The sequence below is a fragment of the Tyto alba genome, unplaced genomic scaffold (assembly GCF_018691265.1).
Source record: "Tyto alba isolate M040663 unplaced genomic scaffold, T.alba_DEE_v4.0 Super-Scaffold_1000006, whole genome shotgun sequence".
Lineage (NCBI taxonomy): Eukaryota > Metazoa > Chordata > Aves > Strigiformes > Tytonidae > Tyto > Tyto alba.
Window position 1 is genome coordinate 30443493 of NW_024881272.1, and position 121896 is coordinate 30565388.

Below are 121896 nucleotides of genomic sequence, written 5' to 3' on the forward strand. Positions count from 1 at the left end.
GGAGGGGAAAAAGGTAACATCCTGACATGGAGGGAAAAAAAGGGAACTCTATTTTCAAGGCTGTTTTGACATGTTTTTCTTCTACACAGAACCAGACTTCAAATACAGCTTCTTAACCACGACAGCTAAATGACCCACCCAGAGAGCTCTTTTTCCACAAACAATATAGCGTCGGGAGAAGGAGCCTGAGAGGAAAAGCAAACAGTCCTTAAAGCAACTGCTTTATTTGGATAGTTCTGAACCACTGGCATTGGGGGCAGATTTTAAGTCGGTGGGCGTGAGGAGAGGAAAGCTCATGGTTTTGATTTGAGGTAGCCACATCAAAACCTGTTTTAGAGAAGGGAATGGCAGTATTTTGAAAAATACATCCTTCTTAAGGGGATGTTAGGGAAAACAATTCCATGGCCTGTTGAATGATAAAAGCCAACACTTTGCCTGAGGAGAAAAAAAATTTGCCTGTGAGGTTCTTGGATAAATCCAAGGCATAGCTTCCCCAGTCACAGCAATACCTTTGGGTGAAGGAACTTGCCATGCACATGTGTTGCCAGTGGGCAGAGAAGGTTCAGAGAGCAGGACTGGCATCAAAATGTTGTTCTTTCTTTCTCACCAAATGGACTGCAAACCTGCAATCGTGCACACAGTGTCAGCAAGAAACTAAAACCCAACTGATCTACCCTGAAGAGACCTGGAGCCCCTGTTATGAATCCATGAACCCATCCTGTGCAGGTATCTCCTATCAGCCAGGAGTCCCCAAGTCATTGCTGTTGCAGCAGTGATGGATGAGACACAATTCTGCATGCTGGCAGCTGTGGGATGGTGTTGAACAGTAACACTGAAAAGAGCTGCTGGGAAATTAGGACATCTCTTGCAAAGTCTTCTAGCCTTTGGCTTCAGCTTTCTCATGCACTCCTGATAATTATATTATAACTCACTCTGTGGTTTTATTTGGCAGTAGTATTTCATTTCCCATCCTATCACAACGTTGCGTCTCCCCCAGATGGCTGCTCCCAGGTCCAAAGGAGCTTTACTTATTTTTTGTGAACCACTTTGCACATTTCAACAGGTGAAGAAGAGCAAGGCAAACCATCAGGCAGTGCTTCTGCATTGCCAGAGGATTCTGGGCAGGCAAGGAGGAGAGCAGAGAGCAGCAGAAGGTGGGTGATGTCCCCACCAAAGTCCAAGCATGGGTTGGTTGGCCGAGGTGTGACTGGACAAGCAGAGGAGCTACGTGCCAGCCCCTTCTTCAATGGGCCATGAAGTTTCTGGTTGAGGCAGCCAGAGATCAGAAGTGCACTTCCACAAAGGCTTCTGAGGTCTGCAAATGTGTTTTCATTCCGGTGTGGAACAAGAACCAAACTTTTGGTTTTCAAACACTTCCCTGAAACTGATTTGTTTTTTTTTGTTGTTGTTGCCATTGAAACATCTGTTTTCAGATTGAGAAGATCAGGGTTCTTGTTTAGATCCTTCTCTGCTTATAAATTGACCCCAGAAACTCCAAAAACTTTCCCATGGAAATGTTATTAATGGGACTATTTCACTGCGAGACGTTTTGGTTTGGATGAAGCAGCGTTTTCCAACAAAAATGACAAATCTCATTAAAATGTTTGAGTCGCTCCAATCTCCAAAAGCACCAAACAGTTTTTTGAGCATCTTTGGATCCTGCAGCATAAAACATGTGACAACAAAGTAACTTTATTGTCACCCACCAGATAGGCTGTATTACTATACAGTATTCACTTTGCATATCTGTAATGGACCTACATCAATGGATCTTTGTTTGCAACAAATGTCTTACAAGAATGGGAAAAGGAAAATACCATGAAATACCTCCAGACTCTCAATGCCATTCAGCAAGGATGCATTTTGGTCATTAATCACCCACATTTTGGCAAGCAGTTAGAAAAGCCCAGCTGTTCGAGGCCACAATGCTTTCCATTATTGCATTAAAATCTCCCTACTAACAAGACAACTTCGACACATCATCTCCAAGAGAGGCCATAATGCCTTATTCCCGACATGGTCATTGTGGCATTGTTTTAGATTAGGAAGTTCACAGACTTAATGCCTTTTAAAAATCCCAGTTCAGCCTAATTATCTTCAGAAGAGAGTTTTGTGCAGGCTATATCTGATTTCAAACCAGCGCTGTGTTTACCCGACAGCTCCCAGGACAGCGTGGGGTCTCAGGGGAGTATGAAAGTAAGCTCTTGTTTTCCCCTAAAAACCTTTACAGAAAGCACATGCTGGGAGTGGTTATGGATACCTTTTGGAATGGGGTAGGATATGGCGCAATCTCTGAGCTTCAAACAGGTGGGAGCTGTCTGATGCCTTTAATCAGTGCTTAGTGCCATGTCCTGCTAAAGCACTGACTGAATGACACCTTATTCCTTCTCCTTCCAGTAATGTGTAGTGCAGAGCTGCCACGTTTCCTCTGCTTGCCTCTAATTCAAGCTCTTTTTTTTTTTTTTTTTCTTCCCATGAACCAAACATCCTGCTACCAGCCTTTTTTCCCCTGATACTCACACCCACTTCTCCGACAATGTGGTTCTTTCTGCTTCCCACCACTTGGCCTCCTACTCACCCGTGTCCAACTGCACCCGTAGCTCCCAAATCTGGGTTTTCTCGGTGCCAGGAAGGATTCAGACACTGCTGAACTTCATCGGGCTGCTGAGCACTTCCAGGTAAAGCTCATTGCCTATTTTGCTGGGTCTGTCCCATGAACATCCTCCCGCGCAGGACCACGCTCCCTCGTCCTCGCCCCGGGGCTGGGGCTGCACGTCTGGAGCTGCTCGCAGCCACCCCCTCTTTTGGCAGTACCTCTCCCCATCGATGCCTTCCAGGGACTAAATCCTCCGCTGTTCAAACCCACAGCTTTGGCGTGGGTTTAAAATTTCCCAGGGCACATTCCTATGGCCTCTAGTTTCCAAACTCTCAGGAATTTGCCACACAAACATGTTCCTTCCCTTTATTTGTTTCTTCCAAGTAATTAGATGGGGGATTGTTTGCTACCTGTCATACCTTGATTTAAGCCATTTGAGAACAAAGTGAGGAAAAAAAAAAAAAAAGATACTTGCAGTGGGTTAAGACTGCTGATTGTAGTAACAAGAGGAGATATTTTAATGACAGGTTTAAGACTTGCTAAGTAACTGGCATTAGGATTATGAATACATTTTGTAACAGGGTAAGATTAACAGATAATCTTAAAAAAAAAAAAAATAGATGGCAAATGGCTTTTTTAAAAGAAAAATAAACTACAAAAATGCCGAAAACCTTTGGAAATTCCACTTAAGATAAATTTTCCCTACAAATGTTGACATTGTTAAATATTTTCAGGTCAGTGTCCTCGGCAGGATTAAAATGGTGTATCTTAATGTGAGTGAAATGGTGTTGATTTATACCTCGTTTAACTTGAGCATTTTTAAAATGAGCTAACAAGCTTCTTGCCAAGGAGCAGCCTGGCATCCTCAGCTACAGGGAGTGCAGTCCACAAGGAGCAAGCCGCCTTTCTTAGAAAATGAGCTCTTGCTCCCAAACAATGCTGTTATTGATACCTAAATGTCATATGGAAATTTCGAGGACACTTGGGGCCTTTCTCTTTCCTGACTCCATGAGACTTGATCTTAACCCTCGCCAAACTGAATCTCTGACCAGCCATTAGCTTTTGGATTTGACCCTTTCATTCTGTATTCATCATCAGTAACACAGAAAAGGCTGTATTTTCATTCATTATCAGCAGTGGGAATGTACTGGCTGTAATACCTTCTTCTTGGCTGTACACGCATGGTTTTATATCCACAAGTTCCATGTAGGCAGATGTCTGCTGAAATGAATGAGTTTCTGAGCAGCTTTTGGAGCTCTGCAAAACCAGCTGAGGGCTTGGATGCTTGTGCTTGGTGAGGGACGTGGCCTCTCAGACATCTGTCAGCTGTAACACAAGCCCAGCATCTATGGGAAGGACCATGTCTATTCTCTGGCCAGCAGAAATTGGGACTGCTTTCCTTACTATCTTTTAAAAATGCCATTTATTCCAGTATAAATAAGAGTATAAATTTAGAAATGAGTTAGAAGTGTTTTCGGGAGATGTTATAGGTTCTTTCAGTTAACTTGAAGCTGAGCTGCAACTGCAAAATCAGGGAGCCACTGGATGCAGCAGGACACAGAGTCCATAGTGGGAACCTCAAATCTAAAGCATTTCTGAACTGTGCCTTTGCAAATAACACAGTCTTTGTTCTAAGAGGGAAGTACTGATATTACCATACCTTGTAAGGTGCCCAAGAATGGCACACCTCAGTAGCCCTTCATTTAAAGCATCAGAAAAAAAGTACTCCCTGGAAATAAAAATAAGAATTCATAAATCTTTTTTATTGGTAGGAAGAATCTTATTAGCCTTTTACTCTTATTCAGCAGAGAGAGATGAAGATCACTGCCTGTCACGCTACAAGTCAAATCCCAACAGCCAAAGCCTTCACCCATGGATGGGTCTTTTCCTCATCTTGGACACAGAGGCAAGACTCAAGTTAAGTCGCTGCCATGACATTAAATTGCATTTGGAGGCTGCAGAAGGGCTTTCTAAAATTACAGAGAGACAAATAAAAGAAAACTCTGATTGAAATGAGGGTGGGAAATGTAGCTCAAAAGGACAAAACTGTCTGGATATCAACATTTCTCAAGACGCACTGAAATCAGTGCAAGCCATTTCACTTATCGGGACAGGTTTTGCAGCAAGCTTGTGGTGAAGTGTCCAGTTATGGTCTTTGTTTGGTCCATGGCCAGAGAGAAGCAAAAACTGCTTTTTCTCCCAGAGAAGCAGTTTCTTGCCAAGTATCCCCACACAAAGAAAACAAACACACGAGAAGGCACCATCACAGATACCTAGGGAGATAAGCTGCAAAAACATGTGCTCTGGGCAAAAGTGCAAGGTGCAGAATGTGAGTTCATGATCTACATGTGTTCTTCACTCTGCTTTGTTTATTTTCGCTCGGTTTTGATGTGTTAAATTAAGGGATAGTTCATGGCCGTAAGTCATCTTCTTGCTGTTGGAAGCCAAATAGTGAGAAGCAGGTATCGTGCACATCAGAGGCCAGCTGTTTCACAGGGAGACTTCAAATGACTGGAGCGAGAACATGAGCAGTTGTTCTGTGGCTTAAAGTGTTGAAGTAACTCCAAAGTTTTAGGAACTAAAATTGCCCTAGGTCTCAACTGCAAATTAGAAAGGGATTGACATATCTGCTCCTCAAAGTGCTTCAATTATTGAGATCATTAAACTACCAGGCGAGGGTCTGAGTTTCCATGATTCCTCGTGGTACAGTTCCTGCTCTGAAGGCTTTCCTTGGAGCACGACCAGCCTGTCCAGCACACGTGGTGGGAAGTCTCGAAGGGCAATTCTGGTCCCGTGGTTCAGGAGGAAAAGTGGAAAAATGACACTCCTTTACCTGCCTCTTGCACATGGGGAGCAGAGACACGTGCTAGCCCAGCTATGGTGGTCCCCTCTCCCACTGCCACTGAAAGGGGTAGGTGTCCTTCCCCAACTGCTCCTCTCTCCAAATCATTTTTCCTCCTTCCTTCTCCCATGCTCCCATCTGCAATAGCCCATGTTTGACCATACTCTGCTTTTATGCCAATTTGCCCGTCATCAGCCATTTTCATCCAAGGTGGGGTCAAAAAATGATCTATCCTTTTCCAGCCAGATATTGCCTGCTAAATTAGTGAGTCAGATTGGCTCCTGAAGCACTGAAGCTCTGTGTACAACACACAGAGGTGGAAAGTCTTGTGAAGGCACAAAGGAATCCCATAATTTGGAGAAGATGTAGGTGCTCTCAGAATGTACAAATGGACAGTTGAACATTTTTCTTTCCCTTTTCCAAGACATCTTTTCCCATGTAGCAGTTGGCTGAATTATAAATTTAGTGCAGTACTGACCTGTAAGTAGTTGCAAAGACACCTTAAGGAATTTTAGATGAAGTCATGGGGGACTGCCCTGCATCTCCAGAAGTCTGGCTGTTGGTGTTTGAGAACTAACATGCGTTTTTCTGATTAATGTTTTCACAGTGCTAGTGATCATAGATTCACAGAATCATAGAATGGTTTGGGTTGGAAGGGACATTTAAAGGTCATCCAGTTCCAACCCTCCTGCGATAAGCAGGAACACCTTCCACCAGACCAGGTTGCTCAAAGCCCCGTCCAACCTGGCCTTGAGCCCTTCCAGGGAGGGGGCATCTACAACCTCTCGGGGAAACCTGTTCCACTGTTTCACCACCCTCATTGTAAAGAATTTCTTCTTTATATCTAATCTAAATCTACCTTCTTGCATTTTAAAACTGTTACCCCTCATCCTATCCCCACCACCTGACCCAGAGTCCCTCCCCACCTTCCCTGTCCCCCCTTTAAGCCCTGGGACGCCACTCGAAGGTCTCCCCGGAGCCTTCTCTTCTCCAGGCTGAACAACCCCAAATCTCTCAGCCTGTCTTCATAGGAGAAGTGTTCTGTCCCTCTGATCTTAATTGACAAGAGGAGCTTAGCAACAGCAAAAGTAAAATCAAACTTTCTACAGAATTTTCCCTTGCCACAGGAAAACACCTGACTACATGTGACTCACAACTTGTGACATTTAGAGCCCATCGTCCTTGAAGTGATCCCTACTGAAGCAGTAAACTTTGTGGGTTCCATAACCTGGCTACTGATGCATATGGCAAGTGTGCTGTCAAGCACCGGACTAAAACCAGCAGCAATCAAGGCTACAGGATGATCAAGTAATTTCTGTTGTCTGTTTCATTGTGATCACCATTTTTATCTTTGGTTTTGTAACAGAACATTTAAGGAGACAGTGGGGAAACTGCTGGAAGCCAAAATAATGTCACAGTGCTGAACAGACAGTGGCTGGGAACCCAAATATTGTCCAATTTGTGTGCAACACGAAGGGCTGGATGAAGTAATGCAAAAAAAAAAAAAAAAAAAACCCAAACTTTTTTTTTTTTCCCCTACAAATAAACAGTGAAGTTCTCAATTTGTTATTTATTGGTTTCATAGCTTCAGCTATTCTCTGGCAATGTTTCCAAGTGATGAGGCCCACCGAAGTTTACCATGAAGATGAGTTTCCTCATAAAATTCCAGAAGTAAGATATTCATTGCTGGTTACTCAATATCCAGTTCCCCAAGCAAGAAACAGAGGGTGTAAATCATCAGTGGCACACTGGGACTTCAGAGGAATTAAGCTAAACCGTTTTTTAACATGCCTCAGTTGCCAAAAGAGTTTGCATAAAATGCATACCAATAATGAATGCTTTCATAGACTCATCCATCATTGTAAACAGGGATTGAATTCATCTGTTAATTTATTTCCAATGAATAACTGGATCTGTTCATAACAAAAAGGTCTCACTACCCTGTTTTTCTCAGCCATTGAGTATTTCCCCTTTACATCCACCACAACTCATTGGTACCTGTGATGCTAACAAAACTACCAACAGCCACATTGCTAATGCACAGCTCAGCATCAAGGTTGTAGCTCTCCTGTACGTTTTCCCAAATCCAATTTAAAGTCATACAGTACTTTATTAGCTGCAGACAGAATATTTAAATTCAAAATATTTTTTTTTTAAGTTTCATCTTTTGAAATGGCAATTGGTAATATTCAAGCCACATGTTAGCCACTTGTTTTTAGGATAGAGGGTGTACCTTAGTACAAACCTTTCTCTGTTTCTTGAAAAAACAACAATAAAACACCCTTTGCCTTTTATCCACATCTGGCTGCAGCAAAAACAGTGACCCATGGAATTCAGAATTTCATACTTCACTGCTGCAGGCTACATCCAGAGGTTATTCTTGCTGTGTTTGTGAAAGATGTAGTGCTGTCAGAAGGAGAAGTGCTTATTGAAAAAACACATGGGGTTTCTGTTTTCAAAAATTATGGAATTAGTCAGTGATAAGAGACTTTTTAATGCCTTCTTAATTCATGGGACTTAATACGGAATGGCTCAGTTAATTGCAAGACAACAGTAAACAGTCCATGTCAGATCTTATGCACGGAGAGTGCCACCACCACAGCTCAGCTGATCTGTGCTGCAGAAACAGTATCTCTCCAAGGGTCTGCAATTCCAAGGAGAATGTTAAGGATAAATAATGAAATAATAGTAAACTTGAATTTAACCTTATGCTAAAGATGTTATAATACCATGATAACTCCAGCTTCCTGCAAATTCAAGGAGGGAAGGAGGTGTCAGGAGGAGGAGGATGAATTTAAGCCATTTTCCCAGTGCCACCCTCTATAGATCACCCTTCTACATTCCTGAGGACCATTGAGTAAAAGTTAAATTTGGTCTGAATTGAGAAACTGGGAGTCATACTCAAAATATATTCATCAAAGCTCTTACTTTGTAAGACAAAGCAACCTGCTATAGCTACTACAAACCCTACTTGTGAGAGGTATGGATCCAAAGACCATTATTATTTTACCATCCCTTTAACTTATTGCTGAAAGTGCCCAAACTCATCACTCATGTTGCTGTCCACTGGTGAAAGGGGTTCCCCACATGTAAAGTTAGGCATTTTTGTGGATGAGAAAATACAGTTGGGTGAACACAACTATGTGAGAATAGAGCTGTGAAAAGCCTCTGTCAGCCTCACCATTCCCAAATGAATTTTCCCCCACGTAGGCTATAGATAGGTGATGGAGCGATAAAGTAGGCAGCTGTCCTTTGCTGCAGTGGGATTCAGGATCACGTCCTGTGGGAGAAGCAGTGCTCTGGGAGCAGCGGGGAGCAATGCTAGCACAGGATAATCCTCCCACCTTTAGCAGGCGGGACTCTCCTCTGTTCAGGTACTCTGGAGCATCTAGCAGAAAGGCTGTTGCAACGTGACTGGTACCAGCAATTCTGTACTGCAGTGAGCCCTCTGTGCAGGAGGGAGAGGTCAGGGAATGTATTTCTACACAGTAAATGCAGATCTTTGGAGACAGATGTAACTAAACCTCTCTTCTATTTATTTTCTACTACTTGTGTGGGAAGAGGCAGCAAAGCAGCAGCAGTGGCCGTGAGCAATGCCCTGGCTCCCAGGGCAGCCCTGGCTCTGGGGTGGGGTCGGCTGGTGTCGGGGCACAGCAGCACGATGGCAAAGGACAAGGAGCTGCCCCAGGAGCGGGTCCATGCTGCGTTCTCCAGCGTACCCGCCGCAAGATCGGCGTGCTGCTCCTTCGAAGGGAAATGTCTGATCCCCAAATCTGGTTTTGGCTGGCATGCAAATCCCATCATCTTTCATGTGTGTGGGGGGGGCAGAGGGGAATGACTTTACAACTTTAATGATTGCAGAAAGATACTCATGTGCCGGTAGGACCTTTAGGAAGCACATTTCCTTCTGCCTTGCATGTGATTCCGAAAAACATTTGGTTGACATCTTTCTTTGAAGCTTCCCAATCATCCTACATATCTACAAAACCTGAACAGCAAACCATTGGCAGAACCACAGTTTCACAACATTTTGATTAAGGAACAACTCATCCTCTCTGCTTTGATGCTTCCCTGTCTGTGTTTCCTGGAGGCAGGGTCTCAGCACTGAGAAGGCCATTGGACTTCATCCATTTAAAGGGATGATGGTTCCTCTTTGTGGCCTGAGTTCAGGAAAACACCTTGATATTTAAATGCTTTCTTTTCTTGGTACAGACTTAAGGATGTTTAAGTCCTTTCCTGAAGTTTCACCGTAAAGTCTCAGCACATGCCATGATAACTGCATTGAACATGCTTCAGCTAGATGCAGAATAAGGATAGCTAGCATGCTTATGCTAGCATGTATGTACATTGTGCACTACAATAAACTTTGTAATTCAAACACTGACAAAAGAAACAAAATAGCATACCAAGTAAAAGAATGCTTTATATATATAGTGTCATTGGCCACTCTTATTAGAAGGAAGGTCTGAGTAAAAAACTCCCTATTATTTCTTTTAAACACCAAGCCAAATAATACACTGTATCATATTAGTCATATGGGAGCTATAGTAGAAGTATTTCTTTCCATTTGGATTGCCTAAGAGTTAACCTAGGAGAAAGACGGAGCATACTGATGACACCAAGCCCATGTAGATAAATATCATATGCTTTCCAACTCCATCACATTTGGTTTATATCAGCAGTGCTAAATTCCTCCATAATTCCCAAAATTGCATTCCAACTGGTTGACATCCACATTAGCTGGATGTTAATCCAGTTAAAAATAAATGCAAATTTTGAAAAGTAAATGAACTCATACGTGCTTGGAGAACAAACTATTCCCAGTTTGTAGTCTTTTGGGAGACATCGTCTTTCTTCCCTGTTCTTTTCAAGATCATTTGAGGGGGTTGCTTGAGTAAGGTATTTTAAAACACAAGGCCAAAGGAAAATGCAAGAGGAGAAATGACTCACCAGCTTCTCTGAAGGTCACCTTCATCCTCACCTCCAAACAAGGTCCTGTGGTTTGCACAGCAAGCCAAGGGGAATGGCCTTGCCACCCATCTGTGTTTCTATCACACACATTTCTTGGATTCCCAGCTGCACCGTGGCAGCTACAGCATTGTTCTACTTGCAGCGAAACGTGATTAACTAGAAACGCTTTCCTGGTGCATAGCCACTGTTTCTAACAAGAAATGTAATCAAATTGGTATTCTTCCTTTCCTTTTTCCCCCAAGATCTGCTTGCCCATCCATTCAGCCATGCTCTGTTCTAGGATTACCTATGCTAGCACCATCTGGTGAGTCCCAGAGATATTACAGGCTTGTCTTAAACTGAGAGAGGAAGCACCAAGGAGAAGCTCCTGGTGATGACAGATGAGCCTGGTCCATGCAGCACTTGCCCCCAGCCTTATTTACTTGCCCAGTTTGCTCCCCAACACTCCCAGGCTTCCCATGCAATAACGCACAGCAGCATTTCCATAAGCCTGCAAGGGGGCTGGCCCATGCTGGGTTGGAGTCTGTGTCCCTGATTACAAGTGCTTTAATGTCCATTTCCCCATTCCTTTGATCCTGTCCATGGCATGTAGAAGAAAGGAAAATCTGGCTTTTGTCTGAAGCACATTTAACCCCGCTGCCCAGAAATGGGACCTTGTCAGTCAGTGGATTTCATGGGTGGATGAATGAGATCACAGCAGTCTCCAGTTCATTAAAAATAAAAGGCCTTCCTAGCTCTTGCTTTAGATATATTAGGAAATTAGTGCACTTAATGTCAGACTCTCATGGCAAGAGAACACAGTATTATTACTTTTATAAGACAAATACAAGCAGTAGCTAAATAGCTCATCAGCTCCCGAGCTGGGGTGGATTTCAGATGAGCTTCTGTTGCCCAGCTGGTATGAAATCCCCAGTAACAGACCACAGATGATGCCACTGCAACCAGGTTCTGAGAGGGCATGCTGCTAAATTGGTCTGCAAACAGCAACCTGGACATTGGGATCACAAGTCCTTGTCTCCAGCCAGGATTTTCAGAGGAGTTTGATGTCAGGAGCAAAGCCTGGCCATTTTTTTTTTTTTTTTTCCTCACTTTAGGGACTTCCAGAATTCAGCCTGATTTCAAAACTTCTGTAGGCGTTTCTTCTTTAAAGAAATGAAGCATTGGCCAGGGAAATTAATGTGTCTCCACAGCTCTGTTCATAGCAGATGTTGATCAAATTTGAGCTATGCTGAGATAGTTTCCCAGTAAATCGGTGCTGTTGTTGATCTGGGGCTGGTGCATTCATATATATCCCACCAGAAACCTGCTCTGACACTTGTCATGGCGAGGGCCTGCAGCATGGTATCCCCTCCTGAGAGGGAATTGTGCCAGAAGTGGGAGGGAAAGGATGAAATTGAGCCCTCTAAACTTTTAATGCTGAGATTCAGGGGGAGAAAGCTGTATCACCCAGCATAGTGCTATCTGCCGCTGCTCCAGGACCTGTGTGTGCATAGGCTGGGGCGCTGGATAGAGCAAGCTGCTTTTAAAATACATCTATGACATGGTGTTGGTCTTCCCCTTTCCTGAGTCTATATTGTTGCATGATGTCACATATCGACTACCACAGACGTGAAGGGCAATGCTGATTTCAAAACAGGGGCAAAACAACAACAGGCGCATTTCTGGGGCTTAACCAATTTTCCAGTCAGGTCCCACCAGAACCACCACACCACATTTTGAAGAGCACCAGCAGCTCTCCCCACACTTGGCAGTGCGCTGCCAGTTCACATTACATTCAAATGGTCACAAAAATAAAATAAAACCCCACAGCAGCGGTCAGAACCAAAGGTTATTTCCTTGCTCGTGCCAGGACCACTGCATGGGAAGGAGTTTCCCTGTACTAAACTCTTTGCCAGTGTCAAGGTGTATGAGCAAAGATCTTGCTACCAGGAGGAAAACTGGGGAAAACCAGAAAAGCCTCCATGATTTGTCTGTAATAAACAGGCTGGAATACTCTTTGTGACACATCTGCCCATCTAAAATTTCCTGGCTTGATCTCTGTGTGCACCCACAGGGAGTAAGCAGCTTCCTCCCGGCCTGCTAGCTGATGTAGTCATCTAACAGATAAAGAAAAACCCAGGTATATCCAGAAGCCAGAGTTAAAACACTTCCAGCCAGAAGATAGACATATTTTGAGCCATGAGTGTAATTATCCACCGGGGCTCTCCCAAGGGATGTGGTTGACTGTTCATTACTTGAAGATTTCCGATCAAGATTGAGTGTCAGTCCCAGAGCATCATTATGCTCCTGCACGTGGGCTCGACACAGCTCTGCAGGAGATGAAGACAGCGAAGAGCAATCCCTTGTGATCTTAAAATAGACAGCTCTAGGAGGGATCAGATCTCAGAGCTCATGTGTTGATATGTCAGCATTGAATTAAGCTGGTATTCAAATCTTCCTAGTAAATCCAGCAAGTGTTAACATTTATTGATGTTAATTAAGACACTGAATGTATGACTGCAGAGATGCTATGGTTATACAAACAAAACTCAGCCTGGCACTATTGGACAGGCTTAAAAGGTGTGATGCCTAATCCTTTGTGTAGTCCTACCTGCCGTGTCTGAATTGGGGTGAAAAGAAGGTGTCTGTCAGCACTTGCTTTCTGCGCTCACGTAGGTTTTTCACTGACACAGAGACAGCACTGCACCTCTCCTGTGTGCTATAACATCTGATTCATACTTAGTTTAATTATATTAATCCTAAAACAAATAATCCCAGCTCTTATGTTGTCAGGGTGTAATTTTACCATTATTTCGAAATCACAGAAAACGGAGCTGGAAGGGAGCTCGCAAGGTCATGCAGCATGACTAGGTGCCAAAAGCTCTCTGAACCATCCCCACGAGGCAGAGGTGTCCCATGTGCCTGCCTTCGCACCAAGCAGCAGTGGCAAATCCACAGCCTGCCCCCAAAATCTGCACCAGAGCATCCCTACCTTTAACCTAAATCTCTTTTGCTACAGATTAAGCCTGCAATTTTTTTCTTTGTTCCTTAGTGGACACAAAACTAGTTTATTCATTTCCTCTCTATTTAAATATTTGAGTTATAATATCATGTCTTCCCCCTCCTTCCTCCCTGCTCAGGACAGCACGAACTTGGATCTTGCAATCTTCCTGCAGAAATCACATTTTCTAGACCTCTCATCATTTTTTGCTGAACTGTCTCCAGATCTTCCTTGAAGTCTGGATCACAATAGCTGGAATGTTCTCTTCACCGGAGGCTTTGCCAGCCCTGAGCAGAGCAGAAGGGATACGCATCTGCGGGTGAGGGACGACCGCATATATGGCATATGGCACTCAGGCTGGCATGCTCCAGAGCTCTTCCTGCATTTTCTACAAGTCCTTTGGCATACTGGACTGTCTGTGTGGCATTTCTGGGACAGGCATCCCAGTCTGTGGCCCAGTTCGGCCCTTTTCTGCAGCAGGCTCCCAGTTCCTTGCCTGCTCTCCCCACCTGTCCCAGGGAAGTGCGAGGGTTTGTCTTTTTCCACACTAAGTTGCATCCTTTTTATTTCAGATGGAGCCTCACTTTGTCCAGATCATTTGGGGCTCTAATTCTGTCCACGTAAGGGCTTACAAAACCTCTTGCCTTGTCATCATCTAAGTGTTATTGTTTGAAGTTATTCTAGGTACAAGGGAAATTTATTTTGTTTTGTTGTTGTTGTTGTTTTTTAATAAACCAACAAAGAGAAAACCCAAACAAACACCTTCTGTCTTTCCAAACCACTCCAAGTGATGAATGTCGACATACCAGTGACAAGGGTAGATTTTCTCAAAACTTATCCAGCACCTCCAGGCTTTGGCTTCCTCTGATGGAAACACTGGAAAAAAATGGTTTTATTTATAGTAGTTCATTATTTCCACTTTCTTTCCCAACTTTTACACACTCTGAAAAGTTTTGGACACATTATTTGGGAGACAACTCCAGCCTAGTTTTTTATTTTACCCAAATCTGTTTGCTGTTATTTAAGTGCAGTGTTGAGCTAAGCTTAATACTGGTGTAGTGGATAACCAAGATAAACCTTAAAATGAACTGCAATGCCCACATAAACATTTTTAGTTTTAATTTAAATAACTCAGCAGAATGAGGTTGGCGAGACCTAAAGGTTTTCTCTGCTGCTTTTGGAGCTACCTGGAGTACAGGGGCAGTTTAGGTACAAGAAATGGTATTTTAGCTCAGATGAACTGCTAAACTTCATGACCTGGGATGAACACTTCATGGGTACCTCTACCCAACCCTGCCCTTTAACGCTGTTTTGTGGGGCTTGGGATGCATTTGGAGCACAGACTGAGAGCAGGAGAGTTTGCAAGTGAAAGAAAATAGAGCCAGCTATGACATTAGTAACACAACCAGGGAGTAAGTGTTTGGAGAATTAAATCTTTAAAAATAATTGCGGTGCTGTGCTCTCTGAATGATTAGTCCTAACGATAGGAAAATGTGCCTTTTTTCAAGGCTGGGCCAACCCTGAGGGCTTAGGGCTGTTGCAACAGGGCCCCATTCTCCCTCCATGAGCATCAGGATAAAGGAGGACATCCCCACTGCTGGGACAAACAGGCCCCATGTGTACACAGAAAGACAATAGTGCTTGGCTAACACAACGAAAACCACTCAAAACCCCGAGAGTTTCCAAACCCTGATCAAATGCCTCATGCACTGCCAGAGAAGATCTCAAACCGCTTGGGGCTCTGAATCAATTTTCTTTAGCTTTCCTGCAACCATGAGGGCACTAAGGTCGAGAAGAACCTCACAGCAAGGGCAATCATTTCTGAACCTGCTTTTAAAATAAATTAGACATGTTTATGAAAGGAGTCATGTGAAGTGCCAGCATGCAATGGGCATTTCAGCCTTGTGATCCATCCACCAGGCAGAGGCAACACTAAAGCAGCATGCGGTAAGAGAAAAAAAAAGTAAGGAAAAAAGTAAATCATATACTACTCTTGTGAATCGCTGCTACACTGTGGGAGTAAATACACAGAGGAGTAAATTACACAATATTGCATTCAAAAGAAAGAAACTCTTCTAAAACAAAAGCTTCTGTCGGAGCACAGCTGAGCTTCTCAGAACTGTGTCCTCTCTATCCACAGCATCGAGTCGCAGCGTATATGTCTCAGCATCTGTCATGGGTATTATTAATCCAAACCAGAGTAGATCTGAGCCAAACTGTCCTGCTTTCCTGGCTACGTGTGAGAACCAGCCAAAGCTGAACAAGCGCTTACCAGGGTTTTGATGTACAGCCATAACCCAGGTTTGCAAATCTGAGTGAACTCCTAGCTGGACGGGGATGTCTCATGTTTCCCACCACCCAGCAATAATACTAATCCGCTTTGAAAGCTTCAGTCTTTACCACCCGAAAAAATTCAGAGCTTTGTGATTTTGTTTTTTTCTCCCTTTGTGCAATAATAGTATATCCCAGAGCTAAAAGCAATGTTTGTTTCCAGGAAACAACAAAAAAAGTCTTCATGAATTAATTAATTCCATGTGCATATCTGAAAGGACATTCATCTCAGCATCTAACTGATGTGCAGCTCAGTGCCATCACAGCTGGCGCAGCCTTCTGGGCTGGGGTTTCTCTTGGATGCCCCCTCATGCCTTAAGCCCCATAAATGCTCCTGAGGCATGTCTCAACTAAAAGAAAGAAGGCGCTGAGACCTGGGAACATGTACGCGGGAGGGAAATTCCTGCCAAGCCACTTGAGTGCCCAAGCGCTGGGTCCTCAGCTGCCTCAGCCCACCCGGGGCTTCTCTACGTGGCAGAGCAGACAGTCAAGGTAAATGCAAATGTTAAGAGTGAAGCTGTGCTTTGGGCTTCATCAAGGTGACGTGCTTCAAGGATGATGTGGAAAACTGATCTACTCATGGAAGTATGCATAAGAATAGAGATTATATCTGCAATTATATCAGGTAGGACAAAAATACAAGGCAAAGAGCCAAAATCAAGAAAAAAAATACCTCCCTGTGGTATATTATTGTGCAATTAAGTATGTGTGATAGGTAGCAGATGAAGATCTATCTTGCTATGAAACACTGTAGCAAAGAAAACCTAAAAGCCCAGTAAACTCTTCACGTATGACTGTCCCTAAATTCCAAGACATGACCCATATTCTGTCTTCAAAGATACATTTGTGCAGAGCACAAGTCTTTTTCCCCTGTCACCATGTTTGAAAAATCCTCACTTATGCCGCTGTATTAAGCCAGTCACGATGCATTCATCAGGAATGTGTTTGCGTGCTGTCTTCTTACATGAGAGAAAAGCATTTTGGGGAGGCCAGGAGCACAGCCCTGGACTAAACATGGGATAAGAGCAGTCCAGCAACAGAAATCACAAACCCACATTGCTCCACCACTAAATAATCTCCTGTACCACTGGGGATTTGCTTTTCTGCTAACCAAAACCTAATTAATGCAGTTAGGCACTGCTCTAATTCCATGCATGCATCACAGTCTGAGACTAAGCCTACACCCACAAACATCAATGGCAAACCTACCAGTTAATTCAGTAACAGCAGGATTGGACCACAAATATCCACCTTCACCTGACCTTCAACATGCAAGGGAGTTAAAGCTTCTCTGTCTCTGGTTTTACTCTTCTCCTTACCCTGACAAAAGCTGTAGGAGGCCAAAAATCTTGCACGTGAAATGCCACCAAGAGCTGCTACATGTGCCATGCATAGCCCTCAGAATAAAAAATGCATAAAGGGCATTTTAAGAGAGGTATCATATAATGAAAGTATAATAAGGAGTTTACAAAATTAATAACATGGGAAAGGTTTTGCATGTACCCAGAAGCCTGCCACATTTTCCAGTGATGTGCCTCCCGTACTCTACAGAAAACCAGCCCAAGTCCAAACTTTGCCGCCTCTGCTTTGATGTGGGTGATTGGTGTGCCCACAATTTCTCCCTCCTGCCCAACCACTGCTGCACATTTACCACGGCAATCCAGCACTACCGAGTGGTAGCATTCACCCATCTCTCCTTTACTTCTTGCAATTACGTATTTTGAGGAATCTTGCTGACCTCAGGTGTGCTTGTGGTGGCAAAAGAAGATGGTCAAAGCCCTGATTGTGGTCTTCAGGCACCCACATCTCAATCCCAAATCCAAACTACTTTGCTGTGACCTGATGCCCTGGTATACCAGTTTACTGTCTTCGCAGCTTTTTTTTTTTTTTTTTTTTTTTTTCATTATATAAAAATACTTGCAGGATTGAGTTTAATGAGCAAAACTACTCATTTTCATAATTCTGGTCCACCACTGAAGGCAGTGGGCAGGGTTGCACAGCTGCAGCAAGATCTGAATTTTTCTTTCATTTGAAACACCATCATGAAATAATAAAATGTGTTTGTTGAAAGAATAGAGTCCAACAATCTCTGTGAAGGCAACTTGTTAGGGCTGACTTGCCTTCCTCAGTTGCATTGATACACAGGAGCTTGAATGAAGTAAAACTGTGGTAAATTGGTATGAATTCTGTGTGACTGTCAAACAAATTGACTTTTAAAATGGGTGCTTTTCTTCTTCCCACAAGTGGCATTTTTCCTTCTCTAGAATCATTGTTGTTAAATTCTCCCACTGAAACGTGCTTGGTGTTTAATAATAGGTGTATTGCACGTTTAAAAGCAGCTGATTTACTTACTTAAATTGTTTCTGCTGAGCTTCAGCAAATTTATAACAAATATCTCAGTACTTTCTAGTTGAATGTAAGCGAAACCAAGAGTTTCAGATTCTCTGCCCTGTTGTGGTGGCAGAAAAAGGGAATAAATACAGTCAGAATCAGGCCCAGAGGTTTCTGATACATTTAAAACATTTTATGGATAGATTTTCCTCTCACTTCTTCTGTTTTTTGCACCCCAGAAGTCAGGAGAGAAACATCTTTATAAGAGAGAGGAGATCAAGTCTGGGTTAAAGAACCAGATGCCATTTATTCCCAGTCTGGCAAATAACCCCAGAGTCTATGGTAAAAAGTGTGAATAAAACGACACAGACCCCCTCACCAGAGACTAGTGAGTCTGTTTATTTACTCAGCTTACACAGGCCTTGTTTTATACTTGGATGCATATGAATAACAACAAAATTTTAAGCCTGTGCCAGCTGGTTTGTTTAAGATTCCAACTACTGTACACCCAGGGCATGTTGAAAGGAGTAGAAATGCCTTCCCATGATGAAGCCAACCCACTCACCAGTCCCCATCGGAGAGTCTTGGCCCCTCTTATTATAACCTCATTTCTTAATGAACTCTTTCCTCTCTTTTAAGCACTCTACAGATGACTTTAGGATACTGAAAGGGCTTTACACAAATGACCAGATATGTTTTCACAATTTTCTTGTGTTTTTTCAACGATACTTTCAATAGATCTATCATGATATGAACTGAACTGGGTTTTTCCCAGGGTTTTTCTCCTTGCTTGAACACTTTTTTCCGCTGCATCAAGAATTCAGGTGGACCCATCTCATTCTCTTCTTCCTGTGCTCTATATCTCTCCCAGTACAGCATTATCCCATCATCTGTCCTCCCCAGATCCTTCTTTTCCAGTGACAAGCCCTAGATCCTGGCAATGATGCTATACTCGAAAGATAATGGCTTTTAATATTTAGCCTTTAAGAAGTCTTATGAGATTTACAGGTTTTAAGTGAACAAGGGAAAGTTGCAATTACCAAGAGCTAATACTTTTGTCAGACCCTTTACACGTCTACACTTGGCTGCTTTGAGTTCTCTCTACCTGTGGAAGGACGTATCCTCTTTCCTTCTCAGTCTTTCATGCCTCTAAACAAGGGAAGAGTCTTGATGCCGCACTCTGTTTTTTAATCTGCTGTAGAAACTATTTTGCCTTTACAATTTACAGCAGTTGTGAGATCTGGGGGTTTGACCTGAACCAACTATGTCACTGTATGGGATATGTTTTTCTGATGATTTTTCCTGGCAATCCCAGAAGCAGCCTGAAGCCCCAGGTCTGCTGTGGACACTCCCTGTCTGCTTGGTCCTTGCTGTGCCAGGCGTCATCTGCCCTCACAGCACATCCCATTGTGGCCTTTCGGGATGATATGATGGGACCAACAAGGCGAGGGGGGAGATGAAAGTAACCAGGCATGACCCACCTTGGTGTCTCCCATCCACACCACGGGGGGAGTGTCCCTGGGCAAACTCATTTTGATGAACTTGCAAATAAAATAATTCGATTGTGATTTTTCAGTGGAGTAACATGAACGAAAATGTCCGTAAGTTCCTTTTTAAGAATTTACACACAGCATGGTCAGGGTCATGGTGAAGATGGGAAAAACACCTCAGTCAAGCATTAGAGGAGTTTGTGTTCACCAGCCCTCATGGACAGAAAAGATACTGGATCTGAACATCTTTGTTTCCACTTATTCCTCATTTACTAATCCACCTATAATATTCTGCTTTATTATTACGTATTAGCCTAAACTTATAATGAACATGGTACGAGATATACATGGCACAGCATATTATGAACAGCTCTGATTGACAGTGCCGTGCAGTGATGACAGCACTGTGTTTTGCTTTCATTTTTGGAGACTAAGTGGCTTACATGTGGTCCCATTTAAAGGATGTCTGGGTGGCAGCTGCATTCTCCTATGTGCTTATGAGAGGGAAATGAACTTTTCAGTCCTGAAATACTGTAAAAGGGGGTTATGTAAAAAGGCTGCATGCAGCTATTGAAGGGGGGAAATATCCTTTCCAGACAATGTGACTTCCTGTTTACAAAATACAAATGTTTTGGAGATTGCTCTGAAATGTCACGCAAGATTTTTGATGCTTTCCAGAGCAGTGTCCGGCTTGGGATCAGAATGATTTCTTTTAGACCACTGTCCTCAGAGAATGAGACTTCTTTGAGGCTGTACATCTGAAATCGCCAGTCTGTTTCCCAAATTTCAATCTCCCTCTTTAAACACAGAAACATTTAGGGATGCTGAGCTTGTGTCCATAGCAGCACCCTTCCAGTGGTAGGGAGCTCGTTGGCCTTGTCTAGGAGGCAGATATATACCTGTGACTTCTTTTTTTTTTTTTTTCACTTGCAGACACTTTGCACTTTAAAAACAGTGCAGCACTGAAAAAGATCAAACCCATATACCTGGTGTAGCATTAGGATGGGAAAAAGCAATTCTACTTCTGAATGCAGGAAAAGGGATCAGCCCACTCAATTTCTGGACACAAAGAGAAACGTCACTAGTCTGGGAAATGTTATGAGCAACCATGGCTGTCCCATGTAATGTCTCTCTTCATCAGGACCAACAGATATTTATCTCTGTTCTGTACAAGGGTATCTTAAAGCCCACGAGGAAGTCAATGGTAGGAGCTATAAACACCCCCTGCAGCTCTTCCTATGGGCCATGGTTGAATAGGACCTGACAGCATACATCTCCTCTCTTTTCTTGGATGCTGACAAGCAGTATTTTTTTTCCCTTTTCCTTTTCTATGGCACGGACTGTCCCCACAGCTCAGCACTCGTTTGCAGAGGGGAAGCCAAAGGCAATTGAGGAGCTCTTGTGCTTTGGCACCAAACAGCAGAGCTGAGGAGCGAGTGAATAAGCAAATGAGTTCTGCCAAGACAAAATGGTCACTTTAAGCGGAGTTGTGGCCTTCAGTGGCAAAGTACAAGGAGGTTGCCAACAGAGGGCTGACCCAGCAAAATGTTAGTTTATTTATACATTTCAGTGTATGCTGAACGCATGCACTATGCTGTATTCCCTGAGGGGAGAAGTGGGGGTGGAAGGAGTGAGGGCGAACCATGTGATGAAGAATATACTCTGTAAAACACACATGCTAGGGCTGCACATCTGAGACCTGAACACATGGAGAAAAATCTCCCAAGGGACACCCAAAAGTCCCTACTTCCCGCTTAGGAATCACAGGTTGACAGTACCAAGGGTTGGTGCATATAGTGTTTATTACATCTGGTGCCCAGGAGGAAAACAGACTGTAGGCACCCCTTGTGTGATCTTCCCATCTCTGATGCTGGATGCGGACATGAATCACCAAGCTCCCTCCTGCACCCACCACCATCACTCGGGGCACCCAGAGATGGACTGCACAAGGCTCTCCTCTGTGACCCCAAAGCTGATCAGCTCTGCTCATCAAAGACTCCTCATATTTGGGATAAATTTCCCTCTCAGCCACCTCTGTCATACAAAGAGGAGGAGATACAGAAGGAGGTTTGGTGCCTATGGTTCAAAACCTACACCAGTTTGGATCCTGCTTCTCATACTGTTTATTAAGGATAAACCAGACATATCTCATTTTCTTTGGTTTCTTTGGGCTTTTTGTTTGCATTGTTGTTTTGCTTGTTGTTGGACTGGTTGCTCCAATAAACTCTGTCCGTGAAGCAGTTAAACATGAGTGTTTGTCTTCAGCATGCACAAGTCACTGTTTGGGTCATTCCCATTGTGCACGCGATGTACCTCAAATGCTCCTTAGATAGTCAGTAAATAGTGTCTATGCAAGCTAAATTTGCTTTTTTTTTTTTTTTTTTTCAGGACTAGAAGGCAGGCACAGAGAGGAGGAGACCTCTCTCAGGCTCCTTGCTTCTGTCTGCTCCCTAAATAACCATTAATAAACATTAATCACCCGGACGATGTAACTGAACTCCAGGCTGCTGCCTTCTGCTTTGAAAAATACACTATCATTTCTGAAATATTAGTATCTGGGAAGCAAGGTTGTTGTTGTTGTGTTTTTCTGAAATCTGACATAGCCCAGAGAGTGTCTCCCCTTGGGAGCACCAACTGGGTCCACAGGCTTGTCCAAGGAATGCATAAAATCTTCCCTGCTGATAAGCTGAGGAAGAGTGTGATGCTCCATCCTCCACCACACCTAACGTGGATGAACCTTGTGTTATTGTATAGACAAGTTCTCTGTTGGTTCAAAGCAGCTGGTTTTATTGTTTAAATTGACTTTTGACATTTTTCACCCTGACCCCATTCCATTTCTGCCCATACCACCATTAAAGGGCTATCTAATTCCACTCGAGGCCATGTGGGTTTCTCAGAGTACATACAGTGTCAGGCTGAGATGTATCACAAATGGTATTAAGCTGTGTATGAAGAAAACATCCTTCTCCTGACAAATCCCAGAACCAGCCTGGAAAGGTTATTGACAGAAAAGTCAAACCAAGTCACGGACAGTGTTGCATGGGGTCAGGGGTCTCAGTCACGATAAAATACCATGGGGTTCAGTAAGAAGAGGAGAGGCATGGCCTTGAGGTGTCCTGAAGGACCTTGGCGGCCATGGGCTAGCTGCAGACTGGCCCAGTGAAGGATAATCAGGGAACATCTCCTCCTCACAGAAAGAACAAGAAGAACAAAACTGAAAATGACTTTTACAAGATGGAGTTTGCATCCAGGTCTCAGAAACAAGAAATGGGGAAAAAAAAAACTGTCTGCAAAAGCATTGCCTTATTAAAGGTCTGCTGGGGCAAGGAAAGCACATATCTGTGTGGTGTTAGGGTGTAATATCTGCTGAGAAAGGGAGATAAGGGTGAAAAGAAAGAAAGAGGAGGCACAGGGGAAAGCTGGAGGCAGACATTGGCCTCTCGGTGGTCCTGTTTGTTCCCCTGGGCTCTGTGTTCTGGGTGATGGAGAAAGCGATGCAGCTTTCACTTTCTACTGGGGCTGCAAGTCTTAATTTAAAACAGCAGCTAAAATTGCTTCCTCTGTGACAAACCCACTCAGCTCCAAGGCATGAGACTGAGACATTTTGCAGTGAATGTCACTTACTTTGAGTAAAAGGCTGCTGGAGTAATAGACAGTTGATTTAGCCTGTTGCCCTTTTGTGAAGCAAAGAGGTAGCCAAGAAAGAAAAATTATCAATAATAACACAGTATCTGTAATAAAGGGAGGCAAAGGGAGGCAAATGGAGATGTTAAGTGAAAGTTACTGAGTGGGCTTTGTCATCTTTGGAGTATTGCTTCCGCCATGGATGCTCATGTGACAAAGCATCTTGCCATGGTGCCAGGCCAGACTTGTGTGAGCAGAGTCCTTGTGTCCTTTAGAAGAGGCTTGGGATGCAACACAGGGATTCCTTGCACTACATCACACCCTGAGGGACAATGACATGTTCCTCGGGGTACTGGGGAGACAGCAAGGCAGCGTGCGAAGGGGAGCGTACCGTTCAGATACGTAAACATACACTCCTCTGTCGTGACGAGCCTACACCATGACCCAATCATGCCTGCCTCAATCGATCTTCATTTGGCTTTGAACATTGATAGATGGCTCAGCAGGTTTTCATTATGGCAGTGCCACCAGAGCTAGTGACGAGCTGTGGAAAATTTCCCCTCCACTCTTATTTCTTTATACGTGAATGGCTGGCTGGGCATTGCTGGTTTTCACACTGCTGGTGGAAGGCTTAGGCTGGGAAGGCTGACCAGAAACTGGCACACTCCAAGGGAGCAGGGAACAGATTTTCCTCACCATTTCTTGCTTTTAACACTAAAAACCTGGTAATGCCTCCCAGTTCACTGCTTCCTGCAGCCAGGCCTGGGTTTGTGGTTAGTGCTGAAGTTTGCCCTGCTGAGCAATTCCATTTTGTTATTTTAAAATTATAATACAAAAAAAAAAAAATTAGGCATGATTTTTTAGAGCAAGGAAGAAGCCAGTCTTTTCCACGTATGATGAAAATGAGATGTTTGCTCTACCAGCAGTTACGGGCGTGATGCCCACGCTGCTGAGTGAAGCTGGATGGTCTGTGTAAGGCAGGTGGCTGCACTGGAGGGTCCTTCTGGCCCTAAAATGGATTAATAACCCTTTAAAAAAATAAATTCTTTTTTTTTTTTTTTTTTTTTTTTTCCTGTGTATTACAGAAAGCTGCAATGAGCTGAAATGAGCTCAGGGAGTACCCAGGCAGTATTCACACCCCTATGGCTTTGTGTGGCCAGTTCGTCTCACTGCCAGTATTAAACTGGCAGCATTTATTGGCTTACGGCAATGTCTGTGGACCTCCTGGTGCTGACCTGCTATAGACCACTTGCTGCCTTGCTGGCCAGGGCTTCCCTGCTGTTTTCCCATCTGCTGCACACAGTGGTCAGACAAACAGAAATTGCTCACTCTCAGCTTACTTGCCAGCATGGACTGATGGCTGTATGCTATTCCTGTCGTGCGGAGGGGGGCTGCGGAGTCACTCAAAACTACCCCTGCTGTATTTTATCAAGAGGCCCCTCCATTTGTGCAGCACCAACAGTGCAGGAAGGGCCTGAGTGCTTCCCTGGCAGGACAGCTCTTGCTTAGGGAACAGTCAGGCTGTGAAGAAACCCCACTAAAATGCTGTGTCACCTAACATCAGGCTGTGATGTACTCATTCAGAGCAGTGCTGACAAGAGACTGCTCCAACTTCTAGGGAAGCATAATGCCAGCATATTGCCTCAGCTGTGCTGCTGAGTGGCAGCATGTGTTAGGCTCTCCAGCAGTGGAAGAGAGGAAGGACAGCATTTATTGCTGCTCCCAAGCACCAGCAACTGCTTCATCAGCCTGTGTGCAGCATCTTTTGGTCCTCGGTCCAAGTTTCAGCAAAGAGAAATGCCTCACATACTGGTTATTATCATCATTATAATTTTCTTTTACAGAGTAAAAAGAAACACTGAAGCTTCCCTCAGCTGAGTCACAAACTGCCAGAAGTACAGCTTTTTTAATAGGCAAATATGCAAAAATTGGCAGTCTTGTCTTTTCATAGATGTTCTAATTTTTTCCAAGACTGATGTGGCTCGAGTCAAATTTACTGGGTGAAAAAGTGTACAGCTCCCACAGCTTGGAATGGCAATGTTTTCCTGAGCTCTGATTCAGACCCCTTGATAACAGGGAACCGATGATATGTTTGGAGATGCACAATCCAGAGGCTAAACAGCAGCTGCAGACCAAAGGCCAGTTCAGTGCTTCTAGGCAGACCACAAGCTCATTGCAGAACAAGTCTCATCGTGTTGTTCAAGGGCCGACTCAAATGGAAGCAAAATCTTCCAGGGACCCACTCTGGAGAGGATGGAAGGATGCTCAGAAGAAGATGCCTTCTCCATGGCTACATCATCTTCCAGACATCTCATTTACTGCATCCATGCTAGTAAATGAAACAGGACCAGAGCTGAGCATCCCACAGATGCCTGCATTAATTTGTACTTCTCAATTGCTGGCATGCTGCTGTTCTACCCTCAGATGGGCTGCCCGGTATTCCTTCAGGGAGTTCAGCATTAGCAGAAGAAAACACAAATCATGGAGGCTGTGGATGTTGTCTATCTAGACTTCAGTAAAGCCTCTGACACCATTTCCCACAGAGTTTTCCTGGAGAAACTGGCTGCTCGTGGTTTGGATGGGTGTGTGCTTCGCTGGGTAAAAAACTGGCTGGATGGCTGGACCCAAAGAGTGGTGGTGAATGGAGTTAAATCCAGTTGGCAACCAGTCACTAGTGGTGTTTTCCAGGGCTCAGTACTGGGCCAGTTCTATTTAATATCTTTATCAATGATCTGGATGATAAGTGAAGGGTCTGTAGCACAAGTCCTGTGAGGAACGGCTGAGGGAACTGGGGTTGTTTAGTCTGGAGAAAAGGAGACTCGGGGGAAACCTTACCTCTCCCTACAATTACCTGAAAGGCGGCTGTAGCGAGGTGAGGGTTGGTCTCTTCTCCCAGGTAGCAAGCAATAGGATAAGTGGAAATGTCCTGAAGTTGCACTGAGGAGGTTTAGATTGGATATTAGGGAATATTTCTTCATGGAAAGGGTTGTCAAGCACTGGAACAGGCTGCCCTGGGAAGCGGTTGAGTCACCATCCCTGGGGTTATTTAAAAGGCGTGCAGATGTGGTGCTTAGGGACATGGTTTAGTGGTGGATTTGGCAATGGCAGGTTAATGGTTGAACTTGATGATCTTAAAGTTCTTTTCCAACCTAAATGATTCTGTAATTCTGTGGACAGGGCAGGTCCCCGTCTGCCCACAGGCTGGTCCCCGATTTGAGTCCTGGCCGCTGCAGGTCTTCGGAGACTAAAGACTGCCAGCAGCTGAGCTGGGCCAAGGCTGCCTGTGAGAGTTGATGTTCCCCTCTGTCCTGTGGTCCATATTGTCCTCCCACCCAAATGACTTCCAGGAGGTGAGGGATGCAGGAAGAGCATATCACATGGTTCCTCTGGCTCTGCCAAAGCTCCCGTGGGAACTCTTGTACTTTGTAAGACTTACAAAAGAATAGTTACATTTTGGGACAGGGGGAATTCCTTTACTATGTGCATGCTGGTCTCCTTTCTTGTCTTTTTTCTCATGCATCAATGTTCTGGAGAGTTTCGGCCAGGTCAGTGAACACTATGAAGTCCTCACTTCCCCCACCAGCAGTAAGGGTGTTTGAGATATGAGGCAATGCTGTCATCAGGTAGATCATGGTCCCCAAATTATTTATACAGTTCCTAGTGAATTAGTATATTGTCCTCCAGTTACTCAGCTATTATGACTCAATTTGAGCATGAAGTGCTGCTTCACCCTGAATTGTGCCACCTGGGCTCCCCAGCCTGTGCCCTTCCTGATCAACATTGGGATGATGATCACGATTGCAAGAGGTATTTTTGCAGTTTCCACTTATTTACGCTATTTAATGACACTTCATTACACCCACTTTGCACTGATATGAAGGGGAATGTATTAAATCAAGCCAAAACCCCAATAAGATACCCCCTAATACTAAAGCTGTTTAGACAGCCTCCTGGAGATGTTGGTCGTATCTGCTCTTTCTACCTTCTCTGGAGTGAATTTAATGCTTCTCCAAATATACACAGCCTAGATGGGGCAGAGAAGAGCAAAGTTCATTCCTTTGAGGCCACTTGGCTCGAGGCTCCGACCAATGCCTGTGTTGATAAGGAAACCTAAAACCGTCCCAGGTGGTACTACAGCTTTGTCAAGCCTCCTCTATTCCCCTCCACAAATTTTGCCACGTTGGTGCTCAGAGCCAGCCAGGAGCAGATCACAGGGGCACCCTCACAGGCTGGCTCTCCTGGCTGCCGGCCGTCGTAACTAAGCACCTTCCCTGTCAAACCACAAATGGCAAGGGTGTGACAGACTTTCCCTGTCCTTCATTTATTTCCCTTTTTCTTCTGGTTCAAAGTGGATGACAAATAATGTTTTAAGCTCATCGAGGAAATTACCTCAGATTTTAAGTTCTTTCCTGGGGCAGCTTTGAATATTTATATATATGTGTGTGCTTTTCTGCTTCTTTCTTCTCTCCTATACTTCCGATAAACAGCTTCCCCTCTAGAAACGAATAGAGGATGATATCATAGCTCAGTGAAATGCACTTGTTGCTTTAGCCCTCCTTGTGTTTCTAAGGGCTCACTCAAATTTCACTGAAGTTGGCTCTATTTCAAAGCCTCGCATGATGGATCACTGGGGCAGAGTTCTCCTCTTGCTTTTACCATTACAGAGGCATATAAGGCAGCAAAATTAATAATGCTGTGATTTTACTAGGGAATGTTATACGTTACCAACCATGCACTCTTGAATGTAGGTATTTACCATGACCGCCTTGCTGGCTCATTTAAGCACTTCCCTCTCTGCAAGGTCTGAGTCCTTACAGCAGCTCTGTCAGGACGAGATAGATTAATTTCTGTTTTATGGAAGGAAGGAAAAAAGGAGAATTTGTCATAGGGATAGGAGTTACCTCACCGAAACATAGATACCCGTATTAGCTAGCTCCCATTTTAATCGATGAAGAGACACTGGCACCTCCATGGTGCAGATCATAGATGTCCACAATGCACTCTGGAGGCTTCTTCTCTTCACTGAGTACAGGTGTAGCTGGGACATGGCGAGATGGAATCTGCCCTAGCTGCCTTAGCTGAGGGTCCACATCATATGCTTATGTGATAAAAAGTAATTAAATCTTCCTCTCCCACAACCTGTGAGCTTCATGTCCACTTCTTCAGAGTCCTAGCACCTGCCTGTGAGCTCAGCTCTACCCAAAACTCAGTAAAGACCAGATCTCTGGGCCATCTACAGAGAAGGATTTGTAGAACAGAGATTGAGGTGTTATCAATCATGGGAATAATGATGCTCAAGATTTCACTGGGGAGAAAAACAGCTATCCAGGAAAAGATAATTTCAAGCCGAACATATTTTAGGGATGATGATTATTAGGGCTACTGCTATACTAAGTCTCTTCTGTTGCATAAAGTAGGGAATATTCTGCAGCTTTGCAGTCTTTCATTAGCAATAGCCCTCCCAGGCCAGCAAACCAGTGTTTTATGAAAAGACACGTGGCACTTTTTAAAGACTAGTCATCACAAACCACTTGATTTCTTCTGATCTTATCCAAAGTCCTTCTATAAAACTGAAGATTAATAAAAACCTCATTTAAGAAAGCCTGAAACTTATTGTTTTTCTTTTGGGGGGAACAGGGAGGAAAATTTACAGTCCATAATAACTTCCCTAATGTGATCTTCAACTCCATCATGCAGTCACCAATGTAAAAAGAGGGACACCCATGGTGCTTGGTGTGCTTTGTCTCAGGGATGTTGATTCAATCTGCATTGTGGTAAATGAACTTCATTTCTATAAAGTCTCTGAGCATCTCACAGAAAAAAAAGTCAGAATAACCCTGTTTAAGAGTGAAGAAGACAGATCCACAGGAGCTCTGAGGCGGGTTAGATATCAGGTTTGCATCCAAACCTCAGTCAGTGGAAAAAAGATGACATCTCCATGATTACGCTTCTCCAACCGTTTTATTAATCCCTTTGCCACATGTATGTAAAGCACTACTTCCTCGTTCCTCCAGAGAATTCATTCATCTGGTTTGTGCACCAAGGGTGATAAAAAATGTACCATTCAAGTTAGGTTTAGGATGAAGATACTTAAAGACAGGCAGACAAGGTGAAGGCAGTTGGTTATGGGAGGCTGCTAAAGGCCCACAAATGAGACATTGCCTTGAGACATGGTGTGAATAATGTTTCAGGTTTGGTTTATCGGAGCTGATTTTTTGAATGACTCAAATGTATTTTTTATATGTACAGGCACCGCTGTGCTCCATCCCACTGGTGCACACACTGCACCCGTGAGGCAGCATTTTGAGGCTACTGGGACCTAGGAACCCATTTCTCATCCAAACCATAATTGAAGAAACTTCACCACCAGATCACTGCAGCTGACGCCATTTGACAGTTTACCCCAGGATGAATATCAGCCCAGGGTGGTGGGAATGGAAAATGGGGAGAGTGATAAACTAAGAAGAATCATGCTTAAAATGACACCATGCTATGCCAAGTCTCATTGAGCACAACTATTCATGAATAGAAGAAAGTAAATAATATACTTGAAAACTCAAATAATGTAAAGTGTTTCCAGCTTGCAGCTGAAGACGCTGGTTATTTCTGCACCATTTGGACGTGTTGGGTACAGGAGATGTTCTACATCTGAAGGCACACACCTGAGAATTTCTTTCAGCACAATTTTAATGAACTGCCCATATCATCAAGGAAGCAGCCCACGACAAAGCAGCAAAGTCATAACTGAAAAAGAGCAGTAGACATCAAAGTAAGGATGATGTGATTTTTGACACACCTGGATGTCACTTCTCCCCTTTATTCACAATCAGTGTTCCATGTCAGCAGAAACATGTTAGACTCCTCAAGAGCAAAGACTTGGGAACAGATCCAGCGTGCAGTGAGATCTTTCAATAACCGCAGTGATCATGAGCTCAGGCCCAGTGTGATAGAGTATTGGTTTGCTCATTTGGGTTTTGTTTCTCAGGTAAAACTTTTCACCTCCTCATTCGGTGAGAACAAGTCATTAGACATTTTTAGGATCTTGACTTGCTTGCGTGAGTTGACAGCCCAAGAGTATTTGCCAAAAGTTGGGAAAATGCCAGGTTTTCATTAAACCTCTTGTAAACCCCAAACTGCCGTCCTGTGAGGCTACATCTGGCAAGGAAGCCATCTGCGATTCGTATAGTCTTGCTCCAACAAAACGACAACAGTGTGAAAAACTCTTTTCTCTGGTCGGCAGTGAACTGTAAAAGTAACATTAGTAATAGCTTCTGCAGGCTCAGTAATGACATAATTGACATTGGCTGAAAGCACAAGCCCCAGCCGCGAGGTCTTGCCAAGGCTCTGGATTGATTCATATCATCCTTCAAAAATACAGGTCATAGTCAATAGCCCTCTTGGACACTGCTTCTCATGTCAGTGTTGAGACTGCTCTCCTTCTGAGCAGTGTCTGCAGTGAAATCTCACATAGTATAGTACGAGCCTCCTGACCCTGGCCCTCGCAAAAAAAAAAAAAAAAAAAAAAAAAAAGAAGGCTGTTCTGCTTGACTGAAGCCATTTGCTTGATCCATAAACAAGGTCTGTATTTCCAATTGTTTAAAAACCTGCAGTTTCACAGAGAAGTGCACATTGCACCTAGTAATCTCTTATATCTGTAGCAACATGACCCGGTGCATTTTATTTAATGCAGAGCCCTAGTAAGGAGACTGGGCTCTAAGCCATCTGCACATATGTTTCTTGGATGCCTGATATTTTCATTTTGCTTCAGATGAGCTGCACTGTTAGGGGGCTCCCATTTATAGCATCCGGGATTTTTTCCAGTATATGTTGTGCTCACCCCGTCTGCAAACCTCTCTTTCCCCCTCAACCCCCTTCACCCCCATGACTCAAAAAATACAAACCCCAGCAGATGTCCATAAAAAAAAAAAAAAAAAAAAAAAAAAAGAAAAGAAAAAAGAGTGAGACAAAAAGCACTGATTTGCTCAAATCTCTTGCTAAAGAAACCATTCCCCAGCTCCCTTTGTGTTTAAAAGCTTGAGGCCCCTGTTTCAGAGAAATCCTAGAAATACGATTTAAAGACCTCGGTGGGACCGTGCAGCGCTGAGAGACTGCGTGCTTACTGATGGGGAATGTTTAGAAAAACAATACCTAATGCCACCAAGGTTTCCATTCGCACCTCTCCTGTTCTACACATTTCATGGAGATCCTGGCTTTCAATGCAGGAGCTTTTCCTGCATTATTTAGACAAGTAAGTGACAAAAAAACACTGGACCGTAGCCTGAACACTTTACTAAACCTTTAGACCTTCCTGATTCAGGCAGCAAGAAAGTAGGGGCTTATGAAGGAAGACCAAAAGAAGATGAAAATGAAAAAAAGACAGCAGAGGACTATCGGGTAACACAGACCTGAGTCCCTGATTTTGACCCTCCCCCGCGGCATGAGTGAATCCACATTTGTGAAGATCAGAGGTGGCTCTTTGCTGAGTGATGGGCTCCAGGATGCAGGAGGGGGGACAAAAGACCACCGATAACGTGATTTCTCTTTTAAAACATGTCAGGCCCAAGTGGCCAAATCCAGAGCTGGCATCAAGGCGCACATCCTCTCTCAAATTCCCTCCTGCTCAGAGTGCCTGGGAGTTTGATGCGGGAAAAGACGAAAAAATCAAAGCCCACACCTGAGCTGAGATGTGATGGGCCCGTTGGTGATGATAATGAGGGCTGGGATGGCCAGTGAGACACCTCCCTGTGCTGATCAATGTCCTCATGAAGTCACCTCTGCTTCCTCTCTGCAGGCACTTCATTGCAGCCCAAGTCTTTGTCCCTGGGCTTGTGAGACTCCCAGGGCCAGATTAGCAAAGGGACTTCTCTTAGCTCCACTTCTCCTGCAGTTCCCTCATCCTGCCAGTCCCAAAGCCAGAGGCAGAGCCCACACAGACTGACAGACTAACTGCATTCCCAAAGCCAAGGTCAGGATGCTGGGAACTGACTCTGAATATGCCCTTCTATGGCTATAGTGTCCATTGGCTCTTGCCTTTGGCGTGGTTTGAAGCTCCCACGGGCCGTAATCTGTGGTCTCTTTTTTGTTTCACACTGGCTCTTCAACATGAGCCTTTGGGGGATGTTCATGGCCAGCTTGTTGGGTGGGAGACAGGGAGTTCATAAGCTTGCCAGGGCTTGTTTGCCAGAGCTCCTGGCTGGCAATGCAATGCTGCTCCACAAAAGGAAGGTCATGGTCCCTTTTCAACACCAATGCTGCTGGAGGGTTACACAAGCCCGTCATGAGGCAGGAATGGGTCCCCAACATGGTTTTGTAACATGGATATGCTGGGACAATAGAGTTCAACTGACGTTTTCCAAAAATAAAGCTGTCTTCTCCCCAGCATGGCCTCAGGGATGCAAGACTTGAAAGGCTCCAGTGCCTCCTGTGCATCTGCTGGCTCTGTTGAACAACATGTCTCTGCTGCTGAGGAAGGACTAAAGCCACCAGGAATGCCAGACACTCCCCATGTCATAGGGACAGCCCAAGGACAGCATTTCTTCATGTGTTCAGGAAAGCCTGGTGCTTTGGGGCACCAGTGGCCTGGTTTCCTCAGGCAATGGGGACTAGGAGCTGGCCACCCCAGAGCTGCCTTCCTGGTACATTGGAGACCTTTCTGCACTGAGGATTTCAGCCCGTTGATACCCTGAAAACCACCCTCCAGGGACGACCCTGGCCCCTCTAGCCTGCTTTTCTCACAGGCTAGCTGAGTATTAATTTGTTAGCCCTGCTAAAGTAGGGTCGGAGCTGATTGCAAAAGGGAAAAATGTGTAATGCAGACAGGGAAACATGCAACATGAGCAGAAATCTGGTCAAGGGTGGTCACTTCCTCTGTTTGTATGAAGATTCAGGAAGTCCATTACAAAGTACTCCATCACTGTCACTTAATTCCAGCTAGATTATGAAAGATTAATAGTTCAGCTCCTCCTACCCCCTGCCAGTGTGTTGCAGAGGGTGGTGTTATCAGCCCCTCGGTGTGTGCCAGGTAGAGTTTCCCAGGACTTTGAGGAGTTTTCTTTTACACTCTAATACCCTAATAATCTGAGCCAAATCAACACGGGAGCTATTACTGTCCTTCTAGGCATGTCAATGGAGGAAACATACAGTGGAAACAGCAGAAGACCAGCAACCATGTCTTAGGAAGGCAGGAATGAAGCTGTGATGCCTACAAGTGACCTGGCTACATGGCCTGGAGCTGGGACCCTCTTTTTATTAGCTTGTTCCTCAAGCTGGCGTTACTGTCACTGCATACCAGAGGCCATTAACAACTCTGGCATACAGCATCAGGGTGATAAGTAAGACCATTAGATGCTGCATTTCCATCTTTGGCCCCAACCTTGTGGTCCTGAGGAATTCAACCTGATCTCCAGGTAATTTACAGCCTCTTCTTTTGATTTTTTTTTTCAATCTTTTCCCAGGTAACCTGACTTTGATGTGAATTAGCTTTGAGTAGGGAAGCCATATGAGCAACTACAAGCAAAAGTGGGTACTTGCCAGAGTCTTCAAACTTCTACTACATATTTACAGACCTTGGACCCAAGCATCAGGTAGCCTGATGTTATTAGCTAGGCATCTTGTTACTATTCATATGACCTCTTTAATTTCAGCAACTCTTCCACTTTCCCCCAGGACCACGATGCCCTGCACATGCCTACCCATCACATAAAATTCGGGACAGTTTGGGTGGGGTGTTGGTTCATGGAGGGGAATTAGAGCAGACCCAAGTGGCTCAGCCACATCTGTTCCCTGTCTGGGGCAGTTATAACTACAGAAGGACAGGGGGAGTTGCTACCATAAATTCATCCCTCAAAATGGGGCTTTGGGAAGAGAAAGACTGTGAATGGATTCAAATCTGGTGAATAGTTTCTGTGAGAAGAGGGACTGCTGGTTCTGTAAAATATCCCTACATTTCTATCAGTGTTTCTTAAATGCAAAGATTGGCCATGAAAGTACTGCAGTGATTTGGGGTTTTGGTTTTTTGTTTTGTTTTGTTTTTCTTTGTTTGTTTTTGTTTATTTGTTTGTTTTTTGTTTTGTTTTCTTTTGTTTGTTTGGGGTTTTTTGTTTTTTTTTTGTTTTGTTTTGTTTTGGTTTGGTTTTTTTGTTTGTTTTGGTTTTTGTTTGATTTTTTGTTTGTTTGTTTGTGGTTTTTTGGTTGTGTTGTTTTGTTTTGCTTTGTTTTTGTTTTGTTTGTTTGTTTTTGTTTTTGTTTTTTTGTTGTTTTTTTTCTGAATGTTCACATGTTTCAGATCTACTTTTCATAGTGCTTCAGATTCAAAAATTAACTTAAACCAAAGGAAAAGGTTATCCAAAAAGATTATATAGCCTCCAAATTAAATACAAGATTTTATCTCACGTTTAGCCAAAAGTTTCAGATTGATCCACTAATGAAAGCTTCTAGCATTGTTTCTTCCATTTCAGTGCTAAAACATGTAAGAATGATCACTGGGCTAGACACAAACTAGTAGTCCCTCCCCAGTGATCAGTGGACTGTAAGAACTAAAGGAGAAGAAACATAAACTGAGAAGGCATACTATTAGTATAATTATTGATTTTGCTGCTGTAGTAACTGCTGGTCCTTGAACGTATGGGCAAATCTTGGTAGTAATGGTGATGGTTATGTCCTGGTTCGGGCTGGAATAGAGTTCCTGTTGGTTTTAGTAGCTGGAGGAGTGCTGCAGCACAGAGACCCCAGGGGCTCCCCAGGTCCCAGTGCCCTCACCTGTGTGCGGGGGCGGGGGGAGCACAGCTGGAGGGCTGGGCCCCGATTGGCCGATAGTCCATGTCATGTGACATTATGCTCACCATATAAAGGCAGGAGAGGGCTGGGGGAGGCTGCCATTTCTGGGAGTGTGGCTGTGGGGTCTTTGTGTTTGGGATTGCTGGCCGGGAGCAGGTTGGTGTCGGTCGGCGGGTGGTGAGCAGCTGTATTGTACATTACCTACTGATATTGCTGTCAGTGTATTATTCTGTTACTATTGTTAAACTGTTTTTATCTCAACCCGTGAGTCTCCCTTTGCCCCTCTGATTCCCTCCCCATTCCCAAGTGGGGGGAGGGTGGGTGAGCGGCTGTGTGGCATTTAGCTGCTGAGTAGGCTCAAACCACAACATGGTACCACCCTGACCTCGGGTCCAGTGTCGTGGACCTATTTCTATCTTTTCCTTCAGAGCTGGTCTGACTGGAGATGCCAAAATATTTGGTGATCCTTCTGCTCTGTCTGTTTGGCTCCCGCATAGGGCGGTGAGCAGACAGATAATGAAAAAAAAAAAAAAAAGAGATAGCTGGGAGAACAAAATGTCAGACCAAAGATCTTGGACAGAAATGTACAGGTTGTTGTGATCAACCACTTCTGAGAAATTGTCTGCTGAAAGACTTGGGTGCTTCTGTACCTTACAGTTCACACATAATAATTTATGTATGTTGTCCAGCATTTTTCATTGTCATGATGGTATAAAGGGTCTTAGTTCACCAGTGAATATGGATTTTGTGGTCATAGCAAATGAAAGGATAAGCCCTGCACTTTAACAGAAGAAAAGCATGGTCCTAGAGCCATTTTTCCCATATGCTTCTTCAGGGCTGGCCAAAAACACCCCTCAAAGACTTTTTTCTTTCTTCTTCCAGAGTTTCTTATTCCACTAAGGACGTATTATTATTTTAAACTTAATGGGAATTTAATCAGAAAGGAGTGACGCAGTGACTAGTCACCAGCTGAGCTTTGCAGAGCTCTGACGGATGGGGGCCAAGCCCCAGTCCAGCCTGCCAGAGCTCACTTTTTGGTTTGGAAATCATTACTGCTGCCTCCCGCGGATGGCTCCATGGCCGTGGCAGCTGATTACAGTAACGGGGGAATTAAAACCCTTCACCTGCTGTGGCTCTTGCTCAGCTTCCCTCCCCACCAAGTGCTATCTTTGCTGGTAACAGCCTGCAAAAGCCCAAAGCATCTTAAAACTGTGGCAGATGTTTTGCTTTAATAGGGGGAGAGGAGATTGGGGAGGGGGGGGGCGGGGAAGGGAATCAGTGACAGGCCATGAAGAAGAAAGGTGGGAGGAAAAACAGCAAAATGGAACCATCCCATCTGCTTTTATCCCTCCATTAGCTGACACAGTAAATAAGGGTGGTGCAGACTAGTTTATCTGGGAGGGATGCTATGTTGCTGAGTGGAGAGTGAGCTGAAGGTGTCTGCTGAGTACTACTCACTCAGTTCGAGCACTTCCAAAAAGAAAATAATCCAAAAAAGCCAGGAAGGTCTGAAAATTTGACCCTGAACTAAACTCAGACCTATTTGGTGCCTCATTAATATCAGCCTGATTTTCTATACTGTTCTCATGCCTCTGAGTTCAGCCTGTGATTTTGTTTTAAATATCTCTGAAATTTGCAGTTGTTCAGGTCAAGGGTTTCGCTTTGGCACTCGCTTAACTATTCCTGGCTGTTCTTGTGCCATGGGAGGTCCAAGAGTATTTCCAGTTTAATCAGCTACATTTCTTCTGAAAGTTGCTCCTCTAACCCTGCATTTTTGTGTGCATTGCTGATAACCCATGTCTGAAATAATGGTGTGACTATGTGTTTGGCTGGAATCCACCTGGATGTAAAAAAAGTGCTTCCTAGAGTGGTCTAATTTTGCCAGCTACAATCCCACCAAGGAGGCTTCTGAGCTAATGAAGACCTTTAGAAGTAACAAAACAAATCCTCAGTAAAATACCGGGGAGCTTCAGATGCCAAGTCCTGTAGCGGGGATTATTTTGTTGAGCATTTTTCCCCTCTTCTTACATTCTGCATTTCTCAGGTGTCTTTTAAGCAAACAACAAACTCTGCTTCTTCTCCCTCGTCCCCATCAACATCTCTGAAAATGTCCTCTGTTTTCTTCTTCAGCTTTGACACTCGCAAGTCAGAAGCAACATCAAAGAAATCTGCAGAACTTCCTAAGTCAGCAGCAATGGAAAGGAAAGGTGGGATGCCAAGGTTGCTGTGGTATGGTAAGAAAGTAGGAAAGTTTTGTCAATCCAGTCAGAAGAAACTGTAGACACATGAAGCCAATACAGGCGTCAAAAAACACTTCTAACAGATCTCCAGCTTACAGGACTCTCTTAGAAGACAGATTGATTATGGCTTTTTTAAAACAGAAAACAGTGATGTAGCCTATTTGTTCTTGTGCAGAAGAAGCAACTTGATGTGGAGAAAACCCACCTGCTTTCCATTTTTAGGGCAATTTTCCATTCTTGGGAAAGACTGTGGACAGTTGTGTAACTATATAAAAGCTGGTTTATTTCCCTTCTATTAGAAAAAAGAAATATATGCAGGATTTGCAACTGTTCTGAGAACAAAATGTTTGACAAGAATGAATGACTCCTTTTCACTAATATGTATGTCTTTTAGCTAAGCTTTTAGTGGAAAAACTGCTCTAAAGAAGCCCAAATGTGACTTGAAGTCTGATGGTCTGCTAACTTGGCAAATACCTGAGGATGAAGTATGGAGAAGAACTAACCTATAAAGTATACTGTATTTTAACAGCCTGTTTCTCCATTAAGCATTTTTAGACATCAATAGAACAATTTGTCCTGTATTGTATGTTACATGTCTGTGTGCTGTAAAAACATTAAGGCTTTTGTCAGCTTGCTACTTTAACCCTTAAAGACATTACTGATGGCTGGTGCTCCAGCAAAGTCATTGTCCTCTGTCAGAAAGATGATGTTGATTTTGTGACTGTGAAGCCACATCATCATTTTTTTTTCTCTCTCAGGAAGATCCAGATGCTGGTGGTGATTTTATTACAGTTGCTGTTGTTACATGCTTGTGAGCTCCTCCATGGACCAGGATGCCCTCAGATGAAGAAATGCATAAACATCAAACAAGAAGACACCGAAGGCTTGTGTAATTTCAGCCTCAGCAGGGCAGGTTCTACAAGGCAGGGACACCCTTGCAAAATGTTGGCCAAAAAAACCATCTGTAGACTATTAGTTATATGCCTGTCCTTGGGCTCTTTCACATGAAAAAGTAAAGTTAATTCTAACCTTGGCAGCTGAAGGCATAGGAGGAGTGTAGGTGCAGGTGGGGTGAGCCCGTGTGTACTGTTAGGAGGAAGCAGTGGGGTTTTAAGATTTCTGCACAGACAAACTCCAGATGGGCACTGCTGCAGCCTGGGTCTCCCTCTGTGGACAAGGATTGGTTACTCTGGCCAGACTTTGAACCTTCTCATCAGGCTTTTTGGCGCCATCTTCACTTCTTCCTGCTTTGTTCTGGGGCTGGGTGACTCCCTGCATGTCCTGCCTGACCTGGGAAGCACTGATAGCCCTGCCAGAAGCTCCCACTCACACAATATTCATGTTGTCCTGGTTGCTTCCTGCACGTGTGACCTTGAGATAACCACTGTCCACTCTCTCCGTGGGTACGACCTCTCGAGCAGGTTCCCACGAGGCAGGGGTGGCACTAACTGCTTGAGTGGTGGCTCCTCTGCAGTAATTGTCCTTGACTTAACCCACAAGAAATACAACTCGCTCCAGATTCATTGAGTCATGAGGACCCCTAGGTCCCATCGCCATTATCCTGGGACCATCGCTGGGGCAGGGCTGCCACACTGGAGAGCCCCTCAAGCTCAAACCTGTAACTACATTAGCCTCATAACATGCCACTGAAATACCTATTTTTGAATATGGTTTCATGGTGGTTCTGCTTGCCAAAAGAAACAAAATAAGGAACACCTTCCTACCCTTTCCCAGTGCTTAGGTCTTACCTGTTCTTCACAACTACATACTGGGTTGAGGAGATATTATCCTCATTGAAAGTAACTCCCTCTTTCTTCTCCTAAAAATATTGTTTGTAGCCCAGATCATCTCCAAGGTCTGCCTCACAACTTGGCTGTATAATTTGGGCAAGTAGGATGGTGAAGGTAACACTGTTGTGAAGATGCAGAAGGTGTTTAGGCCAATCTTGTATTACAACAAATCATTCACTTTAACAATTCAAACATTCATGGCAACCCACTGGGGAGAGGGCAGAAGGCAAGAGCCCTTAGCTGGTCTCCCTAACCACCAACCCAGTGGCCCTTAAACTTCACCTGTGGATCACCAGGGCCATAAGACATGAAGAGAGGGGCTGCAAAATGATTGTCAACTTACCTCCCCTCACTGGACAACCAAACATGAAATCCTCTCCACACATAGGTTCTCAAGAGTGCAAGCAAAAAGACAAACCAAATAACATTTTGGGAAAACAGTGCAACCAGTGCACCTTAGCTGCATGTTTCACTAGTCTTATAAAAAAAAGGGAAACATGATGGCACGTGTATAAGGTGGACACTGAGTCCTCCTCAAAAAAGGTTCTGTGAACTTTTAGTGAAAAAAAAGCTGAGGCAATCTGAATTACTCCAATATTTATGCCAAGCTTTTAATAAATGAGGGCTAGGAGCTGCAAGACTATCCAGGAAATAACTGAGTAGCCGGTGCTTGACCAGCTTGTGGAAGGTGTTTGTGAGAAGCTGGTGATTGAGGCCTGTGACGTAGGTGGTCCCTTCCAGCCCTGCGTGTCTGGGAATGGCCGTGGCTCTCTCCCAGGCACCATCGGCACTCGTGTATTTACGTTCCTTGCCATGGTATGCAAAGCAGCTTCGCTGGAGCCAACAGGTTTTATACCTGAAAGTCCCATAAGCGACTCCCACGCAAATCTGAGGAATTCACCCAAGCACCAAGATGGTGATGATGGCAGCAGGGTCTGCAAACACTGCCACTGTGTTGCTCGGTGGGGAGAAACCCAGCACCGCTACGCCCCAACAGCTTACATCCCCTCCCCCTGCCTCCCCTAGCCCTTTTTTTAAGTATTTTACTCCTGCACACATGGAAATCTCTGTGTCTGCTGGGGAGCATTTAGCAGAAGAGTAAACAGGTCCTCCTCTCTCTTTCTTTGTGTTCAAACATGGGAGTTCACATCCTCTGCCTCTTCCTCTCCACTGCTGGCCCCCTGGAAGAGCAGAAGCACACCCCAGGGACGGCACAACAAATAACGCCGAAGGGCGGCAGGGAGAGAACAAAGAGCCCTCCAGCCCTGTGAAAAGCTTGTCCTGGAAAAGGGAGTCGATCCCAAGGCAGTACCGGTACTAGGATTAAAAAAGCACCAGGAAAGCAGAACAAAAGAGAAGATAATGCAGCTTCAGTGGTCTTCTCGTGCATGTTTTAGGCTTCATGCGTACGTGGGTTTCCATATATATATTTCCAGAAGGGAAATATGAGCCTTGTTTATAAAAATTACAGGCTTGCTTCTGAGTTTAACCTCTACGCTTTAAAAAGCAGCCCAAGCCTAGGAAATACTTTGTGCAGGGCAAACCGTTTCTCTGGCTCAATTTGGGTTTGAAAGGAAGAAGCAATTCCAGATTTTCTCACTTATTTGCTATCTGCTTTTGTCTCCCAGGATCCCAGTGAAAGGCAAGAGCTTTGCAAAGAGCTTCAGGGCTTGCTGTGATCGCATCATTCCCATCCTGGCATCCACACACCCACTCCTCTTCCTGCGCCCTTCCACACTCCCAGTACCAAGAGCTTTGTACCTACCTCTGGTACTTACCCTTGTAGCTACCTGTTGTAGTTTCCTTTGTAAGTACATCTTGTAGCTGTTACTTGTAACTACCTCTTGTATTTACCATTGTAACTGCAATTATTTCCTGTAATTACGTTTGTTTGCCCTTGTACCTGCAGCTCTTGCTGGCTGTAGACACAGCTCTCAAGAACCATGTGATGCCTACGGTAAGTAGATATATGTCTATATGTCTAAACCATGCAGTGTAAATCAGTGGAAGGGTTAGATATTTATCTAATATATATATTAGATACATATGTGTTTATATATGGATTTTAATGGTGCTGTCCCTCCTTGAGCCTGGGATAGGCTCTAATAGATAGATGATAGATAGATAGATGATAGATAGATAGATAGATAGATAGATAGATAGATAGATAGATAGATAGATAGATAGATAGATAGATAGATAGATAGATAGACAGATAGATAGGCAGATAGAAGGTATACCCTTACTTATATACATATATATATATATAAGAGAAACACCTAACCCTTCCACTCATTTACACTGTGTGGTTTAGTCATTTAGACATACATAGAGGTAGGCAGGAGTTCAACCCAAAAAGAACTGCCTTTGCAATACCATTGAATTTCACAGGAAGGGCATAAATAGGAAGAGGTAGGCAGGGAGCTGACACAAGGTGCTGCCCATAGGGATGTCTTTGCGATGTCGTTGGCAAACACAACTGTCTCTGTCAAAAGAGAAGGTGAAGGACCATAATTAGGTGTGGCCTGTTGGCCTCTGAGGAAAAGCAATGCCAAATTGGGTTATTTTTTAATAGCTGAGGTGGTAAGCACATCAAGGTTTGAGGATTCAAATTTCCCATTTGTATTTAACCTTTCGATATCACAGGGCAATGTAAATTAACACCATATTATGCCTGGGACAGGAGCCCTCACCCAGGAGCTCTGTTTTGGTGTCCACCCATGAGAGTCTACACTGGGCTTAGGGAAGGACAATGTCATTAAAAATCCATTAAAACTCTTAACTGAAAGAGATTGGGTGTTGTAATGTCGATCATTGTCCTTCTCTCAGGCAAAACTCCTGCTGGGAGGACCCAAAGGTTTACCCAATCTTGTATTGCTGCATCAGAGTGCCCAGAAACAGAAGAATCAAACCAGACAGTTGCATAAATGTGAAGTTTCTTGCCCTGAAACTGTTGTTTCAGCTCACATTATTCACTGAATGATTCCATTGGAGCCTGTAAATAACTCCCCCCCCAATCCACACACCATGCCCCCCCCCCCATTATTACTCTAATAATTCTCCTGAGTTTGAAAATGTGTTTATTTTGACTCAGAGATTGTAAAACCACAGGAATAAAACAAGTTTAGGCTGCCAACGCTTTATTTAATTTCTCGTTCTTTTGCCGAAGCTCTGAGAATAACTTCTGTTTCCTGCCTAAGAAGGAAACAGTGTTTTCCTTAACTTATGTAAATAAGACTTCCCCACATATATTTTCCCACTGCTGGAAATAGGCAGGAGTCTTCTCAGTGCCTGAAGTTTGCAGCCCATGTATAAGATTTTGCCCTCCACCTAGTTCACCTTGGGCTGGCTTGGAGGGGTTGGAGTTTCCCTAGATGGGGTTTAAGGTACTTATGGGCTTGCAGAGGTTCAGTAGAGCAAGAAGAGGTGCCCACCAGCTCTCGGCAAGGACCTGCCTCCCAACCAGAAGGATCTGACTTCATTTTGACCTCAAGGCAACGTTCTTCTGTGTTTTTTTTTCTTTTTCCTTCTTTTTTTTTTTTTTTTTTTTTTTTTTTTTTTTTTTTATGATTTAAGTCATTTGGCCATAACATATAATCAAGACTTCCCTTACCGAGAGAAGCTGCAACAAGAACAGAGGGAGTAAAATATAGGCTAGCCATGTAATGGGAGCGTGTGAATGTGGGATGGGAAATGCAAAGGGAAGGATGGGGAGGCAGAGATGCAGTATAAAAGCAGCACTGACATCAGGAGCTATTTCTCTGGCGTGTATATAATCATATGATAATATCCATTTGGGAGAACGTGGTAGAGTGTTTTAAACAAAGGGAACAGCCAGTGCCCGGAGCTCCTCTGCATATTTATTACATCAACATAATGATATAAAGAAATAAAAGAGAGGCAGAGGCTGGTGTAACAAGCAGGCGAGTGTCGCTGCTACTGTGTGTAGCACTACTGGGAACGTGCCTGGCTCGGGCTTGGTATGGAGGCTGGACTTTGGAGAGGATGTCAGTGAATTATTGAGGGTTTAGGAAAGCATGCCTGAAAAACTACATTTGAAAACCCCTCTGGGGTGAGCATCTCAGAAGTTCAACTCATTGAAGTCCCCAAGGAGGAGGGTGAGAGGTGGATCCATCACAGCTGGATGGTCCCCACAGCAGGGAAAGGGTTGCTGATGGCAAATCAGCCTTTCACTGAGCCAGCAAGAATGATGCCAGGGCTGGAAGCTCAACCCAGATAAGATCAATCTGAATGGGAGGTGGAAATGTTAAACCATTTCTAGTCGTCACCCTTTCTAATGGGCGACTGCAAAGACTGCTCAGGGAGGCAAGATGCTTCTTGGGACATTTAATTTGAAGCTTTTTCTCAAAGACATACTCTAATGCCATCAGGGAATTACAGGCTTGATGCACAGATCATAAAATTTAGTTATCTAGCCTCTGTTATGCAAGAAGCCAGGAAAGATAACATTCCTGCCAGGCCTTTAATCAATGATGTGCCTGTTTGCAAACGCACTGAGTGATTTGGGGCTCCCTCAGTTTTAGGGGTCCTGCTGCAAGAAGCCTGACTTTCCCAGGGGAGGTACCAGCTGCTTCTGGGAAATCTGGAATTTTCCAAGGTTTCTCCATCTATCTACCCAGAAATTAGGCCACTGAAAATTGTTGTTCGCTTCTGAAAATGGTGTTCCCTTCATTACACCAACATATGAACTCCAGATCCAGAAAATTTAAACCCCTAGGAACGGCTAAACCCCCATCTTTTCCATAAAGACAACTATTTTCCTATAGCTTGGCTGTTTCATACAAAGATTTCCCAGAGTGCTGTCTCCATAAATGAATCTTTTCACCTGAGGAAGACATCTATCTGCTTCCCTACCAGGGCCATTTCTCTTCTCACTACACTCCCAGCTATCTTGCAGTTATTTGTCTATTTTTCTTTTTTTTTTTCTTTTATTTCTATTACTGCTGAGGTGATGGCAATTCCCTGTAACAATATAATCCTAGGTAATTTATCATGGTAAGTCTGTTCTGCTAGTGCAATGGAGTCCCTGTTAGCTAGAAAAAAAAAAATTTACAGGCAGGAAAAATCAGTGTAAGCCATACAGATATTGCACACTACTGCGGCTAAAGAGCTGATGGGGAAAGCCTGCCTGCTGCTGATAATCAGTGCAATGTATCGCTGCTGCGGTCTACTCATAACCCTTGAAATGAGGTTTTAATTCCTGAAGTCTTGCACAAACAAAAGAGTTGCAGAGAGACACTGGGGTGGGGAGAGAGGAGCAGTGACCTTTGCATGTGAACTCGCAAGGAAACAACAACGTGCCTCAGTCTTAGACTGATTTCTTTAATTTTTTTTTTTTTTTCCTCATAATAAAGTTGGCTGTTGGAAACCCAGAAGCACTGGCTGTCAGATACCGGCCAGATCCTGCATGCTTTGTTATTCCATGGTTTAATTGCCAATGAGGCTAAATCACACTCAGATTTTAGACACTGCAATTGGGTCTGGGTCCTCATTGCTCTGGACTGTGTTTCTGGCTGGCCAGGAGCTTGATAAGCTCTGGCCACCCGATACCCCAGAAAATGTAAGGAGGTGGCCAAGGTAATGAGCAGATTTTATTGCTGGAGTAAACCTTACCCATACTCTCGGCCTGGCATCCTTGTTGAGTGCACCAGTGTCTTTACAGGATCCCCTTTGTCCAGAAGACTACAGATTAAAATATCCATAAGGAATAACAATGAAGGATGGGGCTCATTATCCCATATATGTTATGTATATTATATATCATATATCACTCATGCAGTTTATGATGACCACTTTTCTTTTTGATGGTGATGATCCACGAAAAAAATTTTAAAACCCCAATGATTCCCCAACTTCTCTGCATCTCCTCCAGCTTCTTCTTCTTTTTTCTCTTGGTCAGGAAAATGTGCAATATTGTGGTGGGCCAAGGTTCCAATTTGGGGGTTGTTTTCCCATCATTTTGCTTTTGCCATCTTCTAAAAAGCCATTTATTTCCCCCTTGCTCCCTTTTGTCTAGGCTGCTTGTCACGAGCGTTATTGCCCAACGTCCCCCCACCTCCGCAGCAGAAACTGCCATTTGCTGCTATCGTTATTGTGTGAGATCCTGCACTTCTGAAGCAAACAAAAAACACCCAAGTTGCCGTCTCTGGCTCTGAGCTTTTCCCCATCAGCTCCCTGTCTCCGCTGAGAGCACTCCCATTTCAGCCCTCGCTGGAGCTCCTCAGGGTAAGATTGCAAGCGCCAGGGAAAGACACATGTTTCCCATTACATGCCTAAGTCTTCGCAGAGCCCTGGTGACAAGAGATCTTACAAAATAGCACTCGGTGGGAAGGGGCCGCAGGTGGGGGAGGGACTCGCTCGTTAGAGGGGCATAGTCACAGGAGGGAACCCCCTGATTAATAAAATAGGGGAGCTGGAGTGAGGATCATAGAAGAACTTGGCAGTGGTTAATGTCAGCAGAAAAAAAAAAAACAAAAAACACAAAAATAATCAACTTTATAAACCTCTCTCCTGAGCTGGCCAGGTCTGGGGATATGTTGTTCACAGCATTTATTCAAATGCACGGTATATCATGGGAAGCTGCTGCAAGAAAAAAAGGAAACAAAAAAACCCAACCAACACCTCTGTTTATATAAATTACTTGATGTAACCCAAGAGCCATTCTCAGCCGCTCTCCTGTTCCCTCGCCCCACTTGGAAGCACTCCCTTGTTTCCAGAGTTGTGTTACAATCCCATTTGTTTCTCACTATAAAACCAGCTCATTACGTGGCTCTTCCCATCCCTGCTGTTACAATACAGTATGCAATTTTGCATTCGCTTATGACACACCATGATCCAAGCAATATAAATATCATGGCTGATCTGGTGTTAATCATCTCGGTCCTGTCTGATGGGAGGGCAATTGAAACGACACTATAGCTCTGCAGGTTATTCATAGCATCAGCTCACTAATTTTTACTGGAATACATTTGTATTTGAATGACATGTTTATTGGAACTTCTTTTGCAGTCAAAGAGAGTTATTGTGGGCATGGGCTAAATGCATTTAGCCATTATATTCTGCAAGCCGCAGTTAAATGCCAGACTAGGGTTGAGCAGGGTTTGAACAGCCTATCTATAAAATCTCCTTCATGTGTCACCAAAACAGACTGGCTAAAGAGTCTACAGGCTACCAGCTTAATATATTAGCCTAATATTAAAATAACAATAATTGTCAGAGGTACAAATATTGCGGCCAAGCAGAGAGTGCTTGGAAAACGCAGCTCTCGAAGGAAGCGGGTCATCAGCCAAGAGAAATAAATTACCTTCAGCTCCCAGCACACCAGCTGTATCTAAATCAGCTTAAACGTGCAATGTCTGCAGACTGGTTTTATCTCCTTGGAAGCAGAGGAGGGTTTGCAGTGCCACTCGACGGCAGGCAGCTTATTGGGGGCTTCGCTTTGCGGCATCCTCCAGGGATGGCAATCACCTGCCAGGTCAGAAAGCCTTTGCCTCCCAGATCTGCCAGCCCTATCTCTTGAGGAAATCTGGCTCCTCTTCCATTTTCTGTCTCCGTATCAGATTCTAAAGTATTTGATGGCTGCTTTGCATGACAGCGCGCTCTTCTCCGGCTCCGGCATTGGCTCCCTGGGCAGCTGCTGATGCTCCCACCCCGGCTCCTGAGCCACCATGAGGTCGGCCATGGAGGATATTCATTTGGGAAGTTAACGCAAAGATCCTTTTCTTTGTTAGTTCTTACAGCCTAAACATGTGCTGTCATGGAGGACTGGTATTTAGATGGGCTCCATTGGAAAAGAGACTTCCAAAACTTTCCCGCCGTGATGGTTTTATTAGGCACATTAGCACCTCCATGCCGGATCCTTCTTCACTGAGTGCATGCGGCCCCACTCGGGATGGGATTTAATTCCTCTCTCTGCCCTTGGGAGCTGTGTAAAACAGAAAACAACACACGTTTCAGGTTCAATGGGGACATGAAACTTGTCGGGTCTTGCACAAAACTCAGTGGAGACACAAATCTGTCCTGGGAGCTGCCAGCAAGCACAGCCCTGGCCCCCAGATAATCACTGTTACGCCTTGAAATAAAATGCTCTGTTGCTTCTGCAGGACATGAGGGGTTTTAGCCTCCAGTTTGGTTTTTTTTTTTTTTTTTTTTTTTAGAAAGTAAAGTTGTATGTCTGCAACCATTTGCCTTGCAGTAGGCGGAAGGGAGAAAATTAAACCAGTACAAAGCACAGAGCTCAACAGAGCTGATAATTTGGCTTTTGTTGTGAACCTGCCTCTCCTCAAATGTAAAACTGGATGAATAGAAACCAACCTAAAAAAAGTTAAAGTTGCAAAGTGCACCTCTGTCTTTAAAAGAACCTGGGATGCCAGTCCTCCTTTTGTCCCTAATTCGCAAACTCCTGATTTTTTAGAGAATACGCCTGTTCTGGTGAAAGAGGCCAGGACAATAACAGCAATAAAAGTTTTCATGGAGTTGATTCAGACAACTATTAAATGGAGTGTAGACTTGTAAAATTATGAGAAATAACTGCTTTCCATCTTTGAGATCTCAGTTCCTTGCTGACACCAAAATGGGAATCAAAACCTGAAATAACTCTCACTGGGTTGTTTTTGTTGAAACTTTGCACTACAGGCACAAGCCCAAAGCATTGCTGAGTGCAAAGCACAAATGGCTTTATACATTAGAAACCACTCCAGCTCAAGTATTGAAAAACTACTCAGAAAGAATCAAGAGGAGTTTTTTTGTTGCTATTTGTTGTTGTTGTTGTTGTTTTGTTGTTATTGGGTTTGGTTGTTTTTGTTTTTTTTTTTCCTTTAGGAAGACAACATTTCTTATTTTAAAAAATCAATGGTTTTCCCAGACCCCAGTTTTGGAATGAAACTGAAGTCAGATTAAAAGTGATGTGAAATGAAAACGTACAATTGGATAATGAAATACTAATGTCTTTCTTACGGGTGTAAGGCAGAGGACATTTTTACAGGCTCGTCTTTTTGGGGTTTACTCTCTGTTTTTTGCAACTGTCTTGTTCAAGGGAGTGATAGCAGAAAAAGGCTGCACAAGGCTTAAATATGGTCAGGAAATTTCCCACATAAGGACGGGCAGAAAAAATTGCTGAGGCATCAAAACCTAGCCCTGCTCGCTGGGAAGTGGATGTGAGACCAACACCTTTCAAAGCTTTCAGATAGGAAGACAGCTTGTGTCTTGTTCCACAATTGGTCACAATCCAGACATCAGGGGTGTCATGGTTTGGGCCTGGTCGGCAGGGGGATATAACATTTTAAATACTTTTTGGAGAAATAGTTAAAGCAGGAGTCTGCCAGCATGCAAGATGGCTAGCTGCTATGAATTTTAACTGGATGAACCATGCGTTTGGGACTAGACTGGACTAGTTGCACTATGCTGGCGAGTCCATGACCAGATGCTCTTCAGGGCTGGGGAGATTTGGCTATGAAGTTTGACACAGGTCTGGGGTTCCCACATCTCCATCAAGGGCCTTTGTGGCTAAATACACACGTTTTTGGACCACAAAGTACCATATGATGTCAAGAAACCTTTCTTCAGGAAAGCTTTGTTTGAAAGAGCTGGTTCCCATGAAATATTCCTTTTCAAAGAAAACAAAGAAAAAATAAAGAACAAAGCACTAGTTCATCCAAAACTTCCCAGCTTTCTCCTAACCATTAGGTTTTGGGCAGTCTCATGCTAATCCATTTGGGAGAGTAGGTCAGTAGCTACAGATTCTCCTTTGAATAAGGACTCACTGGCCTCCTAATTCCTGTCACCCCTCACACCTGACCCCTAGTTTGGGACAAACAAGGTGTTTACCTTCCCTGCATCTCATTTTCTCTGCTGGTAATAATGGGAAGTGATGATTGCTGTCTGCTTTGATGAAGTCTCCTATGATCTACAAACGCAAAATGCAGTGTAAATGCAAGGAATGTAATTATTATTATCGCCAAAGAAGCTGCCTGGTGACCTCAGAGCTGGTTTATAGATTCATAATTGGTTAAGATCAAAATGGTGATGAGGCAACATGTTTAAACATGCCATTGCATTCTCAGTATACCCAAACCAGTCCTGGGGGACAGTAAATATTGCAAACGTGGTTAACCCATGTTTCAGGATACTGCAATATCTTCGCCTTTGATAATCTTCTGGGCTCCAGCTGCCCCAGTGATGTTGGGATTTGGAAATTCCCAGTCGATACTCATTCTGTCATACAAGTCAGGTTAGTTTTCAGCCTATGTTTTGCTACAACGAATTGCGTGCAGACCTCAGGAATGAGAACCAAATACTATTTGACATTTACAGAGAGTATTTAATTTCAGAAAGAGCTTTTGTGTATAGCAGAATCAGACAGCGATGAAGAACCCCTTCAAGCCTGAAAAACAGCTGCTATTTAATATTATATAATCACTTTACACTGCCCTCTAAAATAGAAGGTGAAGATTTGAATGCTGCATCCTGTTGAAATTACAGGAGAAGCACCTATAGACTGAAAGCCATTTTCCAAATGGGAGTTTAGCCATAATTATGGGTCAAACAACTGCTCTTAAGTAAAAAGTCCCCTTATTTAATGATGTGACACAGCATCGCTGTAAGGGCTTTGCTTTTCAGCAGTTTTTTCCTACCTCTCATTTATTAAACTAATCCAGCCAGAAGGATAAAACAACACAAACATGGGGAGGGCTATAAATCTTCCTGCTTCTGAGCAGAACTGAAGCCCTAAGTAAAGAGAGGTTGGGAAGCCACTTCCTCCATCAACAGGTTATTCCATAATTATCCTCTCCTGGGCCCTCCCCACCTTCCCCTGCAGCCTGTAGCCAGAGTTAGAGCCAAGATCCTGGGCAGAATGGACACACCACCAGGTCCCCTCTTTCCCAGCGTTGTGCAATGCAGTCTGTGTTATCAGTGTCCTCGGGATCTTCCCACAGCTGAGACAAAAGGTCTGGGGTTATTTGTAGATGTCTATAATTTGCAGGGTCCTCCCTTAGTTTGATTTGCTCTTAAATATAGGACTGGGAACTCCTGTGCAGAGTAGTCCTTCTTATTGCTCGATATTTCCTGTGTATTGAGTGTGCTGTCAAAACAAATATTCCCCTACCCTTGTTTACCACGTTCAAACTTTGGCATCTCATACATCAAGCCTGGCTTCCTCCAGCTTCATATAATCACGATTGCCTGAATAGGAGATATTAAAGGCTTTTAGCAGTCCTTTTCCTCCCAAGAAAATGAACCTGATTTCTAGGATGTGACATTCAGCTTCTTTCTGTGAAAACGGTGGTTAGAAATCCACTTAACCACTCGGTAATATCGGGATAATCTGTCATTAGCTTCCAGCCCATCCCCCTGTAGCCAAACCGGCTCCTGGCCGGTTTCCTCTGTGGATATTTAAAGAATATCGTAGTATTTATCTCTCCTTCCTTTGCTATTTGTGTGCTAAATCCTCAGGCTTGTGTTCCATCATGGTTTTCATCGCTTTTCCCATGTTTCAGCAATAGAGAATGCTTGATCCCGCGGTTGTGGAGAGAGCAGGAGACCCGTGGACGTGCTGTGCATGGCAGCACCACCAGGACTGGCATCCTGCAACTGCTCCCAAGGTCCCGGGTAAGGTGGGGCCGGGGTTTCCCACGGGTCCAGCCCCTAGACCTGGCCTGTGCACTGGCCATTTCACACCAGAGAACAGCTTCTGTGATGGAAACCATTGAGCTTAGGCTGAGGTTTTTTCTCCTTTAGGACCACAGGCTATTCTGGACTTGTGAGCTGCAAGGGGACAAACCTGATGACTTATCCACTAAGCCACATAGGCCCCTCAAACAGCTCCTTAATGTGAAACATGTGCTGCCGAGCCCCGGCAGTTAGTTCTCACTTCAGTTTAGCCCCTGTTTGCTCAAATGTTGAGCACATTCGGACAATGGAGATTTTTTGGTAAGTAAAGTAGCATTCCTGGAAATCCTGTTGCTGTAAGAACACGCTCTCTCTGCTGGCACTTATTTTGACTCTGGCCTGAGTTACTTATAAAAGGCGAAGGATGTTTTGCTTGACTTTTATCTAATTATGATGGGCTTATGCAGATTAAGCATTATATGATTAATGCTATTTTTGGCAGGCATGATGTGTCGGTGGCGGAGGATGGGTGCAGCATGCAGGGGTCATGCCCTGGAGTTGGGGCGCTTACATAAAGGTTATTTAGACCCCTTGCTCCCAGTTAGAACCAGCTCCTGTTAAAATCTGCAGGAGCAGAGCACCTAAACAATCTTGCAGAGCAACCCCAAGATTTGCAGAGACCTTCAGGTGCTCGGTAGGTGCCTCAGAGAAAACTGCACGGGAAACCAGAGCTGGGCGACTTGTATCCCTGGAGTCATTTTAATCCTCATCACTTCATTATCGTTGGCATACAAACTCCCACTACACCTCCCTGCATTGCTCTAGGGAAAGGAAATGGGTTGTTACAACAAATATCACCTTCCCTGGAGGCTTTAGCACAGGGATGTCTGCATCATTTCTAGCCTCTGTTAAACCCTTAGGAGCGATTAGCTCAGGGTGCCTGCACAGCTCAGGGCAGAGAAGGAGACAGGTAACCTCTGCTAAGGAACCTGCAGCTATGCCAGGAGGACCAAGCTTTACTGAGCAAAAGAGCAAGGCTCCAGGCAATATCTCACAGGTTGGTAAGCAAATGCACTCGCAGAGATGCTCCCACTGTGAACACAAGCTTAGCTCACCACACTTCTGCCCCAGCTGGTGGGCTGGCCAAGAGCAAGTCTTGCCACTATGCTTACTTAAAAATAATGAAACTTCTTCTGCTGTTTATATCATGTCTTGAAGTACTAAAGAAAAGAAAAACTCCTTGAATGCTTTGAATATGTAAGTGATGTTGGAGTTAAGGACACTCCTTTTGTGCTTAGTGCCTGCAACTGTGTGGGGCTGCCCTGTAAATGGGCAAATAGATTTGCACAAAAATGTTCAATATTTCCTAATGGGGGTTGTTTGGAATTTCCCTTTCCATGAAAAAGAAGGTAATATTTTGATTTTTTTTGTCTCAATTCAGAAGGAAAATGCACAGTAAAATATTGGAATTTCTCAAGGGAAACTCCAAACTCAAAGCTGCCTTAATAAAGTGAAGAATGGCTAGGAGAAACCCCAAACATTTTTGGTAACTAAAACTACCAGCAGATCAGCTTCCTCTGCATAAGGTTACCTACCTTGACTGATAGTGTAGATAGCAGGGAAATACCATAAGGATGTCCCTTAAGGATACACTTCCCTTCTGACTCCTGACACCCATCCTGCTTTCCTGGAGTATCTTAGCCCAACCATGGAAGTTTTTTCCATGGGAAGAGAACGGTGACTGCTTTAGAACCAAACCCATCTCCATGCCCCAGACTCACCCCACTCCTGTCTGCCTTGGCACCATACAACTAGTTTTGCCTCTGTGTTGTTAAACTCATTTTCTGTTTAATAAACTCCTATATTGCCTGGCTTTTAACTGCAAACTTTTATATATTTTCCCCCATAAAGAAAAAAAAAAAAAGAAAGCGCACCGGCTGATGTATGGATATGAACTGCCCCAAAAGGTTTCCCCTTCCCCATTGCAGCTGTGGGTACAGGGGTAAGTGGAGCTCAATCCACACAATTTTTTCCCTCCTTCTATACTTAAGCAAAAATAGCTGCTCATAAATATAACCAAATTGGGAGAAAATGTCCTGAGGCAAACTGGAAGCTCATTACAGGTCCTGTGCTGGAAATGTTTGTGTTAGGTTTCCATTAAAGCAAAATGTGTGTTTTGGGAGGTTGGCTACAGGCAGCCTGTTCTCTACGGAACCCTCTGGCTCCTTGCAGAGGTGCCAGCCTGTCGAAGGCTGAACCGCTATGTGCTAATATCTTCTCCCAGAGAGGTCTGACGGGTGGTTCATTAGCTTAAGCACTAATCCATGCTGCCTCGTGCTTACTTGTGTGGAGACCTGCTCTGCAAGAAAGCTACTTTCCATGCTCTTTCCTCTGAACAGTTAATCCACCTGCTTGGTGCCTAGCCTGCCCCACTTCCATGGGGAACTGCTGGCTTCATTGCAAGATAAGACATGCATGGCTTAATGCCTCCAGTAAGCTTGCCTTCTTTATTCAAATCTTCTTGCAAGAGCTTAGAAAGGCAATTGCCTTCCTATTTTCAGTGCCAGTTCAGACAAGGAGCAGGCATACAGTTATTTGAATATTTTGTCCTTAACAAGTAAGACTGACTAGCATCCCTTGCCTTGCCCCTCCGGCCTATTAGCATACGGTGGGTGGAAAGTCTTCTGCAGCCTTTTGTTCAGCTCACGTTCACTGGTATCTGAGCAGTTATCCATTATCAACTCAGTGTGTTGCTGTTTGCATTCAACAAGGTCAAATCTGCATCCAGCTTTGCTCTGTCTCTGCGGGTATGTCAGCTGCAGTGCAAGAATTTAGCACAGAGGTAACTTCTGGTTCCTTTGTAGCTCCTTTGGAAAGCTGAAATGATTAGAGAGAGTTGTGCTGTGTGAATTTTAAGGTACATGTCGATCCATGACAAAATTGTCTTTCCAAGACTTATTAACCCTCCAGCTTCACATCACCCCAAGAAGACATTTCCACACCTCTGAGACTTTTGCCATACGTACCCTAGCTCATGATGGCCCAGTTCACTTACCTAACAGCATCATACCTAATTTATACCAAGTATAAAGAAGTGACTTATCCCCCACTCCCCCGAGCTTAGAAATGCTGCCCACGCATCAACGTTGCTTGAAGAAACGCATCTTACATGGTGGCATGGAAGTCATTAATGTTCATTTTGAAGAGAGGCCTCTCTTGAAGCTACGGACAACCCCGTGAGAGAGGGATATCTGTTTTCCAGAAGTACCCTGAGGTCTAGCAGATAAGATGCCTGACTGAAGAAGGCATGAAGGAGGGCAAATGCTATCAAGCCGCTATTCTCCCAGGGCCTGGAAGGTGGAAGGGTTAAGACCTGATAAAGAATCTCTCCTCTTGGAGAGCATCAGATTAAATCTGACCTACAAGCAGAAGGTGCTCCTATCTAATTGCCTGTACAAAGCAAAACTAGTCCCTGGCTGGTCCTTTCCCCACAGATTTTGTGTTAACTTGCAGCCTTTCTTATATTCTTGTAGGGGAAGCAAAAACCTAAGCAAAAACTGAGCCAGCTTTAAACTTACTAAGTATTATTTATGAGGAAACCCCAGGAAAAGCTAACCAGGGGATTCAGCCATGGGAAAATGCCATAACTTATTAAGAAAAAGCTTTTTTTGATAAATGAAAGCAAAGGGATATGGGGCATGGAAACACAGAAGCAGTTAGCAATGATAAAAAAGGGAAGTATTAACAATGTATTTTTAACAGTGAGGCCAAAGAGCCAGTGGGACAGCTGGCTAAGGGATGTGGTAAATCTGGTATAATTTGGCACCTTTACATCAAGCCTGGAGGTCTTTCTAAAGGGCTTGCACTACCTTAGCCATAGGCTACAAGGCTAAACATAAGAGCTGCTGGATGATTTCTGAGCGAGGGATGGAGCATCTTGCTGCCCTTGGCATTGATTAATTCATTTACAGTCGGTGTTGGTGACTCTTAGAAATGGGTGAGTTGGAAGTGCTGTGTCTGACTGGCCCAGGCTTGCACCACATCCATTCAAGTGGATGCTGAGGCTGGCTCTGCTGAAAAGAATTACCTCTCTTGAATTAGTAGTGTTTTTTCAGCTGCAATCATCTCATCATTTACAAGCAAAACTTTCATAGACTTTTTCTAGTTTTTATTGTTTTCCCATGGAAAGAAATACTTTGTAAAGAAAAAAAAAAATCAAAGCAAACTCTATCTTTTGTTTTAAATAAAAGCTTCAATGGGCTTTCCCCCCCACCCCCCAGATTTGGTAACTATTCTTCATTTATTTTAAGCAAGGCTTATATCAGTTGAAGTTATACTTGTGCTTACTTGACTTGAGGTAAACCAGACTAATCCTGCTTAAAATTGAACTAAGAATATCTACACAGTTTAATGAAATGGATTAAAATTTTACCTCATATTAAACATTAACAACTTCTCTTGTTTAGACAAGCCCTAGGAGACTAGAGCAATGTTAGTCATTTGCCTTCAACATCACTAAAATTTCTTTGAAAATAAGCAAATTATGCACTTGTGCAGAAGGCAGGTCCCTTTGAAATGATGGTGCTCACAGGAGATCTGGCTCCCTTCCTTCTTTGGATAAAAAGAGTGTTTCTTTTATTTTTTTAGATTTTTTTTTTTTTTTTTAGATTTTATTTTATTTCTGCGTTCCTTATTAAAACAGCACAGTTCTTCCTGTTCCATTCATGATGTTTCTCCAGGGGAAAGATCAGCCTAGCACAAACTAAATGCTCTTTTATTTAATTTATATCTCAGACTGACCTCAGCTAGCATGCACTCACACCACACACCTGGAAATGGAGATGTCAAAGCGCAGCTGGAAAGCCAAGCTTTTCACACCAGTTCCCGTACAAACTAAGTGATGGCTCTGTTTCATTTTTTTCATTTTTTAGGTGGGAAAGAGAGGTCACATTATTTCAAGTTCTGGTATAATTTTAATTACTTCAAAGACTTCAGAATCAGGCTGAATTCCCCTCAGTTCCCGTCTCTTCCATCTGTAGATGTGTGTGTACACATATTTTGGTGTTTTGGTGGTTCTTTTTCTCAACTTTCTGCTGACACGTGGAAACACTAAAAGGTGTTTTTTCTTAAATAATAGCCCATTGTTCCTGCTTGTTATGAACTCTTAGCATAAAGTGAGATCAAACTCTGTAGAGTTCATGCCTTTAAACGCGGCAGATGCTGATGCCTTTGCCACCAGCAGTGAATTTGCTGCCTGCCTCGCACTTCACGTGTCCCGAAACGCAGTGCTGAGAGTCACCTGATGAGAGATTTGAAAAAAAAAAAAAAAAAAAGCCAAGACGGTTATTTTCTGGGCTAAAGACAAAAATTAAATGCTACGTGAGGCTGCACCACTATATATTAAAAGCAGCATTGCCTACGAGCTACCGCTGCGGTGGCAGTCGGCAGCGCTCGAGCAGGGCAGGAACTCGCAGAACGAGACTTTCTAAGGAAACCGGGAGATTTTCCCGGCGACTTCGCTCCCTTCTAGCTACAGATAGGACAGGGCGGGGATTCATCACAACCAGTCTGATCACTACTGCCCAAACACATACATAGGTGTAGTCTGTGCCCTGAGGAAATTATAACTCAAGACAAGCTAATGCAGGCACTCCCTCGCCGGCTGGTGCCAGTGGGGGTGGCATGCAAAGGTGGTAATTGAAAGTTGTTGGGTTTTGGGGTTTGTTTGTGTGTCTTTTCCCCCCACCCCCTGCCGCTGAGTCAACAGGAGGTTGTTTTCTACCTCCTGCTTCCTTCAGTGAAGGTGACAGCTTCTGGTCAACCTTGATGTAGCTCGGTAAGGCGAGCGGTTGGCCATCAGGGCTGTGCCAGGACCATCGCCTGGCACCCAGGGAACAAGGGTGGGGAGGTCTGGAGGAGACGGGCAGTAGCTCGTGTCTGTGGGCAGCTTTACGGACCATGTTTACAGAAGGCAGGAGGAAAGTGATTCACTTCATTCATAAAACCTGAACCTCTGATCTGGTCTCCAGAGGTAAAGAGAAACACAAGGTAGGAATTGCTTACCTTTTGGGAGGAGAATGGTGGATGAAGGCAGAGGGTGTGTCAAGAGAAAGAGGAGATGGAGAGGAGAAATGCAGCTGACATGGGGTGCTGCTTCCAGGGATGACAGTGGTGCACCCCAACCATGGACGTAGGCTTGACATCAGCCCTCTGGTGCTGAAGGACCTCAACCCAAGATGTCCTCTGGCTCCACAGCTGAAGGCTTGTTTTATCTTTACAAACAACTGGATGAAATCTTTGGATACCCAAAATGAGGCAGGCTTGGAGCATGAGAAAAACAGGTCTCTGCTTGTGGGACAAATCTCCTCCCTCCCCCTCCCTTGATTGAGAACTTCATATCCGAAAATCATTGAGCAGAACTACAACAGCTTCAGCCTCTGGAGGCTGCCAAGCATTCTTGCTGAGTGAAGCTGTTTAGGTACACCAAAACACCGCCGAACCTGGGGCTTGCGTAAATCTTTCTTAACCTGGAACAAAAGACCTGATCCCATTGCAGTCAGGTGCATGCATGAATCCCTGCCTGTGAAAACACGCTGAACCGGTCCCTGTGCGAAAAAAGACAGGTTTGACCAGAACGGCTCCTTGTGCAGAAAGGATCTGCCAGCCAGGCCCGAGCATCAAAGGCAGACAGCAGCGCTGGGCGCTCCACAGCCTCCCGATTAGCATCAGGGTGAGAAGAGCCCAGATTTTGCAGCACTAAAGGCCACAACCAGCATCCAGCCCCAGGCTCCAGCAGCACGCCTTGTTTGCATAAACGCATCTGAGTTTGTTCATCCGTCTCCCTCGCCGGGCTAGCTGCAGAGCTGCAGCGTGCGGAGCAGCATGTAAACTGCCAGCCCCAAAGTCCCTGGGCTGTTCAGCATCCCCGTCAATACGCGTTTGCATGAAGGGCCAAACATCACAGCAGTGCAAGGTGCAAGCTCCAGCCGCACATGCAGACACTGCTTGGGGACCACTCGCAGAAGAGGTTGCCTTGGGATCCTAGTGCTTATATGGATTTTTTTTTTTTTTTTTTCCATTTCACCCATTTTTTTTTCATTTCCTTCCTGCCCTGTAAGAAGTGATGGCAATAGAAACGCCCTGTCACCGTGCTCACAGCTTGCAGTAACTACACCTCCACTCCTTTGGTTTTCACTTCTCAGTGGGGTTTCATTGAAACACTCATTTAGTATCAGTGCTCATTCCTCCTGTAGCACCTAAACATTTCCTCTACATTCAGCAAACCCAGGAAGGTCTCTGTGGACCATGCCACCATGTAATCACCTTCCATACATGCCTCCAGCAATTATCACTCCCCTTTACTTATTTCCCAAGCGGTCGAGGAGGCTGAGCCCCAGCAAAGCTGCACCCCCTGGGCACAGGCTGCCATGGGAAGCTGCCCTTGCCCTCCCAGCCCGGGGGCACGGATGGGATGGGACAGCACCGGGGAAGCGGAGGAGGAAACATCGACCATCGCTCAGCCAGAAATAGGACTTGGCACTGCCGATGCTCAGCCCCACGCTGTGATGTTCAAGCCTGTTGCCTTCCATGAATTTATCCACGGCCTCTTCTCCCTCTCCCCAACCTGACCCACACATCCCGAGTGAGGTCCTATGACTCGTCGGCCCTGCAGCCACGGGGTCTGCCCCGGCTCTTATCGCCTCCTGTGCCGTTTCCCCTCTGACACTTCTCCAAGCCCTCCTCTTTCACCCAGACATCTGTATTCCTGTTTTCTTCCAAGTAGCCGGGGGTTAAGATGCAAAACAAACACTTTTCTCAGCCCAGAGCTTGCTGCACCCGAGCCAGCCCCGCATGTGAAGGGGTCCACAGGGCCAAGCTCCTGCCAGGCACAGGCAGACATGGCAGGGAAGGGTTTCCTCCTCCCACCCAGGTTACCCAGACCCGGGCAGCATATTTTAGAGATAAACTGGGGATTAAGCATCCATCCTTACAGCCATTTCCCCGAAGCTAGAGACTCAACTCTACAACACACTCAACCCCCAAACGCTTTCAAATCACACACGGCACCATAAAAACTCCCTTTGCATTTAGGACAGGTGCGGGTTTACGAAGTTTTTCCACGTGTAATGAAATATTGCTACTAATTAGGATAATAATAGCAAGTGCTAGCTGAGTTCTGCTTGCTTAATTTCCACCTGCTATTTGTTTGCAGTTTGATGTGGTATTCGCTTCCTGTCAAGCATTCTTGCAAATTATTTCTGTGCCGCGTTATCTTGCCGATGCGGTTCACCCGAGGAGTGGCCGAAACGCAGCTCTGACCATGTGTCACCACCAAGAAGTTCATTTTCTTCTGTAGGAGGAAGAAAAAAAATAATACTAGTGAAAAAAAAATAATACTAGTAAAAAAAAAATCAAGGTTGCCTTGTAACTGCATGCTGTGCACATGTGCATATCTGAGCACACGTTGTGGGCTTTTTTTTTTTTTTTTTTTCTTCTTCTTTTCCCCTTCCACCCACATCTTCACAACCCAGCAAGCTGCAAGTTTTTTGTTCAGCTGCAAAGCGCCTGCTTTTCATGGAAAAGATGGTACAGAGCATAGTTGTGAGCCCTTCTAGGCAGGGGCTGTCCTGGACACGTATTTCATTAAAGCTTATAATATTGCTAAAGAAAAAGGGATGCCTTCAGTAAAAAGGGATATACTCAAAGACTGAGCATAGCCAAGAGCAGCTCAATATAAACCCACGAGTGTGCCCATCACACCCTCCCCAGCCAGGAGCTGGTGGGACCTGCTCGCATGCCCACCAAAAGGGGCACTGGGTCCCTTTTTACCCCGATGCCCTCATATATCATCAAATCCCAAAGGGTCACCCCCCTGGGCAAGTGCCCTCTTTCTCTGGCAGGGGAAGATCAACCCAAATGCAGAACGCAATTCGCACGAGGATGTTTAGTTGTGTTATGAGCTTTTATTTAAAAAGCACATTTATACAGCAATAATTTCGCAGATACAAACTTCAATTTTGTATTCTACAAAAGTCTTTGAATATTCTTCTCTTTACAAAATGGAACATTACAAAAATACAGACAATTTAATATGTTTTTTTTTATACAAATGTCTCTAATTGTAGTTATTTTCATTAAAATATTACTACCACAGAACTACAATATTTTAGTCGACTATAAAAAAATTAATTCAATGCTTTTTTAAGCAGCAAAATGTAAATAACACAGGTCAGGACACAGTTTATAGTCATAGTGGATATATCTAAAATTGTTTCAGAAATAATATTTTACATAGTTAATTTTTAAGGTTTTATACATTATTTATATAATATTTATATATAAAAAAAATCATAGCTTGCTATAGTTGAAATGATAGGACGGATTCTGTAAGAAGGATGTGCAAATGGCCGTTCTGCATGCTTTACGGGATCCCTTTGCAAACGCGCTCTGTGAAAGGGCTGCAAACCAAGAACCTGTGGTTTCCGGGCAAAAAAATAAAAATTAAAAAAAAACAAAACAAAACAAACCAAACAACAAAAAAAAATCAAAACAAAAAAACCCCAAAAAACAAAAACCAAATCACACTCAATATAGGTGTCACCGAGCGGAGCACAGGACCTGGTACCTGCCGTGGCACACACCGGGGTGCCCAAGGGAGGAGGAGGAGGAGGGGAGGGGGGATGCACAAACCAACTGACACCCAGGCTGGGACGTGCCGCCCAGCAGCCCGTCCCGAAACTGCAGAGTAAAAGTTTCCCCGGGACTCAGCCCCGAGGACGTAGTGCGAACGCGTCTTCGGCAGAGCCGCCGCTACCCACGTGCAAACCGCCAGCTACCGTGGGTGCACAGGGAATCTGCTGTGAATTTTTTCCGTGTGAGGGGGTAAGGGGCTGGGGGAAGCAGAGGATGCTCTTTTCAGGAAGGGCCATTTGTGGGTGCTGCACACGCCTGGGGGCTCAGACAGGACAAAGCCTCGGCAGGGAGTGAGCGGAGAGGAAGAAATGTGGCTTCTCTGCGCGGAGGATGGAGTTATTCAGCCTCACGGCGCATCTCAGGACTGCTCGTTAAAGGCGTGTAGTGTGAACAGAGACCCTTCGGAGATCTTTGACTGGGCAAGCTTCTTCTAAACTAAGTCACAGTATGGAATAGAGGAGGCAAAAATAAACTAGTATCAAAAAGAGAAAAAGCAACTCTTAGAAACCAATCCCAGATCTTGACTCAGTGCTGTTTCTCATATATAGTGCTATACAATTTAATCGTGAGTTGTCTTTTTTTTTTTTTTTTTTCTCTCTCCTCGCAGGCATTGGAAATCTTCATAGTAAAAAAGCCTAAGATGGCCAGCTTTCCGAAAATCCCTTAGTGTTCATTAGGCTATGAACAATTTGGCGTTCACTACAACATGAACACTCAAACCAATTGCACATCCAGAACTCCGGCACCTCTCTCTGTTCGGCTTTTGTATTTTGTTTCTTTTCTTTCTCATTGTCACTTTTGACTTAGTCGACCACCACCCCTTTCATCCAAATGTCACAAGTTGAAAAGACCACAGAGTAAGACTTTACTGTCGGGCAAGAAAGTCTCTCCCTACATTCTACTGTCTGATGAGATTTGAGAGCAGCAGGTAGTTGCTGTCAGCAGTCTTTTTTTGCAAAAAAAAAAAAAATAATAAATCTAAAATAAAATACAACACCCATCCAATTTCTCAAAGGTCTACACCATGTTGTGATGGTTATTCCGCTCAATGATGTCCACAGGTGAAAGGATCTCTTTCCGGATGGGTGGTGGAGGCAGGCAAGTCTTTGTCTTGGGCTTGAAGAGATCTGAGACGTAAAACACCTGTAGGAATAAGTGGGAAAGGCAAACTTAGCCACACTGGGTGCTGCTTTGTTCAAAAAATTGTTTAACAGAATATGTAAATGTCTTTAAGCTGCAAAACCAGCACTTTTAGTACTATTGAATGCCTGCCTGTAACACTAATAGCTGTGAAATCCCAAGCACCTGCTACCACCTTTCTGTAGATACAGAAAAAGGCTCGGACCTCACAAAACACAGTGTAGAAACATTACAGAACAATTTAATTTCTCACTGCGTAATCACAGAGTGCAATACCCAAACCTCTGCTGAATGGGTTGAGAAGCCAGGAAACAGATACACAGCCCACACTCCAATAAAATAACAAAGGTCTCCAAAGGGCTGGCCTGACTCATGGTGAGTGGTTTTAGGGATGGACTCCGGTGTGAAACTCATTCAGCCAGACATCAGGTAGGCAATTAAAACCTTTCAAATCAAAGCTGTGTTAAAAGTTATCAGCAATGAGTCAACGGTGAGTGACGCTCTCCTCATGCCCCACCAAAGCATCGGTACAAAGCCAGGGTCTAGTCCTGAAGCCAAAGCCTAAGGAGAGGAGGAGCTATTCCTGACTACTTCTTCCTAAATATCCCGTGATGTAACCCCTCTCCCGGATGTGAAAAATCCAGTGCTTGGCAATTTCGGGAGGTAGCAACACACTAAGAAACAAAGTGCTGGGAGGAAACTTCCACATCCTCCCTTGGCAGCTGCTGCACAAAGCTTATCAGTCCTCCAGGACCGGGGCACTTTCTCCCTTGCCAAACCTCAGCCCCACGCCAGAAGGGAAAAGAGTCAGACAGGATCCTCTGGACGGAGCAAAAAGTGGCGAGGAGTCATCACTTTCTTAGCTGGCACCAAAGCCCCAAACTTTGGTCCTGCTGCCGACTGCATCTGCCAGCCCAAATTTGCTGGCTCATCTCAGACATCCTTAAGCACCGATAACTCGGACTGAGCTGTGGGCTTGCCGAGCTGAAGCCCAAGGAGAAGCAGCACATGGTTGTAGGAATTAGTAGCACATTTGAGTTTTCTCCCACAGTATTCAAATGCAACATTTAAACAACAAGATAAATCAGGGGGAAAAATAAAAATAAGTCCAAGGTGCTCAAAGGAATAATATTAGATTAGTATATCCAGGCTGGGTAACACAGGGAGGTGGGCAAAGGTTTTCTCCATCTGCACCTCCACATTTTCTAGCTACCCAGACCCCTACACAGCAGGTCTAGTTGTCCTTGGGAACAACTTTTGCAAGTCCCTGTCAGCATGGGCAGAGAAGATGCTGAGCTGAACAGACAGCGAACCTGCTACAAGTGGCGATTTACTCCTACAAGTATAACCGGGGGTGCAGGAAGCTGAGTTGTTGTTGCTCGGCTTTTACTTCTTTGTGGAAAAGCAGGGAAGGTGCTGACATACAAAACAACTCTTTTTCGGTGTATGTGCTCCTTAGTTGTATAACAGAGCTGATAAAGTTGTGTACAGGGCGTCCAAGTGGCAGCGTTCATACCTTTGGTTAAATAACAGGATCCAGCTGATCCTGCCAAGGATCACAAGCTGGAGTCTGGCCTCTTGCTGCAGCATCACAGTGTAAAAGCACGTTGAACTGCTCTGACAAGGGTTTTCTTTTGGGTTGTTAATAACTGTAAAACCCCCATTCGGCTGGCTCGGTGTCCTTCTGATGCCACCTCACTCGCTTGCCCACCTCAGAGAGCTGGATTCAATCAAAAAGATGTCTGATTTCTGCACCAGGATAGCCACGGCAAATCAATTTATGGGAGGAGATTGCTGAGGGCAAGAAGCATATGGGGATTACACAGAGTCTGGTCCTTATTTTGGACAGGAATGAGTTATGATGGAGTGTCATCCTGGGTATTTTAGCTTTTACTGTGCTGCTTGTTGCTTTTCAGGGTTTAATTCAGAGTCTGGGTAAGAGGTTTCATTTCTCTTTAAGCTGTATTTCACTTTAACATGGCTGGAGGTTATATAAACACTTATAGGAATCATGAAACGTGATCTTTGGGGGTTAAAACAGTGTGTTAAATCCTCCTAATGCTTGAACTGTTTAACACAAAAAAGGACTAATAAATGTGCAAAGTTTTTCACTTGGATTAGCTCCATTTCCTGTAGAAGGTGCTCTCCACCCATAAAGAAAACTTGACAGCAGAAGACTGAGCGTGTATTATACAAAGTAAGCCAATATCTTGTATTGCCACTGAATAATGCCTATTCCTTTTCATTATATTGAAGAAATCTTTAATCACACAGAGAGGTTAAAACAACTCATCTAAGCTAAGCAGAGCAAACACCAGGAGCATGTCCTTCTGACGTCTCCCCTCTTCTCTCTCCATCAGATGAGACAAACTACATGACACGTAGTAGCCTGCCTACAAGACACATAAAAACTATTTCCATTTAAGAAATCCTCATCATACTTCATTCTGGATCCAAGTTCGAATGTTTCATCAGCTGGAAGTGTTTGACACTAATGTCTTCTGCTTGTTATTTCAGTCACTGAAGGACAAACGTGTTTGCTGCAGCACAACCTGAATTGAAGCTCTAGCAGCCCTTGGAGATGAAACCCACAATTGGTTTCTACTGAAAATTACAGCCTGATAACTATGGTATTTTAACGGCCCCTGACTATCAGAGTGGACTCTCGAAGGCTCTGCTGAGGGAAGGGGTGTGTGGGAGCACCCAGGGTGGGTTGGAGATGATGAGTTTCCAGGTCCCTCCCTCTGCTTCAGAGCATCCTCTGCACGAGAGCTGGATCACAGAGCTGGGCAAGGACCCCCAGGACTTTATTGCTCTGATACACCAGAAATTTTAGCAAAAACTGCTAAACTATACATTTAATGCAAACTCCAAGGAGTCTTGGGGAGATTCTTCCTCTTGTCCCTTGCCACCATCTCCCAAAAGAGAGGAATGTCTGTCGGCCGCTCCCAGACAACGGCTCCCGCCAGCAAAGCCAGGTTGGGGAGAACAAGAACATATTGACTGTTCTTTGCAAGCTGATGGAATGGGACAAGGGTTGGGTTTAAACCCTGCCCGGAGTCCTAAGCTGCTGCCTGAGATGTCCCCGGCCTGCACAGGGTTTGGCGCCAACCGTCCCCTCCACGAGCCGGCTGGGAAGAGCAGCACAGGTTGCCCCAGGCTCGCAGGCAAAGCCGAGCCTGCCCGTGAAACTCCAGGCAGCTGCTTCCTATGTCGGTTCACCTCGACACAGGAAAACCAGCCCAGCGCCGCCACAGCCGACCCTTCCCAGCACAGTTTCCAGCTGCCGGAGGGCCGGGAGGGGAGGGGAGGGCCAGCCCTGCCGCTCGTCCTGGCCGGGAAGCATCCGGACGCCCATCCCGAGCATCCGGAGAGCTATTGTCTTTCTGAAACCGCTGCCGAGATCCAGGGATGGATCAGCTCGTCACTATTCCCTTTATATATCCCACCTCTCAAGCAAAAAGGCACACCGAGATGTAAATACCCGCTGGCAACACACACTTGTGTCTCAACAAACCCACACCACACAAATTCAGGCACCTGGGCTGAGACAAGTGGCTTCGTCGCTCCCGGCATTGCCCAAGACATTTTCTCCCCAGGGCTGGCAGCGCTGCTGTCGCGGTGCTCCAGCTGACTGCTGGGATAGGAAAAGATCACCAGGATTTGGAGAAACACCCTGGCAATAGCGGAGTGAAGGACACGGGACCCACAACACTGATGCTGCGAGCGGGCGTTACGGCAGCAGCATGCACCTCTGCACTCACACTTCTCTATTTTCCTCCTCTGAATGTGCCACCCCCGCATGGGACATTGGCATCAGGCAACGGCAAAACCCAACAGCTACTGCTCAGAGAGTTAATAATACTCCATAAAAACTTCCCAACAATGACATTTTTGTCTTGGCTCTAGAATATTATCGATGAGTGGAAAGTACATAAATAACCTATTTTCTCTCCTTGCAAAATATAACATTAGCAAACTTAATCCCTTGCCTCTAGGGCTGCTTTACTTTTAGATCAGTTAAAAGAAAAAAAAAAATCCAAAACACAAGAAAGTGGTAAGCTGTTAAAATCTTGCTTTTGGGATTTTGTACAGACACGGGAACGACCATAACCCCCCAGCCCCTTTGTTTGGATGCAAGGCAGCCACCCAGCCCCCGTGCCCCCCACCCTGCCTACTTTAAACATCTACATGTGTCACTTCGAGTTACAGGGCTGCACAATCAGGTCACTCTGGAAAGCAAATTGCATGAGAACGAGCCCAGCAGCGGAAGACAAGCGGGCATGGCTTTTGTTAGCTGTTTTCTCACGCGCCCTCTCTCTACATTAAAAACCCACCACCAAATGAGGCACCCTGCCTCCCCTCAGCGGGTAAACACCAGCTCCCACTCCCAGGGGACGGTTTTGGCTGGATTGTGAAGGAAAGAGCCATAATCCCAACCACCCCAGACCCCCTGCTTGGGTCCTGGTGAAAAGCCTTGCAAACGAGCCGGTGCTCGTTATTGAGAGCAGCTGGAGAAGCAAATGTTGCTGGTTGAGAGGGAAATACTCTCCCTCGTCTGAACGTGAAGGAGCCCTTCGCCCAGGAGCCTCCAGGAGCTCAAGGCTGATGGGGAAAAAACCCTAAATGTGGCATTTTTTTGCCGAATATGCAGTTTGTTTGGTGAGGGGGGGTAGAAGAGGAATTGCTTCACCCCTCTAGCACGGCACCTGTGTTTCCTCACAGGGAGGTGAAAACACCTGTGGGTGCACCCTCCTTTGTCAGGTGCCCATCAGAGCACCCACCCCCCAGGCTGGTAGGGTGCTCTGCTCTGAGGTTTACACGCTCTGTCACACGGGGGATGACACTGGACCAAGCCCACGGGGCATGCTGCCTTCTGCCACGTCCCCAGCTGCAGCAGGGAGGGGGTTAAAGAACCGAAGACCACCCTAAAGACGATCTGAGCACCTACGATCAACTAAACTCCACAAAAGCCAGGGCTCAAACTGGGGTTAGATACCCCACTACGCCTGGCCCTAAATCCTGATGCTCACCCCTACCCACGCATCCTCTCGGGTACTACAAGCACAAATGCTTAAAACCCTTAGGACTCGGTGGTGCCCCAAATCCACCCAGAGGAGGCTGTTCTGTCATCTCTAACCCACGATACACCCGACCACCCCTTGCCAAAACAGCCTACGCACCGCCGGCGCCGGCCCACCTCTTCTGAGAGTGTATCAGCTCGCAGCAGCAGGGGCTGGGGAGGTGCCCACTGCTCCCCCGAGACCCCCAGCATGTCCCCCCCGCCGCTCCTTGCGCGGTTTGCCATACTCACCACGCAGTAAGCCACCAGGGCCCCCTGCGCAAAGCCCGCCAGCACGTCGGTGGGGTGATGCTTGTGGTCCGACACGCGGGACAGGCCGGTGTAAAACGCCATCATGATGAGGGTGAACTGGAGGAGGGGACGGAGCAGGCGGGCTCCCTTCCACGTGAATCTGGCCTGCAGATAAAACTGCGGGGAAGAGAGGAAAACAAAAAAGGTTGCGTTAAGTTGAGGGCAGCAAAGGAGAAGCTGCGCCCAAAATGCGCACGCATGGCAGCAACCCCTCTGTGGGGCACCTGCACCCCTGTAGCTCGAAGAAGGGGGAGATGTCAAAGAAGAAGGATGCTCTTCGCAAATGTGTGGCTTATGTCATGTAGAGGGGGAAGTGGAGTTGGAGGGATTTTAACCCATGGAGGGGGTGTGGGCAGAGACAGCCCTTCCGTGGTGAGCCAGGGTGAGGGGCTTGGTACCCCCTGGCTCACGCCACGGACCCGCTTCAGCCTCCACACAACGTGCCATAGGGCCAAGTAACAGAATTCCTCCCTACTGCCATTTAGCGCACAACAGAAGCAAGGTCCCAAATCTGGGGCGTGCAGCACCCATGGCATCCCTCAAGGGAAAAACAGGAATCAGTGCAGCATGCCCCACCTCCAGAGCCAGCCCCGAGACACAGCTGCAACCACTGACGGGGTGGATGCAAAATGCAATCCTCTAACCTTGCCATCACGGCTCCCAGCCCAAGCCCCGGGGTTTGCAGCCGCCCCACCGCATGGCACGGGAAGTCACTCCTACCCAGCGAGGGAAAAGCAAGCTCCTGGCTCGACCCAAAAAGACGAAGCTGACGTGCCGTCAGATGGACATTGTCTGCCCCCTCCCCGTGACTGTCTCAGGCCCGTTTCCGTTTCATCCGGCGGGCACAGCCGGTTCCTGTGGGAACCGGGAAGCCGGGTGGAAAGAGAGGACAGGAAAACGGCAACCCGCTGCCCACAGATGAGCGGGGCCCAGCACGGAGGAAGGCTGCGGGAAGGGGGAGGGATGCCCCAGCAGCCTTGAGGCTTGGGGAGGGGAGGCACTCGATGGCTCCAAGAGCGTAGAAGTGCCTGGCAAATTCTGCTCGGCTCCTGCAGCTCGGCTCCACTGCCCCTGCACTCGGCCACAGCAGGTACGTTCTGCCTGTTCCTCTGTGAAGCACTGGAAGTCACACCCAGCATACTCTGCAACATCAGAAGGCTGGAAAGGGGTTTAAATACCCATTTACAATTCCTTTTACACACCCAGAGCAGTTTACACTGCCTTGATATAAAAAGGAATGAAGCTCTTGCTGGGTTCCCTAAAACCACAAATAACTTAATGATACCATTTACCTATAAAAGCAGAATTAATTGGAAAGCTGATAAGGGGGAAGCATCGTTTTGGCCAATTTAGTATGTTTGGCTGTTGCATAAACATTGTATTTACCCCTTTTTGGAAAGAACACACACTGGTCTCTTCAGAGGAAATGAAACATCATGTGATTTGAATGGAGCAGATGCTCCAAATTACCCAAATTGTTAGCCAATTAACATGGAAGAGAGCAGTACCAAAACAGTTCAGCGCTGGCTAATGCACATTACAATTCTGGGGAAAATATCTGCAAACCAGCTCTAGTCTGGGAACGGAGCCACGTCACCACGGCGCACACCCCACACCACACAAACTTGTGCACGCGATGCTCCGGGACGAATTACAGCTCTCTAGATCCCCCACAGCAAACTCACGCTGGTGTAGCCCAGTGGATGGACCGGTGGGATGGTTCTCTAGTTTGTGATGATAATTTCCAAGTCCAGGAGAAAGGCGAGTCAACAATCAACCTACTAAAATTAGGAGTCATGTTCTGCTCAGAAAGATCTAAAAAACCAACCAAACAAACAAACAAAAAAAAAAGAAAAACAAACCAAAAACACCCCACCATCAATGAGGAGGTGCTTTCCCTTCAGGTAAAATGCAGCCAACCGCTGAGGTGGAAAGCTGGAGCTGTAAAATAGCACAGCCCCATTCTGCACAGCCACTTGCAACGATTTAACAGCAGGCACTTAATCCTGCAAGCAAGTATCTATGCGGTTCATTAGAAGGGAACTGCATTTTTAGTTTGCAATGCTTAGGCTGGCTGAATTTTCGTTATTTGTGGTATTTGTGCACCCAGTGATCTGCCACTGAGAATAAACTGTGCAGGCAAGATACTCTTGGGAAGTATTCAGGGAAGGTGGTGACAGAGGGAGCCGGGGGCCCGGATATCTTTAAATACACCTTCTCAGTACACCTTCTCAGTAAAGAGACGGTGTCCCTTGAAAACACAGCATTTATGCAGAGTAGCATTTCTAAAGCACACAAAAGATATAAAAATATGCTTCTATTGACATGGTTTAGACTCAGGATTATTTTCATGTTCAAGAGCATCAGCCCAGCCCAGCCCAGGTAACAGCATGTTGCTGCAGAGCAAAATTAGCTCCAAGCATTATAAACTATTACTCTTAGTTCTACCAGGAAGATTTGAAACCTAATATGTTACTTCAGCCTTGAGGCTCTGTCACATCAAATCCCTTAAGAGAGAAATTTGCTGCTGGATAATTTGACTTTTGTCCCTTTTACACCGTCTTGACATCCCCTTAAACCATTCCACCCCACAAACTTGGACTAAATAGGTCATCTGTAGGTAAGGAAGCAAAGTATCAGTTAAAAACAAGGAATAAACAGCTAACCCATGAGTTTGAACACACAATGAAGCAGACACTTTCGGGGATGAAGCGATAAAAAAATCATGTTTGTATACTGATTCACTCGTTCTAAAGTTTAGCTCTGAACTGCGTGTCTAATATACAGATTTTAGCCCTGGATGAGGTGTGCATGGGCAGTGTGGCACCATGTGGGGTGTGCTGGGTGCCACCCAAGTCCCCAGCACCCAACTCACACCCACACCTGCATATCCTGGAGGAATAAAACCCACTTGAATAGATGCATCTCAGACACCGCACTATCAGTGTAAGGATCTTGGACTGAGCTCCTTTTACTGCTGCAATAAAAGTCTTAGAAAAATTGCTCTTTCATTCCCCATTCATAAAGGGAAGAAAAAACATGGGGAAAAAAAAATGGGAAAAAAGAGGCTGACAGCACTTTTCATATTCCACAGGTATGTTATGAGCATGCAGTGCACCTCAAACTGCTCAAATACCCGAGTGTTGAGAATCCCCTAAGTACTTTAGAGTTAAGCCTCAGGGTGCTCCAAACTTTGCCTCTGCCCTCAGTAAGAACGAAAAACATAGTTGATAGGAGAAGAGCAAAAAGTAAAAGGATGGCTCGGAGGCTGAAAGGATCAGAATTCCCCTAAAACAAGAATTAGTGCTATTACTAAGAAATGGGAATTTCCTGGCAATTTATCTGAAAACCTGCTTTTGAAAGGTCTTTTTTGAAACCTGGGAGCAAATCTGAAGTGCTACCTGCTAAGGATTGCCAGATTTGGATGGGAACATGGGGCTGGATGGAGCCCTTCCTGGGAGGGGATGGAGGAGCAAGACCACAGCTGGTGTCGTTTCCACCACAGACCATCACAGGGCAGCAAAAGTCAGGAGGAGCATCAACAGAAGCAAGGGTGGATGGAATGAAATGGGATTACATGGAGCAAGAGTTATTTGGAGCTCCCATCCACGGTCTCCTGGCAGAGCCTGAGTTACCACAAAGCAGATGGCTTGAAGGAAGACACATCGCTCTTCTGCCAGGGGACTTCCACAGTGCTGGTGGGGTCAGCCTGTGGCCACATGCAACCCCCGAGCAAACCCACTGAGGGGGAGCTGGCAGGGGACATGAACTAAAAGCATCACCTCCAGCTGCCCGGGGCTTTCTGCCACCCTGAAATCCTGTCCTGTTCACACTCTCCCCACCACAAGGCTGAACTCCATCAACCACGTCCCTTAGTCACAGCTAATATTTCCTTCTGGGAAATGCCTGGTCTTGTTTCTGACTGTCTGACCTGAAGTCACCTCCATCTCCTGCCTCAACTGCAAGCAGAGCAGTACCCAAAGCAGTACGGGGCCAAAACCCCTCAAACCCAAACTCTCCCCAGTGTAACGCACTGCCTTGTCTGGGCAAAGCCAGCTGGAGGAAGAGGAACTGCAGAATTTGTCTTTTAGCACCAAGATGGCCAGGGAACAAGGACATGAGAAGGACAAAGACTTCCCAGCACCAAAGGGATGCACTGTTTGCCTCTTCCCCGCCTTTGCTGAGCATACAGCATCCTCCGACCCCATTGGGAATATCCCCATCAGCTCAGCAACACAGTTCACACCTCGGCCCTGGCATCTGATGTAATTCCAGGTTATCCGCTTACTTAGGTCACTGCTAAACTTGACTCCAAGTCCACAACTACCACAGAGTGTCCTTCACACGGGCACACCATCGCTCAGCAGCACCAGGGCACTGGGACCTTCTCCAACCTTCAGCAAGAAACCCCAGCGAGAAGCCTCATGCTCACCCCGATACACAAAACCAGCAACATCTGTAATTTTCCATATTAGTGGTAGAACACACTAAAACCCATTCCGATTTGAAGTCTTCAGCATCACCCACCTACTCACATTAAATACACAAGCTGCCCTCTTTTACTCTCATTTTACCCATAATCAGCCAACTTTACTGAGGGATATTAATTTAGCTTTTCTGATATTAATTTAGCGTTTCTGCATCTCCTGTGTGGTTGGCTGTGATTTCAGGCAACTTTGTGCTGCAAAAACATCAGCATTATGGTCTCACGTGCTTGAGGGGAGTGGAAAGCATCCATTGCTCTCTGCAAAGACTCCCCACATCCAGCAAAACAAGACTGAGAGGTGCGGGTCAGGTCCAGAGGGCTGCACGGAATAAGCTGTTACATACCTCCTCTTTCCTCAGCCTGCTATAAATACGTATTATGGGCTCGCTCAGCCAAGGAGTAACAAAGCAAGGAAAATTAAGACAAAGAGGATTACCCAAGTGTAATTTCCCCTTTTAAATTTTTTATACAAAGGCCTGATGTTAATTGAGTATTCCTGGTGACAAGAAGGCTGTGAGAAACATAGCCCTGAAGTCTCAGTGTTTAGAACTAAATCCCAGGAGAATTTACTGTGTTGCAAGCACCTTTCCCCGGGACTTTTCCCCCAGAGCCCTTCGGGGCTTGGCATCTATTTGCCTTTTCCTACCAGGAGCCCATGGCCAAACTGCTTCTCCTTGATGGATACCACAGGGCACCGCTGCTGTGCCAGACGATGGGGAAGCCGTGGTCACCCACCCGCTGGCTACCAAATACGTGGGGAAAACCCAGCTCCATGGTGCGAGGCGAAGCCCCGTGGGATGCGTGGGAATCCAGGTATCTTTTAATAGACCGACTAAAGCTTTCTGGCACCCGTCTCCATCAAGTGAGGCAAACTTGAAAACATTATAATTCAGAATAGGCTCTAAGAGTGAAGCCAAGGAACGCCAGGAAAGACGGGAAGTGACTGATCCTTCAAATATGAAGTATTGTTGAATAGGGAATGCACTCAGGATGCGGCCGATCAGCCAAGACTCTGCAGCACACGCTCAGCCCCACAAACACCCACATTCTGCAAAGGCTCCTGGCAAACACCCGGTACCCAAAGCACCAGCAGCAACCTGCTGCGGCACAGCCCTCGCTTCCTAGGAAGCAGAGAACAAACGTTTTGTTTTGATTGAGATTATTCTTTGATTAAATCAATCAAACCCACCTTCTGCAGGTGCTGTCATGGTGGATTCCACATTTCTAACCAGGCTTTTAAAAACCCACTCATTCATTGAGCTGGGCAAGACAGTGGGTTTATTTTACATCAAATAAAATCCCACTGTTTTTTTTTTTTTGTTTGTTTGTTTGTTTGTTTCTTGTTGTTTGGTTTTTTGTTTGTTTTTTTTTTTTTTTAATTTTTTTTTTTTTAATTAGTTTTTGATATTATCGGCCTATCCAACACGACAGACTTTCTGCCTTCCTTTTTCTATGAGATTTCTCCTTCAGGCTCTAGTGGCGGCCAGGGAGTTGGAGTAAGAGAGAGCAGGGTGCTGCTAGACGAGAATCACAGAATCATTTCAGTTGGAAGATCGTAATTTCCTCACCTCTGATACACACTGCACCACACTGTCTAATCTCAGGTTGCCTTTTTCTCCCTTCAGTTTATGACTGAACACTTGGTATAACTTTTCCCCTGACTTTTTAAGGCACAAGGCAACTGAACAGCTGGTCAGACAGAGCCTGCTACCAACCTTATCCCTGTTTTGGGACAAGGGAAAAAATAAAATCATTCTTCAGGGACTGGACATCAAAACCCCTCCATGGAGAGGGGTAAGTGGAACAGGTTGTTGTCCTGGATTGGGGGGGAGAGGGGCAGAGGCTGCTGAGCACTGATAGCTTGAGTGCTCCCACACGGGCACAGGGAAGGGCAGCAAAGGGAGATCAGAGGCAGATTTCTGCTCTGAAATGTTACACAGGAGCTAAATGCCACTTTAGAAGCCTGATGTAAAGTTAAAAAGAAAACCAGGCAGTGGACATTGGTGCATAGTGGTGTTGGAAAACGAGCCATGCAGGTTTTCCACGCATCCTATGGGAACATTGCATGCATGCTGCAGTTTTGGGATCTCCAAAGCACCCCCTGCCAACAGCATTCCTGTTTGTTTCTCGCCTGCTCCGTAACTGCTGGATTTTCACAGAATCGCAGTAAAAAAAAAATGGCAGAGCAACATGGTCTGCCCAGCACCCTACAGAAAGAGGGTCAAGCCCTGGTGAGTTTGAGCAGCCACTGCCAAAGTGAGCGAGGTGGAAATGTGGGAAGGGGGCAAGTGCTTGCCCAGCTGGGCACAGCCCCCCAGGTTTGTCCCCTACCCTAAAGGGTGCTGCAGGGCGTGATCCTGTGCAAAAAGGTAAAGCATCAGGTCTGGCTTCCAAAAAGGCCTGGGAGCAGCATAAAAAAATACCTGAAAGGACAACCTCAATCTTGCTGAGTATTTGAAGAGAAACCACCACCAACTTAATAGGGACTGGCAGTCCTCACTGTTTTCCCATGCCAGGCTTGAACGCATCTCGGGGTTGACTTATCTGACTGCCCACAGATCTCAGAAATAAATAAATGCCAGTGTGAGCAATGGCTTCCAAACTCAGCTTGGAAGGTTTTGCGACGGCAGCAGAAGGCGGCTGAGCCTCCTGCAAAGCATTGCTGGGGCGGCTCTGCATTGTAACATGGCTGGGAGGAAACAGCCAAAATGTTTACTGAACAGCTTCAAAAGTTTTCCAAGAACAAAAAAAAAAAAATACGGGGGAAAACAAGGAAATAATTTAATACTCCATGACCAACATTACAATTACAGAATTATAGAAATTGCTCATGGGGGGGGTGGATCCAGGGCTGAAAATGCAGGAGGGAGGTGTGGTCATTTATCTTTTCAGAGGGTAAAGGGATGGAGGGAAAGCACTGCTTACAGATAAAAGCTCACATTTAATGTTTTTATCAGTGTCATGCTGTTTGTTTGCTTGCTAGTCTGAGCTTACGGGAGATGGGAGGGGGGGGGTACAAATCTTGAAAGGAATCCAAGACCTTTTTCCTGATTTTTTTTTTTTTTTTAATTAAAAAAAAAGGCAAACCAAATACAAATCACTATCCAGGTCCTCCCCAAAAGGCTTCTTTCGGGGCCAGCCCCTCAGGGGGTGCGAGCAGCGTGCCTCCCGCAGCCCCAGCAGGAAGCACCTTGGCAGCCGCCCCGGCCCCAGCCCCGGCGCAGGAAGGGTAGAGCCATTTCTCACTGACAAAGAAAAACAAGTCCCAGCCCTCCGCTCCGGATCCGGGCGGGCAGAGGCTGCTCCACCTGCTCCATTGGCACGTTTGGAAACCAGCCTTCACCTTCCAGACAGGAGCTGCAACGGCACATCTTCCCCCCGGGCCCCGCTGATACAACGTTTTGACTTGCTCCAAACTCTCCCCAGTGGAAACCACAACGCGGGGTGAAATGAATTGCACAGGTCGTCCAAAGATCTAGTAGGATTCAGATCGTACTGCAGCCTTGGCTACAACCCAAAGCTGCACAGCCTGGCTATCACCCCAGGAGTCTCCATCCCAAATAACACCACAGGGGCCAAGAGTGGATCTTCCCACCATCAGCTTGTTCAAGCTCAACTGACCCGCTATCTCCAATGCTCATCGTGCCATAACTGCTACTGAACGGGGGTGAGTGCCTTGGGAAAGGGGGACACGGGATAAATCAGCTCAGTCTCAAGCAAGGTTGAGGTTACTTACCACCAAATACAGCATGGTGTAGAGGGAGAAGGACGCGTGTCCGGAGAAGAAGGATTTCCTGCAAAACAAAGCAGGTGCTAAGAACCAGCCACTATAATCTATGAACACTATTATAATTTTACATGCAAAATGGGGACTTGCCTGCTGCTACCAAGAGGGTGCCAAAGCAGAGGAACTCACAACCCCCAATCTTTTGGGTTTTAAAACCTCCGTTATCCGCCCTGCTCGCTCATGAGACAGAAAGCAAACGGATGGACAGGATGCTCACATTGTTCGTCCCTTCCTGGTCTACTCGTGGGACAGGAGTTATTTCCAGGATAGCCTGACAACTCATCGTCTCGCCTTAAATAACCAGGAAGCCGTAAAGAAATAATAAGTGAGCAACTTCTCCAGTCAGTGAATTGTGTCATGTGAAGCACGCCCCTGGAAATGTCAAAATTGAGCATCTGATGGACTTGATTGCGAGTCGAAGGGGAGGTGCTGGCAGCCCTGCCTATGTGGAGCCTCCTTGGAGGAGAAACCCTCTGCTCCGCTGCATGGGACAGCTCGGGCTGCTCACCGTGAGCTCAGATCTGATGGTGAATTCCCACATTGAGCAAGCGCTCAGGGAAACAATAGTGTAGGAGTAAAGAGAAAGGAAAAGAAATATTACTCAGCCAAGTCCTGCAATTCCTGAGGGAGACTGCCTGTCGCTGGCAGATGGAGTTACAGCCTTTGCAGGGAAAGCACTGTTTGAATCATCTATTGCTGGCAGAGAAACTGAGACATATATAGTGCAAGACACCGTTCTGGTGGCAGCAAACCATCACTTTGATGCCACAGGCTCTCACCTGGCTTCCTGGACCTTGCTGTCGCTTCCCCTGCAGGTGTAGTTTTGGATGTAAACTCCCTTAGCGCAGTTGATGGTGGAGAAATCCAAATCGCAAACTTCCAGGAAATGCGGCCGCAAGCGCCCGACGGACACTTTGGCAATGTCTGTGAAGGACTGGCTGATGGCACAGCCGAAAACAAAGCAGCCCACCTGCTTGTAGAGTGCTGCCACGTAGGGGTTCTGGATAAAGGAGCGCGATTTCTCCTTCAGGTAGTGGATGCGGTAGAGCTCTCCCGTTATAATCTGTGGGGAAAACGCAGGAGAGAGATTAGAGAGCAGGGAAGAGATGCTGTGGAAAACCTGTGATGGGTGACAAAAGCAGGGCTGAGACAGCTCGAGCATCTCGAGCCAGCAATCTGTTTCCCCAGTAAGGAAGGAGAGCCCATAGCCCAGCATCTCTCCATCCTCATCCTCTTCCCTCTCAAGAAAAGATGGCAGTGCTCGAAATGTTATTTATGGAAAAATTCAATAAACAAGAACAAAGGGAAAAAAAAAAAAAAAAAAACAACCAACAAAAACCAACAGGATTTTGGTTTAGCAGACTGGTTTGTTTTTACAGAAGTGAAATAGTGCCCCAGATCTATACCAGCATAACGGGAAAAAAAGTTTAACATAAACCAGATAAAGAATCGGTGTATGCTTAGGAAGCAGAGACCAGATCCACTACCATCTTATCAAACTGATTTTGGAGGAAAACAAACGAACAACCGTATTATCTTCCTCTCTGAAAACCATGAGCACAACAGGGGAAGATGCAGGAAGTCCCAAACTTATCAGATTCTGGCCCCAAATTTGCTATCATCAGACCCAAATCAAGCTGCTCAAAGCTTCTTTAAGCGCCAGCTATTTCTGGGCATTTCAAGGGGTCTTGCCATCATATGGCAGCAAATTATGTTTTTCTTGTGTCATGGGTGCTGGGGTTTGACAATGTCGCCATAAATCACCATCAGGGAGCAGAGGACCTGGCTTTTCATAATCCTGGCTCTTAAAAGGCGGGTTATAATGAAAATCAGGCTGTGAAATGAAGTCCAAATGTCTCACCTCTCCCAAACAGGCAAAGGCTTAAATTGTTCTCCGTCACGTTACACACCTAGGTTTTGAGCTCCAGATTTACAGCTTTAGGATTTTATTCATTACTTTAAATGTTTTTATACCTGAGTAATAAATCAAGGCCTTTTTTATTTTTTTCGGCTGCCCCCCTTGTCCCTGCCCCTCTCTAGTCACAAGGACTGTGATATGTAAAATTAACTGTCAGAAAAAATGCCTTCATGTTAATCCCTTTTTGAAGCAGCCAGCAATATTCCTCCCGGCATGGCAGCCTGCCAGCAGCATGCAGGAGACAAGGCTCCCCTGCCTACCTTTTTTAAAAGCTTGGCACAACTTTTGGAAACTAATAAACTGGAAAAGTATGGCAATTAGACTAAGAGGAGATGAAGCTGTATCATTGTTTGAACTCATTCATACCATGGCTTGAAAAAACTAAGGTTGACCTAAGGCAGCTGAAACTGCAGCTATGAAGGCTTTATCAAAGAGAGATACAACTATAATAATAAAAAACAAAGGCCAAACTAGAGTGCCCTGCTACCATGCACAGAAATACTCTGAGTAGCTGCACCATCATTCAGGGTTTATATATCACTGATGAGCTTGGAATTCTGGTCACAACCAAGAGTTGTCTGGGGAGCTGCAGCTAACGAGCTCCAGTGTCATTTGAATCCCCCCAGACTCCAAAACCCATTGTTTATCCCCATTTTGGACCACTTTCTAGCAGAAGCTGGCAGCTAGGAAATCTACTGGCATGAGAATCACAGAGGGAAGTTGGAGCATCTCCTGCTCCTCTACCAGGAGTCAATTCCAGGCAGTCTGGGATGGACACGGAGGCTCCTGCACAAGGACACGGCCGTCACCTGCAGCCTCCCGAAACCTTAAATTCACAAGAAAGGGAGCTACGAGGCTCAAAACTCATAGCTTTTGCAGAGGGGAGACAAGACAGATTAAGGATGACATCTGATACTGGCAGATGTGCCATTACTCCAAACTCACAAACAGATCCACGTAAACCCGAGGCTCTTGGCCTGGGAAAGGCATGTGACCATTTTAAATAGGGACCAACAAAAGTCTGGGGATTAATATTTTTCTTTCACCGTTGGTGGTCTGGGTAATTGCACACATGTAGCAGATTGTAAATTGGAGACTTCATTCCCTGACTAACACACTGCTGGGCAGCCATGAACCCTCCCCGCTTAGTTAAAGCCATAGCTCAACCTTAATGAGAAGCTAAAAATTGGGTAAACTTGGTTTTTTGGCAGTGCCGTCCCAGATAAAGCAGGATGGTGAAAAACTAATGCAGCACAGATGTGCACAAACTGAAGGGACATCCTGGAAAGTAAACAAGTCCTGAAGATACTAAGGTCTTATGGTGCCTTGCACTTCTGGTGAGCCATCTGCACGGGACATGTGCCACACCTATGTGATGGGCAAAGCTCCCAGGGGACTGTCACACATTTAAGAAAGATGGTCACTAGAAAGAAGCCAGTATCAAACTTTACTGCCTGTGAATGCCTTTTGCAGACTTCTGGTTGTCATGCCCATTTTATTGTTATTATAAGATATCACCAGCAGTCCAATTAGCCTGTAATTACTTTTAGAGTTTTCTAACCACTTATGTCTCTGGTGTAACGTTTTCTGTGTTTAATTACATTGAAACATATCACCTTCAGCTGTAAAACAACCAACTAATTCAGCTGTGTCACTTAGATCACTTATGAAATTAGTTTTCTTAGGTATTTTTCACAGACTTTCAAGACCTATCAAGGTGTGGGGATATGGGGCCCCACAGCAGCATGAGGCTCAGGATGAGGAAAATGTCACCTTCCCCTGGCCATTCCAGGGACCATCAACATGCTTCTGTGCCAATCAAATTAACCATCTAACCACCTAACTTCCAGCAAGAAGAGCAGTCGGGATTTATGTGAGAGTACACAGCCCAGGGGCACAAGCCTCTCCAGGGTCTTTTGCACAGAAATTTGCCTGAAGTCAGTAAATACATACGTATTAAAACCAAATGCATATCCTCTCACATCCTGATTGAAGCAAAGGTCTTCACCTTTGCCGTTTACTTAATGGGCACTCTGGGTGTCCTCAAGCCATTTAAAACATGACCTGGACCTTTTACCCCGAGCTAAGCTGCCCATGATGCCACGTAAAGCAAGGGCGTGAAATTTTGGCTGCTCCATCTGAAACGCCAGCTCCCTGGAAGTCCTCATAACCGCTGTCCTGCCTTCCGAAGGCAAACATTGTGAGCGAAAGGAGCAGAGTCAGTGCTTTGTGGATTTGGAAGGAATTCCTATTATGCTACAGTAATTCTGGTATCTGGGTTACATCTGAAAAAAGAGGTCAGGCTGACTTGAATTTTCCATGCATGCTGCCATAGCAAAGAAATCTGTTGCTTCAATTCCTCGTTAGCCATTTGTATCACTCAACAGCAAATAACCAAGCTTTTGAATTTACCTTATTAAGTTACATTTGTTGTGGGCACAGTGAAACCAGGGCAGAAACATCTCATTCTTTGGGGATTTTCTTTCTCTTTTAATTGACCTGCTATTTTGAGGTAGAAAGTTGATGGATCACATAGGCAGCTGATTATGTTTCCAGTTTCTGTTCCAACTCCTGTATTTGCCACTGCCTCATTACTGATCAGAAGCACACTCCGCATGGAGCCGGCGTGCCGATAGCTCAGGCAGTAATGTGAAAATGAGAGGCTTTTTCATTTTGTTTTTATGGCTTTTCCACACTCGGGGGTAATTCACCTGCAGGGTAAAATTCTGCTGTGTTTATAGAATTGGGGGTCTGGCACCTTTCAGGCTTGTTTTGAGGAGGGAGGAGGCATAGGAACAAGGCAGTTTTGGGGACCTACTTTGCTAAGTGAGTATATGTGGTCAGGAAATGATGGAGAGATCAGGAAACGGAGATATTCACGGCACAAAGCAGCAAGCCTGGGGATGGGGTATTACCAAAGCAGGCACCATGCCATGCTAAAATACTTATTGCCCGTGACATTACTCCTACGAGGAAAGAGGAAAGCCAAGAGGGGAACAAGTGCTCCCAACCTCTCCATCCCCATCCCTCTCAGCCAAAGGATCAAGAGGAAGGCAGCATCTCTGGGAAAGCACCTGAGCTATGCTGACAGCAGGTGAAAAGGAAAACGTAGGTACTTTTCATAGGGGAATTTCATTTTCAGCTGGAAGCATTTAACCAACAACCAGGAGACAGTTCTTGCCTTCTGCCCCAGTGCCAGATACATGCTGGCATAAGGAGGCTCAGCTCCATGGTCTGAACTCAGCTTTTTGGCTGACATATAAACCTCTCACGGTGCAACTGTTTCCTAGCATAGCTCTAGGAAAGCTGGCAGGAAAAGAGAAACGAGGAGGCATTGGGAAGGTGGTGCTTTAACTACTTTTTACAGCAAGGACTCTGGGAATACACTCCCCATGGAAGGTTTTAATTGTCTTTTTTAAATGGCTGTAATATACAGTCTCTTAAAAAGCTAATACTAACCTGTGAAACTTTTCCAGGCACTGGCTAGCTGAAAAGATGTATCCTTTCTTTTTTTTTTTTTTTTTTTTTTTGTTTAAACCTTATAAAATAGGCAAATACCAAGAGTTATTTGAATAGGGACAAACCATGCCAAGTCCTTATTGACATACAAGTCTTTTTGCTTCTACTCTGAACTCTTACTGGAGGGTGAAAAAGCTCTTGTGGAGCTCACAGACTTGCCCAAACAGCTTTGGGCCTGTTTATGGGCTTCTAGAGTAATTTCATTCCTCCCATTACAAGCTTTCATTTGCAAATATTTACTGCTCCACACTTACGCGGAAGACAAATAATTGCAGAGGAGATGTGCAGCACCTCAGTAGATAGTATGGACACACTGGCAAGACTGCATTAAACTCCCAATGCCAACAGGACGTCGGTGCCATCGACTAAAGAGGTGACAAAAAGCCACTGGGGATGCCCAAGGGACAGAAGAGGAGGTTTCAGAGGTGGTACTTACAGCGAGGATGGCGATGAGGATGCCCGCAGCACACAGCACCGCGTCGTTGATCGTCTCCATCGTCTTCAGCGGGTACCTGATGCTGTCATCGTCACAGTAGAAGCCCCGCTGGTAGGGCTGGATTGTGCTCGTTTCAATGATGAGGAAGGGCAACCCAGCTAGAAAGAGAGACAACACCAAACTCATCAGCAATACAGGCAAACACAAGCAGCTTGCTAAAAAGATCCAACTAGAAAGCCCCTTGCAAATCACGCAGCACCATTGCTGAAGCTTTTCTTTCCATATTGCTATCTTTCCAAAGGGAATGGCATTAGGATTTGTTTTTCCAAGTTGCTCTTGTGGGGAAAAAGCATCTCCTCTGTTATGGTTATCAGATGACTGCACTGCCTGGTTTCAGTTAAGCCCTGTGCATTGCAAATATTAACTTACAGGAATAGACCCCTAAAGCAATCCCTCTGAAAAAAAAAGCCATGAAAATGAATCTGGCACTTTTCTCCGGGGAGGGCCCAATGCTCTGCCGAGCGCCCCATGGCCAGGCAGCCCAGAGCTGTGCAAACAAACACTGGAGGATCGAGTATCAGCCCAGCTTCTCCTACCTGGTCAGCCCAACTACACTACAATCCCCGTTACTTTTATGCCTTTGAAAGCCTTCCTTGGCTCCCTCCTCTCTGTATTTGCAGCGTATTTTTGTACCTACTAATGCCGTAAGACTGTGCTTTGAGCAGCTGTGGGACAGCCCTCCTTGACCCATCCAATGCAAGGGGAAGCTGAGCATGCACCCAACCAGCCCATCCACAAGAGCTGCTCAACTCCCATCAGAGCCCATTCGCTTTCAATCACGTTAAAGCCATGTGAAATCTGTTTTTAAATACTGTTTGAGAACCCCCTGTGCAGGAGGCCTGTGTCTGCACGGCTCGGCTGGACCTCTGCACCAGGCATGGAAGAGATCTGCTCAAAACCATGGGGTGATGGGTTAGGACACACACTGTGGCAGGGACACCTTGAAATTGCTGCACATCTGTAACTCCGTAGTCTTCTAAGTCTCTCGGAGAAATACAGCATTGCCTCAAAACTGGGAGAGCAGCCCTGGAGTATTTCCCAGCCACGATGTTACCTCGGGCAGGGCACGCTCCTTCTCTTCACCTCAGTTTCCCTATCCATCTTTGCTATTAAGTCCGTCACCAAGAGCAGCGGTACATCCCTACCAAAACAAGCCCCAAATTCCCTGAAACCTGTGTTCAGAGTAAATCACAAACCACCAGGTACAGGAAACCCTCCTCCCGCTTGCAGAGCGAAACCCAGATAAGGGGAACACAAATGCACAGTGGTTCAAGCTGTCCTTGGGCCAAGACAACAGGTCTCACGCCCAGATCCTACAGAAAGCACTAGGGAATATTTGTCAACCACTAAACTTGCTTAAGTATCTGTGAGTTTGTTTACACAGCTAGCAGCCCAAGACATCAGAAGGTTTTTCCTTTTAAAACTAAAAAAATTTTAAAAAATTGTAAAAAAATGGAGTGCTGTTGGATTTGACATAAATTTGTCCACGGTACCTTTGTAGCAATCACAATCTGCTAGATGTGATTAGCAAGGCTACCATCCAAGTTGTTAAAAAATGCCATCAAAATAATGTTCCCTATCTCCATGTGAACACGTTGTACAATCCATTTTGGCTCCTTTTCCTATATGTTGATAGGTTTGCCTAATCCAGGATTAGTAGGGGTTTTTGTTAGTCTTTAGAAAAAGGAAAATCTCCATCATCTGTGAGGAGGGACAACCACACACAGACCTGAAGCCTCTCAGGTACCCAAGAGTGGCCAGGGCCACCACTCAGAATCCCTTTCAGATCCTCTCTAAAAAACTCTGGAAATGGGTTAACTGCAAGCACTGGGCCACATGGTGTTTGGCAGGGCAGACTGGTTTCCATCACACGTGTGAACCAGCGAGCAAAGGTTTCAGAACTGCCTGCCCCACTCAGGTTTGGTAAATAAAATTGGACATCTCATGTGAATCCAGTCGATCTTCATTCCACTATTTAACCGTTTTGATGCCTAGCCAGCTTGGCCCCAAAACGTGCCTCTGATGCCAGCAATCCAATATTAATAGGCCACTTAAAAAATCCTTAAGTTTCCCAGTGAAAAATTGCAGGAGAAGAGCTAATGTCGCTCGGTGCGATCCAATTTCACATGCACTTGAAGCAGCGGCGTAACAGTTGAACTCAGGCAGTAGACATGCCACAGTTACGTGGCTTATTGTTATTTCTCCAGTTCCTCTTGTTAATAGCTTTCACATGACAGGTCTGTAAAACACATGTTCCCACAGACAATAAAATACATCTGAAAGCTAAAACTGGCTTTTTTTTTTTTAAAAGAAAAGAAAATAAAGAAAAAAAAAAAAGAAGACAATAGTGTTCCTATATATTATGTGAACCCAGGAATAATTAAGATTTGTTTTCCCTTCATTCATTGAACAGCATGGGGTAGTATTTCTGCGTTTCAATTATATGTATGCTTGCCACAGCTATAATAAGAGCATAACTGACCTATACGGTATACATTTTCTTAAAGTGCACATAGGCATAGTTTAGAAAATCCAATGGTTTTGTTTTCTCTCCTACAAACTTGTGGTTTAGCGGGATATTGCCAATCAAGTCTTGACATTTTTCCAGCAAAACAGTAACCTCAGATTCCCTTTTTTTCCCTTTCCCTTTTTTTTTTTTTCCTCTTTTTTAACATGAGAAACATAAACATACTCTTCATAGCTGAACGGATATTACTTAGAAGACATAACACGCCTTTGATTTCAAGAGCTGGGTAAGAGGCTGCTCTTTCAGCCATAATTACCCAAGGAAGAGAAGACCCCAGCCCATGTCAAATGGTAAATTGTGTTCACGATGGCTCTTCTTCCACAAGGTTATTTCTTGGAGAACGGCTTGTCTAAGTGACTAGGTCACCACCCACTTTTTTTTTGGCAAAGGGGTTCCAGCACAGAGAAGCCTGTAGTGGTGCCAATAGGCAGCCAGAGAATGGGTTTTGCAAAGAAACACTACAGAGAAGTCTAGAAGAAGACAGAAAATTTAATGTGGAGAGAGGTGGCTTTGGGATCCCTCAACAGAACACCAGAGACATTATTCCCACTAGGAGATCTGTTGGAGGCAAAGGTATCCAGAAGTGGGGCTACAGCCCACATCTCCTTGGAAATGGAAGTCAAGCAGCGTAGGGTTGTACCTTGACAATGGTATGTCTGGTCTCATCACCTCTCTGCTCCAGTCTACCTCTCCGATTCAGTGTTTTCATATGAAATTCAGATTATGCATCCCTGGCTGCAGTGATTCGCATCTACAAATTCAACAGCGGAAGCATGTAAAGGTGCTAAGTTTTCAACTGCCACCACTGCCCATCCCTACCCATGGTACAAAACTATTCAGAATACAAGAGGTACATTTCAGAAAATGGTAACAAATGGTGACTTGCACTGAAGTGAGCAACAGATGTACACAGCAGCAAAAAGTTACACTGACTTTGGGGATGGTCACTCTTCCAAAAATGGTCCTATGTGGCCATTCTGTCTGTGGCTGCAACCCACCGACATGTACTGATCTATTCAAAATCTTTAGTAACGCTGTAGAAGAGCCTCACAGCTTCCCTAATACTGGTATCTCCATGCTGAGAAATTACACAGCAGCCTGTGGACCATACCCTAATGCATGGAGGCAACCTTGGCACATCCATATAGGACTGTGCAACCAGAGAAGTAGTTATCCCCATCTCACAGCAGAGGAAAGCAGAGCACAGAACAAAGGAATTTGCTTATTCCAATGAAAAAAAAAAAAAAAAAAAAGGTAAATGGAGCTGAGATTACCTTCTGAATTCTAACATACTTCACAAAGTGAATGAAAGGTTTTTTCCTTATATAAAGGGGATTTTTTGCTTTAATAACAGAACAAGGAAATCCCAACCACATGCTTTTATCTAACTATGCTGTAGGAGATCAAAAAGGGCTCCAAAACCATAAGCATAATAGAAATCTCTCAGGGACTGATCCTGCCCCATCCAAACGGGCTCAGCCCTGCTCCAAGCGGCACAGAGCAGGTGTGGACACTAACGAATTGTGTGAGGCACCGCGGGATGCCGTGGGGCTGGACATTGAAAAATGATGTTGCTTTTCTTGGGAGGAAGTCCAAGTGACTTGGTGACCTCTAACTGCTGGTGTCCTACGCTAAGATATTTCAGTGCAGGGTTTAAATTTATTTGTCTTTCCGTTTAATAAAGCCAATCAAGTTTGGAAATCTAGCACCAAGGAAAAATTACTCCTTTCTTTGGTCAGCACCTTTATTAAGATGCAATTAATAGGCAATAATCATGGGAAGGTTGGCAGCATGAAAGCTAAAACCCCACCACCATGCCTAAACAAAAACCCTTGCAAAACCCCCATGTACTCTCTGACCAGCTTGAAATGTGCATAAAATCAAAGGCAGAAGAAAAAAGGGCTCTGTGTTGGGTACAGCACTTTGAATCTCAGAGTCTTTGAAAACTTAACACTTGTGCAGATTTAATGGAGGAAAAAAAAAAAAATAAGGGGAATAAACTTTCTTTGGCCACCCATTGGAAAAGCAGAGGGAGCGGGAGGGGAAGAGGCATTTCTGCAGTGACCCACCCATGCAGCTCATCTTCCCAGCCCAACCTTCACCTTTGCACTAAATTAAACACGATCACGGTCTTTTTTTTTTTTTTTTTTTTTTTTAATGTTTGGTTTTGATGGAGGTTGGGTTGGGGTTTTTTCCACTAAATCTTTCAAGCCTGCAGGTCAGTGGGATGTTGCTGGCTATCTCAACAAAGCAACAGTAGTTTCTAACACGCACTCTGTGATGTGTTTGGCTGCCAGTGTCCAGGCCCTGGGTGTGTTTTTAAGGTTTCTGTAGATTAGACATCTAGCTTAACAAGTGAAAAAAGACCATTAAATAATTCGGCAGGGCTGAGCAGGGTATCCAATTTCTCATTTAAGACACACTCTGTAAATATTTGGGTACCTACAAGAGATGGGCTTTCTATCTGAAGTACTTAGTGGCTGATCTTGGGTACATATAAACCTTATTCAGTTTATTTTAATTATTTAATATTTTAAAATGCATAAAAACTAGATTAGCCTACAGTAGGCTTTCACTGGGGCCTTAGAAGTTGGCTTCCCCAACTTCTAGAGAAGAATTGCAGCACTGCAGACCAGCCTTGGCAGCTGCTCTAAGAGCGAACAACTCTTGAAACCAGTTGACATTGTATATATATACATACACACACAGATAAAATTTAGTAACAGAAATAGAAGTATTTCCACCATACCAGGCATATGCTGAGAATCACAATAGGGCCTGATTCTGCACCAGCACCAACAAAATGAGTGGCTGAAAGAGTGATAGGAGCTTGGTCAACCAAAAAATAATCTCAAGGGACCTGATCTGCAGCCCAGTGGTAGCCAAAAGAAGGATCCCACCGCAGACTGCATCAGGCCATTATGTTGGGATTTCTAAAGGTCTTGAAAGCATCAGTGATAGGCCCCCTTCCCAATGCTTTCTGACTAAATCTGGATGCTTGAGGCCCATATATTTACAGGAGACAACATGGCTAACATCAGAAATAGAGAGTACCAACAACTATGTTATTTTATTACCTGCTCAGTCTTAATTGCTCTTCACCTTGGTTCCAGCAGTCCAGGAGACTGCTCTGTGCATCTGCCTGTATTTTGGAAACACATCTAATATCTCTGTTTGCAAAACAGATCCTCATTCAACTCTATTACAGTTCCACTACTCTCAGCTACACACACACAAGAGGATAGAAAATTCTCTAAACACACAAACAAACCCTAGACTTTACTGTAGAACAAGTACCTGCTTTAGAGTACTAAAGAACCTATAAACAAGGATCATCATATATTGCATTCCTCTGATTTGACCTGTTTCAGAAAGTCCTGGGACATAATAGGTTGATTTCCACAAAACCCAAGATATTAGTTATTTTTCTACTTGCTGTAGGTTCTCCCATTGTAACTCACACTAACCTTTGTGCCTACCCAGGTCAATCTGTCTGGTGTTCTTCCTATCAAGAAGGTAACATTTCAGTCCACTTTATGATTATTAATATAGCTGTATTTCAGCCAAATCATAGGAACTTCAACATAAATCTCACCATTTTTAGGTTCAGCAGCTGCTACAGAGTCCAGGAGACTTCCTAGCAGGCAGACACAGGTTCATTTTGACCTAGATGATGTTTTCTGGGTTCTTAGTTTTTGGGGGTTTTTTGTTTGTTTATTTTTAAATAAGAACTGGTTATTCAGGAACTCTGGGCAAAATGCCTTCTCATGCCTGCTAGTGCAAGAGCAAACAAGAAAAAAGCCAAGAACATTAACTTTCTATATAGACAACCCTATAACATTGATGACCCCAAGCTGCAGAGGTATGTGAGAACTGTCTCTAAAAGGAACGAACGGTGGTGGCAGGAGCGACAGGTATATCTACCTGCTGCCAAACCCGTCATCCAGAGACATACCCATCCTTTGCAGTAAATATAGCCCCGTGCAGCCTGAAGCATGCTCATAGACCAAACCATCCTGGGAAAATATGATTATAGAAAGGCTCTTGGTCACGGATACTTTAAACCAAACGTCAAATTATTCTCGCACACTGCAAATTCCTCTGGATTCGAAACCTTGGTCGAAACGCTTCCTCATGCGGCTGGAGCACAACATGCCAGCCCCACGCTCCCAGAGCTCCAGATGAACAAGAGTGCTGCCATTGGTTTTGCTGGGAGAAATACTGCTTTTAGAGAGAGTACCAGTTACCTATTTCCGGAGGTAAACAGCACATACAAAGGAAGAAAGAGGAGAAGGGAATTCTAAGAAGTGTGTTGTTTCTCCTGGGAGTTTGGCATGAGCTGTTGCATTAAAAGAGCTTTATATTAAAGTGCACATGTATTTTTAATACTTAAAAAATGCATTAATAAGAACAAAAGGTCTTATCCAAGCCACAATATCTAGATGCATATAAAATTCTGCATTTGTGGGGTGAACCAGATTTAAACCAGACTGGCCGACCACCAAAAGTTGGAGGGGGTGAATACAAAAGACATTATCAACAGGAATACAGAGCCAGCTCCAGTCAAACATGATGGAGACAAAGCCATCATTTCACATTGTCTATAGCAAGGAATAAAATGTTTTACACTGTGAAAAACCTCAATGTGTCAGGATCTCTACATATCCAAGTGCTTTGGAAGGTCTCGCAGATATGGCAAGTCTGACCTAGGATGACCCAGCTTGAATAGAGGGAGGAAAAAAAAGAAAAAAATTAAAAATGCATCTGTGAACTCTGCAATACTGAGGGCAAACAGATCGTGTGAAAAACACACTGTGGCGACTATTATGTTTTCAATTACAAACGAAGCGAGCACGGTTTACTTTGCCGGTCAGAGGGGTTTGGAACAGGCCCTGCCTCACCACGACTCCTCTGGGCTCTGCCTTCGAGGAAGGGCTCGGACCACTGCCCAGCCCCAGCAACGCTCACGCTGCGGGAAAGGGGCACGACACCCCGTTTCTTTGGGGGAAATCTAGGGAGTTTTCTTTCAAACTAATGTAAGGGTGAACAGAGCTGTTGCTCCCTCTCACCCATGTCATCCCAGCGGCACGCACTGGCTGCACGAACCCTACTATTTCCCCATCTAACAACAAATCTCCTCCACTCCATCAACTTTTATTCAAGAGGAAAGTTTTGTGGGCTGTAGGTGTTGTTTTAATATATAAAAGTCTCAAGCAGAGACTCCTTATCTTGGCTTACTGCCCCCAAACACCACCATATATAAGCCCTGGCTCCTTTTTGCACAGCCACACCGAACCCTAGCAAGAATGAGTGGAAATACAAAACTGCAGCCAACGCAATGCAGCCAACGAAATTATCTCGATTATTTTTAAATCCATAAAGGCATAAAGCTTTCAAAGCAAAAAAACAAAGCCAGTTCAGCCTGGTCATCATCAGGTCCCTTAAAAAAAAATTCATCTACTGGACTTCCTAAGCTTCCTCTCCCCCCTTTGCCAGAGCATCCCAGCCAGGCCCTGCAACTGTAATTAAGCACGTTTTTGGGAGCAACTGCCCCTGTGCAGGAGGCAGCAGAGCCTGCGTCCGCAGCACTGAAGCTTGCCACGAGTAGCTTTCTGACCCAGTTCTGTCAATGTACCTATTGTAAATGCAAAATCCTTTTTTGGATTTGAAGCAGCAGCCACCTGCATAAATAAGGCCAGGTTATAACTCTGTAACCAAATACAAGCACTGAAAGCTTAAAAAGTTTGTAGTCTAAAAGGCACTTCTGACCTCTTCCTTAAAAGTTCACTAATCACTTTTAATTCATAATTTATTTCCTCTTAATATACTTGCTTTATATAATACCCCCCTTTTTCCCCCCTCCCTCTCTCTCCTCCTTTCTTTTTTTCTGGAAGTTCCCCAGGAGAAAATGGTATTACACAACTCCCTTGATTAACTGGAAATGAAACTTTTCCCCCTCAGTAGTCAAGATTTGGTAGAGTTTCCAGGATATAATGCATGGTACACAGTGCTGAAAGAAAGAAAAAAAAATGTGAGCATGGGTGGAAATGATCCAAAGCCCTTCAAGCAATGGGTGGGGGTTTGATCTCAGTGTTTCTTAGAGCAGAGCTCAGTAAGGCTTTGCCTATTCACCAATGGGTTAAAAAGGTGTAAGATTATCTCTTTTCTCCCTCCTCTGTATTTTGACTGCAGCTACTGAATAGCGTGGCACCCTAAAGTATAACAATACATGATATAACTGAGATTGCACTCCTACCCAGGTAAAATTAAAAAAAAAAAAAAAAAAAACAAAAAACCCAAAACCAAGCCCACACAATAATAAACCATGTTCCTAATTAAAACAGCTTTGTATTACGGGGAGGGCAGACTTTGCAGGGGAAGGCAGAGGTGCAACGGCTGCTGCCCTGGCCGTGCTGCCATCGTCACACTGTCTGCAGAAGTTTGCAGCTACTTAGGTGGAAAGCAGCTGGGAACGGGATACCTCAGTGGCAAGCCATCACCTGCAGTGACAGAGGTGCCCACCTAAATGGAGATTTTTTTGGGACAGCACGGTTCCATGCTGCACACCCCCTGCGTGCCTTTCTGGGTACTTTTAACCCCCCTACGAAACCGCATATTCTGCAAGTTCAGGTGATGCAGCAGTGTCACAGCAACATCTAAAATTTCACCACCTTCTGCCAGCACAGGGCCAGCCCCAGTGGCATGTCCACCTTGTCACACCCAGTGTCACATCAGCCCCTTTCCCACGCACAGCCCCAACCTCCCCACGACGGCTGCGTTTTGCAGCCAGGTGACATTTCATAGCCCCGTTTCCTTAGGGGACGGTATAAATCAAGCCGCATCCGAACAGTGCTGGCAATGGCCAAGTCTCTATTCACACTGACTCAAGGGACACAACATGTACCGTGCTTTTTAAAACCAAAAAATGGATAACTCCCAATTTCCCTTTCCAGCCCCCCTGTAACAATGCTGTGCCCTGCTGTCAAGGAACGTGTGAATAAATTGGGGAAAAAAGGTTAAAGAAGCCCAAGGGAATAGCAGTCCCTTTTTCTTTATTGCAGTTAATTTTGACAAAGGCTCTTCTGTTTCCCCCTGTTTTCACTTTAGGTTTTTTTTTTGGAAGGGCTTCGTGCCAAGTTGCATTATTCCTCTTCACCATGGTACTGCCATGAAACCCGCCTGGTATGTTTGTCTGAAAATCGCAGGTTTTCATGGAAATTGTTTTTAATCTCAACAACAACTCCCTTTGTCACCTCAGACAAGAAAAGAGGAGGAGAAGGGCTCGGGCTTAAATCCAATCCAAGCAACAAAGCATCTGCAGAAAAGCACCACTACCTTCCAAATCCAGCATCTTGAAAACCTGTCCTCCCAACAGGGCAGAAACCCTCCAAAAAACCCTTTTGCTACCTCCTTCATAACACTGATGCAACCACAGACACGTGCGACTTGCTGCAACTCACTTTGCACGGCCTCCGTTTCAAACACTTTGAGGCTTGGGAAAAAGCCCATACCATCAGTGGGGTTGTTTTGAAGCATTTTTAAATGGAAATAGTTTCTTTTCCTGCAGCCCACCGTGGCAACGAGAGCCCGCTGGCTCCTGTCAGCAAGGCAGGAGCTCACTAGCTCGTAGGGGGTATCCTCTATTTCCAGCCTATTTACTGCTCCGTTGAGAAAGGCGCCTATAGATGCTCTAGTTCTCAGATGGGAGTTTGGAGGGACTCGGTTATTCAACAAACCAATCCTTTCTAAACGCTGTCAAAGGAGTGATTTGATGCCTTTCAGTACTTACTATACAAAACGCTGAAAGACCAGCGAACTTCAAAAGCCGCAGAAGCCGAGCTGGAGTTTGGCAGGAGTTCATTAGCTGCCTGTGTCCTTCTGTGTGTGGCTTGTAATTACATGCAGACCTGATGCCAAATCCTCATCTTCCAAGGGGTACTAATTAATGTGCTGCTCGATGATTCACAGGTAGCTAATGTCAAGATCTGTACAACCGGCATGCCAAATATCCCATCCTTTAGTATTATCATTTTTTTAAAAAACTGGCCTTTTTTTTTTTTTTTTTTTCTTCTTTTCAAGTTATTGTACAAGCAAGGATTTGGCAGTAAAATTGGGATTGTCCAGCCTGTTCCCAGGCCACACACTGGTGGGCCTGATCCTGCTGTCACTGTGCACCAGCATCTGCAGGGACACATGAACCCCTTGCTGCATGGGCCAGAGGCTTGCAAGTTGAACCACCTACTGTAATTTCCCTTCATACAAAGCATCCTTTTCTGCTCCAAGAAGAAAAACTCTGAAGTCGAGGTAAAATTTGGACTTCATACTTGCTGTTCCTGGTGCTTCTACCCTCTTACTCCTATAGGTAGTAAAACAGTAACAGCAGGAGCTTTAAGTTATAATTCACCTTTGCATAGGGAAATGCATACAAAACTGCATCTCCTGCAGGAAAATTTAACAGTTATTAGATCCTCAGACCAAAAATAAAAAAAAAAAAAGCCCTCTTCTCTTACTTGAGAACTGCATCTCTTTGCAGCCAGCTGGCTCCCAATGCAGCCCTTGGCAATTAAAACCTTGGGAAGTCCAACACAACGGCACGGAAGCGAGCCTTTTGTTTTCCTGCTTTTTCATTCTTGCCTTGTGTTTGATCCCCAAACAGATTTCTCAAGCTACAGGGGAAACCATGGGCCCACCGGAACATCTTGGCACTGACCTGGAGCAGATCTCCAAGCACACTGGTTTGTCACCACTGTTGGCTTTCCCATGGACAGCAGGAGTCCTAGCCATTATTTCCTTCTTCTGCTTGACTTTCTACTTTGGAAAATCCAAGGCGAGTCCACTGATCTTCTCCTGCCCCCAGTCTGCAGCACCTCAGTGGCCTCCTGAACCCAGAGCCACCACGAAACAAGTGGCAAGTGAGATGGGTATGATTTCAGATTTACTGGAGGTTTGATGCTCCTAGGCAGAAACGAGACTGTATACGGGGGCCACAAGAGGGAATTTGCAGAGATGGTTAGCCTTGATGTAACACCACTCACAAATGTACTAGCCACAGGACAACTATACACTCAAAAATCATGGATATACATATAACACCCCGAGACCCTCGTTAGCAGTAATTTGATAGCTTTTGCTCTTCTTCCTTTACCTTTGTCACACAGCTTTCCCTAAAAGCCAGTTTCTACCTTAATTTTTCTCACAGTTGTTCAGCACGCAGACACCCATGTCTCCCACTCCCTCCTTCAGACACCCTCATTTCCATACATTATCCTCTTTCCCTAGGAGAAGCAGTTTCTCCATCGCACTTCTTGCTTCCATACCATTGCAAAATGTCTTCAGCCCTGCGGGATAACTCAACACCAGAAGGGTTGCGAGCACAACTCAATGCTCGTACCACTTTATCCTTCTAATAAACCTTTCACTGCATTTGACGCGATACAGGTCTTGTCCAGCCATGAAAGCTTTCTTGCTTATCACAAGAAATTTTAATCAACTAGAAGGAAAAACATGGCCTGACATTTTATTGCTTCCTTACGCTTTGCTTTTAGATGTTTCAGTTTTCTCCAATTTGTACTCTCGCTAATCTCTTTAGCTAGAGATTGGTGGAAAGCCTCATGTCTTTCATGCCCAGCAGCTTCCCCTGGATAATTTGGAGGCAGGGCAGGCAGAGGAGCATGGGGGCAGCGGGGGGGCTTATGGTGGATTGGGAGAAGAAGGCACCAGGCAACAAGCTCTCACATTCACTGCAGGTTCTGGGACATGGTTTTGTCCTGGCCACAATTACAAAACAACAAACAACGTCTGTGGGGAAGGGTCATAAGAAGTTCAGCTTTCCTCTATTAAAACCATCTGGTGCCTATAAAAAAACCCCAACTGGTTGGTTGGGATGGCTGGTAGCACCTCCTCCCTGCTCCGCTCTTCCTGGCACTTCTCAAGAGCGTGGTGGTACTCAGAGGTGCCACCACGGGAGACAGGGCTGCCGTGGGAACAGGGGGCCCAGCGGACATACACCCCACTTTGCATCCCTCCTGCTGTCAAGAAGGTGCCCCAGCATCCATCTCATTTCACTTCTCCTTATCTGAGCCAGACCCTTCTTTATGAGGTGCCTGTGCCCTCGGCAACACAGACTCCTGCCGGAGTGCCCTCGGTGAGCCTGGGAGGGGGGCTGTGCTTTCTGAGCAAAATAAAACATCCCTGCGAGGCCAGCATGGGACCCAGCAAAGGGCTTTCTCCAGGTCGGAGACACTAACGGGTCCCCCCTCCAGCATCGACAGCGAGAGGCCTCGGCCAAACCTGCAGGGGATGGGAGCCTTTATTAAAAAAAAAAAAAAAAAAAAAAAAAAAAAGAAGCTTAAACCTCCCCTTTGTTTCCAACAGAAATAAAAGGAGGAAAAAAAAAAAAAAAAAAAGAAAAAAAGAGAGGAGCCCTAACAGCCAGTTCCCCAGCCTGTAACACAAAACCGCGCTGTGCTGGGAAACCTTACACCGCGCGGCATCCAGCTCATGTACTCCTGCTCCGCTCGCCGCCTCCCGGATGCTTCCCCAAGCCCAAACTGCCCTTGAGAGAAGCCAAGCCTCAGCCTCTGCTGACAAGCCTCTTTGTTTGGATTCCCCTTCCAAATCAGCGTATCCCGAGATTGAACTCCCTCCCACCCCTCTGCAAGGCTTTTTAGTGTTCAGATGCCTTTGGCAGTGGCCACATTCGCCAGCAGGTTTGCGGTCCTGTAATAGTGTTCAAAACCTTGGTGTTGGGGCACGTACAGTGCTAGGAATTTTCTTCATGCTAAAGGAGAGAAGGAGGAAGAAGAAAAAAAAAAAGTTTTGCAGAATTACTTCAAATGATCCTTTAAACATGAATTGCGAACAGAGCTAAGTTCTCCTTAATTAAACAATAGCTTTAACCAGCCTGCAATAGCTTACATTAAGGCACACCAGTGAGCTGGAGAGGCACTTTTTTTCCTCTCTGAAACTGGAGTAATTGAAAGAAAACTAAACAAGTCATCGGAGAAACCCAGGCACATGGTCTGGTCCATATGGGCATCACCATGAGGGTTTGACACCCAACTGCTGCCATGAGCCCTCCATGCAAACTCAAGTCCATCACTCACTGCATCCAGAAATTAAATGGATTTTCCTGCACTGCCCACTCTGTCTGCAAGCTCAGGGGCACTGTTGTGCTACATCCATGCAGCCCCTGGCATGCGACAGGGTCCCCCGTCTCCCTTGGGGTTTGCAAGCACCCCAAAATCCCAGAAAGGGCAGGAGATATGGTCCTCCCATGCCAGGACCTCTGGTGTAGCACAGACCCACCCGAGACCCACAAATAGTACTAAGACAACAATTTCAGTTACCACTCGGAATGAAATGCAGCAGATCTTGCAACAAGGGACTGTAACAGGAACACCAGCCCCTACCTTGCTCTGACACCAAAGGGAAAAATCAACCCTCTTCTCCAAAACTAGCCTCAGGCCCAGCACTTAAAGCAATTTCATTGGGGAAAAGTTGTTTTTCACTTGCAGTTAGCTTTTTAATTGACCTCAGCGTTATATCTTTCTCTGTGAAAGCAAAACGCTGAGCATTTAAGCAGGTGGATTTTCAGACTGTGGACCCAATCCTGCATTCGTAAAGCAATACCCACTTTTGCAGACAACTTCAGCGAGAGCAAAAGGTCCCTGTTGTTATATCCACAATGCAGATGCATCCCAAACTTTATCCCACTTGTCTGGCTGTTTCAAACACGCTGCATCCCTAGACCCTGCGGCAGCTCTTACAGCTTTAGGCACTGGAAAAACTTCTTTGTAGCTATTCATGCGATGATTTATCAAAACAGGTTTTCGCTAAAATGCTATTTGACTTTTCCAAGGGTTTTGCATTTGACAAAGATTCATACCAGCTCAGTCTGAAAAATAAATGCCACAGAACTTCTCCTTTAAGGAAAAAAAAGCAAAAAACAAAAAACCACCCAACCCTCACAGCCCAATGCTTTAGAAATGCTTCCACATGCTAATCAGCCTCCTATTCAGCTCCAGACTGAATAGGACTCCAACAATGACAAAGAAATACGCTGAACCTATTCCACATTTCATCCCCTTCACTCAAAATGTTGCTGTTACCTTGGTTTTCAGCCGCTTTGTGGGAGCTGCAGCAGAATGACAGCTGCATGCTAAAGCTGCAGGGATGGTCAAGAAATGAGGAGTGCTAAATATAAAAATATCCGTCCCAGATTGCTGGGAAAAAAAATGGAATTATTTGCCAAGATAGTCACTGATGCTGCAAACTTTGAAAAGAGTAAATAAAATAAATAAATTAAAAAAAAAAAAAAAAAACAAACAAACAAACAAACCGAGGCCTCTGCTGAAAACATAGCCTCTTGTGGTCAGGCAATAAAGGGAATTTTTTCTTATCTTGGCAAGTATAAGTAGGCTAACGCCCCCTCTAAGCCCTTCCTTTGAGAATTAGCCATTTGTCTTATGTATTATCTAATGGCAGATGTCTCAGTGCACCTTTTTGCCCCATATTCTTAACCAGAAAAATTTTAGCTCTTCTTTTGGGAACAGATGAGCTGGTTCCCACTGAGCCGGTTCATACTGCAGCGGGTGATGTAAGGTCGTTTCCCTTTTCTGCAGAACTCCGAAGCAGGGGAACTGAGCCATCCAGGGAAGCTTTCCCAGGAATCCAGGTGGGAAGCTCTGGAAGAGGTGCACACGTGTCCTAGTGACACGCTTCGGCCCGAGCCCTGGGAGCCGTGGACTTTGTCCACTTTGCTGAGGATCTGAGTTCAAATGATACTTCAGGAGGCAGGCAATGCCCTGGCAGGACCGGCAGAAGCATTGAAGTTTGCAGCTTCACTGAAATTGTTAGGAATCAGAGGTACCTCAGTAGCTCTGAAAGCCCCACTGGGCACCTGGGTACAACCGTACTGGAAATACTGCCTTCAAAGTGTGCCCTCACCAGGCTCCAGCTCCCTGCCCACACATGGAGGTGATGTTCCTTCACATTCCCTGTCTCCTAAAGATTAGAAATTCCCAGAGGCACAAACCTCCCCTGCGACGTGCCTGGGCAGGACCAAGGGCAGCAGGGCTCAAATCCCAGCACGGGACTCCTGGGGCTTCAGCTGGGCTGCAACCCAAGAACTGGAGGGAGAAGCAGCTCCCCAAAAAGCAAGGGCCATCTGAACAGTGATCAAAGAGCAGCTTCAGAAGCCTGCTAACACCAAACTGATTCACAGCTATCAACTTCAAAGGAGTTTTGCTGCCTGCCATCAGTTTACCGTCCATCCAAAATTACTCCACGAGCATCACTCAGAACATGAATGCACCCAGCATTCACTGACCAGACCTGCTTGCCAGCATTTTGCCGCGCTATTTTCTACTCTCCCTTTGGAAACGACCACTTTAAAGACTGGTGGGCTTTGCAGAAAAGCCTTGGAAGCCCTCAAAGTGCTTGGGGTGCGGGATCAGTTGCCACGGCTTCTGTGCTGCTACAAAGACCAGAGCAAAAACCTCACTGTCCACATCAGTGGGAACGATAACCAGGGCTGAGCTGGCTGCTCACTCTGGACAGCCTCAAGATGAGCCTTGCAGCCAGGCTTAAAGAAAGGCCCATCACAGCACCCCAAAACAGAGGTCATAAATAACTTGCTGAACATCGAGAAGACAGGATGCCCAGATCCCATCTGGCACACTGGCTTTCAAATCCAGTGGCTGGACATTTTGAGGCACAGTCTCATCTTTGCGTAAGTGCATGCTGAATTAACAGCAATGCAATTAATATCTGCATGCAGTGCCTGTCTCCAGTACATGTGTGATCAGACACAGAGGCTGTAAAAGCTTTCAGAAATGGCTGTCATTCTCACTAATTTCCAGTAAAACCAGGTGAAAGCTAATTACAGGATGCCATGCAGCTTGTCACTTCCTTTGCGTAGGAGCAGGTTACAACCCCGACACCGCCGGGAGAAGCGAGCTCTCAGAGGGAGCATCATTTGTTTCAAGAGGGATGGCTGCCCAAAACCACTAACCAGTAACTTTCGCTTTTTCTGTTTAAACCTGTGGAAGGAAGAACCACGCTGTTCTCAGCTCCTCCAACCAGCAAAGGTGAAGTGAACCCAAGAGGTACAGCCTGCCATCTGCAAACTCCCAAAGCAGCGAAGGACATCTCCATGCCACTGCTACCTTCGGTGTTCAGGGAAGGTCCGGGCTAGCCCAGCAATGCCCATCCAGCCTCAATTTGCTGTGCCTGTCAGGCACCACAGTATGTTTTATCAGAAAGGCTGGAGGCATCTCCCAAGCTTTTCTGGGCTACGATAAACACAACTTTCATGTCTTTTTGAGCAAGGGATGAAAAATTATGGGAAAGTACTAGAGGGTTATGAACACTTTCCACTGATTCAGCGTCACCAGCATGGTCATTTGAGCTTTGGCTGGCAGCCCCAGCCTAGCCCTGTAGCTCCTGACTGAGAGCACCATATGCTTAGATAAGACAAGCTCATATATGGGTGCAAGCTACAGGCAACTCTGGAACAAGAACACACGGCATGAAGAGGACAGGCATTTTCAGAGCATCAGAAGCTCTGGAGTTAAATTACATGTTCCACTTATAACGTTTACTTGATGCGGAGAGTCAGTTTTCAACCCTCTGTCTTCAAAACATCCAACGCATGTGAAAAACAAGCCCACTTACGTGACCAACTTGAAAGGACAGAGTTTATAGGAATTTTTGATACTTAGAAACCCGCAACGACAAACCTAATTTTCAAACTCAATAGGTTGTCTGGGTAACAAACTTATGCTGAAGGCAAGTTTTCCAATGGTTTGCGTAAAAAGCCGTGTGAAGACACTTCAAATTCCTCTTTTTTGGTGATGTTCTGCCTCCTTGGGCCTAACTTGAAGAGCAGCTTCTGCTGATCATGACCCTGCCGTTACAACTAAGCCATTGCGTGCAGCTAAAAGGCAAGAAGGGATTCTGGAGCATAACTTCCCAACAGCTGCTCCAACATAACCCCGCCTGCAGACACCCGATCGGCGCTAAGGAGCTTTCCACCGGCTAAAATTGCAACACAGGTAGTGCTTCCCCAAGGTAGATGTCATGGGAGGGCACAAAGTGGAGATAGATGGGATGGCTTTGAAAGGGATACGAATGCCTTTCTAAGAAGGGGGCCACGCTGATCCAGGAGATGTGACAGACAGGGCAGCCTCTTCCCAACTTTTGGTGAGATCCCCCCTCCCCAGCTGAGGCATCTACAAAAGCAGGCAATGGCTGGGGCAGGCAGGACCCCCACGCACACAGCGGTGCAGCCTGCAGCACCATCTTGGCAAGGGGGGAAAGCACAGAGGGCTGCTTTACCCTCTGCTGTGCCACGGGTCCCATGGCTCTGCCACACCAGCCAGTCAAAAAAACCCCAAATAATTGTGAAGTATATTCAGAAAACTGATTTCTGAATTTATAATTACAGAATAAATGCTGGATTACTTTAACTCACCTCTTTTTTTGAGGCTTTATCATTCGCTTAAATCTCATTTTCAAGCCTTTTTTTTTTTTTTTTGAAATATGAAACCCAACCTATCAAAAAAACCCGACACAACTGCAGAAACCAGGGGCCTAAGAAAAAAAAACAAAACAAAACAAAAAGAAAGCGGGGAAAAAAAAAAAAAAAAAAAGTACAACAGCACTAGAGCTAAAACCCCAGCTGGCATCCTGCTGTGCAGAGGGAAAGCCGCATCTAGGGAGGGGGTCTCCCTGCTGTCGCAGCCCCCCAGGGATGCACAGGACCACGGGAAGCTGCCTTTCTCAGTGCTGGCTGTATGGATGCTGGGATAGGAGGGTTGGAAGGCTGCCTTTCCCCACACTGCCTTCAACAGGCATGCCCTTGTTCCAGGAGCAGGCAGACTGGGCAACCACAACGGTCCCTTCTGGATTACCATGGATGAAGCGGGAGCATTGTATGAACAAAACGGAGAGGATGGAGCCTGCTCCACCAGAGCAAGCGACGGAGCAGAGCTGGGTTTCCCACCCCCACCCCCTCCTTTTAAGTCATTTCACACAGAGATGGAGGCATTAAAACACCCCTCCTCCTGTCTCAGATGCAGGTACTAAAGAGGAGCCCTGGTTTGCAAGACTGTGCCCGTGTGTTGGGTTCCCCAACTGTGGTATGCAAACCATCTTCGGGCGGTATATGGAGGCACATGCATCTGCAGGATATACCATCAGCCTGTATCTAGACAAACAAAAGTCAGACCAAAACAGCCTAAGAAAGGCATGCATATTAAATTGAGATTTAAAAGGTATAAAAATAATCTGTTTGATCTGGGAGTCATGTTTATATCATTTTCTGTGCTCACTACAAACAGACAATTAAAAAAAAATGTCATCTACTGTATTTGTGATCCCATCTCCTGCCTGTCTCAGCAGCAGGTACACAGGATTCAAAGCACTTCTGGCCATGAAGCAGTTGCACGTAATTCTGCTTTCCTGAAGACACATCTTCAGGCTGGCCAAATTCCACTGACTCTGGAAAGCCAGCAGATTTATAACCCTGAGGACTCAGTCTGCCATAGGTACAGCATTTCCTTGTTCTGCAATTAACACCTCAAGTATAATTGTCACTAATAGCCTGCTCTTGATAGGTTTTTTGTTTTGTTTTCATAAAGCCAACACACTAAAAAAAAAAAAAAAAAAAGAGTATTTTAAACACCTCCAAAATATTTCTTTCTCAGCTTTTCTTCCACTCATCTTTGACTCCTTTGGTCTTTCAAGAGAGGGGCAAAACTAAGGATGGGAAACATGCTTGGATGCTGGCTGTTGGTTTAATAAGAAGCTTTCCAAGGTTCAAGAAAGCTCCTTTACTCCCAAGTTATGACCGGGTACAACTGCACAACCCCAGGCCAAGATGCCACCTCTGCAAACCTGCCTTTGACAAAACACTTCTAGACCAGCCATCCCCGAGACAGACTCTGCTGCCTCATAGGGAGCTCGCTGCCGCCAAGAGATCCTACAGGTATTAAAATAAGTGATACATAAACATTAACGACCAAACCCCATCTAGTGATGCTCAAAACACGATGACGACTCTCCACCCACGTAGCTTCTCGCGTGTGGTATGGACTCAGTTCTCCCCAATACAGAGAAGACACAGCATGGAGAAGACAACGCCAAGGTGTTGGGACTGCCTGGATGGTTTAAGTACAGTCGGATCTCACTGTCCCTTGCCGAAAATAAGAAATGGTTGGGTCAGCAGTTTCTTCAGGAGTTTATAGAAAGATATTACCTACACGACAAGTGAGCCCAGCACGGCAGGGTAGTCTTAAAAGTAATAAAAAAAAAAAAAAAACAAACCCAACCCAAACAAAGCAAAGTTGCTTAGCTCATCAAATTCAACTTTACAGCATCCAAATAACTCTAACCTCATCCTTCATGTTTAATTCCTCCCACTCCTTGCACTTAAATGACAATCCCAGTCCTGTTTGTGCCGATTTTTGTGACGGAGCAACCAAGTCCCTGGCAGAGCTCAAACCCTTTTTGCTTCTGAAAGCTGGACGATGACACAATTTTCTACACAGAAGAGGAAAGTTAAGAGTAATCTAAACTGTTAGCCCAAATTATAAGATTATATCCCCACTTATATAAACATGTCAAGGTCCTGCTGGTGTAAACATTTACTTTCAAAGTTCATTTTAGCATCAAGTTTACTACAGAAAAAGAGATGCCAAATTGGTGAGAAATCTGAAGAGATATTAAGGTCATAAGAGGCCTATCCTTCTGTTGCTTCAAAACCTCCCAAAGGCAGTAAAACTTGTGTTGTACAGATTAACTGGGATTGACAGAAGAGAGAAAATTAAATTAGAGACAGAAAATAAGAAGGGCAGTAAATTATGTGCAGTTTACATCTCACCAGCCTGAAACATATGCTCACATAAACCCGATTTCCATGAGCCTAGGAAGCAGGTATGCCAGATGAAATCCCTCTGTTTTACAGCACAAACAGGACTTTCTGGAAGTTGTTCTACCTGCGCAAGCTGCACAAATACAAGCTACTGAAGACCCTCATCTGCCCCATCGGCCTTGCTGACACAGCCTTCCCCTCTTCTGAGATTAAACGCTCGATTTAGCACCCGTCAGCAGAGCGCAGGTGGCTGCTCAGAGTTTGCTGAACCCGGGGAGTCCCTGCCAAGGGGGAAAAAAAAAAAAAAAAAAAAAAAAAAAAAAAGGCAAAAGAATAACCCCAAAGCAGGTCTGAGAGGAGTAAATTTAACCCTAGATGCTACATCTGTGGGACCAGGCTCCAAAATATCCCCCCTCAAGGTTCAGGGCAGGAGGCCTTGCCCCACGGGGCCACCGTCTCCTACGGAGAGGTGGTGGCCGGGTTGCAGCAGCTCCATGCAGCGCTACACCTGGGCAGCAAAACCTCAAGGCACGGGAGAAAGCTGCCCTGTGGGACCTGTCCCAGCCAGGGCCACACCAGTCCCCCCCGTAACAACTCTACGCTCTGGGCAGGAACTGCTGGCAAAGGGATGGGGCTGTGATTGAGCTCAGGATGATCAGATGAAGGCAGAGCGAGGTCTTCCCATCACACCTCCTTCTTTGCTGCTCAGAGTTCCCCACAGCTCTACAGCGTGAAGACACCGACCATCTGAACAGGGACAACTACAGCCCCCCTGCCCTGGCTGAGCTTCTCCATATAATTTTCAGATGTGTCACAGTGACCAGAGAGACAGGGACGGGGCAGCAGGGACTCTTCCACACCACCAACCTCGCCTGCAGCCCTAACAATTTCAGGAAGCATCTTCTAATTCTCTAAACAGAGCCCTCCTGAGAGGAGGAAGCAGATGGAGAAAGTTATTTTCCCCCCTTGGATGACCTGCTTTAATAAATGCACACTCAGTTCTTTTTTTATTGAGTTAAGCGCCAACATGAAATTTCTGGGAAGTTCACAGCGTCAGTGATGAAACCTCTTGTTCATGCAAGAAATCAAGGATTTGTTAGTGCCAAGTGCACTCATTAGAGGAGTGGGGTATTCCAAAATACTCAGCTCTCTGCCAACCCAACACAAGTTGGAAATGCATGAGAAATGGGGGGGAGGGGGGCCTGGTTCAGCGGGTCTTCATCCAACCTACTCCAGTAGCAATGCACTTCTTTGCTCCCCATGATCCCCAAGGAAGGAAGATACAAATCTCCCCCTTATGCATCTACTATCAAGATAAACCATTGTACTTAACGATGAAAGACAAAAGTGGATCTTTCTAATGACTCGCGCCAAATTAAAGTTGAAGGAAGCTCCTGATAGCTCTGCTTTACTTATTCTGACTTTCTTAGATGTTTATGATAATTGTCTTCTGAGTAATTTGTTTAAATTTGTATGTAAACAAAGAAGGGTTTGTACACATCTACCACCTCAGAGAGCTGATGTGTGTCATTTCTGAAAGACATTTCAGCCATAGTTTATTCTTTTCATTTTCCCCGCCATAGAGAACTGATTCAGGTCAGAATTATCGCAGTAGCTGCCTTAGAAGCCAATGCAATGTCACAGACCTCTGCAAATCAGACGACCAGTTTTAACAGTTCCTAAAGAGGTCCTCAAATGAGAAAAAGCCTTCTGTTTCCCTGCTACGCTGAATGTCTTTGGGCAGCCACTCAAGAGGCGTAACTCAGTTTAAATGCACTGGAGGCCATTGGCCATGTGCCTACATGCATCAGCAGAAGACCTCTACGGAGTACCTCCTGAAAACAAGTTGTTTCACCCAATTCTGCTTCTCATTATCTTACACAGGACTCAGGGTTTTTTTACTGAATGTATAAATATCCACCAACTTGTACCTGTCCAACTTTCTCTTACAGGCTTCAGCCAGAGCACCTTTTTTTCACCTCTAAACTGTTGGGTTTTGGTTTTGTTTTTTAACAAGCTCGGGAAGGAAGAAAATGGGAATCAAGTGCTTGGAAACTATAAGCTCTTAGTCTTCCCTAGGAAAAGGCAGAGAGAAGAGCAAGCCAAGCCTCCTGCAAGTGGGGCAGCTGGCTTTCACAGCAACTCATGCCCAGTCATCCACCAGCAGATCCAATACTACTGGTCTGGGTGTATTTGAAAAGCCAATCCCCAAACACACATCATGGCTATCCTTCATATAATCACCTTCCTTACCATGTCCCACCCGAGCTCTTCACCTGCCAGTGATCAGCCACATCTACACTTTCCTTCAGCTGTTAAACTCATGCTCTTAAATGCTCCTCACACACACACACCCACCAAAAAAAACCAACAAAAAAAAAACCCCAACACAACAAACCAAACCCAACCCAACCAACTCTGGTGTTTACTTTCTGATTTCCACCTGTAGTCAAATGTGAAATAAAGCAACAATCAGAGTTTTTGCTATATCCCATTATTCCCTGCTAACAATACCTTCCAGTGATGATTAATAAGTTCTGTTTACCCAAACTATCACAAGTAGAATAACACATGTCCACGAACTGCTTTTTCATTTAGTTCCCTTAGTCTAGAGAAGGGGAAGAAAAACTCTTTATCCATTCAAATAACACTTACTCATGCCAGGAACTCCTGAAGTTAAGAAAACTTGCATAAATAAAACTTTAAAAGTTCTGACTCCTAGAAGTTGTTTTATTAGGAATCCAACCTTCTGTTTAAATAAGTGAGGTAAGTCAAGCTAGTTATGTTTCTACTTATATTAGTTTCATTTACGGGATATCAAGTATTTTTATTTTTTCCAGATACAAGAAGATGAAGCTTTCTGCACTGGCCCCTATTCTTGTGGGAATATAAAGAGAAAACCATGCCTCTCTTCTTAATGTATTAGTGCCTCGTAATATACACCAGATGATCAATAAACTACATAAAAATTAAATCAAACTGACAGTCCTTTAAAAATGGGCTCTAAGCAGAAACAATTGTTTTAAAGACTGTGGTGTCTGGAGTATTAAACTCACGTGCTGTTGTGTTATTAATCTCTTTGTTGGAAGCCAGTTGATTTCCCCTGCCTGTGTCTGTCAATTAAATATTCAGCATTGCAGCCACAATTGAACGGTTGATGTTTTGGCATGCAAAATCTTTTTGAGACAGCCTGTTGACAGTTTCCTTACATGCCATACCGTTTTCAAAAGCCAAGCAGGCTAGCAAACCAAGGCCTCTGCCAGGGACTACGAGATGCCTGAGAGCACTTCAAAGCAATCTTTGAAAGAAATGAGTTTAGCGAGATGCCTGCGCTGGGTGCAGGAGCGGGAGAGGGAGGAAAGACAGCACCACGGGGAAACCCGACCTCGGAGCCACGCCGAGCAACCAGAGTGGCAAAAGCTGGTGTGGTTTTTTTTTTTTTTTTATTTTATTATTATTAACAAAAATATAAAAGCAAACCCAAGCAGCGCGGCTCGTTGCAGCGGTAGAGCACTACCTCCACCTGGAGCTGGCCCCGGCGCCTGCCCAGGGGCCGCCGGCCGGGCCGGGGGGGAGCGGGGCACGGCCCGGGGGGCACCTCGGGGGCGCATCCCCAAACCCACGGAGCCCCCCCCCGCCAACCCCCCCCGCGGGGTCAGGCAGAGGGAGGAAAACAATAAATAAAATAAGCATAACAACCAGTAAATCGGGGCGGCGGGGGGGGGGGGGTGTTGCCCACCTCTCCCCGCGGACATGCCGGCTGCCCCGCTCCCCCCCCCCCCCCCGGCCAGCCCCGCTGTGACCCCGCGGGACGCGCTGCCCGGCCCGGCTCGCCTCGGCCGCCCCGCTCCGCTTTTGTTTGGGAAAACTCTGCCCGCCCTCCCGCCGCGAAACCTTCCCAGGGTGGGAGTCCGGGGGAGGGATAAAGGGGGGGCTGCTGAAGGGGAAGCGGGGGGGGAGAGAGGAGCGGAGGGAAGGGGCGCGGAGCCCCGCGGAGCCCCCGCGGCTGCTCACCCATGACGAGGCAGAGGAAGTCGAGGCAGATGAGCAGGGCTTTCTTGCTGCTGCTCTTGGCCGGGTTGTTGTTCAGCGCCGGGCTGCCCCCATTCTTGCTCTCCGGCGGGATCGCCTTATCGTACTTGTAGCTCTGCATTATCGGGGGCGAGCGCCCGAGCCGAGCCGTGCCGAGCCGGGCCGGGCCGAGCCGAGCCGAGCCGAGCCGGGCCGAGCCGAGCCGAGCCGGGCCGGGCCGCCGGGCTCACACGCGGTGCGCCGGGGAGGTGCTGCCCGCCCTGCCGGAGCCGCTCCCGGCCTCTCCGGTGGGGCACGGGAGGCGAAAGGCAGGCGGGTCTTCCAACAATTTGAAAAAAAAAAAAAAAAAAAAAAAAAAAAAAAAAAAAAAAAAAAAAAGGGGGGCAAAACAAAAACAAAACAAGCACAAAACCACCAGCAAAAGAGGGGCGGGAGGGAAGGGGGGAGCGAGGGAGAAGTTTGCGGGTGTCCCAAGGCGGTGGAAAAGTCCTGGAGGAAAAATAGAGGGGAGGGAGAAAGAAAAAAAAAAAAAAAAAAAGCTATATGGATCAAAGTTTCAAAGATCTCAGTACGCGGGGGGAAAAGGTGCGGAGCGAGGAGCCGGGCGGTGCTGACTCCCGGGGGCAGGTGGGCTCCGCGCTCGGTTCCGCGCTGCGCTGCGTTGGGGGCTCCCGCCGCGCCCGCCCCGGCCGCTCTGGGAGCCACCGGCTTGTTTCTGCACTTTTATTTCGCGAGGTCCTTTCCACCCCTTAGGAAAAAAAAAAAAAAAAAAAAAAAAAAGAAAAAAAAAAGAAGGGGGGAGAAAAAAAATCAGTCACTTCGCCTCGGATGGGATATCCAAGTAAGCACAGCCCCTTTCCTGCATCTGACATTTTACATAGATAATTAACTCCACATTTTTTTCCTGAGGGAAGTTAAGAAAAAAAAAAAAAAAGAGTCAGGAACTAAAGTTTTTTTCGCAGGCCAGAAGGAGGGAGGGAGCCTCTAGCGTTCAACAAACCAGAGAGGAGTGCAATGGGGGGCGGGGGGGGGGGGGGGGAAGGAAAACAACCAGGCGATCCAAGGCTGGAGGACTCCCGAGAGGTGGTAACGCTGTGAAGGGGAGAAAACTGGTCACAAATAACTTTAAACATTTTTCTCCTGGTTTTTCTTCCTGCCCTCCAGCTCTGCTCCAGATGCTGAGCGGGATCTTTTTAGGGCGGATGCAGGGGGGGGTGTGGTACCCACAGCCCCCGACCCCTGGCAGACCCCCCCAGGGCGAGGGTGGCAGGGCCTGATCCTGCCCTGGGTGCTCAGGGCTGCAGGGTGGGCTTGGCCACGCCACCCACCCGCTGGGTCCCACCGCCTAACCGCAGCAGCTTTGCCCTCCTGCACCAGCAGCTTCAGCAAACGAGCGTAACGAGAGGGGTCGGAGCTGGGTGAGGGGCTATGACGTTGGTTAATCGCCTCTTTGGTCTAATTACAAATCACCAAGGAAGTAAAGGTTTCCCAGGAACCCAGGCTGGCGGGATGGTGATGCTAGCAGCTCCGAGCAGGGTGTCCGGGGGGGGCACATGAAGTGGGAATGAGTGTGTGGTACCAAGGGAAACTGCTCAGGACAACATCTAACCACTTTTTTTTTTTTTTTTTTTTTTTTTTTGTCTTGTATCTCACCTCAGCCTTCCGTCTGTGTGCTGGCAAACCACTGCTGGGCCAAATCCTGTGCTGAGGCGCGTATCCTGCTGGCTCCCTGGTGTTGCTCTGCCTGCAGAGGCAGGCGGGGAGGGCAGTAAGGGATGGGGGGACAGGTAGGACCCCCCCAAGCAAGGACACGCTTCCCTGCTGCTTTTCGCCGAGCTGCAGACTGTAACCGGAGCGCTAGAGATCGCGCCTCGGCAAGGGCAGGTTTTCCAGGAATCTGTTTAGACACATACCTGGGTATATCACGGCCAGCCTGGGAGGAAGAAAGCAAAGTGGGCTGTCTTCATATTTTACTTTTATATGCGTGGTGTAGAAAAAAAGGGGAAGACAGACCCTGGATTTTCCTCCCACTCTTTCATTATGCCTCAGTGATGTGCACTCAGGTGCCATCTCCCACCTTACTTTTGAAGAGACAGCTTGCTTTTGCCTGGTACCGCCCCATGGCACTGAGCACAAACCCATCAGTTTTGACGCAAAATGGTGCCCCATAGCGATGGTCACCCACCCGGGGGCCAAGCTGCCTCTGAAGGACACATCTCAAGGTCTCTCTCTCTTTCCTCTGCCCGTGACAGAGGTGCGGGTGCCTAATTTAGGCTCCTCGGATGCCAGAAGCGAGCGGAAAGACTCTTCACGTGGGAATTCTCCCCGAGCCGAGGGGGCCAGCCCCACACCAGCTGTGGGCACGCTGCCCAGCCCAGCTCGCCGCCTCCTCTGTGGGGCCAAGCGTCCCCCCTTCCCCACACCCTTCAGAGCCCGGCCCTTGCGAGAGGAGCCCACGGCTTTCAGCAGCTGGCTGCAGCCTCCCCGCATCCCGACTGAAAATGATCCCCACTGAAATTCCCTGGGTTAAATTAAATTTCATGTTTAAAGCAAGAAAATAGTAATAATAATAATAATAATAAAAAAGACTTGTCATTGTAACGGCAAACAAAAAAAAAGAGCCTTTCTTGTACTTAGAGGGAAATTGAAATTATAGTTTTATATTTGCATTTACAAGACCCCTCAGGCTACTAATGTTTGCATTTTCATAACAAAAAGATTGTACTGTTAATTGATGCAAGCCAGGGCACACAAATAAGTCTGAATCTTGGACAATTTCTTAAGGGAGCAGCCACTACAATTGCTCAGTTCATGCTTGACAATGGGTAAGTCAGCAGCACCAAAAAGCAGCTTCTGTGCCTTTGTCAATAATATGCAAGAGATTCATTGGTAATAATTAATTTTTTATTCCTAAATGCAATTATTGAATACACCACGCAACAGTTATCCTTTCAGGGCTCAGCTTTTCCTTTCGGTCAGATGCTAAATTCCCACTGTGGACTGAGGTTTTTCTTTATATAGATTAACTGAACCAATTGAGTTTATATGACTAGTGAATTTTGCCCTGCATTTTTGGAGACTGACTGGTCTCACACCATGTTCACCACCTTCCTACCTCAGCTGGACCAGACCTCTGGTGCACAAGGAATGCAGCACTGGTATAAACTATGGGAAGGTAAAACATTTGCAGTAACACTTGTTCCTGCCCAGATTTAAATGTTAACTGGCATATTTCAGAACCCAACAGTATTAAAACAGGGATTGTATTTTATTCATTCTATCTTGTCATTTTAAGAGAATAAGCTCTTTAAAACTATTCCAGTAACAGGAAAGAGGGCAGGAACTGGATGCTGCCCCTTGCCCCTTTGTATCTGCGGGACACAACAACAGGGAAACCTACTCATTACGTGGCAGTAATTTAACATTGAGAGAAGCTCTTCCTCATGCAGCACGACCAGTGATCATGATCTAGGCCAAAGGGTACCGCTTCTGTCAAAAAAAAAAAAAAAAAAAGGTAAAATAGTTCCTGGTTTTACTTTTTCTCTACTGTCCATAGAAGACCGTGTCTCGGGGGGACAGCAAGGTCTGGTTTGGGGAAGGAGGAGTCTGTCAAGAACTCCTGTTTCCACCTGGTAAACAGGGTGGGTTTGGGGAGAGACAACGGAAAGGAGGCAGCTCCGGTTTCTGCTCTGAGTCTCACGGAAGTAGTTTATCACACACATTATTTAATATAAAATAACCATTTGTTGGAGCAGGGAGTGGATCTGTAGCCTGACCCTTCCACTCGCACTTGCCCCATCCCACTCCCTTTGGCCCGGCACAACTTTAATTAGTCCCTACGACGTGTTTCGTTAGCCCAGAAAGCAGCGCTGCCCTTCGCCGGCGTGGACCCCACGCTCCTGGGGCTGCTCCGCTTGCAAGTGGAGAGAATCTCTCCTGCTCTTCTCGATGTGTTGCAAGCACGGACGGCGTTGCAGAGCAGTATGGTGGCTAAAGTGTGCATGGCTGGGTGCTCATTTTGATGCACAGCCCAGCGTCAGACCACCACTGTCCCCCCAGACCTGCAGCGGGGTTTTATATAGGAGCCCACTTTGCTTTTTCATCATGGAGAGGATTTGGCAGCAGCTCTTCTGGAAAGGGGACACGCAGCAGGGAAGGACCAGGCCCTGCCTATTGTATTTCTTGGAGCTGTTAATGACCATGTCTATAGCAATCCTAAAATAAGAAAGTGAGCTGAGTTCAGGCTGCTGATTGTTATCTGTATGTTATCTGAGATTGTTCCCCACCAAACAGGGAAATGGGAGCAAAGCTACATCAGGTGGCCTAAACTGGAGTCATGAGGCCAGAATACCAGTAAACTTCTGGAAAGTCCAAAGCTGAACCACCACTACCCTGTTCCAGGCTACTTTTAGCACGATCAGCTGCAGCTGGAGAAAACACCATGAGAGGGGCTGCGAGTCGTGGGAGGGAGCTGGGGGCATTGCCAAGCCCACCCCGAGGCAGGAGGAGGTTACGGGCAGGAGAGCTGCCATGGCCCCTGCCTACTTTCACACACTGGCCACCTTCACCGGCGCCGGGTTGTCCAACCTGCGCAATCATTGCTGCCCTGTTAAGAAATGTTTGCTAAGGCTGGACTTAGACCTACCATTGCAGAGAGAGGCAAATAAAAGTGGAATCCAAAAGTGGCCCAATTCTGTCCTCTCCAATGCCACTGGGAAGAATCAGGCCTCATACATCCTCAGGTCATTAAAAAAAAAAAAAAAAGAGCTGATAAATGTCATCCTGATACAGCATTTGCTGCTGTTCAGGAAATTGGGTATCCAGATTGATGCAGGCCAGGAGGGTCATCCCTCAAGCACGCGCCTCGGTGACCCATGGGGTAGGAAGCTCTGTGGTCACGGACCCGTTCCTGGCATCCCAAATCACTCAGGGTCAGATGTATTTGATTTGCCAACAACCTTCAAGTCCAGTCTGTTTTGAAACCAGCATCTGTACTACTGCCAAGTTTCACAATCCTGGTGTTTCTCCTTAACTGAATTTAGTTCCCCTAAATCTTGCTGGCTTGTGACATGATTAGAGGATTCCACTTCACATTATTACAGAAAGAGAAAGAGAAAAAAAAAAAAAAAAAGAGGAAAAGATAAATTTCAAATTACATGATTACAACAGAAAGCTTGAAAATGTGACCTCCAAATCTCATCAGCAAGATCAAAATACACAAGCTGTAGAGAAGGACGCCTTTTGATTTAACCTGAAGATTTTCTGAAGGCCAAATCCCACAAATCAAAGGAGCCTGATTTATGATTTGGGGGCACTGGGGACTGGTAACACCTTGTGTATAGTCCTAGTTGTGCCTCTGTCTTCAGTCTGCCAGCCCTTTCCTCAAAAAAGAGAATAACAGCACCATCTACTGCCCTTCCTTAGCATTTGCTTGGAAAAACCTTCCGCTCCATCAGAGCAGCTCCAGCAGGTCATGGCTGTTTCCCCCTGCCTGGTGATACAGCCTGGTATTGATGGAGAAATTGGAGCAAACTTGGACTGCAAAAATAAAAAGCAGCATCTCAATTACAAAAGATGCATGTTAATTGTCAGAAACTCCAGCCCTGAATAATACACCTTCTCCCCAGCTGGTGACATTAAAATGGATTTCGATCAACCGGTATTTTCATGTAGTTCCCTCAAATCCTTTCATGTGTTTATTAGCAGAGCCTCAAAGAGCTGTCTGTATTATTCACAATTTCTACTGGGCAGGCATTTTCACCATGAACAGCAGTTAATGAAAGAGGTGGTACATTACCGCTTGTTTCAAACCTGGTAAAATCTGGGTCTGTGCTCTGCACTGGCGAGCTCCCAGGAGTTTGAAAAAGTCAAGAATGTGCCATGGTTTAATTACGCTTCTAGGTCAGGATCTAAATGAAAGCCCCGTTATAAACAGCAGTCTCAGAGGAAAGGTCCACACTTGAGTTTTTAGCCCCGAATTGATTACCAGTTAACTCGGGGCAGTTAACACATTTGTAATGTCTGGTCTGGACACTTCCCAGATGTTTGTTGCAGGATACAAACATTTGTGGTTTACAATGTAAACAGGTACACCTACATTTTTTCAGCCTGGATTGATTTCTGGTTGCAAACTATCTCAATAACCTGGCTGAAAACGCTCAGCATCCAAATGAAAACTGAAAGGAAAAACAAGTATCTTTTTTCACGTCTAGACCAAACCATTTTATGGGCCACCCAATAGCTTTTGGCATCTCCTTGGAAGTGTCAAGCCCCTGACGATGAACACGGGCGCTGAGGGGGCAGGTGCCTGGCTGGGCCACCGGCGCCGTGGGGCTGCAGGAAAGGCGATGCCGAGCCGAGGAGCAGCCTGGAAGGCGGCATGCATGGGCTTGTGTCTTCTGAACATGAGCCAAGACGCTGCTCTGATGGCTTGGTACCGGAGGGGCCTGGGCGTGTAACTGGGGGAAGCAAGGAGAGGCTTTTAAAAGACACCTTAAGCACAGTGTATATGGAGCAACGTTGGGGCTCATCGAGGGGTGGAGCAGCGCGAGAAAAAAGTGAAGCGCGTGGCCCCGCGTGTGGGGGTCCCTCTGTCAATCCTGTCTTGCACAACTACACGACATGAAAATGGAGATGCGCCAGGGAAGAGCTCCAACATCCCTCTCGCTGCCGCCTCATGTGAGATGCGAGGGTCGGGCCGTGTATTTGTATACAATGCCCAAGTCCCTGGGCTTATCTGCTCTCAAGTCCCTATCTCGACAATTCTTTGTCAGTGATCCCGAAGCACTTAAATGTGTTTGCAAGGGCCAAGCTGGACCCTCCCCAAATATTTGCTTCAGCACACAGATTGTGTTTGCTGTAACCCTGATCCACCCCGTGCCGTGCCATGCCCAGGGAGGCATAAAGGGGCTGCACAGCCCGGTTCTGCCGCGGAGGAGCTTTCCTCCATCGGCACTGAAACCGCGAAGGAACCCCTCGCCACAAAACAGGGAGAAAAGAGGTTTCTCGGGGGTAACGCTGGAGTGCTGTGGCCTGAGCAAGGCTGACAAAATTGAGACGGTTGTGCTGTGCCAGCCCCTCGAGCAGCCCGGCAGCAGGAGGGGGCTGCAGGACCTCCAGGTCCCCGTGGGCTGCGGGCACTGCAGCGAGCCTTCGCAGGGCACAGTACACACACAAAAAAACTCACCAACAGCCTCACAGTCTGCTCTTTGCTCCAATTTATCTTATCTAGCACTCCACTGAAGTATGGATTTACATAATACATACCTAATATATTAATGTTCCTATTCATTGGGAGGATCTCGACACTGTTTTCTTTGAAAGCCTTGCCAAAAACGATCAAGCTCCTTACAACAGAAGATGATTTTATAGCTCTGAAAAGGACTTTTCTCCCCTGTTTGTCATCTGAATACTTTCACATAGGCGGTTTGATACTATGATAAGAGCTGGGCCCAAAAATTCAGGAGTGGTGGGATCCACGGTTTGGGTTAGTAGCACGTTACAAAACTACATCATTCAAATTACTGACTCGGTATGAACCATTTAGGTCACACCCTCTCTCTAGCTACAGTATTTTCCCAAATTATCTTGCAATATAACCTTTTAATAGCCAGAAGGGGTCAAGCCAGGCCCACTCCCATTTTTTCACATACAAATTTCCAGTTAAATGCCTTTTTTTTTTTCCCCACTTAAGTGCACAACTCTCCCTTCCCACCTCACTTTTCTGTGCCAGTTTAATTTTGCTTGGGCCACTGGATTTCAAGAGGCTGAAGAAATGTCTATAAAGAAGAAAAGCCACTGAAGAAATTATGTTCAAGTTATGATATTGACCTTAAGACAGCTCAAATGACTTTACAGATGTGTGCAAGCTGCTTGTAGACCACAGCATCAAACAACTGGAAGGATGCTATTCTATTTTCTCTGTACACTGATTCATTGCAATATGCATCTAGCCTATCTTTTGCTTTATTTTGAAAGGGCTAAAGAAATATTTGCTTTTATATGAAAGTTTGGGCATAAATTCTTTTTCTAGCCAAAGGCAAACAAAGAAAAATGAGAAGTAAATTACTCATTTTATTTTAAATAGTGATAATGATCAGATTTTGGAACAAACCATTGGATTAGTGGTTGATCTTGCCACCTTCATATCGTGACTTTATAGAATACATGCTGTAGCTGAACACAAAATAGTAGGCTCAATACAGGAGAGGATGAAGTTAGGTGGCTTGAGCCATCCAGAGACTCAGGCTGTGGCATTAATGGCCTCTCCTGATCTTCAAAACCTGCAAATTTGCTCTGAATCAGGGACTATGAAATAGAAAAGAGTAAATCCCTTTAAAATTGCCAGTAAATGTCAGGAAATACACTTTAAACACACAAAGACACAGGTTCCCTGACAGTTGTTGCACAATAGATGATAAATAGCACGTGTGCTCCATCATGGGCCCCTTTATCTCCTTTATCCAGTATTGCTAACCTTAAACAGTAAATATCAAAATCCTTCTGTTTCAAAACCCTGAGATTGTTTTGAAATACCGAGATTCAGAAATGAAAAAGGCCCCACAATGTGATTCATTTCGATTTCTCATTTTAGCTGTCCTCATCTGCCCGCTTTTCTCCAGCCATGCACCCACGTCTACAGCCCTCTTGCTTTTAGCGAAGCCTCATACCACCAGCTGCTCAGAAAGTGGAGCAAAATACCAACTGCGAGGTGACTTTTGGGGTAACAAACCCAACGCCAAAAGCACAAATCATCCAAGTCTGACAAGGCACCGCTTCAATTTGGTTTAGTTTTCATCTTTTCAGAGACTGGGTGGCCCTGCAACCACACGCGCTTGTGTCCTCATGGGCATGAGCACCTGATAAGCAGCCCCCCAAAAATACTGATAGGTCATGATGTGGATTAAGGAACCTAGCCCTGATTTTACTCTTTCTTACAGGACTTTGATGAAAAACTCCTAATAACGGTCCTCAAAGAGAAAACATGATCTTCTATTTCTTGAGCTATTCTTGGTCATATTTTCCATACTCAGATAGCACCTTGCTGTCACAAGTTGAGAAGCTGTTGCTCTCTGTATTACACACCTTATCTGAAGGCGAGAGATAGAACAGACCAAAACAGAAAAAGAGAAATGCAAATGAGCGCAGTACTTCGACTCACATGAAAAATAATTTCATAGAAGGGGAATCTTGCTTCCTAAAATAGCTTGGCACCAGGCTGTAACAAGAGACCCTTTTGCTGATGCCAGCCAAGGACAGTGAACACAACATGATCGTCTGCCCTTACAAGAACTCGGCTCGGACAACGCAAAGGTCTCTCTAATGCGACTGTACTTAATACCACTGATTTCAAAAGAAAGCAATAAACACCACCTCACTTCAAAAGTTTCACAGTCCATAAGGCTATTATTACTGTGCCTTCATGTGTAGATATGATCTCAAGAAAAACACACATCTAGGTCTAATAACAACAAATAATAAAGCTATTCATACAGCCTGCTGCTTACAGGATGGCAATTTCCCCATAATTGCAGGTAAAAGAAATGGACACACAAACAGCAGTCTGTAGTAACTCTGGGAAACCCAGGGCTTGGGTTGAAGCTATTTCGTGTAGGTACATGTACTTTTGGGAAGAAAACTATTGCAAACTCCAACCAAACCTCAATAAAGCTCTCCTGCATCCCTGCCTGGAGAAACACAAGGAAAAAAAAAATAATAATAAATGAGTGTGAGGATGTGAGGACAAAGGTATTTCAGAGGAAAAATGGTTTCTGGGCGGTGATGAGACCCAGTCCCTTTTGGTGCCAGACCTCCAGGCAGTGAAGCAACCATCAAACCCTGACAGCTCCTTCCCCGCCTGTCACGCAAATCCCAAGACAAATTTACGCCCAGGAGTGGATGCCTGTGATTAAGCAAGTGAGGAAATCGAGCTCCTGCCCCCATCCTCTCTCCCTCGCAGGGCTGTGGGGGCGGCGAGGCGGGGTGCTGCAGATACTCGCTCTCCGATAAGGTCAGGGCAGTTCCTGCCTGCTGTGGGCTGCCCACAGCCAGGGCAGTGGGGCTCCGTGGCGAGTGGGATGCTACAGCCCTGAGACCCCTTTGTTCACCCAGAGAGAAAGTGAAAAGGCTGGGGAGAGACGGCCTTAAAGTCACCCCCCGGCACGGGCTACGACCTGTGACTTGGCATCTTCCTCACCAGGGACAGGGCACATGCAAATGATGCTGGTAATTGCACAGCACTTATTAAGTTGTTAAACTCAAGGTCACCTGCAGCATGCAAACAAGGCAGGGAGGGAGTGTCATGTGCCTCCCACGGCTCCTGCACCTCCAAGCAGCCACCCCCAGCCGCTTACTCATTTTGGCATCCCGTCTGGCTCCTTACACCTTGGTGTGCACCTCCGTGCCGTGCACATCAGCACCTTCGAGCCCCAACTTGGGTGCTGGCTCCCAGCCCCACGTACCAAACCGGGGCTGAGCCATGGGGCCGAGCACGGCTGCTTCTCCTGAGGAGCTTGTTCATGGTCGCGGCTTATCTGAGAGATGATAAAAGCAAATATATTGATACCCAAGCTGGGGATCTAATCCCGCCTGGAGCTGAAGTTGAACGCTCCCTCCCAGGAGGGCACAGGCACGGGACAGGGATAGATGCTGAACACTCCTCCTCCTCATCCCACACCAGCAGAAAGACATCTTCAAGGCAAAGAGGAGGAAAAAATCACCCAGGCAAGAGCCATCTCTTGTGGTGCTTCTGCTTTCTCCCAAAGCCCATTAATGGCCTAGGGACAACCTGATTTATTTAGAAAATAAGGTCGATGAAGCAAAGGTAGTTCCCTCATTAGGAAATGTTTTCCAGCTCAGAGTATCTGCATTTCCAGTCACCTGCAGCTCTCCCCAGGCTGCACACCTTACGGGACACACCAAGCAACATATCCAGCATGCTGCACGCCCAAGCACGGACAAGACTGGCAGCATTCAGGGGGAAAAAAAAAAAAAAATGCACCCATTCAGGCTTGAGTGCACCTTGACTTGTGCACAATGCCTTTGCTTTTCATCCTGTCACATTATTTTCCTGCCTCCATGGCCCAGCACTTGGCTGAGGCAATGAACCCGACCTTGGCGCGAGCTGTACCCCATCGGAATGGCATCAGGAGCTGGAGAAAGTCAACCCCCTTGGCCCTTTTGGTTTTTTGCCCCATCCAGGTGGGATCCCCATTTTTGGATCCAGCTGCAATTATCATTTCAGAGCTCAGGACTGGATTTGGGACCCCAAATCCCCTCCTTGGATGCCATCTAGTGCTCAGTGCTGAGAGTGGAGGAGCCTCACAGGTGCTGGGAGCTGCTGGGGAGGGAGATCATCTCCGCTCCCCTTTCAGGGGCTGCAGCTGCAGCCACCCTTCTGGCTTTAAGTTGCTTGCTCACACCAGACTGTTTCCCAAGATCTCCTGTGATTTGGGTTGATGAAGCCTCTTTTGACCATTTCCTTCTTTTTTTTTTTTTTTTTTTTTTGTCTCCGTAATATTTTATAATTTCAGAAATAAGCAAAGATACAGCAGTGCAGTCTCAGGAGGCAGGACTCCTTCGGAGGATAACATCTGCTGGAGCCATCTAAAATCTGTTTCTGATCAGTGGGAAGAAAATGTTTCCTTGAAGTGCCAGTCTATCCGATTTATAAGAGAAGGCTGCCATAGGGTGAGAAGTAACTGTTTCTCTTCATTTGACTATAAAGTGAACCAAAATGGCTCATATGGGGAGAGGCACCTCTTTAGAGGGCAGCACGGATCCCATGCAGGGCTGTCCTCCTTTTTTTGAGAGGGAAGTTTTGGGGAGAAGTTTGGGTAGATTGTCATGAGCCAACATGGTGAATTCGAACAGAAGAGCTTCCTTCATGTATTACAAGAGGTGAAGGAGGGGGGCAGGTAGGGGGAAAACAGGTAGAAACTAGCCTGGCACTTAAGAAATACAGAAATACAACTTGCAGTGAGAACATAAGGAATGCAGAAGGGAAAATAACCCTGAAATTTCATATGTATTTCCACTTCTTTCGGCCAATCTCTTTATATTATTCATGCCAGAAGTTAGTTTTACCTGTTTCTACTATTTTTGTTTTTTGGTTTTTGGGGTTTTTTTGTTTGGTTGGTTGTTTTTTTTTTTTTTTTTTTTTTTTTTGTTGGTTTTTTTTTTTGTTTGTTTGTTTTTTTTTTGTTTGTTTGTTTGTTTGTTTTTGGTTTGTTTTTTTTTTTTTTTTTTGGTGGTGGTGGTGGTGGTGGTTTTTGTTTTTTTTTTTTTGCTGTACACCCTCATGCATACAGAGTTTAGAGCATTAGCACAACCTGCAGCCACAGGTGCTTGAATTGGCCCATGACACATGGCCACGCAGCCCTGCCCCGCAGCTGGGCACCCAGCAAATGCCGCACCCCTCGTCTCCTCTCACCCCCTGCGGAGATGATTTTGGTCTCTAGGAGATGAACCACCCGACTGAAGGGTTGAGTCTTGTCCCAGTGCCAGGGTACGGGGCTGAGGATCCTCAGTCAAACCCTGAGATTCATGCCTCCTAAAGAAGATGGCAGTGTATTTTACCCAAACTCCAGTACTACCTTTTTGTCCACATTCCCAGTGCTGCTAGTCATGATTTTCCTGTGTGATCCCTCCAGAACGGCCACACCACTGGTGAGCACAGCGCATGCCAGCCTGAAAGGTCCTTCCACAACCCAGAATCAGTCCCCAAAAGTATCATGGGGCTCACTGAGACTGGAAACCTCCCTCCTCCTCCTCCCCCACCGGCTCCCAGAGCCCAGAACACACACCCCACGTGCCCCCAGCGCATCGCAGCCCAAGAGCTAACTCAGGTCTGTCTCACCAAGCCCAGGTCTCACCTCTGCACTGCAATGTAGACGTATCCCCAGGGCATGTCTATTCACCAGGCTCAGGCTGCTCCGCTGCTGCTGGGAGAGCTGGCAGGGTGCAAGTCAGGTCTGGTTTGGAAGCTGCAGAGTGGCGTTACGGTGCAAAGCGAGCCGAATTTGCCTGGGCACTGCGCCACGCCGGAGCGGCTCTGCAGCACACATCCAGCTTGGGATGAAAGCGGTGGAGGCTGCGCAGACCTGCTTCTCCAGAGCCTCCTGCTCTGCCTCCCAGCTCCCCATCTCCACTGCTCTCCGAGAGCCACGCCGCGCTCCCCTCCACAGCTAATCCTGCTTTTCTCTGCCTCCGCTGGCATCTCCCCCCTCACAAGGGTGGCATGTCCTCACTCTTGCTGCAAGAAGGCCATCGGGAGCATTGCACCTCAGTTACCCTTAGGGTAACGCACGGCTTCTGCTTCAGAGTCATGCTCCTGTTTCAGAGGCACCAGGACCGAGCCTGCTTTAGGAGAAGCTAAAATGATTCACTTGCAGGCCTGCTTGCCATTTTATTAATTCCTTTTTTTCATCTGCAATTTCAGATGGTGCAATTTTGAGATCAAAGCCCCTCCCCTGCTCTAATGGCTCTGTGTAAGTCTCAGCCGTCGTGTGTACAAGAGCCTCTGCCTGAAGGAAAGACGTGAGACTCAACCTCAGCCAACATGAACCAATTCACAGAGAAGACAAACTGGGCTAAATTTTACTCTCACTCATACCCCTCTAGAGTGAATTGGCTTTAATGTGGGAAGAATGTACCTACTCAACTGATCTTAGTCAGATCAGGCCCATCCCTGCTGCGTATTTAAGAAAACCTGTTGGATGGTGCTGCCTGTGAAATAACTGCAATTACCCCTGGCCTGAGGTAAGAAAGAGTATCTGGAGAGTATGCTGCACGGACAAACAGCCAGGAGGACACAAGACAGGGGGCCACTGCATCCTTCCACTCAGAGAAAGAGTGTTTGTTTTGGGCTTCCTGAGCAATATTCAGCTCAAAATTTTATCAGAGATGCTATTTACACTCTACCTGGTTTCTTCAACGTACCGCAAATAGTCCCGTGTGTACCATTTCCTCCCCTGTTTCAACATTGTTATTCTACAGGACAGAAAGAAGTTAAATGGGGCCCAAAATGTATGGCTATCATCAAATAGTTTGGGCTGGAAGGGACCCTTAAAGGTCATCTAGTCCAACCCTCCTGGAATGAACAGGGACATCTTCAACTAGATCAAACTGCTCAGAGACCCGTTCAACCTGACCTTGAACGTTTCCAGGGACGAAGCATCTACCACCTCTCTGGGCAACCTGTGCCAGCGTTTCACCACCCTCATCATAAAAAAAAATTCTTCCTTATATCTAGTCTGAATCTACCCATTTTAAGTATAAAACCATTACCCCTTGTCCTATCGCTACAGGCCCTACTAAAAAGTCTTTCCCCATCTTTCTTTTTAGCCCCCATCTAAGGGAGAACAGAGCTGGAGATGCTGGTAGATGTTGCCCAACGTCATTCAACACATCAGGAACAGGAGAGCCTGCACTTGGGACAACTGCCAAAGTTTAACATGAGGTGAACCTGTACAGAAGGGTAGCGGGAATTCATTTTGGTTTAGACCTCTTATAGTAAAGCTTGGCTTAAATTGATGAGGTGTTGTTTTATGATAAAACGAAGCAAAATCTGTCGGAAAGAAACATTACAGCTTGCTGTCCTTTGTACTCTGAGCAGTGGGTGTGTACAGCCATGCTGGGCTGGAAAATAACAGGGCAAGGACAGAGCCAGTCTCACCCATTATATCTGAATGTAAACATGGTCTCTCTAGGGCATGGATGAAATCCCCAGCCTGAGGGCACAGGAGAAGAGCTGAAGGTTGTTCTAGATGGACCTACTCTCCAGGCTTAGCTCCCCCTTTGAACATGGTCCCAAGGCAGCCTGCAGACCCCTAAGTGATGCCCTCTCTCCCTTGGGTGCTGTCTGAGGCCATGCTGGAGCAAGCATTGAATAACCCCCATGCCAAGAACCTCAGTCGTTTGTTCATTTGATTTTTATCCCCTCCAAGCTGCAGTCCAGCTCCCCTCCCAGTCCTTTGTGCATCACCCTGCCCTGTGGCACTGCTGTTTTAGAAGACCACTCAGGTCAGGCACGTTGTCAGAGCCAGGCTGGATCTGTCTCTGATGGGTGACAGCTCATGAATCACTGTGAATCAGGTGCAAAACAGCTTCCCTCAAATTTTAAATGCGCTGAATCTTCTTCTCATAGACCCACTCCATCATTCCCCATTAAAAAAAAACAAAAAAAAACAAAAAAAACCCAAACCCTCACTCTTTTCAACTCTTTTCATTCTTTCACACCTAGCAGAAGCACCTCACAGAACAGGGTCTCTTTGCCTATTAGAAACTGTAAGTACATTTGTTGCGCACAGTGCCATTTGATGTATGCGTTGCTGGTAAACCAGAGGCTGTGGTTTAACAAATCAATACAACAGTCCCGTTCAAAGTCCCTCTGAGCAAAGGGCTTCTTGATGTTGAATGTTTCTTTATCTAATCTTTCATACTTCAGCATTTCTTCATTTAAAACACTGATAATTAAAAAAGAGGAAGGGAATGATCACAAGGGGAGATTAAAGAACTTTAATAAAATATTTGAAATAACAATAGCATTACATTACAGGGAAAAATGTCTCCTTATTAACTAATTGCTGTGAAAAAGTGCCAAGGGATCCCAAACAATGGCTCAAAACCCCACTACGTTAGGTGCTATGCAAAGACAAGAGCTGATATAAAAAATGCACAAACTCCCTACAGAATGCAAAAGGCAGCCTGGAAGATGTTTACACCTCCAATTTCTCTGGGGCAGATATTCAAGTTTTTCTTAGTTCTTACCAAATTCTGAAGGTTGATAAAATGCTGCCTGAACCAACGATTTAGGAGCTCTATTCTTTGAGCTGCTCTGCATTTTATATAGAGATGTGCATCAGATGATACATCAGCTAAAAATAACTGGGAAATATCAAGCAATCATAAGTCCATGTTCCACAGGTTTGCATATCTTGAATACTGAAATACTTTCCAATCATTCAGTAAGCGGTAAGTCTCACTTTTGCCACTGGAAATAGTGCATGCAATACCTTCTGTTTTGAAAGGGTTTTTATTTTGGAAAGCTGTCCTAATGGAGACTGCTCGATGTTTACGTTAAAGAAGGCAGACTAAAATCCACAGCTTTGCAGCTGGAGTAGAATGGGTTTTGAGGTTAGTTCCTGTGGGTTTTTTTCTTAGGAGTCCTATAACAACCCTATAGCAAACCTGCAGTTACCAGCCTCATCCTTCATAAAAATAGGAAGGCTATCATTGGACTCCAGATGAAGAATAAGCAGCAAAAATTCAGGGCTTTCAGCTATAAGTACCACAAAAACACTCACACTCTTTCTTCACTAGGGCTGCCTTAAGAGTAAAAATTGCCTCTACTTCACATGGAGAGCCAAGAGCATCCTGCATCATGACCCTATGTAAAGGGATGGTTATTATGGACTGAAGACAGAGGTGGAATTCAAAACCTACCTGGATAT

The 121896-nt window shown here is 45.6% G+C and overlaps 1 protein-coding gene across 1 annotated transcript; it reads right to left on the reverse strand.

The window, feature by feature from the left end:
• Nucleotides 1-59541: 59541 nt before the first annotated feature.
• Nucleotides 59542-106217, reverse strand: PLPP3 (phospholipid phosphatase 3). Its single transcript, XM_042783958.1, has 6 exons — nt 105428-106217; nt 80952-81109; nt 75858-76141; nt 75028-75085; nt 66746-66922; nt 59542-61434 (listed from the first exon to the last, which is right to left on the reverse strand). The coding sequence occupies exons 1-6, from the start codon at nt 105564-105566 to the stop codon at nt 61309-61311; spliced, it is 942 nt and encodes a 313-aa protein (XP_042639892.1). The 5' UTR covers nt 105567-106217; the 3' UTR covers nt 59542-61308.
• Between the last annotated feature and the right edge of the window lie 15679 nt (nt 106218-121896).

What these genes read in the sequence shown, in the direction of transcription:
- PLPP3 (XM_042783958.1), bottom strand. Translation starts at nt 105,566, where the DNA reads ATGCAGAGCTACAAGTACGATAAGGCGATCCCGCCGGAGAGCAAGAAT. An exon ending in CTTCCTCTGCCTCGTCATGG is followed by an intron (nt 81,110 to 105,427) that starts GTGAGCAGCCGC and finishes CTCTCTTTCTAG; the next exon opens with CTGGGTTGCCCTTCCTCATC. An exon ending in ACACCATGCTGTATTTGGTG is followed by an intron (nt 66,923 to 75,027) that starts GTAAGTAACCTC and finishes TCTTCCCCGCAG; the next exon opens with TTTTATCTGCAGGCCAGATT.